Here is a 144179-nt window from a genome sequence, read left to right as displayed (position 1 = left end):
GCAGTTTTTTTTATTGAAAAGTTTTAACATACAGTTTATCTTTAACAAACCCCCCTCCCCCTCCCCTCTCCCTCCCCCCTCCCTCTCCCCCCTCCCCCCCTCCCCCCGACTTCCCAGAGCTAAATACAAGGTATATATATAAAAAAAACAATCATAAACAACCATATACTAAAAACCATAAACTCTAAAATCCATCACTCTCTAGCTTATATAGGATAAAACAAACCTTAGTAATATTAAATATATATAGAAAAGCTAAAATAGAAAAAGAAAAAAAAGAAAGAAGACTTATTCAAATGCTACATGAAACTTCTTGACCCTATACTTATTCTGGATAAACTCAATCCATTTTCTCCATTCCACAATATAACGTTCTTGCGAGTGATCTTTCAAATAAGCTGAAATCTTCGCCATCTCTGCCAGGTTGGAGACCTTTAAAGTCCACTCTTCTATGGTCGGCAGTTCCTCTTTCTTCCAATACTGACCTATCAAAAGTCTTGCTGCCGTAATTAAATTTAACATCAATTTAGTGTCCACAACCGTAGCATCCGTAATTATTCCCAACAAGAAAAATTGCGGACAAAACTTTATCCTTTGCTTGAAGATCTTCTGCATATTCCACCAAATTTTTATCCAGAAGGCCTTAACCTTTTTACAAGTCCACCATACATGAAAATATGTTGCATCTTCATCACCACATCTCCAGCATTTTGGCTGATAATTCGGATACATACTTGCAAGCTTTTTAGGATCTAGATGCCATCTATAAAACATTTTATAAAAGTTCTCTCTTAAATTTTGAGCTTGTGTAAATTTTACGTTCCTCACCCAAATCTTTTCCCACGTGTCCATTGTGATAACTTCCTGAATATTTTGGGCCCATTTTATCATACAATCCTTAACAAGTTCTGTTTCTGAATCAATCTCTATCAATGCAAGATATATCCGTTTAATATGTGGTGGTCCCTGATTTCTAATTTGCTTCATCAGATTTTCATCAGTCATTGTAAAACCATTTTTCTGATCTTCTTTCCACCTGGCCCGTAGCTGAGTATATTGAAACCAATTTTGAACAATCTTCTCGTCTCGCAAGAGACTATATGGCTTCAAACACCAAACATTTCTTTCCAAACTTAGAATCTCCTTGTACGTAGTCACATCATGTTTGAAACCAGCATGTATATTTTCTATTGCGTGTTTTGGAATTGCCCACAATGGTATCTTACAATCTAACTTATGTCTGTACTTCTTCCAAACCCTCAGCAATGCCTGTCTTAAAATATGCACTCTAAACACATTATCTACCTTCTTATCATACAACAAATATGCATGCCAGCCAAACAGCAAGTCGTGGCCCTCAAGATTTAATAATCTCTCTTGTGTCAAATTAATCCAATCACTTATACCTGCTAACGCAGCAGCTTCATAATATAATTTAAAATTAGGCATTTTAAGACCACCTCTTTCACGAGTATCCTGCATAATCTTAAGTTTAACTCGTGGCCTTTTCCCTGCCCAAACAAATTTGTTGATACCTCTCTGCCATTCCTCCAAATTAGAATCTTTCTTAAGAACCGGTATCATTTGAAATAAAAATAAAAATTTAGGCAGGACATTCATTTTTACTGCTGCGATTCGCCCCAACAAAGACAATTGCAATTTTTCCCAACTCTCCATTTCTTTTTGGATTTTTCCCCATAATTTTTCATAGTTATTTTTATATAATTTTGTATTAGAGGGCGACAAAAACACCCCCAAATATTTAACCCTTTTAACAATCTCAAATCCAGTTAACCCTTCTAAAAGGGCCTTTTGCGATGCTGTCATGTTTTTAGCCAAAATTTTAGTTTCCTGTGCATTAACTTTAAATCCAGAAACCTTCCCATATTGCATTATTATCTCCATCAGGTCCACAACAGAACTCTCCGGCTGGGTCACTGTAACAACCAGATCATCTGCGAACGCTCTCAATCTATAATCCTGATCTCTAATCTGTATACCCTTAATTCTTTCCGAATTTCGCATTTTTACCAATAATATCTCCAATGTTAACACAAATAACAAGGGCGATAACGGACACCCTTGCCTTGTGCCCTTCTCAATATTACATACTTCTGTCAGACTATTGTTAACTATTATTCGGGCTGTTTGTTTTTGATATAATGCCCTAATTGGTTGCAAAAATTTATCCCCAAAATTCATTTTATCTAAAACTTTCATCAAAAATTGCCAATTCAATTGATCAAAAGCTTTTTCAGCGTCTAAAAAAATTAGCGCCGCAGGGATCTGGTTGTTCCTTTCCAAAAATTCCAACACATCTACTATATGCCTCACATTATTTTTCATTTGCCTACCACTAATAAACCCAGTTTGATCCCCATGAATCACCCGTTGCAGAACCCTCATCAATCTATTAGCCAACACCTTAGCAAATATCTTATAGTCTGTATTTAATAATGATATCGGTCTATAGTTTTTAACTTGAGTAACATCTTGGTCTTCCTTCGGAATCAAAGAGATAAAAGCAGTTCTCCAAGATGGAGGCACCTTTCCCCCTCTCTGGATTGTCTGGAACAATTCCTTTAATGGTTTAACCATCTCTAATTGTAAATTTTTGTAGTAGGCCGCAGTCAAACCATCTGTACCTGGCGCTTTGTCTACCTTCAACTCCTTAATTACTGTAAATATTTCTTCTTCTGTAATCAGTTGATTAATCTCCTCTTTTTGTACTTGTGTAAGCACCGGGATGCTAGCATTCTCCAAATATTCATCAATGTCTTTTTCATTAATCTTCTCCTTAGCATATAATTTAGAATAAAAATCCACGAAGGCTGCCTTAATAAAATCCTGTTGAAACACCATTTTTCCCTTGTAATCAATTTTGTCTATATTAGAAGCCCTCTGCTTTTTCCTTAGTCTATAAGCTAGCCATCTACCTGGCTTATTAGCATTGCAAAAAGTATTATGCCTGGCAAACCTCAAATTGGTTGCCACTTGATCAGCCATTAATTTGTCAAATTGTCCTCTTAATAGCTTAATAACCTCCTTAGTCTTCACATCCAATGGATTCAAAATCAAAGCATTCTCCTTTTCCTTAATTTCATTCTCCAATTGTTTCCTTCTAGCTTCCAACGTACGTCTATATTTATTGTTCATATATATCAACACTCCTCTCATATAGGCCTTGCTAGCATCCCAGACCATGTCCATAGAAGTATCCTTATTCATATTAATTTCAAAAAAATCCTTCATTCGCTGTTTACACTCTTCCACATTTTCCTGGTTTCTAAACAAATTCTCATTTACGCGCCACGAGCGCCTATCTCTGTTATCCTTATTAATCTCTAACCATACTGGGCTATGGTCAGAAATAGCTCTTGCACAAATCTTTATCTTCTTAATCCTAGAAAAGAAATCATTAGTCAGCAAAATAAAGTCGATCCTAGAAAAAGATTGATGTCTATCAGAAAAAAAAGTATAATCCTTTTCATGCAGGTGCGTGTCACGCCAAATGTCTCTCAATTCCAAATCATCCTTCATTTCAAAAAAAGACTTAGGCAGCCTGGCATGACACGGAATACGCTTAAAAAAACCAGCCTTATCCAACTGTACGTCCAAAACGCCATTCCAATCCCCCATAAAAATAAACGATTTGTAATCCAACTGAGTAAGCTTTGTGTGAAGTAAACTAAAAAAGTCAGCCTATTGTTGTTGTTGATTAGGAGCATACAGTCCAACTAAAACCGTTTTTTTTGCCTTCTAGCAACAAGTCTATCATTACGTATCTTCCATGCTTATCTGCTTCAATTAAGTTCGCTGTTATAGCACTTTTAATATAAACAACCACTCCATTTTTCTTATTCATTGCAGAGGCAACGAATTGCGTACCCAGTCTTGAGCTCAGTAAAAACTTTTGGTCCATAGCCCTAATATGCGTTTCTTGCAAGCATATAACATCAGTCTTAAATTGTTTTAAATATAAAAAAAACTTTCTTTCTCTTCTGAGGCGAATTTAATCCATTAACATTCCAAGTCAGAAATTTAGTCGCCATTCTTATCGCCCCGAAGCTTTTGGAGCACCTCATCAATGGCCCTGCCTCCTTTGGGCCGCGCTCCTCCCACTGCCTCACTGTAAGTGCGCTTTGAAAATTCCATAATCTTCTGCTGGTCTTGTTCTTTTATTTGTTTTGCTCTTTTTAAAGCAGCACGCGTCACCCTCTGCTCTCCAGCATCAGCCAATGAAATTATAGTTTGATCCCCTCCTGCACCTTTCTCCTCTGTCTGTCCATCTTCGGCCTCTTGAGGTTTTCCTTCTCCAGATCCCTTTGCAGTTTCCAGAAGTGATAGTGGGGTTGCTTTTAGAACATTATTGTAGAATTCACGCGCCTGTGCCACAGTAACCAGACAATATCTTTTACCTTCATGCATCGCCACCAGCCCAACTGGAATCTCCCATCTAAACCTTATGTCACGTTGTTTAAGTTCCTGCACCAAAAATGCAAAGTCCTTTCTTCTCCTTAGAATCTTTGGAGGAATTTCCTTTAAGACCAAAACTTCTTGATCAGCAACCACTACTTTAATATCATAGGCAGCTTGAATAACTTCATCTCTAATTTCTCTCTTTGTAAAGTTAACCACCACATCTCTAGGTAGTTTCCTCTGTCTGGCAATCCATGAGTTCACACGAAAAACTTTATCCATACATCCCTTTATTTCAGATGCTGGCTGACCCAATACTGCTTCCAAAGCCTCAGAAATCAGCTGCTTTAAATCTTCTTTAACATTTTCTTTTAAGCCCCTAATTCTGATAGCATACTGCATCTGGTGAAACTGAACAAGGCTTAACTCTCTGTCCGCTTTGTCTTCATTCTCCAATACCTTAACTTCTAATTCAGCATTTTTTTGAGTCAAATCTTCCACTTTTTCTTCCAAAACTTGTACACATTCAGCCACACTTTCCACTGTAGACAAAATGTCTACCCTCATCGCACTAAATTTCTCTTCCATCCTCTCTTCTATTCTCTCCTCCATTTTTGCCAGTTTATCACTCAATGTTACTAAAATTACCTGGGCATGCTTTTCAAGGGCATCTTCTAAATCCTTCGATGTCAATGCAGCAGGAGGAAGCAAGGCTTGCAACGATGTCTGTTGCACCGGAGAAGTTCCAGCACTCCGAAGAGTTTTTGAAGGAGGTTTAGCCGCCATCTTTTACTTTCACTTGTGGCGCACTTTCACTTTAAGTTTAAAAAGTCCATTAAGCTCGAGAGTAAAATATAATAATCCTCTTCACCTTTTCCTCTTGTACCGCTCTGCCTGCTCCTTTTATTCCAGAGTCTTTCCTTCAGGCAGGGGTGGTCGCAAACGCCTGGCTCTGCTCCAAGAAATCCGGAGCAGAGACGCTGACCAGCTGGGAGCAACCCAGGCTACGGGGGAGTTCGATCCTTCAGCCGCCCAAGCTTTAAGCTCAGGCGGCCCCGGAGAACTCGACCCCTACCTGGAGCCTCACCCCCTCCTCTTCTCCCGAGGAGGGGGCTTCAAATTCACCCGAACAGCTGATCGGCGCTGTTTCGGGTGAAAATTACTCAGCTGAGCCGCGGGCAGCCCGAAAAGGCTGTCTCCGGCACCGCGCCGCCACCGGAAGTCGTGGATCCTGTTTTTTAATTGACATATTTGTCCCACATAAAATTGGTTGCAACGGTTACAGTTGATTTTGTAGATTACGTTGTTTCTTTCATTCTTCTGTATCTTGTCGTTGGTTCTGGATATTTCGTGGCAGAGTGTGGTTGTGGGTTTGTGGGCTATTGCTATTCTTAGGGTTGGAGAATTCTGGCTGTCATTTAATATGATGTCTCAGGGACTTCCGGTGGCGGCGCGGCGCCGAAGACAGCCGTTTCGGGCTGCCCGCTTCACAGCTGAGTTGTTTCCACCTGAAACAGCGCCGATCAGCTGTTCGGGTGGATTTGAAGCCCCCTCTTCGGGAGAAGAGGAGGGGGTGAGGCCCCAGGTAGGGGTTGAGTTCTCCGGGGCTGCCTGAGCTAAATCTTGGGCGGCTGAAGGATTGAACTCCCCGTAGCCTGGGTTGCTCCCAGCTGTTTAGCGTCTCTGCTCCGGGATTTTTGGAGCAGAGCCAGGCGTTTGCGACCACCCCTGCCAGAAGGAAAGACTTTGGAATAAAAAGGAGCAGGCAGAGCGGTACAGGAGGTCAAGGTGAAGAGGACTTTTATTCTTACTCTCTAGCTTAATGGACTTCATAAACTTAAAGTGAAAGTGCGCAACAAGTGAAAGTGAAAAAAGATGGCGGCTAAACCTCCCTCAAAAATCTTTCGGAGTGCGGGAAATTCCCCGATGCAACAGACATCGTTGCAAGCTTTGCTTCCTCCTACACCTCCTGTGGCATTGACGTTGAAGGACTTACAAGATGCCTTTGGAAAGCAATCCCAGGTAATATTAGAAATGCTGGGTGATAAGATGGCAAAGTTGGAGGAGAAACTGGAGAAACTGGAGGAGAGGATAGAAGAGAAGTTTAATGTAATGGAGGAGAGGATGGAAGAGAAGTTTAGTGCAATGAGGGTAGACATCTTGTCTACAGTGGAAAGTGTGGCTGAAGGTGTGCAATGTTTGGACAAAAAAGTGGAGGATCTTAGTCAAAAGAACGCTATACTAGAAGTAAAGGTACTGGAGAACGAAGATTTAAGGGATAAAATGGACGGAGAATTGAGCCTTGTCCAGTATCATCAGATGCAGCATGCTATTAGAATCAGGGGCTTAAAAGAGAATCCTAAAGAAGACCTAAAGCAGCTGATTTCTGAGGCTTTGGAAGCAGTATTGGGTCAGCCAGCATCTGAAATAAAGGGATGCATGGATAAAGTTTTTCGTGTAAATTCATGGATTGCTAGGCAGAGGAAGCTACCTAGAGATGTGGTGGTTTATTTTATAAAGAGAGAAACTAGAGATGAAGTTATTCAAGCCGCTTATGATACTAAAGTTGTGGTTGCTGACCAAGAAGTTTTGGTTTTAAAAGAAATTCCTCCAAAGATTTTAAGGAGAAGGAAGGATTTTGCATTTCTCGTGCAGGAACTTAAGCAACGTGATATAAAGTTTAGATGGGAGATTCCAGTCGGATTGGTGGTGATGCATGAAGGTAAAAGATATCGTCTGGTTACTGTGACACAGGCGCGTGATTTCTACAATAATGTTTTAAAAGCAACCCCTCTACCACTCCTGGAAGCTGCAAAGGGATCTGGAGAAGGAAAACCTCAAGAGGCCGAAGGTGGACAGACAGAGGAGAATGGTGCTGGAGGGGATCAAATTATAGCTTCGTCGGCTGTTGCTGGAGAGCAGAGGGTGACGCGTGACGCTTTAAAACGAGCAAAACAAATAAAAGAGCAAGACCAGCAGAAGTTTATGGAACTTTCAAAGCGTACTTACAGTGAAGCAGTAGGAGGAGCGCGGCCCAAAGGAGACAGAGGGGCTATTAAAGATGTGCTCCAACAGCTTCGGGGTGCCACGCATGGCGACTAAATTTCTAACTTGGAATGTTAATGGACTAAATTCACCACAGAAGAGAAAGAAAGTTTTTCAATATTTAAAACAATTCAAGATTGATGTTATATGTTTGCAAGAAACGCATATTAGGGTTATGGATCAAAAGTATTTATCGAACTCAAGGTTGGGCACGCAATTTGTTGCCTCTGCGATGAATAAGAAAAATGGAGTGGTTGTTTATGTTAAAAGTACTTTAACAGCGGAATTAATTGAAGCAGATAAGCATGGAAGATATGTTATGATAGATTTGTTGCTAGAAGGCAAAAAAACGCTTTTAGTTGGACTGTATGCTCCTAATCAACAACAAGCTGATTTTTTTAGTTTACTTCATATAAAGCTTACTCAAATGGATTACAAATCATTTATTTTTATGGGGGACTGGAATGGTGTTTTGGACGTACAGATGGATAAGGCTGGTTCTTTTAAGCGTGCTCCGAGTCATGCCAGATTGCCTAAATCTTTTTTTAAATGAAGGACGATTTGGAATTGCGAGATATTTGGTGTGACACACACCTGCATGAAAAAGATTATACTTTTTTTTCTGATAGACATCAATCTTTTTCCAGGATTGATTTTATTTTGCTGACTAATGACTTTTTTTCTAGGATTAAGAAGGTAAAGATCTGTGCAAGAGCTATCTCTGACCATAGTCCAGTTTGGTTAGAGATCAATAAGGACAATAGGGATAGGCGCTCGTGGCGCGTAAATGAGAATTTGTTTAGAAATCAGAGAAATGTGGAAGAATGTAAACAGAGGATGAAGGATTTTTTTGAAATTAATTTGAATAAGGATACCTCTATGGACATGGTTTGGGATGCTAGCAAGGCCTTTATGAGAGGGGTGTTGATATATATGAATAATAAACACAGACGTACTTTGGAAGCCAGAAGGAAAGAATTGGAGAATGAAATTAGGGAAAAAGAAAAGGCCTTGATTTTGAACCCATTGGATGTGAAGACTAAGGAGGTTATTAAGCTATTAAGAGGACAATTTGACAAATTAATGGCTGATCAAGTGGCAACCAACTTGCGGTTTGCTAGGCATAATACTTTTTGAAATGCTAACAAGCCAGGTAGATGGCTAGCTTATAGACTAAGGAAAAAGCAAAGGGCTTCTAATATAGATAAAATTGAACATAAGGGAAAGGTTGTGTTTCAACAGGATCTTATTAAGGAAGCCTTTTTGGACTTTTATTCTAAATTATATGCTAAGGAGAAGATTAATGAAAAAGATATTGATGTATATTTGGAGAATGCTAGCATCCTGGTTCTTACGCAGGCACAAAAAGAGGAGATTAACCAATTGATAACAGAAGAAGAAATTCTTACAGCAATTAAGGAATTGAAGTTGGATAAAGCGCCAGGTACGGATGGTCTGACTGCGGTTTACTATAAAAATTTACAAATGGAGTTGATAAAGCCGTTAAAGGAACTGTTCCAGATAATTCAGAGATGGGGAAAGGTGCCTCCGTCTTGGAGAACTGCTTTTATCTCTTTGATTCCGAAGGAAGATCAAGATGCTACTCAAGTAAAAAATTATAGACCGATATCACTTTTAAATACAGATTATAAGATATTTGCTAAGGTGTTGGCTAATAGACTGATGAGGGTTCTGCAACAGGTGATTCATGGGGATCAAACTGGGTTTATTAGTGGTAGGCAAATGAAAAATAATGTGAGGCATATAGTTGATGTGTTAGAGTTTTTGGAAAGGAACAACCAGATCCCTGCGGTGCTAATTTTTTTAGATGCTGAAAAAGCTTTTGATCAATTGAATTGGCAATTTTTGATGAAAGTTTTAGATAAAATGAATTTTGGGGATAAATTTTTGCAACCAATTAGGGCATTATATCAAAAACAAACTGCCCGAATAATAGTTAACAATAGTTTGACTGAAGCTTGTAATATTGAGAAGGGCACAAGGCAAGGGTGTCCGTTATTGCCTTTGTTATTTGTGTTAACATTGGAGATATTATTGGTAAAAATACGGAATTCGGAAAGAATTAAGGGTATACAAATTAGAGATCAGGATTATAGATTGAGAGCGTTCACAGATGATCTGGTTGTTACGCTGACCCAGCCGGAGAACTCTGTTGTGGACCTGATGGAGATAATAATGCAATATGGGAAGGTTTCTGGATTTAAAGTTAATGCACAAAAAACTAAAATTCTGGCCAAAAATATGACAGTATCGCAAAGGGCTTTTTTAGAAGGATTAACTGGATTTGAGATTGTCAAGAGGGTCAAATACTTGGGGGTGTTTTTGTCACCCTCTAATACAAAGTTATATAAAAATAACTATGAAAGATTATGGGGAAAAATTCAAAAAGAAATGGAGAGTTGGGAAAAATTGCAATTGTCTTTGTTGGGATGAATCGCAGCAGTGAAAATGAATGTCCTGCCTAAATTTTTATTCTTATTTCAAATGATATCGGTTCTTAAGAAAGATTCTAATCTGGAAGAATGGCAGCGCGGTATCAATAAATTTGTCTGGGCAGGGAAAAGGCCACGAGTTAAACTTAAGATTATGCAGGATACTCGTGAAAGAGGTGGTCTTAAAATGCCCAATCTTAAATTATATTATGAAGCTGCTGCGTTAGCAGGAATAAGTGATTGGATTAATTTGACACAAGAGAGATTATTAAATCTTGAGGGCCACGACTTGTTATTTGGCTGGCATGCATATTTGTTGTATGATAAGAAGGTAGATAATGTGTTTAGAGTGCATATTTTAAGACAGGCATTGTTGAGAGTTTGGAAGAAGTATAGACATAAGTTAGACTGTAAGATACCATTGTGGGCAATCCCAAAACACGCAATAGAAAATATAAATGTTGGTTTTAAACATGATGTGACTACGTATAAGGAGATTTTAAGTCTGGAAAGAAATGTCTGGTGTCTGAAACCGTACAACCTCTTGCGAGATGAGAAGATTGTTCAAACTTGGTTTCAATATATTCAGCTACGGGCCAGGTGGAAAGAAGATCAGAAAACTGGTTTTACAATGACTGATGAAAATCTGATAAAGCAAATTAGAAATCAGGGTCCAGCACATATCAAACGGATATATCTTGCATTGATAGAAATTGACTCAGAAACAGAACTTGTTAAAGATTGTATGATAAAATGGGCCCAGAACATCCAAGAAGTTATTACAATGGACACGTGGGAAAAGATCTGGGTGAGGAACGTAAAATTTACACAAGCTCAAAATTTAAGAGAGAACTTTTATAAAATGTTTTATAGATGGCATTTAGATCCTAAAAAGCTTGCAAGTATGTATCCAAATTATCAGCCCAAATTCTGGAGGTGTGGTGACGAAGATGCAACATATTTTCACATATGGTGGACTTGTAAAAAGGTTAAGGTTTTTTGGATAAAAATTTGGTGGAATATGCAGAAGATTTTCAAGCAAAGGATAAAGTTTTGTCCGCAACTTTTTTTGTTGGGTATAATTACAGATGCTACGGTTGTGGACACTAAGTTGATGTTGAACTTAATCACAGCAGCAAGACTCTTAATAGGTCAATATTGGAAGAAGGAGGAACTGCCGACTATAGAAGAATGGACTTTAAAGGTTTCTGACCTGGCAGAGATGGCAAAGATCTCGGCTTATTTGAAAGATCACTCGCAAGAACGTTATATTATAGAGTGGAAAAAATGGATTGATTATATCCAGAACAAATATAGGACTAAAAAGTTTCACTTAGCATTTGAATAAGTCTTCCTTTCTTTTTTCTTTTTTCTTTTTTTATATTTAATATTAATAGTGCTTGTAGTTATCTTATATGAGCTAGAGAGCGATAGATTTAAGAGTTTATTGTTGTTAGCATATGGATGTTCATGATTGTTTTTTGTTTTTATACCTTGTACTTAGCTCTGGGAAGTCGGGGGGGGAGGGGGGAGGGGGGGAGGGGTAGGGAGGGATGGGTAGGGGAGGGGGAGGGGGATTGTTAAAGATAAAATGTATGTTAAAACTTTTCAATAAAAAAAAATATGATGTCTCAGGAAGTATCCAGCGTGCTGTGTGATATCCTGGTCATATGAATGGCTGCATTTATTCTGCATCTTAAATATATTTGGGCTTATCTTGAAGTTGTGAATCTAATCAAGTATCATAAACGTATAGGCAAACTCAAGGCAAACAAGGTTCAGAGGAAAATTCAAAGACTACACTTGTGATAGTGAACCTGACACAAAGATGCCATGATGTTTTGGGTGATGCGCCAATGTTTACCAACACATGGCAGCAATTATTCTCAAAAGCATGCCCCATTACCACACAGTGTTCAGAGGATACAAAGTGTAATGTATTGGGCTTAGTCTTACTTAAGTATATCACGTGGGGTTAATTGCTGGAAGGTTGCTTAAGCAGGGAAGCTGGCTAACGGCTCCCAGCTCCTCAGACAACCTGTCTCCAGCGCTGCCATTGGCTGCTTCTAGGGCAGCAATAGGTTGCTTTAAACCTATTGGCCGCTGCCTAGGGGCCAGGGAATAAATTGTTGCATTCGCAGCCCTGTTTCTCAGTTCAGTTCCTGCAACCAAATAAAGAATGTTTCTGGCTGAACTCACTCGCCTCGTCTCGTCAATCAAGCAATGAACCCGGGTATCTAACACTGTGGAAGAGTCTTCTCTGAAGCTGCTTCAAGAACGAAGGCTTTGTGTGACTGGGAGCAGACTCAGGGAGGCTGCAGTGGCTCACAAGAGAAAGAGAAAACTGCCTGAAGGTAAGTGCTGCATGGCAGATGCTGGGGAGTGGTGGCCCGGGGGAGGCAATTGCACCAATCCTCGAGGCTATCCCTCATTGGGCAACAGTGCAGGGTGGCCTTTTTGAGTGCGGTGGTGGAACTAGAACTGTATTCAAGTCCAGACTTAGGGCAGCTGCTGAGGGCTGCTGTTCAGGGTCACCTAGATTGGGGGTGGCGGGAGCACTGAGATAATTGTTTCTCATGTGAGTGTGTGTGTGTGTGTGTGTACAGGCATGAGTGAGTGAAAGATACACCAGCAGAGTCAACTTAAGCATTTTCTGAATTTTTGACACTCTGAGGCCCAAAAGGTCACCATCACTTTACTTTACTAATATTGTATTAGTGATCTTTCTCAAGACAGGCTGCTCCTTAAATACCAGCCAACTTTGACTCAACTGGGCCTAATTAGTCTAGCTTCCTCCGGCAGGTTGCTCTTGAGTATTTGTTTGTTGATTTGATTTGCAGCCGCCTGAGTCCAGAGTGGGTCTGATTGGCTCGCATTACACTAAGCAGGGCTTTTTTTCTCATAGAACGCTCAGAACGGAGTTCCGGCACCTTTTTTGAATGGAACCTTGTAGGGTAGGCAAGGTGGGTTGTATGACATGTGTGAGTTCCGGCACCTTTTTCTTTTACAAAAAAAGCACTGACACTAAGGAAAATGAAAACAACATAATAAGATACAACCAAAACCAAATTAGAAAGGAAGAAAAGGGGCTACCACAAAGAAGAGGGAGTCAAGCTATTCTCCAAAGCACCTAAAAGCAGGACAAGAAGCAACGGATGGAAACTAGTCAAGGAGAGAAGCAACCTAGAACTAAGGAGAAACTTCCTGACAGTTAGAACAAGCGGTGAATGCTCCAACACTGGAGGTTTTTAAGAAGAGACTGGCCAGCAGCCATTTGCCTGAAATGGTATAGGGATTCCTGCCTGAGCAGGGGGTTGGACTAGATGACCTCCAAGGTCCCTTCCAACTTATTATTATTATTATTATTATTATTATTATTATTATTATTATTATTATTATTATTATTATTATTATTATTATTATAAAAAGAATGGAATGGTGAATCCAGTAGTCAATCCAAAATGTTTCACAGAATATAGTAGGGCCTGCAGTCGCCCTATCCCAGATAGGTCAAACTCACGACGTCACATGATGTCGCACAATGTATTGGAGCTTTTTTCCCATTGCTGGCAATGGGGTGGGTGTGGTTTCGTTGTGATGCATCCGGCCCATGGGCTGGCAGTTTGACACCCCTGCCCTAATCCAATGTCTGGAAAAACAGCCAAGTGGTCTTTCAGGCTTTCCAAAATGCTATCAGGGTGGGAGGCAATCGGATCCCATTTGAGTTGACACAGTACACTATGTTAAGGATCTAGAAGACACATGAGTAGATATACCATGTATGACTTATCTAAACATTTATTTTCTAAGATCAAAGATACTTACAAACTTAAGGCTAGAACAAATATAGAAACATCTATATTTAAGCTATAATTATTCTAAAATTCTAAAGAAAGTGATGCTTAGTTGCTGATGCTTTCCTTCTGGTGAGAATGGGAAATAGTCAAGAACTAAAAATAGATAAGAGCATTCTATGACAATTATATTTTATGTTCCTAACTTGTGTAGTATAAGGTGTAATGGTTTATTTTTAAAAGTGCTCTGTTTAAAAAAAAATCAGTTTAGCCACCAGAGGGATCCAAGAATAGTTTGTGTGATGTAATTGGTTGAATTTAATAGAACTTCCAGTTAACTCTTGTTTATTAGCTAGTGCAACAAAACTGGCTGTTGGAGTAAATATTATTATTGTAATTTTGCATGCCCTGAGAAGTTACTATATTTGGTAAATAAGAGCATATTTGTAAAATAATGCTTTCTTTTTGTATCTTGAGACCCAATTTAGTTTGATCAATTCAACCAATATATAATAACAGAAAGGTTAGCAAGCTTGGGGCCATAGGAAATCAAGGTTGAGGAGATGTTATGGTATCCCATAGGAAAAATACCATGACAAATGAAGGCACTTCCTGGGCCTCATGACTTTCCATTATTTAATGAAAATTACATCATACTTACTTTTCAAATATGTTGATTTATAGATTTTGACAGATTTCTTAATACATTAAAATCAAGAGGAATGTTGCTGTTGATTTCAACAATAAAAATATATAGTTTGAATTTATGGTATGCACTCAGATACTCCCAAGTCTTTCCAATTTTAACTGTATTAGAAATCAGACACATGTTAAAGCTGATCCAAAATACTAGCTGTCTTAAGACAAAAGGTTAACAACCTCACCTTCTCTTTCACCTACAGAAGCTAAGGCAACTAGGAATTGAATCTTACTTCAACATACATTGGAATGCCACAGAATAATTTGAGAACGCAGAGAAGATTGAGCAAGTGGTCTAACAGCAGGTTTCCCCAACTTACTTAGCCTCCTCACCATTTGCTATCTTAAGCCCTCCTAACTGTATGGCAGTCCACCAACAGAAGCACATCATTGTGGGGTCCATCCCTCAGATTCTGAAGTTGAGGCAAGGATGGTAGCTTTTCAAGTCATGAGTGAATAAGACTTTTAGTCAAATAATGAATTCTGCTGCATGATTTTCCACTGAGGTGAATTTACCTTAGAATATTTTTATGCCATTGTCTCTTTTTCTTACATGGAAATTCCAAAAATGTTCAGGACTTTCCCTAGAGCTCTGAAACATGTAGAGGACAGTTTATTGAAAAAGAACACAAATACAAGAAAAATGTGGAAACAGGCATGTTTGTTCTTGATGTGAAGTCTAGTATTAGAAAACAATTTTAGGGGCTGCTTGAGAACCAATGTTTGAGTATCTAGACATATCTAGAAAGTATCAGAGCAGAGGTATGTTCACGCCAAAACCGCACCCACCCCATTGCTGGCAATGGGAAAAAAGTCACAATATGTCACGACATGTCACGTAACGTTGCACGTTTGACACCAAATGCTTTAGAGGATACTTATAGATATTTAAACAGAATTTAACTTTTCTGCATTGTAGCACACAATCAATGCCTGGATGGTTTTCATTCTTACCTGCGATAATGCATATCTTAATTGTTTGATTTTCTGGTTAATCCTTTAAATAATTTCACTGGAATTTGGCAGAGAATATCGCACAGCATTTTGAATTTGCTTTTCAGAAACTATGCTAAAACTTTCTAAGAGATCTATGTTTTGAAGCTGAAGGAACAAATTAGGGATGCCACATTCTCCAGATCAACTTTTGTGGGAATTTTAAAATCGTTTTTGCATCATACCCAGCACCATTTGTAATAAACCATTCTACCGTTGAAAGAAAAATCTTCATTGGTCTAGTCCAAGCTGGGAATAAACAAAATGGAGACTGCTTTAGGAAGAAGAAGAGAGCCAGACAGAAATATGGCTCTGGAAAAAACTGACCACATGTAGCTGGAAGTGGTGGGTTTTTATACCTTCTTGGACTTTTGAGGTTGTTTCCTATTCCTGTTTGAGGCTTTGTATTTCCTGTGTCATGTACCTGAGTCTGAGTGTGTCCTTTTGGTATTGGGTTAATCCTATTATGTCCCCAAAGGCCATGTCTTTTAGAATTTGGGTGGGGTATATAGATTTTAGGGGTCTTTGTCTTCCTAATCTCATCAGCTTCTAGTTTCCTGGCTCCAACCTTCCTGAATGGATTATTGCATCTACATTTCTAAAAGCTGGTTTTTGCTGAGTTTTTTTGGCTGTTGGGAGGGAGAAGTTTCTGTCTTTTTTAAAGATCTTCTCCATTATTCCTTTGGAGAAATATATTCTGCCTTTTTAATATTCCCCAAAATATTTCTTTCTCTGGATTCTTCCCACACTACTACCGGTAATTAATATATAGGGGTTTTAAATATTTGATTATGTGCCACCAAATTGTCTACTCTTAGCAACCACATACATTTTCTCTATGGCAATCTGTTCCTAACCTGGTTCTTCAGGTCTGCTAACAGTACTATATAAGTACTATTATATATATTATTTATAAAATCTAGCTACCATTTTGAATATAGAACAGTAAACATGAATTGTATTGATAATATTTATTTGCTTTCAGTGCTATTTTCAATAAATACTGTGTCATACTGAGGTAAAATAAATTAACAATCAAGAATCTAAACCTATAAATTTATGCAGCATTGTTTCATAACCATCAAACAGAAATGTTATATTTCCTTCCATGTCACTTCAATAGTATTAAAAACTTCTCTTTTGCTGAAAACTGATAAAGAATGGTTATTGCGTACTAGTTTTTCCAATGTGCTTTTTGAAAATCACACTATTCTTAAGAACATCACATCAAAATTACAGGAAGAAATATGCCATAAGGGTGCACTTTAGGCCAAGCAAGGTAAACACTGTATGAAAACAATGCTTACTACATTCTCATTATCTCTTTAATGTACAGTCTGGAATAGGAAAGTGCTGGCAGGCATGTTGTTTCATCTTTAAAAGATACGCTGTTAAAACTGAGTTTTGATTGTGCACAAGTTTGTGGTTTCGGCTTTAAATGCTACACCTATGTTTAAAGCTTAGGAAATCATTAAGTGATCTGCTACATTAGACTTCACCATCTGACAGCTTAACACAGGCATGTGCTTAGTGGAAACTGCTTAATCAGAAGCTGACCTGTAGTACCTATTCTGAGGAAAAAAGGAAGAATAGAATCATATGGAGATAACACTCAAATTGTGGTAGTTATTAAGCTGGACTGTCTTTTCTTCCATTTTTGCTTGGAATAGGCTCTTACTAAAGGCATCTGGGGGGGGAGTTAAAAAAAAGTCAAAATGGCAGTTGCAAAAGTTAGGAGGTCTTGTATTTTAAAGCCCATTTTTTTTCTACTTCCTGTTGAGAACACCCCTGAATATCTGTAGCCCTTAGCTGATATTGGGAGACTCCATCACAACTCGCGCGGCTGCATTCTGCACCAGCTGAAGCCTCCGAGTGGTCCTCAGGAGCAGCCCCATATAGAGAGCGTTGCAGTAGTCCAACCGGGAGGTCACGAGCGCATGGGTGACTGTGCGTAGGGCAACTCGGTCCAGATAGGGCCGTAACTGGTACACCAGGCGAACCTGGGCAAAAGCCCAGGTCTCCTCCCGGGCTGCATATACCAGCCAGGAGGGGTACGGGTCCTCATGATCCTGTCCACCTCATCTGGGGTCACAGGATCGAATTCACTCCAGGTAACATTCTCTAGACTGCTCGATTCCTCCCCGTCAGTCTCTGCCCAGTCAGAATCCAAACCGGCTCGAATCTGAGCGATTTTGTCCGTCAGATGATAGCTAAACTCCTCGGCTCGCCCCTGCAAGGGCTCCTTCTTCACCTCCTGATTAAGGAGGGAGCGAGTCACCCTAAACAGGGCGGCCGGGCGATTATCTGCGGATGCGATGAGGACAGCGAAGTAATTAGACTTTGCTGTCCTCATTGCCGCGAGATAAGACCTTGTAAAGGTTCTTAACCGCAACCGGTCAGACTCAGACCGGCTGGATCTCCAACAGCTCTCTAGACCTTGTCTCCGACACTTCATCTCCCGGAGCTCCACAGAAAACCATGGAGCCCACCAGGATCTGCACCGGGTCAAGGGTAGCAATGGTACAACACGGTCAAGCGCCTCAGTGGCAACCCTTTCCCAGGCATCCACCAAGGCGTCGGCCGGGCTGTGAGCGAGGGGGATAGGTATAGACCCAAGCGCCGTCTGGAACCGTTCCGGATCCATTAGGCGCCTGGGGCGGAACCATCTGGTCGGTTCCGCAGCCCAGCAGCAGAGGGTGGCATAGTGGAAGACCAACCGCAGGAGGTGATGATCGGACCATGACAGGGGGATAATAGTTGGCGAGCCCCCTCCCAGATCATCAAACCTCTGCCCAGATAAGAAAACTAGGTCGAGAGTGTGTCCTCCCCCATGAGTCAGACCCTGAATTACTTGGGTCAGGTCCATGGCTGTCATGGAGGCCATGAACTCCCGGGCCAACTCAGACGACCCTCCCAGAGAAGGCAGGTTAAAGTCGCCCAGAACTATAAGTCTGGGAAACTCAACCGTCAACCCTGAGAGGACGTCGAGAAGCTCGGGCAGCGCCATTGCTACACAGCTGGGCGCCAGGTATGTTAGCAACAAGCCCAACTGAGCCCCAGGGCCACACCTCAGGAGGAGGGATTCACTCCCGCCTATCTGTATAATAGTGGTCTCCTGTGGAAATAAGGTCTCCCGTATAACTACTGCCACCCCACCACCCCTGCCCTGAGCCCGTGGCCGATGTAACACACAGAAACCTGGAGGGCAAAGCTCAGTCAGAGGGACACCTCCCTCTGAGCCCAACCAGGTTTCTGTAATGCATGCCAGATCCGCGTGTTCCTCCTCGATCAAATCAAGGATGAGGGGAGCCTTGTTCACAACGGATCTGGCATTAAAGTACACCAGCCTGAGCTCAGGGGCCTGATCCCTCTCACCCCCAGATAAATGGGGACCAACTGGAGGGTCGGAGCATGCCACCGCTTGAAGACAGCAGGGGCGCGATCCCAGGTGTTGATATGGCCCTCTGTGTAACCGCCTGCTGCCGTTCCCAATCGTCGTGGGGATTTGAAACCCCACCCCAATGCCAGGGAAACCAGGAGACCCCAACCCTAACCCCATCTCGCCGGGAACCATTTCAGGCCTGGACTGACGACTGGTTAGTGGGGTACACCCCAATTCCCTCCCAATCCTACCATTCCCCCCTCCCTAACCCTTTAAAACAGCCGGCTAGAAAACATATTAGGGGCCTTTTAATATATCTCCACCAGAGGCCCCTATCTATGCCCAACCACCTCTCGGGGTCCCAACAATTGGGCCCGTTCTTAAGGGGATTGGAGGAAAAGGCGGCAGGTCGTAACCAGGAGGGAGGTGCCCTCCTGAGGGCATACAGGTCAGCACTGGAGTAGCGCAAACGAGGCATATAATAATAAAAAATATCCACATAGGGCAGTTGTTAACAAATGGGTAGTCAGCTGGTATTAAAATAATATCAAGATGACATTGATATTGAGTCCGGAAAGTACCTCAGGTCCACCAATCCGGCTCCGCTATCACCTGAGCCGGAGCCAGGCAAAGAAAGCCCAACCGCCCTCTCACTACAGCTGGGCATCCAACCTGGGGTGGACAGAGTATGGGCTACTGGGATAAACCTACCCCAACTGTTTGCAAAAAGCATTTCAAACAACAATAGATGAATTTTTAAACATTTGATACATTTAAAATATGTTGGGGCAGGATTGTATCACACTCCATTAAACTGGCAGCTCTTCTTGATATGGTGATCAATTTGTAAATCTAGAAGTTACTGTCAACTCAAACTAACAAATTTGAGTAGTTAATTATCTAATTCCAGGATGAACTTAATTTACATGGATCCATAACAGTTATAAATTTGAATCTCAGTTAATAATGTCAAAAATTGATTAGAATTAGAATTTATACACAAAGCAAGCTTATACTTCCTATCTGCCTCAGGGTATGAACTGAAATTAATAGACTCCTACTAAATTTCATATAGAAAGACTTTTTTTTAAAGGGGGGAATTATTCTAAAACAAACCCTTCATCATCCAATTCAAGTTACGTATCATGTAAAGCCTGCCTAGAACTTGCACATATAGCCACCTGAACTTCTACCATGGACAAAATTTCTCAAGTGGAAGGAGAAATTTCTCCAAATGTTCTTGAATGAAGCTCACTAGCCACAGTGGCAGTAAACTGGCTTCCAACTTTGCAACTTCCATGCTATTTCATCCCTACCTTAGTTTGGGGACAATGGAACAGACAATTAATAAAAAATGGCATATATCTGAAGGAACTTCTGAAAGGTCACTTCATTGACTGCATTAGTTTTCCTAGCAAAATGCTTTGGTTTGTACTACATCATGCTTTTGCATGTTTGAGTCAGCTTGTTTTTAGCAGCATTCCAAGAAGCAACCATTGGAATAAATCATAACATGCTAGATGTGTCAAAAGCCTGTATTTGGCTTGTGTTATGCTGTAGTGTAGGCAAGTCCTAAAAAGATTTAAGTATCCAACATCTAAAATTCTGTATCACTGCAAATTAACTTATTTGTAGTATTTTAGCAGCACTATTTGAATATTCTTCACATCTGTAAAGCTTTATTATAGAAAGTTTTTAACCTGGTTTTATAAACCTCACTCAATTGACAAAAATATGCAGCAATAGGCAACCCTCTTCCCACACTCTGGAAAGATAGTATCTGATTCAAAAACTCTCATTCACAATAAAATAGGTGATAAAAAAATAAATTTTCATCATCTCTTGGCACATAAAAACATAGTAATGATTTAAGGTCTAGCTCCTGATTTCTTTATGCTAATGTCAGGGATTGGAGGGAGGCATGGATACCCGTGAAACACAATTTCATTATTTAAAAAATAATTATTATTATTTTTAAAAAAATCTTAGAGAGACAAAGCACAATCTTACACCTGCATTGTTTTTAAAAGGGAAAAATAAATATCCTACACATTTACGTCTGTTGCTACTTTATATGGTGAGCTGGAATTTCAAGGCTGTATGTGCTTTGAGAAACATGGTGTGACATGCATTTAAGCACTTCAAATATTTTGGATAGTTGTAGTAATCCAAAGTGAATTCTTGAAGCTACAGCTAATATTTCTTGTGCTTTATTGCATGTGTTTCCAAGCATAGAATAATTTGTTTGGCTTATTATTATTGACATATTTTGCAAGCTATTGACATTAGCCAAGACACTACCCTGAATAACCGATCTGGAGTAACCTGTGGTCTGTATTTCCATGCTCATGCAGTATGTGGGAAAATAAGGTTCGTACTGCTGTGGGTGGAACATCAGGTTCAAGCTTTGATTAACAGCAGTTCTGGATTGTGCGTCAATATTCTGCCTAATTCACTATTGCCAAGGGTTCATCAAAAGTTGCCAACATGATTTGTTTTCTGGAAGGCATAGAAATGATGTCTCCGCTTTCTGATGGAGAGTGAATTCTGTTGTCTAAAGAATCATCTATAAGGTTTGAGCCCTCTTCTTCGTTATCTTCATACAGCGTATTGATGTGCAGAAGTGGATGCACAGGGTTGCAATTCAGGACAGGCCCTGATTCTACCTCATTAGTCTGGGGCAGAGAGACTTTTGTTGCTATATGGTTATGGGTACAGGTGAGGAAAACCCCTGTTGCAGGCACAGTCCTGCAGGTATCATGGGAATAAAGGGACTCTTTTCCAGGTAGGGAAGAATCTGAAAGAGAAGCAAAACACTTATTTAGTTAATGAATTGACAACTTTTTTCCAATTGAAAAAAAAGACTATGTGGGGGTCTCTTCATTTTATTTCAACAACAACAAATAATAATAATAATAATAAGTTGGAAGGGACCTTGGGGCTCATCTAGTCCAACCCCCTGGTCAGGCAGGAAACGCTACACCATTTCAGACAAATGGCTGTCCAGTCTCTTCTTAAAAACTTCCAGTGTTGGAGCATTTGCCACTTCTGGAGGCAGGTTGTTCCACTGATTAATTGTTCTAATTGTCAGGAAGTTTCTCCTTAGTTCTAAGTTGCTTCTCTCCTTGACTAGTATCCATCCATTGTTTCTTGTCCTGGCTTCAGGTGTTTTGGAGAATAGCTTGACTCCCTCTTTCTTGTGGCAGCTCCTGAGATATTGGAACACTGCTATCATGTTCCCTCTCATCTTGCTAAATTGGATGAGAGCAACGGAGCCAAAGGCATCTAGTGAGGTTGGAGGACAACGAAGGGCCTGAATGTGGATGCCTTTCTTCCCTCCAGGTTCTGTTTCAAAAGAGGCTTATTTTAGAAGACAGCCACTGTAGTATAGTAGTGTAAGTTTTGAACTAGGAATAGCATTCAGGTTTTACTCTATCCTCAGTCATGGAAACTCATTGGATGACTTTGGGACGGGCATTCTCTCTCAGCCCAGTATACGTTTTAGGACTAAAGGTTGTAATATGCATTTAAAATGCATACCATATTTGTTTTTAAACTACTTATTATATTTTTTGCTCAAGGCCTCACTATACAGAGCTTTAAATGTGATTCTGTACTTATTATGTAAGTTTTATACAATCCCGATTAGAGAGGGGTCAAAATTAACCCCAAAATATCTTAGTTCAAAATTGAAATTTCTGACCTTCTAGAAAAATATGTAATTTGTCCTCAAATCAGGCTCAAACTTGAACAATAATTTTTAAAAGGGTCCAAAGGGTAAATCTTGGAAGCTAGAGGGCAGTCAGTTTAGAACGTATTCAATAGAAATTGATTAAAAAAGGTAACCAAAGGGAAAAAAAACCTAACACACTTACGGAAAAAAAACATGAAGGTCTCTCCAAACCTTTCATGTTTTTTGAGAATATAAAAATGCTCATAAGTGGAGGCGATCCTGTTAACAATTGAATATTTGAATTTTAAGATGCACGACATGACTAAATAAGTATCTTTATTGCAAGCCACAATGAAGCCATATTGATGTGTTAATTGCCCTCAATTAGCATGAGAGCGGCTTAAGTTCCACTTTTATACCACAGACAGTTTAAATATGTTTGCTTCTTAACGGACTCTTTGCTTTCAGGTTCGTGTCCTTGAAGTCAGGCAGTTATTGGTTATTGTCACAACAGATATTTCTGCTCAGAATCACCTGCTCTTGGTTTATCTTCCACCACGTTAGCCTATTTTGCATAAAGTACTATTTAGGAAATATAAAAATCAAAAATAATTTTGAAGACCTGCAGAAGGAGGTCTGTAAATAGGCATGACAAACAGAGAATTGAATGGCAAGTATGATCAATTGATGCAAGAGTAAGATTATGCACATAAGTGATGCACACTTAATTATGCACTGATGTCATCTAACTTGAAAATGAACTTGGGGTCATAATGGACATACTGTATCTATAAAGATGATGTTTCAATATGCAATAGCTTTGAAAAAGACAAAGGTCAGGTTAGAAATAATCAGAAAAATAAAAATTACAATACTGTAATCCATTATACATATACATGGTACATTTGCACTTGGAATATTTTGTACATTTAGGTCTCTGGGTTTGGACAAGAAAATAATTAACCCAGAAAAAAGAAAAACCAACATTATAGTAGGTCTCAACACCTTCAAAATGAGAAAAAAATTAGGACGTTTGGGATTTTTTTGCTTGGAGAAATGGTGATTGAAGAAGTATAGGATTAAAGGGTCTAAAATCATTACTGCTATGGAAAAAGTGAATTGAGAGACATTTTTCTCCTAGTAAAATAAAGACCGTAGCCAACTAGTGACCTTAACTGGAAGAAAATTTAGACAAAAGAAAACATGTTTTCCTGCAGCCCAGCCCTAATTAATCTATGTAATTCATTATCATTAGAAGGGGTGATGGTCTTGAAGATACAGCATATCTTGAAATTGGGAATCCGTGCTGTTAAATAGCTATGTTTCCTGCTTCAGAGCCACTCAGAAGGATCTGAATGCTGAATATGGGGGTGGGGGGGGGGAATATGAAGGACAAAGATGAGCCTTGGATCAATTCTGGAGAGCTTTTTTCATGATCTTCATTAGGAACTCTAAGGAAAATCATTCCTTCAAAGCTGGTATTGAATTGAGATTTCTATAAACATCAATGAAGAATCACTTCCACACACATGCACACCTCAAATACCACCTTCAGAAAAGATATTCTCTCTAGATCTGCTGGGGGATTACTATTTACTAGTACATATGCTGAAATTGCAGTTTCGTTACAATTAGAGAATTCCCTGCCTATTTAATATAAAGACATACTTAACAATCACCTTGTCCACCTTGTCCCTCAAAGAAGTCCTACCACATCTTTACTGGCCTTCATGAATGAGTTTGTTCCCTTCTTATAGAAATGGGATAAATTCTGGAAAATTTCAGAGATTCATTTTTTGTGAATGCAGTTTCATTCTAAAAGACCACAGCCTTTTCATTGATGATAGATTGTGTCATGGCTGGTTGACTTGTAGGATGTTATATATTTCCACATGGCTCACTGGCTACATGACAGATAATCTCTTGAAAGAGTTAGCTCTCTTTAATGCTCACTGGTTGCTACCATCCTCTCTCTTAGAAAGCTTCCTTCATATCTTTGTGTGTTAATGCTCACTGATCTTTAACTTTTTTGGATTAGGAGGACAAATAAACTCTGCCTCATCTTCCTTCTGTGTTTTCTAGCATTGGCTACTTTTTATTGCATTTTGGGAAAGGAAAAAACATGGAAATCCAGCCAACAATTGACAAAACAGGGAAGCAAAACAAAGACATTTTCAAATTTTTCTCCATGGCAAGAAAAAAATCTCTGTAATTCTGGTTGTGTGTTAATCAAGGCTGTCTTGATCTGAGCACTTCTAAATAAATGATGGAAGGATATAAATAAATATTTAATTAAGAAGTCAATGTGGGAATAGGTGCTGAATAGATAGCAGAAAAGGTTAGGATTAGGGCAGAAAAGAAGACAAGAAATTCTAGAAAGTTCTTTGGGTGATACTATTCCATTGTCAAAGTAATGACCAAGATATTTCACAGAAAATAAATATGCAGAATTCTTCAAGGCATCTGGAGAAGGAAGAGCAAGGTATTGAAAGTGTGATAAATATTACAAGCCCATGAAAATATTTGCTAATTCAGAACATCAGAGGCCTCCATTATCTGAACTAGGTGGCTCCTGACAAATCTTTTATTATGAAGGCGTCCAAATGATGACACTCCTTCTTTTCATTACTATTTGTTACTTGTACAAGGTTATTTTACAAATTATTCCAGATTTTTAACAGCAAAAGATAGCAGTATTATTATCCTTCTCATCTTCTCTACTACTCCCTCTTATTGGTTTCATTATTATGATTATTATTACCCTGTTGCTTCACATGCACACTGAGAACTTCTGCACTGGAGACAAATTCCTTGTGTGTCTAATTGCACAGCCAAATAAAGCTATTTATAAAGCTATCCTATCCTATCCTATCCTATCCTATCCTATCCTATCCTATCCTATCCTATCCTATTCTATTCCATTATCTCTCCAATATTTGAGAGATACTGATAGTTGACATTTATTGTGATTTTGTTCCAACTCTAAGATTCAGGTATTTTAAATTGCAGGAAACTGCTCCAAAGAAGTTTAGATTTCATGAAAAAGATTTTATGAGAAAAAAATGAAATCAGAACTGAGTCACCGATTAAGGGTCACAAGATATTTTTCTTGAACCACACCAATGCTAGAAATATACTTATAAAAGTATATTTAAATTAAAGGCTCACAAATGGCTCATACACTCTAAGCTTAAAAGCATGATTCTTGATGATAAATTTCAGGTTAACAAACATCCCATTTATCGTGTGGCTGCCATACTATGTGATCAATATTTCAGTTTGCAGAGGCTACAGCTATCATGCAAGATATCAACAGGATGGATTAAGGAATCCGAATCACTTTGACCACATTTCAAACATTCCACAACAATGAGCAATTTTGTTAGCTGCAACTGTGATTGGAAAAAGTAGCTAAATATATCTCCATACCTTTGAGAGAAGAAGTGACACAAACTATGGCTTTGTCTTCTTGGTTTAAGAATCCACTCTCTTGGCTTTTGGATGTTGCCATAGATGTATTGGATGGAATTTCTTGCTTGGGTTTCTTATTACTCAATACATATGGTTGAACATCTAAGGAAAAGTGACGCGTATGCTTCTTTCCATTACCTGCGCTGGGAAGAGTACTAGATTCAGTTTTGTGAATTGAGGATGGTTGGGTATGTTTTGAGTTGGTCTCCAGCAAAGGTGCAATCAGACTATCGGCTGCTGTCTTCCGACGCACCGGCTTTGGCTTCTCAGGTTTGCTGTTCTCAACCTTCATGGTAGTTAACTGCTCCTTGAATGGCTGAGGAAGGGGATTGCTACTTGTGATCCACTTCATTTTCTTCCGAGGACGCTTGATAATCAGTGGCTCATTATGGTCAAGGTCTGTAGGGTTAATGCTGGGGTCTATTGTTTGTATTCCAGAATCACGTACAGTTGGGGTAACATCATGATTAGACTGGGCTAGAGCCGCCAGCAACTGACGCACAACATTGTCATACATCAGATCGCTTTCGTTGGTAATGAAATCCAAGCGGTTTAGAGACTTGATGTGATCACGATTTTCATTGCAAAACATGGCCAGGATATTAATATCACAGAACTGAGATTTCTGCCACTGTTTCTTGGTCTTTATGCCAACCTTGTTCAGCTTGTCAAATATGAAATTGGACTTGCGGAATATGAAAAGGTGGATTAAATTGATGAGGATGATCAAGTTCATGAAACAAAGGAGGACAATGTCCACTGCAGCTATTATGCGTTGCAGCTGAACAGAGGGCAGCTTGCAATTCACCCGTATGTGCAATTTGGAATTGCTTGTTTTGTCTGGAGGCTCTCCTAGAGCACATGTAAATTCATTTTGTTTCTGTGTAGCATAATAGGTGGACAAGTATGTGATAGGGATGATGCTTAAAAAGATGATGAAAAGGTGCCTTGCCAAATAAAGCTTGGCTAGGAAATTGCTACGGCCTCTGCGCTCCAGATATTTCTCAAACAGGTTTTGCTCAGGGCTTTTTTCCTTCTCTGCATTCTCAATGATTTCTCTTCTTTCACGTTCTGTTATCCCTGGACCTTTTGACTGGATTTGTTTTTCAATTTTTGGTGCACGGCCTTCAGCTGCTCGATGATAGCAGTTATCTATCTCCTGGAGCAAAAAGTTAAGTTCGGAAGTCAGTCTGGTGGAAGCCAAGAATTCCCACCCAAGGGCTGGAATGTACATAATGCCAGCAAAAGCCAGCAAGGCATATGGAAGAAATTTATGCTCAAACAAGGAAGGCCAGTGGCTGGCATTTACACCTGGCAATGCATCTCTTAGCTCTGTCCAACAGTATCCTCTGGCATACAAGGCTTGATCCCGGGTGAAGTTGTGTGGTGTGTAACAGTATATGGGCTCCTCTGTATAACAGAGAGAAAAGTCACTGCTGTGCATTTAACATACAAAAGGAGCTCTGCAAAATAAATATTTTTATAAGCTACTGTATATCGGTTTTCGTCTATGGTATATTCAGCATGATATTAAACTACCCTGTTTTCTTAAGAGTTAAAAAATGCCTCCCAAAGACATGAGGTCAATGCAGAAAAATCTATATACTCAATATACAGCGACATCGGAAGTGGGAATGAAAAATTACATTTGGAAAAATGGTTTTGGAGATAGTTTTTCATACTAATCAATCAAATTTGGACAGCAAATCAACAGGATAGTGCCACAGTATAATAATTGGGGGTTCATCCTATGAAAAAAGTATTTTGCATAAGGTCCTCAAGTTCATCTCTTCATATTGAACACTGAAAAGAGCAGCTATCCTTTTAAAAATTCTGTTTTTTCATTTCCTTTTAAGAGAAGCAATCTAAAAGTGAATTAGAGTTGTTTTTTTCTCACATCACCGAAACTTGAAAAAGATCAGCTGTGAATGTGTTATATTTTCTGCTGAGCTCTTGAGAAACTTTGGCTTCATAACAGTATATTTAAAAAGTGCAAAAATTGCAGTTTTGTAGGTTCAACATAACTCATATTTTTTTTTTATTGCAAGGAGATAGTTATAGGACAAAACAGATGATTTAAGCTCTGAACCCTCTAGCCCACAGGTCTGCAACCCATGGCTCTGGAGCCGCATGCGGCTTTTTCAGCCATCTCCTGCGGCTCCCAGCCCTCTGCCATGTGCAGTCCAAAAAAAAAGTGGGACTAAAAAAGTTCAACCAATCAATTCAAATATGCAGGGTAGGTGCATATCTCGCCTTGGCTCCACTCTTCAGTCAAATCCTGTTCTGTGCATGTGCGCATGTATGCGCATGCGCACACATTTTTTGCGGCTCCCAGATTTTCCTTTTGTGGGGGAACCGGTTCCGAGTGGCTCTTTCACTGTTTCAGGTTGCTGACCCCTGCTCTAGCCTAATCAGAATTCTCTTGAACTTGTAAGCTTTGGTTAAATTTCTGGTAAAGGGGGGGAAAGACAATGAAGTAAGTCATCTCAACAAAAAATCCCGTAACTATGATTATCAATAGCAGTTCAATGAAGATCTTCTAGTGCCATTTTTAAAAATACTTTTTTTACTTAGTAAAGTTTTTATTCTTTATTGTTGTGACCCACCCAGGGAGGGCTGTTGTGTTTAATATAGGTGTTGATATAAATATTTTAAATACATATTTAATTTTCTAAAGCACATCTCAATATAGGACCATTTCTGTAATAGGGATTCATCTCCAAATATATGAATAATGAATAACACCATCTACAGGGGGCATATTCAATTCCTATCTCATAGATATACTTAAAAGAATTTTGTTTCTCCAATGTGTATGAATAATTGCAACTAAGGGTAGGAAATACTTTCAGATTCAAAGTATTTTGAGACAGCCGCTCCCTACTTTGAGAACATTATTTTGTATTCAGTATGGGCTGCTTTGATCATTTTGGAAGTGTGTTTAAGCTCAGAACTGAACTGTTATAAGCTTGAAATGCTCTCCAAACGATTGGAGCAGCTAACAAAACAGGACATTTTAAATTCAAAAGTAATTGAATTCAGAATGTGTTATAGACCATTAAATTGCTTCCATTCAATAGGGAAAGATGAAATATTATGGACTTCAAAGATACAGTTGGAAATATTTCCTCATAGTCAATACCCTAAATTATAATGAAATGAATATTGCAGAGTTTAATCAAAATCCTGTCATGATAAAGGCAATTTTGAGACCCTACAGAATTATTGCTTAGCGTGGAAATAATAAAAATGGAATCAGGAGAATGAAATTTAATTTGCCCCCAAAGTCTACAATATGCTACTAAATGAACATTCTGCATCTGAATGTTGCCAGTTACAATTTGGCAAATAGTTTCTTTCAAATTTTCTAAAGAAAAAAACAAATACTGCCAAAGTATGCACAATCGTATAATTTGGGGGCCAGATATCTATTTGGTGGAACCTGTTTTGAATTTAACAATACTCCTTAACTGACTTCATTTTCGGTGTCCTGAAAATAAACTAGTTATTAACACTATCCCTAATAATTTTTGGAACTGCAAAGCGAGACTGTTCATTGTCTATATATGGTATTGATCACACATCCATGAAATGGCATCTTATGAAAATCAGTAAAATGGCATCTTATAAAAATCAGTAGCTTTTATAAAAATACAATCGAAAAGCATTATAAAGAAATACATTCTATGATTTCCAGAAAGTCTGCCACAAAACACCTTTTTGTGATTGTTAATGACACACACATTTTCATTCCTCTCTGAAAATATTAATCCTATGTAATCTAAGTAATAGATTTCAGGATCATCTCCGAGATTATCATTCAGCAGTAAAGCATAGCAATCCTTTGCAAAACATATTTAGGTAAATGAATGTAATCTATAGAAACTCATCTTGTACCTTAATTCACTTGTATTCAAAATCCCATCAATTGGGTTGAAGTCAAATCTAATATAGCACAGAGTAAATTTATTTAATTCTACGGGGATATGATAGGCATAACTAAATTGCCTCATTAATTTTTATGGTTCTATTCTTAAACCTGACTAAAATGGAGAGTAGTTTCTTATTTACCAGTTGTCCAAAGATTTTAAAACTTTTGTCAAAATGATGAAAATGGTATACTGTCATGATGCAAGTTTGCCCCTTTGATAGGTACAAAGGTTGTCATGACACCCATGATGAAGGAGTGGGACGTGCACTGCAATAGCACAAAGCTGCCATTGATCCATCTCCTGCAGGTATCTTTAATCTTTATGTAGTGCTACTCTTTACCTTTTTAGATAGCATTATTTACTAACAGAATTAAAAATTAAACTAGAAAAGCAAAACTTGAGAGATTGAAACAGCAATAAGCCCAATAAAATAAATACATCCGACACACCTGATAATTCTAACTGTAAAGCAAGTCTCCGCTTTAGAATGTCTGTTAAATAGTGAAAAACAGGCTATTTTTTTTAAAAAAAACAATGAATAAAGAGTTTCAGCTTTCAACCATTCATTATTATTGGTATGGAACAGCCCACTTACCTAGGTTCTAAAAGGCATTTTAATTTAAAAAGCAAATGCGTGGTGGTAGAGTGTTTCTGCCAAAGAAACAATCTCCAAGCCTGACACTTGCACAAAAATAAATATATATTCTTCTCGGCTCCAATAAAATTTACTTGGGCAAACAGTGACATTAACACATCACATTTTGTTGGTGCAAGTTTGGATACAAAATGAGACCACAGTCTATGGGTGTCAACCTGTCTCTACTTTACGAATCCAGCAATGACATTTTGCTTATAAGTATCCATATTTAAAGTACGAACTTAGAAATTCAAAATTTATACAGGTTCCATGTACAATAATACACACAATTCAATCCTTACTATTTCCACTAGATTTTGGCACCATCCTCTAGTTCAGGGGTCGGCAACCTTGGCTCTTTTATGACTCGCGGACTTCAACTCCCAGAATTCCCGAGCCAGCTATGCTGGCTCGGGAATTCTGGGAGTTGAAGTCCGCGAATCATAAAAGAGCCAAGGTTGCCGACCCCTGCTCTAGTTCCTTGGATTGAGTACTAAATTTATCTGTAAATCAAAGCACGTGCAACTGAAAACAACAGCTCATTTAATTATTAGTTGCCCCTACTTGGACTTCCCTCCCCTTTCTGTTGTTTTCTCAGATTGTAAACTCCTCACTCTTTGCACACAGATAGCATAAAATACCATACTGATCTTAATAATCTGATCTTAATAATTCCCAAATATTAATGAGACATAACCTATTAAAGGCGAGGCAGAAAATTGTGAACAGTCTAGATTTTTATTCATGCATGAACGAACTGTATACACAATCTTACTAACCTAAATTACATGATGGAAATAAAGCTATGAATAGGTAAAGAATGAAAATATAGCATGCTAAGCAACGCCAAGGTATTTTACTGACATTATATTATTATATTACTGATATTATTCAGAATAGTCCCATTCCTTATTTTTAATTCATTGAGCAACCATATATTTCCCCCTTCTTTTGGTAAAACCATGCTCTCTGTTCTCACTATTTATATTTCTGTGCACTTGTACAGATCCAGGGGTGTCTTCAGGAAGAATGAAAGAAGTCAATGTGGTGATTGGGTAACAAAAAGATGGGAGTTTAACCACACAGTCACACCCCCAAAGAGATGCTCTTATACAGATCCCACTCTAACTGTCTTAGAAATCTTAGAAGGGTTACCAAGTTCCATCACATAACTATTGTTGTTCTGAGTTATCATTACAATTTTATTTTCCTTTTCACTCTCTAATATTCCATTAATTTATGTAAGATTGTTGTCTTTTTCTTTCTTCCTTCTGATTATCTTCCTTAATATGTTTAAGGTAGAAATGATAGCTGTTTTTTGATTGTAGATAAGTGTTATATTTAACATGATTACACCTTTGGGATAAAGCTTACAGGAACACCAGTAAAAACAATAATCAATTAAGATACCATATATTTACAAGCAATTAAGTTGGCCATGGGTTTTTTTTTACCATTAAGGAAAGAACTGGACTGATTTAACTTGCCTGAAATATATGGTTTACGTTGCAGCAGCTGGCAGCACTGAGACTGCCTTGGCCAATTCTTAAAAAAAAAAAGCTAAACTGGGTTTCTCCTGATTAATACTTGGATGAGAATCAAGGAAATTCCCTATGATTGAACAAAATCTTGGAATTAAATGACAACATACTTCTGTATCACTGAGAAGAAAATTATGCTAGCATAGCCTTAAAGTCTTACTGGGAGATGAAACTGATTTTTTGTTAAAAAAAATAGGGTCTATATGGCTAAAATCCAGAGTAAACATTTATTTATTGGGTTTAAACATATACTCTAGTAATAATATTGAACTTGGCCATGATTTGATCTTTGCAGTAGAAGACATGAGCATGAACATCAAGGTTTTGCATGCAAATAAGAGACCTCATGTACACGCCCCACTCCTCCAAGCAATAATGCTCTGTTGTATATCATCCATCTTTAGTGCTCATGCAGAAATGCTCCTGTTAGATCATGACTGTAATATGCCACATGGTTACTGCAATCACAAGTCCCCCAGCAATCTTAGCCAAATGTAGTTCCCCAAAATAAGAATACAACCCGGCACATGAATTATTTGATTATGTTTTATTTAATGAAAAGTAGCTATTCCTTTGTTACTGCAAATATTTTTTTAAAATTCCCAGATCCTCTTCTTTCTGAAAAATAAATTAAAAGTTGGTTAATACAGTTTAAATAATGTTTGCATTGGTCTACTACCATAGTATGACGTCTACCCTTGAAATCCTAGTTGGTTACTCCGAATAATAGAGGAGTATAAATTAGAACTTACTGGGTCGGGCATGCTCACGGTTTTGGCATGTTTAGAAAAAAATTACACAGGCATCTGGATCTGGCAATTACAAATGATCACTTCCTAGTTAGTTTTACCACTATATGAAATGAGAATAAATGCCTAAACAAGCAGCCGATTCATTGGTAAACAATGTGCAAAGTCTGCCAATATCTGCTCCAATGTACAAGCTGAGAAAAGCTGCTTCACCATATTGAGACATAGTGCAAAAACATAGAGTTGGTATATATAATCAGTAAATATAAAACAAATATTTAGAATGAAGGATTCAAGATTTTTAGCTGCTAGGAATTCAGGAGCCTGGGTGGAGCAGTGGGCTAATGCCTCCTTAAGTAACACCAGCTGCCTGCAATTAGTGCAGGTTCGAGTCCCACCAGGCTCAAGGTTGACGTAGCCTTCCATCCTTCCGAGGTAGGTAAAATGAGGACCCAGATAGTTGGGGGCAATAAGCTGACTTTGTAATAATGCCGCTTGGGGGGGGGATGAAAGCCCTAATAAGCAGGCATATGCTTTAGATTGTAAGCCGCTCTGAGTCTTCGGAGAAGGGCGGGATATAAATGGGATTAATAAATAAATAAATAAATATACAAAGAATGAAGGCTATTGCTAAGCACATTGATTTGTGCTTTAGATTGTAAGCCGCCCTGAGTCTTCAGAGAAGGGCAGGATATAAATGGGATTAAAAATAAAAATAAAAATGAAACCTCTTCAAATATTAAGAAGTCACCACATTTTTCTCCTTTCAACATACCTATCCCATAACACATCAGAGCCCTGAGATGGTATGAAATCCTCTTACTGTTGGGGAGCGGGAGGTAGAGATATTTTTTTTACTGATTGGAGCCTATGCCTCTGAAAAAAATCCTGTCACTGAAGTCAGCTGGTTTTGTAATGGGAAGGAATCAGCCCAATTTGACATTTTTAATTTAAATCACTTGTTTTTCCCCATTCAAGTTACCCTACCTACCAAGAGTGTAAATGTTTGTTTTGCCTAAGCTGCAGATGGGGTAATGGTAGCCATACTGTCTGCAGGCTGCTATAAAGAATCCAATAAAAGCACAATGGAGTTTTTGCAATATTCTTAGCATTAACTAGGATTCTTACTGCTGTTAATTAAAGGAAACCAAAGATACAAGAATCCACATGTTTTCTAAGTAGATCTGGAATCTGGCATTCAAATTTCATAGTTCAATGCATTGTCAATGGAGAGGACTTTGGGCTGGTCTCTCAGTCTCTTTTCTCCATCCTTTTCCCTCCTCACTGATTAAACAAATCCACAAATTCCGAAACCTAGTCCATCTTTCAATTCTTACAAGTACCGGTAGTACTTATTAATGGATAAAAGGTATGTTTCCTTTCAGGTCAGCTTGACTTTTGTGATTCCATTAGCAATTCTATGTAATTTATTGCTGCAATATGCATGGGAGTAGTTTGCTATTGTATTTTTCAGAGAAATATAATTTGTTGTTCCTTAACTGCCACGGATGGATGGATGGGTGGGTGGGTGGGTGGGTAGATAGATAGACAGACACAGACAGATTTTTCTGACAGACTCCCACTCAAGTACTAGTCAGGCCTGCTAAGCCTTTCTCAAGATCAATCAAGAACAAAGACCCTATCTCATGTATTTTTCTTCCCATATGTTAGTGGAAAGGTAGAAGAGACATACTAGTCTAAAGTGGGTACTCCATAACAAGCTAAGCAAAAAAGACTTCAGAGAATCCTTTCCAACTAGAATTCTGGAGTCTGATTTCCATTAGCTAATATTGTGGATACTCTGAGGCAATGCATCCAAACACCAGAAAAACAGGTAAAAGAGCAGCAGATGGAATAACACTTTGGAAATGTGTTTGTTATAGTATCTGGGATAGCCGCTGACAGGTGGGGATTAGTCATTCTTCTTTGGCTGGAGCCAAGGGGAGGGGAAGAGTGAGATCTGTAAACACAAAGACACTTTGTTCTTGCACCAGAAAAGGGGGCAGAAAGTAAGCTCTGCAAAACTCCCAATAGAATTAAGACACAGTCAAGCTACTGCCGTCATAGAACCCCCCCTCCATACCCAATACCACTTCTGCAGCCCATAGAGACCCCCAGATTGTATGAGGCTGAATATTTCAGACCTTTTTTCTTTTTAGCTTGAGAAATTTGAAGGCTTTTGAAAAGACAAAATAAATTCTACAAGACTAGCAAGATCTTGACATCCACAGTACTTGTAAAATCACAAACCTAATTCTAAATCTGACCAAATTGGGCCGTTTTTTTTCTTTCCTCCTTTAGCGGTATAGGAAACAATATACCTCACAAATTTCAACTTTTTCCCATGAGAATAACAACAACAAAAAAAAACACAACAACCTGGGTTTGAAAACATAGTCCTTCAGGCCACTATAGAGTCAATGCTATGAAACTTGTGTATTTAAAAAAAAACACACTGTCTTAGAAATACCATAGTCTTCAGCATCATAGAATTTAGCTCCTTCTGTGCAATCCTCTATGCTCAATACAGAAACTCAAATTAAAGCGTTATTGACAATTAACTGTCCAGCCTCTGCTTGAGCATATCCAGGAAAAGGTTTCATCACCTCGTCTACTGCTGAACAGATTCTACAGCTGAACTGCTTTTATAGGTTGAGATTTAGAGTTTGATATCACATGGTTCAATTTTCAGAGAGTTATCCTCTGATCAGGGCAGAATCCTGACCCCCTCTGCATTATCTCTTTCCAAATTAAACAGATTGAAAAGAAGACCAAGACTGGAATGCACAAGGAACATGGTTAGAATTATTTCTAACCTCATTACTTGCAACAGCTCTAGTGGCTTCTCTCTTTTCTTTTGTGTAATGACTATATTTCCTCAATTTTTCCTAGGAGGTCTTAATTTCTAGGTTTTTTTTGTAGATATGGCATATTGTTGAATTTAGATACAGTTTGTGAACAACTAAAATTCCAAAACATTTTTTTTCATATCATCAAGTCAGGTAGCTACATTACTGCACATTTGATTTCCCTAAGATATTCATTTTCCATAGGTATCTATCAGTCCATCAAAATAATCTTCAACCTAAATTTTAGGAACTTTCACTCATTTTGTATTCCTCTTTTCATTAGTTTCATTCACTTATATTTATTATTGATGTAAGAAATAATTGTGAGTTACTGAAACCTGCTTTCTTGAAGTCCCAGGTATGTATTTGACTACCTTCAACTTTCCGTCAAAATCAAGACTTAAAATATTTAATGGATATTTTAAATTTATTTTTGGAAATTATCCCCTATTGTTTTCCTGGGCAGTCTATAGTAGATACAACCAACAGTATTGCTTTTCATTTTTCTTTTATTTTAACCCAGGATCACCAAGTTCAATTTGAACTTCTGTACACATGTACCTTTTAAAACAAAGACAATTCTTCCTTTGTACTGGTTTTGTTCCTTTAGACAAGTGGTATCCATTTATTTTATTCCAATTATGAAGATCATCTGACCACTTTATGATTCTTTATGATTCCAGAGGCGCCTGCCCTCTGGAACCAGCTGCCGGTGGAGCTGAGGACTGCCCCCGACCTCCGATCATTCCGCCGGGGCCTGAAGACCTGGCTCTTTGAGCTCTCGGGCCCAGACTGAGGAGGAATTTTTAATTTGGGGTTCTTTTTAACTGACTACAGGGTTAATTTAATATTTTTTAATTTGGTTCTTAATTTTTGTATTTTGGATTTTTAATTCCCTGTAAACCGCCCTGAGTCCTCAGGGAATAGGGCGGTATATAAATATAACTAAATAAATAAATAAATCAGCATTTAACCTTATCTTCAAACATCCTCATATTCACATGATCAAAATGGAAGTGTTTGGCAACTGGTTTGTACTTACAATGGTTGCACTAGCACAAGGTCACTATTTGTGACCTTCCCAGAGGGCTTCCATTAGGCCAGGGGTGTCAAACTCAATTTCATTGAGGGCCGCATCAGCATTGCGGTTGCCTTTAGGGGGCCGGGTAGGTGTGGCCTACTGGGTGGGCGTGGCTAGAGTGCATATGGCCTACTAGGTGGGCGTGGCCAGCTCTACATCATTCGCATCATTCGCTTATGGGGGCCTGGGCAGGAGTGGGACAGATCTGAGGGTCTCTGGCAGAAGGAGGGTCTCTGGGCCAGGGCCAAGGCAGTGTTTCCAGGATGGCTTCGTGGGCCACATGAAACCACTTCGCGGGCCGGATCTGGCCCCCAGGCCTTGTGTTTGACATGTCTGCATTAGGCAAAGTCAATGGGAGAAGCCAGATTCACTTAATGACCGTGGCAACAAATGTCATAAATTTGAATGTGACTTGCTTAATGACTGAATCTCTTAGTGATGGAAGTTCTGGTCCCAATAGTAAGTTAAGGACTACCAGTATTTAAGTATGTTCAAAAGCTAGATATGGCAGCAGAATTTTGGTTTAACCAGAACTTCCTACATTTATGTTCTTCCAGAATAAAGTGCTTTAAAAAAATTTCAAATATTAACATTTGCCACACTGCTTCAAAACTTGCGTTCAGAACAGGACAATGCAAAACTTGCAGATCAAGTAAAAGCAGCTGAAAGACCTATAAAGTATGAAAAAACATTTGTGTAATTCTTTGTGTTTTATTTGTGTTAAGAATGTGGGAATACAGGTGCACTAGACTGAAAGGTTTTCTCATCTGCCAATGCTATTATTGCCCAAAGGGGCACAATTACAGAAAATTAAAATTATGGTGTGGAAAATATTTTGTTTCCAAACTGGAAACAATAAGAACTTGAGTTCTTTTTCAATGCTTTAATTTTGAATGAGAATGTTTGGATATTTTCAGATTTATTTGTTAAGAAAAATAAACACAGGATTTAAGAACCATAAATATATGCAAATTAAGTTATGTTCAAGTTATAATCTTCCTGAATTTTTCTTTGTGGTGCAAGTAGGTTGGCTGTAGTTTCCAATCCCTTTTTTTTTGGAAAAAACGAACAAGCCAGCAGTTGCATAGATCCAAAATCTAATTTTAGCATATCAAAGCTACAGCTTTCATTTGGTGTGGCATCAGCTCACTCTGATCATGTCACCATCCTTTCTCTTCTTTCATCATTTCAGACTAAATTGATGCTGCAAATCATCTCAACCAAGACTGAGAAGGAACACTGCATGATATTTGAAGATTTTTTTTAGAAATAGACAGGTTACTAGAGCTCACTTAAATGAATGTTGAAAAGCAGTCTCTGGAAACCAATAATAGCAAAGTTAGTATAGTACACATGACTGATAAACACTGAATCTGCAAAAATAAATCTGTTTGTTCTGTCTGTCTATCTGTCATTTGAACAGTTGCTGAACAAGGCAATTGTTAACCAAGGACCACCTATAAAACAAAACCAATAAAATTGACTGATCAGTCATATCACTTACTGTTGTCTCCACTATTTTCTTCATGAGAATGGAAGAGGGCTGAATTAGGAAACTGCTAAGAGATACAAAAACACAGCATTGATGAGCTTTCTTTGCTGCAATTAGGCCATTTCAAATACACGCAATAAGAAAACAGAAGGCAAAACATGCAGATTGACCTAAGTACAGTTTATTTAGCTTGTTCACCTTATATAAAAAGGCAAAACTGCAACACATTTGGGAGAAATGATCTATATTAAAAAAATGTGGCATGATTATGCAATCTTTTCTGGATATCAAACTACAACTTAACATTATGTAAGTGATCTCAAAATCTATCCTTCTGGTTTTTTTGAATGCTGTAATTCCAAAATACTTACCAATGGCAGAAATAATAACAATCTGTCCTTTCATTTGGATGATGCAGCTGCTAGCAAATGAAACCTTGCTTTAAAGCATGATGAATAATTTAACATAATGAACTCTACAAATCCAAACAAAAGGGGTAGAAATAGAAGTAAGTAGCTAAAATGTGAGGTTTTAACAGTCTTATGCCCAAGCTCAATTATTCTCTTTTCTTTTTTCTAAGGTAAAATGGTAAAAGTCTGGCTAAGTTGCCAAATCTCATGAGATTTCAAATGAGAACGGTAACATCTCATGACAAAGGGGACTTGTGGTCTCTCTATGCCTTCTCTATACCAGCAAAAGAAAAATCCTTTTTTGTTGATTTGAGGAGTAATTATTTTTAAGCCAGTTATTAAAGTTGCTTCATAAGGCCATTCTCCAATTTTTTGTTGCTACTTTAACACCCCCTAATTCCTGAAAGGCTGACATAAGAATTGGGTTTTCTATGTATCAAAATAAAAAAACATCATTTTTCTCCAAAGCCTCTTGCCAACATTTTTTTTAATTACATTTATATCCCGCCCTTCTCCGAAGACTCAGGGCGGCTTACAAGCTTAGCAGTAGCCTTCATTCTATGTATATGCCTGCTTATTAGGGCTTTCACACACACCCCAAGCGGCATTATTACAAAGTCAGCTTAATTGCCCCCAACAATCTGGGTCCTCATTTTACCTACCTCGGAAGGATGGAAGGCTGAGTCAACCTTGAGCCTGGTGGGACTCGAACCTGCACTAATTGCAGGCAGCTGGTGTTACTTAAGGAGGCATTAGCCCACTGCTCCACCAAGGAGCAGTTCAAGTTCCAGATATGCCAGAACTGCATCTCCCCAAATTCCCAGTTGAGTTTGTCCATGACTGACTGAAATAACCGTTAAGATTAATGAGAGATAAAGTCAACTTGTAAGACGTTCCCTAATGGAATGTTGGGGGACTTTAGGATGCTTAACTTGTTCTGGATTGTGCCTTTGTTTTCTCTTGTTAAAAAACCCTACAAACAAAAATGGGCACATTATATCTGACTCCAAAAACAAAACAAAAAAAAAAACCCTCAGTCTGTCAGCACTTACACAATCCTGCCTATAGCCCTTCTGCAAAAGAATTCACCAATAAAGCAATATTACAATGAGCTAATTAAGCAATTAAATGTCAGCTCTATAAGATATTACAAACGTTTACTCAATCATCTCAATATTTAAGGAATACTGGAATAAAACCCCCAATGTTTTAACTATTCACTGATTTTAAAGTTTTTGTCTTTAATTTGAATTGTACTATTTTTATTATCAGGTTTTACAGCTTCTGTTTTAATTGTTGTAAATTCTTTTGAGTGCTTAAACAGGAAGAATATTGACCCATTGATTCAATCACTCAATATGCTGGTGGCCTGTTTGTAGTCTGACAAATCTTAGCATTATTGTTTTAATCATGCTTTTTATCCTGCCACCAAACTCCGGTGGCAACTTTGGCTAATCTCAAAAACACAAACAAGCAACAACCAACTTGGTCACTGAAATAAAAAAAAAACCAATAAGATGAAAGGAATGTTAAACCATTTCCATAATTTTGCCAAGGCAGCAGCACCTATACATTCAGGTTTTCTCAACAAGCTTTTCTTGGTCATAGGGTGTCTTTTTTCCTTTAATTCAAGCCCGGCTTGTAAATAGGCTATAAGAAATTTACTTGCCCAATGGCTTTTTGTGGACTTTATTGTTAGCAGATTTTTCACCAACTCAAAACACTGTATCATTGCTTATTTAGTTGCTCTTCCCCCATTTATAGTTATTATCTAGAAATTAGCTGCTCTAAACTCTGAGGGTTTAGTTAGCACTGATAAAAGTTAGAATGGTTTTCTTCTTGGTATCTAACACCGCAGTACTAAATATGCCCACCCCAGAAGCCTATCAAGAATAATTATATTCCCAATAATATAGCTAGGTAATTTAAGATCCTACCATAAAAGCACCATATTCTTATAGGAAAGGAGTAAATAAGAACTTTTGTAATTGTGCACTTGTCCATTCTAGAAGGCAATTTGTAAGCAACATTGTCTTTTTAAACTAGATAAAGGGAATGTTAGAGCAGCAATGTCTCCCTAGTGGAAGTGTTTCTGCTTAAGTTGTTTGAATAGCACAATATTAAAAAGCCAAAGCCCGGCTTAGTCAGTCAGGCATATTCCAAAATAAATACATATAATATTGCATTTATTTTAATGGATGACTGGAGAAACATTTCTGAATTTGTAATTCAAAACTTCTTCTTCAGCCAGATATTTTTTTTCTGCTACCTCTGGAGTGCAAAGAGTGCGGCTTATCAATATTGCATTTCCCCCAAGGCTCCTCCCAAACAGAGGAAAAACTGGAGATATTTGCACTATAAGTGTTTGGGGGAGATTTATGGGGCAAAACTGTCTGAATTCAGTCACTGTAAGAGCTCAGGCATCCATTTCCATCCTTAACAACACTGGAATCCCCATTTTAAAAACTGGATCCTGCCCTGCAATGTTTTGAATATGGCTTTCAACATCCGTTGTTAAGCCTAGTGTGGCCCTCAGGCCAACAGAAGTACCGTATTTTCTGGCGTATAAGATGACTTTTTAACCCATGAAAATCTTCTCAAAAGTTGGGGGTCGTCTTATACGCCGGAAAATACTATTCACCTCTCTGATCTTTTCTGCTGGACGGTGGGATCACTGGGTGAATGGAGGTAGGCGATGGCGACCCATGGTTAGGTGGCCAACAGCGAACGGGTGATGGAGGGCAAACTCTTGTCAGATCATGGGGCAGCTGCTGCAGCCGCCGCCATTGCTCTCTCTAGGACTGGTCATGCTGGCGCTTCCAATGCTGGCTGTCAGGTCCCCGACGAGAGGAGGGGCAGGCGGTCCCCAGAGGCGCGCCGCTGAACAGTAGGAAGTGAGCACCTTTGCTCCCGCTGAGGCACCGCCTGACCGCGCCGACCAGAAGAATCGCCCGGTCATGGAGTGCGGAACTGAGAGCGGCAGCGCACCAAGCGAGAGAGCTCAGAGGAAAGAAGGCGAGGCGCCCATTTGGCGGGGAAGGAGCAAAGCTGGGCAAATCACAGAGCAGGCGGAGCAGAGAAACGTTACAGGGGAAAAGGGGGCGGGGTTTAAAAGGCAAGGCGGGTGGGACGTGGAGACGTTCTGCAGTTAGAAGTAATGAAGGAGCCTCCGGGCGCTTTCTGGATCGGATTGTGCAAACTGAGCGTGCCGCTACAGTCCTCGTATTTCCCAGGGTTGCCTGTCGTGCCAGAGGTATTCCCTGTAGCCCCAGATTCTTTAGCTCCCCACTTTCCTTAATTCGGGCAAATTTTGTGCTCTGTGGAGAAACATTAATACGCAAATGCCGTTTATTTAACCGCGCAAAACCCGGGGGAAACCTTGGTATTTGGGAACGGAAAGGCTTAAGCCTTTTCATTTCTGTTTTATGCACGGGCTGGGAGGGTCACAAAGTTTACCTCTTTTATTTTAGCAACATCGTGGCACTTATAAAAAAAGGGTACTAACGCTAAACGAGTTGTTAATATGCAGATTGTGTGCCAGGAAGTGAAATATTGAGTTATTAGCCCAAACCCTATAATTTAACATGAAAAGTAGGGGGTCGTCTTATACGCCGGGTCGTCTTATACGCCGGAAAATACGGTAGTACATTTCTGTCCTGTCATGATTCTTCACTGATTTGGCATCAAAGAGTTGAATGAATGAACCAAATCTGAGCCACTGAGTTCAAATTATACTCTTTTGACAATCACCATCTGGGCCTCTATTTCAACTACCTCTGTGTGGCAGGCTGGCTGACACTTTTTGGTTTATTTTTAACAGCTTGCAGCCTAGATTTCACCTCTGTTACATGCCTTCAAGTGATTAAAATGAGATAGAAATAGGAGAGAGACCACTGGGATGCTATAGAAGAACAGTTTCATTGTGCAGCCACTTCAGACTTCCAACTTCAGTAGATTAACCACACATATCCATCCAATCTAAGTTCAAATGTCATGCAAACATCTAATCCATAACAGAAGTTAGATAAAAACTGTGGTTGTTTGGCGTATGATCCAAATTTGGATTTAATCATAGTCCCTGTCAACAGGTTTTTATATAAAAAAGGATCTATAGCTCATGGTATTGTAGATCACGTAGTGTGATCAGTAAGCTCAGCTGCGGTACATAAAAATTCCCACTGTTGCAAGCACTAGCATTCTATGTTACGGCATGTAAATTTCAAAAACTCCAAGTAATTTTTAAGCATGACCTTTAGCAGAACCCCTAGAGGCTTCTTGCAGAACCCTAAATTGAGAAAGGGTGCTTTAGTGTATCATGGAAGAGCTTAAGGCCTCTGGCTAAAACAGGGGGCGGGCTATAATATGTACATTTTTACAAGAGTTGCTGCTGAGCAATAAATATTTCTACACTACTACATTTGCATTGAAAACACCTACCAAGGCACTTCCAGGTTGAAAGGATTAGCTGGTGACATCACCATTGCCCAGGGGGATGCCTGAGTGGGCTCCTTTCATGTCCCTGGTATTTCTCCACCAAAGTGGTACCTATTAATCTACTTACATTCTCATGCATTCGCAAACTGTCTGAAATGGTAGAGGGTCTCCTGCTTGAGGAGTGGTTGAACTAGAAGACCTCCAAGATTCCTTCCAGTTCTATTCTGATTGATTGATTGATTTTTAAGTGAGCAGGAGCTGGGACAAATTGGTGGGAACTCAGTCACGTGGCTCATGCTCTCGGGTTTTGAACTGCTGAGCTGTAGACCTTTCAATGGTCTTCTGACTCAACGTCCTAGCCACTGTGGCCCCCCATAATTTCTATAGATAATGTTCTTTTCAAACGCAAATTTTGTTTGATCAGATGTGAACTGATTACATTAACCCAGAGAACCCCCTGAGAAATTCACAAAAGTAAAAAATACCAATTTCAAGAACACAATATGGAAAAAGGTATCTGTATTTGAAATAATAGCAAGAGCACTTAGACTTATATGCTGCTTCACAGTGCTTTACAGCCCTCTCTAAGCGGATTACAGAGTCAGCATATTGACCCCAACAATCTGGGTCTTCATTTTATCGACCTTGGAAGGATGGAAGGCTGAGCCAACCTTGAGCCAGTCAGGATCAAACTCTTGGCAGGGAGCAGAGACAGCCTGCAATACTGCATTCTAACCACTGTGCCACCACTAAACACTACTACTGTCATAAGATGTGCACCTTTTCCAGTTCATATAGATGTTTTTAAACTCAGCATCTTTTTTGTATCATGGTGATCAGAATTGTATGCAGTGTTCCAAGTATGGCCTCACTAGCGCAGTATATCACTTCTTGGAATCTTGATGTTATTCCTCTGTTGATGCAACTCAGGGGGATAACATCAAGGTCATGAGACATGACGATACCTCTTTGTACTGCACCAGTGAGGCCATGCTTGAAATGCTGCGTCTAGTTCTAGTCACCATGATACAAAAAAAGATGCTGAGACCCTAGAAAGTGTGCAAACAGCAACAAAGATGATAAAGGGCTTGGAGGCTAAATTGTATCATGAATGGATGAGGGAACTAGGTGTGCCTAGGCCAGGGGTGGGCAACCTTAAATGCTCAAAGAGCCACTTGGACCCGTTTCCCAGAGAAAAGAAAATACTGGGAGCCGCAAAACCCATGTGCGCACGAGGCGGGGGAGTTTGATTGAAGTGTTTAATTAAAAAGAAATAGAGGCTGCTGTGCATGAGTTCTCTTTCTCTCTCTCTCTTCCTCTTTTCCTCTCTCTCCCTCTCTCCCCCCCTCTCTCCAATTTTCTGCTCATCTGGCCAGCTGGCCTCACGCTGTTCTCCGACAAGCTGACACATATTCTTATTGGATTGGCTCTCCTGCCCTTGGTCTGCCAGTCCTCTTCCCCCACTCAGTGTGTGTGTGTGTGTGTGTGTGTGTGTGTGTGTGTGTGTGAGAGAGAGAGAGAGAGAGAGAGAGAGAGAGAGAGAGAGAGAGAGAGAGAGAGAGAGAGAGAAGGGAAGCACAAGTGCCTCTCTCTCTGCAAATGGCAGAGGATGACTGGGAGCCACAGGAGAAGGATGAAAGAGCCGCATGTGGCTCCAGAGCCACGGGCTGCTGACCCGTGGCCTAGGCTATCAAAGAGAAGGTTTGGAAGGAGGGGCATGATAACTATCTTCTAGTACTTGAGGATCTGTCACAAAGAAAAGGGGATTAACTTATTCAAAGCACCAGGGGCAGGACAAGAAATAATGGGTGGAAGCTTGTTAAAAAAGAGATTGAATCTAGAAATAAGAATTCTTCTGACGAAGAACAATTAATCAATGGAGCAGCTTGACTCCCAGAGTTATGGGAGGTTTCCAAATGCATAACCATTTGACTGGGATTGTATAAAATCTCCTGACTTGGGCACGGGGTTGGAATAGAAGACATCAAAGGTCCCTTCCAACCCTATGATTCTATGTTCTATTTACACCAACAGAAACTAGCCCTACCTCTGGCTATTATACAACCCAATAAACATACTCCAGTAAGTTAAAGTTACTAAACTAAATGGCTTCAACTAAAAATCCAAACACTTAGTGGTTAGGTAGATTTCAACAGCCAATATGATTTATTTTCTAAGGGCTGTGAAATAGATAAAACAAATAGGTCAATCAAGCTAAAACAATCAAGTATTTAAATGCCTCATACTGGCTTATGTAACAGTTACTTAGAATGTTCTTATAAAACATTTTTTTAAAATGAAAGCTCAAGTTCACCACACATAAGAATTTCAGGTTTGTATGAGATTTTATACAACCAATTCAACATGAGAAAGTCAGTATGGACTTTCTCATTTATGTAACAGACTACACACATTATCCTTCTGCTGGCCTTACATCAATCTCCAAGGGAAATTATACATGGAAGATACAGCTAGGGCAGACACTGCTATACAGTAGTGACTTCAAAGAAAAAGCACGTCATACCAGCACTCAGCTTCTCATTTATATCATAACCTTTTATGTGTATTTTTCTTTAGGATACTACAAGTAAACATGTCTATTCCTCTTGGAAAAGAAATCATGCCAGATGTCTGGAGCAGCAGACTAAGATATATATATGTAATACATGGCCATATCTTCTGTTTAAGATATAAAAACAGTTATCTTCTACTGCTGTAGACCTACTACTGTATTACAATTGAAAAGGATCAGGATATCTGGAAAATTATCTATTTATTTCTTGCCAAGTCAAAACTGAAAACACCCTTGAAAGCCATTAAGCAGTCTTTCCAAACCAGACATCTTCCAGGACTTTGAATTCCAGGTGTGAGAATTGTCAGAATTCCCAAAGACTTTTCTTGCTGGGGAATGCTGAGCACTGCAGTTCTCACACATCTGGAAAGGAGCCAGGTTGGGGAAAGATTCCTTTGGCCATGCAAGAAGGCACTTCCAGTAATCTTACACATGTCAACAGCAGGCCAATTATAAATACCGCAGCCTCCATGAAAACAACAACTACATCACTGTGCTAAATCAGATCTTAAGGAAAGAGTTTCCATCACTCCAAGTAGGCAATGGAGGAGCCGTTTGGCTGTCTACCTTGCCAAAACTCCTATGCATATATAGTAAAATAAAATTTCCCTCTCACCCTTATGGGTGTTCTGTGTATATAAAAACAGATACATGAAGAGCACTAGACTAGCATTCTAAAAGGCCAAACCCAAGACACCAATGAGTTGGAAACATAACATGAAATGAAATAAACAACAGAATCAATGACTATTTAGTCGGCACCTAATACATTGTTTCTTATAGCTCATGTAGAACACAGGGGCTATCATGCATTAGCTTCCTTCAGAGGTCAGACTGGCACCAACCTCCTGTGAGTTCTCATCTGGCCTTAGCATGAAAGCCAGCTGGTTGACTTTGGGCCAGTCAACATCTCCTTCAGCCCAACTCACCTCAAAGGGCTGTTGCTGTAGGGAAAATAGGAGGAGGAAGGAGTATTAGGGATGTTTGCTCCTTGAGTTACTTTCACAATAATAAAGGCGAGATAAAAATCTAGTAAATAAATAAAATAACCTTGGGTGCCCTTCCCCAAAGCTGCCAAGGTGGTATTGTTCTGCAGGGTTCTGGAGGCTGAAGTTGTACAAAAGGGGTTGATGTCATCAAACTCCAAGGTTTTAATCTTGCTTAATTTATTTTTTTATGTTGAACCTGTATTGTAGTCTTTAAAAAAGTGTGCATGTGCACATGCACGTTTGTGTGTGCAGCCATTTTTGATTGATTTTGGCCCCCTGCTCCTATGGACAACCTAGGCCAATATGATCCTTTGACAAATCTATTTTAGAAAGTTTATTTAAAAATAGAGGGACACATAAATATGGCTGTTTTAGGGAGCAGAATTCTCATCCTTCCAATATCTTCACCACAACATACTATGTGTGACAAACACAAAAGCACATGACAGCTGTTTTCTCTGCCATTCCCACACTCTGGCCATGTCTCCCTCAGCATCCTATCATGGGACAAACAGATCTCTCTCTCTCTCTCTCTCTCTCTCTCTCTCTCTCTCTCTCTCTCTCTCTCTCTCTCTCTCTCTCTCTCTCTCTGTGTCTTTCTGCTTGTCTCCTCATGAAGTTACCTTCATCTCAGCTCATCATGAGTGAAACAGACATAAGCCATTCTTAACTATACAGGATGTCATTAAATATTATTCTTCCTCTTATTCCAACATTGCCTAAAGGCAGTCTTGACGTGAATAAAATATGTTTTGTCCCCTATTATGTTGGAGGAAAGTGAGTAACTAGAAGTGGCTTGGAAGACAGCAATAAGAATAGGATAGGAATTGGCAAGAGAGACAGTTTCACGCTGACACCCTACCAAGGAGAAGTGGAGGCCTGTAACTCAGAAGGAACATTTTTCTAAACACATTCTCTAGTTTGCCCTTCTATCTTCCACCTCCAGCAGAAATGACCAGAGGGCATCAAAAAAGTTAAGATGGTAGCCACAACCATCTCATCAAATCCCACCCCCTTTTCTACAAGCACCACTTTTTTGATGGCCCCCATGTTGATTTTTTGGCACTTTTGTGCCAATTTTCTTATCTTGCCTTTTCAGTTGCAACTTCACCCTAACCATTATCCATACCGACAACCCAAACATAATGTTCATGCATGCCCAAGGCATTTAATACACCAAAGTAGCCAGTCATCTTGATAAAAACAAGTTTGTAAGTAGGGCGCCCTTACTGTTCCTGAAGTACAGATGAGGGTCTGGGAGGCCAAGGATTGCGACCAAAGTGAATTCAAGATTCTGATGAAATTGAATCAAGGGAGAACCATCTCATATACCACTTGGGGTGGGTCTATAGAAGAGATTTTGTGTGTGCCCATCTTTCCTTGCTCACTGATTTACAGAGCATCCAGACAATATAACATCATCCACCTGTGGCCCCTCTGTCTTCTGCCAACTTTTCTTCCATCTTTGTGACGTACAAGGGGGAAAGAGTGTTAAGGAAGGAACTGGTCCCATCAACACACAATGGATTTTCTACTATAGGGCCAGGATTTGCCTGTCTGAAAGCACCCCTTTCTACTACAGGCCACTTGGGCTTGACCCTTCTTTTTCCCCACTGTCTTGGATATACAGTTGGTCCTCGACTTACAACCGTTCGTTTAATGATCGTTCAAAGTTTACAATGGCATTGGAAAAAATGACTTATGACATGGTCATTTATGGCCATTGGAGCATCAACATTCAAATGCTTGGTAATTGTTTCATATTTATGATGGTTTCAGTGTCCCAGGGTCATGTGATCCAATTTTGTGACCTGAAAGACAAGGTCAAGCCAGATTCACTTAATAACCATGTTACTAACTTAACAACTGCAGCGGCAAAACTCACTTAAAACTGTCTTGCTTAGCAACAGAAGTTCTGAGCTCAATTGTGGTTGTAAGTCGAGGATTACCTGTCATCTTTGCTATACAGCAGGGGTCCCCAACCCCGGGCCGTGGAGTGGTACCAGTCCACGGCCTGTTGGGAATCTGGCTGTGGAAGCAGCGGGCAAGGGTCTGAAACTTCATTTGCGCATGTGCGGGATCTAGACTGCGCATGCAAAACCATCCCCCCCCTCCCACCGCCGGTCCGTAGAACCGGAAAGGTTGGGGACCGCTGCTCTACAGCTTGATCCCTTGTTACTGGAAAGCCAGTAGGATCTTGTTTCATTTGCAGTGCTCTTGCTGCAGTGTCAGCTCACTACTCTGGATGGGAAGGGTGCACTGGCTCTTTTACGGGTCTCCTTCTGCTTAGGATCACCACTTTCCATAGCTGTCTGGCAGGCAGAATTGCAACGGATGAAGCTGCACCCGGTCCTTAAGATCCCACCACAGCCTGTTGCATTTCCCCCCTGCCTTGAAGCCGGCAGAGCCAGCTCATTCCCCAGCCTGCCCTTACCGGCGAAGTTCTTGGTGAAGACCAGCGTGACCAGGAGAATCGGGATGAGGACGGTGCCGATGGTGACCACGCGGTCAAAGGGGAGCTCGAGCTTCAGCTGCACGAGGAGCGCGGCCAGCGAGCCCGTCTTGTCGTCTTGCGGTCCGGGCAGGATCAGCTCCTTAAGTTTCTCCCCAGCCAGCAGCGCCGTTGCCATGTCCGGATGGTTTTCGATGATGTGTTGCATAGGCGGCGGCGGCGGCGGGTCGGAGGGCACTCAGCGGGCTCCAGTGGCCGGAGCAGCGGCGCCGTCGCCTCGCCGGAGAAGATCCGGAGCCCGGGATGGGCTCAGCCTGCGGGAGGAGACCAATGAATGCAGCCGAGGCGAGCGGCGGAGGACGCGGGCCGGGCAGGCACCATTTTTTTTTTGCTTAGACAGGCACGGTCTCTACCGAGACTGCGGCAGCCAGGCCGGGAGGCTGCCTGCGCGCCCTCGGAAAGCCTACACAGCCCGCTTTCCCCCTTCCGTTACCCGGATCGGAGGCGACGGCTGCTGCAAAGCCGAGCTGCACACCCAAGGCAGGCTTTGCTGCAACCAACGCGAGCAAAGATGAACTGTCGGGGAAACGCCGCCGGCGTCCAAAAACCATAACAACGACGAAAACAACAACAACCACAACAACAACAACCACCCCACCACCACCCTCCTGGCAATCGAGAGGGAGAGATTTTTAAAAACCGGATCCAAGCTTAGCACAAGCGGGGGGGGGGAGTTTCTGCTGGGGCGTAAAAGACACCCCCGGAGCGGTAAGAAAGCAAAAGGCTTCCTGCGGGTAACCAGAGTTGTCCCTAGTAGTTTTTACCTGGTGAAGTTGCGGAGCGGCGCAGGGAAGGCTCTCCCCGTCCAGGGAGGGAGCGAAAGGCTGGCGCGCGAAAGCAAAGGCAGGCATGAAAAGGATGGGATGCTGCGGCAAGGAAGAAGAAAAAGCGCCGGCCTGGAATTTCCTCTCGGTCCAAAAGGGAGCCTTAGTCTCCCTACCCCACCCAGATTAAACAAAATCCCTCCTGGGATGAAGCAAACGAACCAACGACACAACCCTACGAGGACGGCCGATTGCTTTGGGCTCAGTTACGTCGGCCCAGGCACCGAATGAACGTTCCCTCTTCGGAGGAGCCCAGCCAGCCAGCCAGGCAGGTGCTGCAGCCGCCGCGGCACTCGTGGCGGAAGGACGCCCGGAGGCGACGAAGCTCCGGCAGACGGTGGCGAGAGGTCCTTTAAGGTCTTTCGCCTCCACATCTGGAATTCGCCTCGCCGGGCAGCCGCGGGGAGGCGGGGCTGGCCGCTTGGCGCCGGGCCAGGCGGGAGAACCGGGAGGGGGCGGCAGATGGCCCGCCGGCATCACAGCAGAAAGCTGCCGAGTCACTCGACGCAAGCCTTTCGCGACTGGCGGGGACGGCAGTGAGAGGTCGGGCCCGCTCCTCCGTCTGGGGCTGCGGCTACTACGGTGGGTGGCCAAGCGCTTTCCTCAAAAGCGTGCATCGCCATCCCCACGACCTGCTTCTCGCGGCCCCCGATTTTGGAAGCTGGGGGAAAAAAAAAGGCGGGGATGCGGGGGGACGGGACGGAAGGGCAATGCAGCGACCGGCGGCGGTAAAACAACGCTATAGCAAACGCGGCTGGCGACTTGTTTTGTTCTCGGCTTGCTCCGTTTCCCTCCGGCTTCCTTTCGTTACTAGCTCGTCCGTTCAGTTCTTCTGCAGATTCACCTCCTAGAATCAGGGGTCTTCAAACTTGGCCCTTTTATGACTTGTGGACTTCAACTCCCAGAATTCCTCAGCCAGCTTTGCTGGCTGAGGAATTCTGGGAGTTGAAGTCCACAAGTCATAAAAGGGCCAAGTTTGAAGACCCCTGTCCTAGATAGAATAAGAAATTCATTCCAGCGTTCAGTGGCATTCAGGCGCATGCGCCAAATCGGCGGATCGCTGCTCTCAGGCTTCTTGGAATCGATTTCGATTCCTGGTTCCGAAGCGTTTGCTGGATTATTTTTCTCTGGCAAACGTTGCCTGAAACTTAGGCAGAATCCAAGAAGTGTAGGCAGACGGCCAGTGCTAAAGATTTAAAGCAGGGGTCTTCAAACTTGGCCTTTTTATGACTTGTGGACTTCAACTCCCAGAATTCCTCAGCCAGCAAACTCTGGCTGAGGAATTCTGGGAGTTGGAAGTCCACAAGTCATAAAAGGGCCAGGTTTGAAGACCCCTGATTTAAAGGAATGGTCAGGATTAAGTTATAATACAACCAAAATCATTCTGTTATGTCTAGAACGGATTTGCCCATCCAGTAAACCAGGAGCTGATTGTGGGTTAGTGTGAATCCAGCCACTGGCTTGTTCCATAATCCATGGCTAAATCGAGCAGTAATTTAGGGAACCAAATTAATGCTTAAATTGTCTATTAGACCCTTTATTTGCAATGACATAAGTAGTTCCTTATAAGCTTCGATCTAAAACAGGGGTCTTCAAACTTGGCCCTTTTATGACTTGTGGACTTCAACTCCCAGAATTCCTCAGCCAGCTTGGCTGGCTGAGGAATTCTGGGAGTTGAAGTCCACAAGTCATAAAAGGGCCAAGTTTGAAGACCCCTGATCTAAAACATGGCAAGCTAAAACACTTTTATGGAAGCACAAGCAATAGAATACAGTCAAACCAGAATCTTGGACTTTTAAGAGAGCTAATTTCAATAAACTTATTGAGATCTTGGGAAGAATTCCATGGATGAGAATCCTCAAGGGGAAAACAACTCAAGAAACTTGGGAAATTTTGAAAAGGGAGATAATAAAAGCCCAGTTTAGCACAATAAAAAACAAAGAAGAAAAATAACAGCTCTCAAAAGAAACCAGCATGGCTGCATAAAGAACTCTCTGATAAATTGAAAGATAAAAAGGACAAGTATAGAAAGAGGAAAGGGGCACATAACTAAGTCAGAATATCAGTAAATAGCCCGAGCCTGCAAAGACGAACTGAGGAAAGCTAAGGCTCAAAATGAACTAAGGCTTGCAACCAAACTCAAAAATAACAAAAAAGCTTCTTTCAATATGTAAAAAACAAGAAAAAAGTGAAGGAAATGATTGGTCCATTAGTAGATGAAAGTGGCAAGAAGGTGACAAGCAACAGGGAGAAAGTAGAACTATTTAACTCATTTTTTGCATCTGTCTTTACACAAAAGGAAAAAACAGACCAACCTATCAAAAATAGTGCCATAAAAAACAGAATGGAAACACAAGTTAAGATAGGCAAGAAAATGGTAAGTGAGCACCTGTCTAGCCTAGATGAGTTCAAATCACCAGGACCAGATGGATTACACCCCAAGGTTCTCAAGAAACTGGCAGATGTGATCTCAGAACCACTGAACTATATTTTTCAAAGATCCTGGAGCACTGGGGAACTACCAGAGGACTGGAAAATAGCTGATGTAGTTCCCATCTTCAAAAAAGGGGGAAAAATGGATCCAAGAAATTACAGACCTATCAGCCTGACCTCAATACCTGGGAAGATTCTGGAAAAGATAAATGAGTTAGCGAGCACCTAGAGGCAAACAAAGTCATTACTAAAAGCCAACATGGGTTTGTCAAAAACAGATCATGCCAGACAAATCTTATTGCATTCTTTGTCCAAGTGACAAAATTAGTGGACCAGAGGAATGCTGTGGATATAATTTACTTGGACTTCAGTAAGGCATTCCATAAAGTAGATCACAACCTACTACTTGATAAGATAGAAAAATGTGGGTTAGACAGCATCAGCACCAGATGGATTCATAGCTGGCTGACTGACCGTACTCAGCGTGTGGTCCTCAATGGAACTGCATCTACATGGAGGGAAGTGTGTAGTGGGGTGCCCCAGGGCTCTGTTCTGGGCACAGTGCTCTTCAACATCTTCATCAACGATTTGGACGAGGGGATAGATGGAGAACTCAAATTTGCAGACAACACCAAGCTGGCAGGAATAGCCAACACTCCAAAAGACAGGCTTAAGATACAGGAGGATATGGACAGACTTGAACACTGGGCGCTATCTAACAAAATGAAATTCAATGGTGAAAAAAGTAAGGTTCTACATTTAGGCAAGAAAAACCAAATGCACAGGTATAGTATAGGTGGTACCTTGCTCAATAGTAGTAACTGTGAGAGGGATCTTGGAGTCCTAGTGGAAAATCACTTAAATATGAGCCAGCAGTGTGCTGCAGCTGCCAAAAAAGCCAACACAGTGCTAGGCTGCATTAACAGAGGGATAGAATCGAAGTACTAATACCACTCTACAATGCCTTGGTAAGGCCACACTTGGAATACTACATCCAGTTTTGGTCAACACGATGTAAAAAAGATGTTGAGACTCTGGAAAGAGTACAGAGAAGAGCAACAAAGATGATTAGAGGTATGGAGGCTAAAACATATAAGGAACGGCTGCTAGAATTGGGTATGTCTAGTTTAATGAAGAGAAGGACTAGGCGTGACATGATAGCAAGTTCCAATTTCTCAGGGGCTGCCACAAAGAAGAGGGAGTCAAGCTATTCTCCAAAGCACCTGAAGCAAGAAGCAACAGATGGAAACTAACCAAAAAGAGAAGCAACCTAGAACTAAGAAGAAACTTCCTGACAGTTAGAACAACTAACCAGTGGAACAACCTGCCTCCAGAAGTGGTGAATGCTCCAACACTGGAAGTTTTTAAGAAGAGACTGGACAGCCATTTGTCTGAAATGGTATAGGGTTTCCTGCCTGAGCAGGGGGTTGGACTAGATGACCTCCAAGGTCCCTTCAAACTTTACTATTATGAATTAGCTTGCCTGGACTGCATTGAGTGAAGGGGAATTCTCTTGGACCACATATAAAATATATAGTTTTATAATATAAAATCACATAATGTTAAAAATGTAGTATCTTGTGAGCTGCACGCAGCTCAGGGGCCATGGATTGGACATGCTTGGTCTAAATCAAAACAGAGTTCAGGAAATGGAAGCCGAAAAACGACGATTCTTGGTGTTTATTCATAAAGCGATGTAACATATAACTCTGAAAAACTAATCTTCCCATCCAGTTCAGTCAACTGAAGTAAAGGAATAATTAGAACAAGTTTGTATGAATATCTCTTTAAAACAAGATTGATTTGAGCCTTATAAAATCTCACAAACCTGGCTTTCTCATCACAAGTTTGTACCCAGGGGTTTATTATTTATTTTATTATTTAAATTTATATACCGCCCTATTCCCATAGGACTCAGGGCGGTTTACAGGGAAAATTAAAATACATAACATACAAAATTAAAATCAGTTAAAACTATTAATTAAATTACAGTCTCTGAAGTTAAACTAAAACCCAATTAAATTAAATTAAAACCCCTCAGTCTGGGCCAGACAGCTCGAAGAACCAGGTTTTCATGTCCCGGCGAAATGAGCGAAGGTCAGGGGCAGTCCTGAGTTCCATGGGAAGTTGGTTCCATAGGGCAGGTGCACCCACAGAGAATGCCCTTCCCCTGGGAATAACCCGCCGGCATTCATTAACCGGCAGTACCCTGAGAAGGCCCTCCCTGTGGGAGCGCACAGGACGATGGGAAGTTGATGCCGGCAGCAGGTGTTCCCTTAGATAATCCGGACCCAAGCCATTTAGGGCTTTATAGGTCATTACCAGCACCTTGAATCTCACCCGGAGGGCAACCGGAAGCCAATGCAGCTCACGGAGAAGAGGTGTTACATGGGAGTATTGGGAAACTCCCATAACAACTCGCGCGGCTGCATTCTGCACCAGTTGAAGCCTCCGAGTGGTCCTCAAGGGCAGCCCCATGTAGAGAGCGTTGCAGTAGTCTAGCCGGGAGGTCACGAGTGCATGGGTGACTGTGCGTAGGGCATCTCGGTCCAGATAGGGCTGCAACTGGCGCACCAGGCGAACCTGGGCAAAAGCCCCCCTGGTCACGGCTCCTATATGCTCTTCAAAATTGAGCCGTGAATCCAAGAGGACGCCCAAGTTGCAAGCCCTATCAACGGGGGGTAACACCTCACCCCCCATCATTAATGATGGAATGGCCTGGCTAACCCGAGACGCTGGTATGCACAGCCACTCAGTCTTGGCAGGATTGAGACGAAGCCTGTTTCTCCCCATCCAAACCCGGACTGCCTCCAGGCAACGGGACATCACGTCGAGTGCATCACTGGGTTGGTTCGGGGTGGAAAGAAAAAGTTGAGTATCATTAGCATACTGATGATACCCCACCCCGAAACCCCACCCAGCGGTTTCATGTAGATGTTGAACAGGAGGGGAGAGAGGACCGACCCCTGAGGGACTCCACAAACGAGAGACCTTGGGGCGGACCTCTGCCCTCCTGTCAACACCGACTGCGAGCGGCCCAGGAGGTAGGAGGAGAACCACTGTAAAACAGTGCCTCCCACTCCCAACCCCCTGAGACGCCGCAGTAGGATACCATGGTCGATGGTATCGAAAGCCACTGAGAGGTCTAAAAGGACTAGGACAGAGGAACATCCCCTATCCCGAGCCCGCCAGAGATCATTCATCAGTGCGACCAATGCCGTCTCCGTGCTGTACCCGGGCCTGAAGCCCAATTGGTACGGGTCAAGATAATCAGTTTCCTCCAGGAACAGAGGAAGCTGATGCGCCACCACACTCTCAGCAACCTTCGCCAAGAAGCGAAGGTTGGAGACCAGACGGTAGTTATTTAAAACAGCCGGGTCCAGGGCAGGCCTCTTGAGGAGGGGTCTCACCACCGCCTCCTTCAAGGCGGTGGGAAAGATACCCTCCTTCAAGGAAGCAGTTATTACTGCCTGGAACCAGCCTCGTGTCTCCTCCCGGGCCGCATAAACCAGCCAGGAGGGGCACGGGTCCAGTAAACAAGTGGTGGAGTTCAGTCTCCTCATGATCCTGTCCACGTCATCGGGGGAAACGGGGTCGAACTCAGTCCAGATAACATGCTCAAGACCTCTCAATTCCTCCATGTCAGACTCTGCCCAGTCAGAGTCCAAACCGGTCTGGATATGAGCGATTTTGTCCACCAGATGATGACTAAACTCCTCAGCCCGCCCCTGTAAGGGTTCCTCCCTCGTCTCCCGATCAAGGAGAGAGCGAGTCACCCTAAACAGGGCGGCTGGGCGATTATCTGCGGACGCGATGAGGGCAGCGAAGTAATTAGACTTCGCTGTCCTCATTGCAGCGAGGTAAGACCTTGTGAAGGCTCTTAGCCGCAATCGGTCAGATTCAGACCAGGTGGCCCTCCAACCGCTCTCTAGACCCCGTCTCCGACGCTTCATCTCCCGGAGCTCCACAGAAAACCATGGGGCCCAACGGGATCTGTGCTGGGTCAGGGGTCTTAAAGGTACAACATGGTCGAGTGCCTCGGTGGCCGCCCTTTCCCAGGCATCCACCAAGGCATCGACCGGGCTGTGAGTGAGGGAGATAGGTAAGGACCCAAGCACCATCTGGAACCGTTCTGGGTCCATTAGGCGCCTGGGACGGAACCACCTGTTCGGTTCCACAGCCCGGTGGCGGGGGGTGACATAGCGGAAGACCAGCCGCAGGAGATAATGATCGGACCACGACAGGGGGACAATAGTTGGCAAGCCCCCTCCCAAATCAACCATTGCCCAGATAGAAAAATCAGGTCGAGAGTGTGACCTGCCCCATGAGTCGGGCCCTGAATTACTTGGGTCAGGTCCATGGCCGTCATAGAAGCCATGAACTTCCGTCATGGAAGCCATGATTGACTGTGATTGGTGTATGTGCATTAAAAAAACTTAAGATAGGCCTCAGCGTATGACCATAATTGAGACTGGAATGTCAGTCTCTAAGAAATATGGATATCACATGATTGCACTGTTTAGTGACCACATTCCCAGAAATCCCCATTACCATTATTAAGTGGTTGTTAGCAGAGTACCCACTCCAATGCAAGCCATCCTAGGCTTGGTCCTCCTACCTACCCCAAGCCTCAGTAAAGTAAGGAACTGCCTCCAACTCCCCCCCTCACTTGTCTTACCCCTCAACTCTGCCATTTTGGCCATCCTGTACCGTAACTTGCAAGCAGCCCCAGAACCATGCAGCTCTGAGCTGCTTGCTGTGCCCTGGGAAGTTGAAGTCAGCCAAGCCCAGTCCCGGTCCCCTTTGCCACCCAGCACTCTGAGACCCCTGCTGCCTTGTGCTCCACCGCCCCCAGCTGGCCACCACTACCATCTTCCTCTTGCTTCTGCTGCTGAGGTGTGCCTGGTCTGGCTTCTGGGCTGTAGGGAGTTGGCTTTGTGTCATGAAAAAGGGAAGAAAAAGCACAAAGCAGCAAATAGAACAGAACAAAACAAAATCTTTTTCTCCACTCCAGCTCAGGGATGGGCTGCTTTGTGTCCCCCCCACTTTTCCCAATGCAAAGCCAGCCCCATACAGCCCAAGAGCATGGCACAAAGGTGTGTGTTGGCACACTCCAGCTCTAAGCTGTTTTTGTCATTTTTTCACAATGCAAATCCAGCTCCATATAGCCCAGCAGAGACATGCCTCATTGCCTCATCAACAGTGGAAGCAAAAACGCAGTGGTAAAAGTCAGCTGGGGTGGTGGAGCACGAGCAGCAGGGACCAAAAGGACAGATGGGAGATAGGCGGGTGGGAGGAATTGCAGCACTGAGAGATGATAAGTGCGGGTGGGCTGCCAAGCGCCTGTGTTTTGACCACATGACTGTGGGGGAGCTGCAATGGCTGTAACTTTGGGCATGGGTCATAAGTCCCTTTGTTCATTACCATTGTAAATTTGAACGGTTGCTGAATGAATGTTGTGAGCACTACCTGTACATATATTCTTAAGATGGGTCTTTGCTGGCCTAATTGTGACTGCCTTCTTGACTTTATTGATTGGGTTCCAGTGGACATCTCTGTTTGTACCAGAAACATTTCTGAATATCTCAGTTAAAAATCCATTGGTGCCTATCAGTTCAGGAAGGTTGGAAGCCACTTCTGCAGCTCTGGGGCTACACCTACCTTCAGTCAGAATCAGTCTTAAAGCAGAAAATCTGGGACAGTGAGAGAGTGGATGAAGGACAGCTATAGGGATTTTGAGCAGCTGAGTCATTAAACCCCATAGAAATTATGTGGCAGGATCTGAAATACACAGGTGGTGTCAGGAAACCCAAATGTTACTAAGTTGAATGGGCCAAAAATTTTATACATGGATATAAAACAACAGTTAAAGAAAATATTTTAATTTATAGTTATTGCAGCGAAAAGTTGTGCAGCTAGTTTAAGAAGTCAAAGAGTGGAACTAATTTGTGAAACTCACACATTACAAATTGGATGACTGAAAGCATTTTTTAGTGGTACTACAGTTGTATCACATATCGTGCATTTGTATTTCCATTAAGGTAATTTCATCTCCTTCAGAATAAATTGTTTTGTGCAATCATTTGTGTTTAGAACACATGCATGTGGGATGAACCTCTTGTACTGATAAAAACCCAACTCATGTTGCTGTACTGTATGGATTTATCTATCTAGTTTTCTTGGTGACAAACGTGTTCTGAAATGTTTTCTCAGTATAATAGCTGCAGCCTTGGGATTTCCCATGTAATTGGGAAAGTTCTAAAGCTCATTCATTTTTTGGAAGTTAACTGAGATAGGCTAGGTGGTCACACATATTGAGACTTTATAGAGTTGAACATAATTCTTTACATTTTACACAATCGTTGGATCCACACATTCTTCAAATTGAAATTTTTAATTATTCTGAAAGGCCATAAATTACATTCCACAGTGTGATATATTAAGATAAATCCTTATGTAGGAGCCTCATTTGGTCCATCATCTCAGGCATTTTGGAGATGGTTGTGGTTTCAGATAATTGCTTTTGTTATCCATTATGACTAGGATATTTTTAATTATAGAATACTATCATATGTCACTTGGTGTTGTATCCCAAAATAATGATACACAAGTATCTATCATATTTTAGGCATTATATCTTTTATGTATATTCACTAGATTAGGATTCTTCATACTTGTATGAAGTTCTATGAGAACTTGATGAGGTTCTACAAAAGACTAAGAGCAAAATAGAAAAGTTCATTCAAACAGCCAAATTTTCTACCAGGAAAGCACTCATTCCTGAGCTGTGCCATCGTTAGCATACTTTGCTGGCATTCTGTCATAAAATGCAGGGAGGGGGAAGAGATTATGAAGGTAGGAGGGGGAATGGCAGGAACCAGAAATGTCAATCTGGAACAGACCAGCTGACCAAAGGCAGTGCCGTGAGAACAGAAGGTGAAACTCCACCAAAGAGGCACCAAACCTTAAAGCCATTCCCAAAACCTCAGTCAAATATCATTGACTGGTCAAGGTGGGGATGGGAGGGCCGGGGGAGAGGAAAAAAAACCCACAGGTTTTGTGCAGGAATATTCAGAACCAGCTTTGCTAATGCTATAACCGCTTGACTTTAGTAAAAACAAATCTTTCACTTCAAAAACAGAATTGAGGATCTTTGTTTCCTACTTTTATCAAAAGATTTGGGATTTGGGAAACTCCCCTGGATTCATACTTTCACCCTTCCATTCTTTATGGTAACAGGAAAATCTGTAGGGAAAATGCAGCAACATCTACAATTTATATTTTGAGTAAGATTAGAATTTTACAATTCTAATTTAAAATTCTAATTTCTCTGTTGAACCTGTAGTTTTCCAATATTTCTAGCAACATTAAGCGAGTTACTGGTGATGATAGATTTTTTCCCCCTGTAAAATTTAAATTCCTTGATAATTTAATAAACACAGTATAGTCTTAAGTACATTAGCTGCTTTTCCCCTAAAACCATAGCAGAACATCTGCACCATTTTAAAGTGATGATAAACAGACAATATGTTATCTCCTGAGTCACTGAATGACACATATATAGTTGTTAGGGGGGGGGGAAGAATTGCTTAGGTAACATAAATAGACTTACCCAAGAACAAAATCTGCACCTCTTTATATGAGTGTTACATGAATAATTCCGAATGTAATCCAGAGTCTAGAATTTGTAGTGGTAGATCTTCATATATAGGTTCCACCCAGGGCATTTTGTTGCCACTTTGGAATCATTCTTGCAACAACATAATTGTCCACACCACAGATGGCCAATGGGGGGGGGAAACAGAAATCGGCCTCCAAACCTTCTCTCTCCCCTCGTCTATTAATTTATACTGATGAAAAAAACAGGTCTGACTGCAGTTCCTACAGAGAATGAGGAAATGGTCTACTCTCCTCCCCAAGAGACACCATGAAGTTCCAAGGGTCTCAAATGGCCAAACATCAGCTTCCTGACTTGAGACTGGTCACTAAGATCTCACATCTGTAGTCTTCTCGAGTAGCTAGGAAGCACTGGGTGTGGCTTCACTAACGTAGCCAATCAACGTTGGGAAAGTGTTTAGCCTGAGCAAATCTAAATCTTGATTTTGGGGTTGCTTCCCTCCGTAATTTTCTGGAAGAACCAGGAAGGGAAAGTTATTGATTCCATTCACTTCTTCCCATAATAAGCTGGAGTATTCTATACTTGGTTGCTTATTTCAGACACTTAAAACTCAATTACCTTGAATTATCTTAGAAGAGGACAATTATTGTCTTAAGAGAGTTGTTGTGTGTGCTTGACTGCATTGCATATTATATGGTGGTGGCAAATCCATCCCAGGGCTTAGAAAAAATAATCACTGGAGGTAAGGCAATGATTACTGGTCATAATGCCTCTATATCCCTTGTCAGATCTGAATACGTTGCTAGGGAACCTGGGATAGAAAGAGCTATTGCATTTCTACCCTACTGAGGGTTTCCTGTAGACATCTGTTGGATGCGGTGGGAACCCCCTTTGTTAAGAGTTTATTTTTAGATTCTAAATCTCTTCAGCTGGAGGTCTTTCATGGCTGTGCTCTGAATGCATCTTGTACAAAGGCAGGCCCACAGAAGGGAGACATAAATAATTTAAGGAAAAGTATTTCACTTGAGTTTTTGGAAATAGGTGGTAAAAAAGGCAAAAAGCCTGTGTTATAGAGAAAAGACATCAAATTCCACAGAACGGATGCTACGTATGTGGTGAAATCTCCTAAATGTATTTAATAAGCATTTCCTAAAATAAAATAGTACCAAGCCTTTCATGCACATTATATAATATATACCATAACCTTGCAATGTAGAAGTCAATACAGGAAGTTTTTTTATTCAGTGGTGGCAATAAAGGTGTTAAGAGGATGCAGTAGTCCCTAGAATATTTTGTTTGTGAAACAAATGCCACATACATTTTAAGATTGTTATGCATCTCTTTTTAATTATTAAATGCAATGCTTTTTTTCTAAAAAAAAAAAAGTGCCGGAAGTCACACACAGCTCTGGCTCGTCGAAATCCCTTTATGGAGCCAGTGGGAGAAGAAACCGCTTTAGCGAGCTTCCGAGGCGCAGCTCACTCACCTGGAAAAGGTCTGTCTCCTTTCCACGGTTCCTGCTGCCGTTCCGATCTGAGGCCAGGGGATGCGTCCACAGCCCCCTGCGGCCCGATCCGGGCTCCGGAGGCCTGGAAAAGACCTCTGACGCCCAGATCTATGGCTGTGGAACGATTTTGCAGCCTCCCCTGTGGTCTGATTGCTCCGTGGCCATGGATCCGGGCTCTGGAGGCCTTTTCCAGGCCTCAGGAGCCCGAATTGGGCTGTGCAAAAGCCGCAAAATTGCTTTGTGGCCATGGATCTGGGCTCCGGAGGCTTAGAAAAGGCCTCTGGAACAGGCATGGTGTGTGTGAAATCGCTCTGCAGCCATAAATTCGGGCGGCAAAGGCCTTTTCCAGGCCTCTGGAGCCCAGATCAGGCTGCTGGGGGTCTGCAAAATCGCTCTGCAGCCATACCTGTACTCGCGCTGGCAACTTAGAAGGAGTCGCTTCTTCTGTTCAAAAAAAGGTGCCAGAACACCGTTCTGTGCACTGTATGACAAACCCCCCCCCCTGAAAAGTAACAGAAAAGAGAAAGTGGCCTTCTTCCCAATTTACCCCAAAATACTATTTCACTCAGTCTCTGTTACTGGCCATGGCAGCTTTTAGTCCAGCCAAACAAAAGGTGTGTATGTTCCTGAGAATCTACCGTTCTCTCTTTCCTTCTATTCCCCATATTGGGGAAAACATTCAAGTAAGATGAGCTTCCTTTGGTTGTCCTATGGGGAAAATTTTGAAACATCTTTAACGGAACAGGCCTGCTTTTGTGGCTTGAGAATCGGTGGATATCCCAATGGTGCTTTTCCAAAAGGCAATTGGATTTTCTTTGAATTTTTTTTTCTCATCCAAGCTTTTTCAGTTCTTCTGAAGAAAAAAATATATCAAAGAAGTAGTGCAGGATTAGAAGATGTGGAGACTTGGCCCACAGAATGCCAGAGTCAGATGTGACTGAATGGGTAACATCATCATCTTGCTTGCTATTCTACTTTCTGACCAAAGTAACACAGGAACAATGTGGAGAATAGTTTCTTTAAATATAAAGGCTATCCCAAACTGAACTGACCTTTGACAATTCACTAGAAGTTTGGGAGTAGTGTGCCACTAACCTATTCCAAGTCGTTCCCTCCCTCACACATTCCCCTTTAGACCACAGCACTGTGTATTTCCTTTTCTTCCCTTCAAGCATCAACCAACCAACCAACCAACCAACCAACCAACCAACCAACCAACCAAAGCTGGAAGGGACCTTGTAGGTCTTCTAGTCCAACCCCCTGTTCAAGCAGGAGACCTTATACCATTTCACACAAGTGACTGCCCAGTCTCTTCTTAAAACCCTCGTGATGAAGCACCCACAACTTCTGATGGCAAGCTGTTCCACTGCTTAATTGTTCTCCTTGTCAGGAAGTTTCTCCTTAATTCCAGATTGTTTCTCTTCTTGATTGAGTCAAGCAGTCCAACTCTGCTTCATTTATTCTGAGATCAGCCCAAGTTGGCCATACACTCTTATCTAGCTGGGAAAACTGTTGTTCAGATATAGATCTGCCAGCAATATTTATATGAAGTTGAAGAATCTTAGAACAAGCTAAGGCTGATTTGCCATGAAGGATAAAATCTAGTACTTTATTGTACATTCTTATTAACTACAAGAAAAAAGAAGATACCTCCAAAATGCTTTAATCATATTTATTGTTATAGAATAAAAATACAGCAACAATGAAACCATAACTATAACTCAATAAACACTGTTTTATAGTATATTCTTTTCAACAACCAAGAAAACAAATCTCTGTATTTTTTTAAGGAAATAAAAGTCATAGTCTGGAAAAGTGACGTTGCAGCACTTTTTCTATTTAACTGCACCTGCAGATTAACAAAGTAAGAAATAAAACAAGAATTAGAGAAATATTATTTTAATTTATTTATTATTTATTTATTATTTAAACTTATATACCGCCCTTTTCCCGTAGGACCCAGGGCGGTTCACAAGGCAATTAAAACAATATAACAATACAAAAGTTAATAACAAATTAAAATAAATTAAATTATCCTTAATTAAAATCTAAAACCCTTAACTCTAAATAAAAACCCAATTGCAATATGTTAAAAATTAAAAGTTCTCAGTCCTGGCCGGAAAGTTCAAAGAGCCAGGTCTTCAGGTCCCGGCGGAACGAACAAAAATCTGAACTCTACGGGTAACTGGTTCCAAAGGGCAGGTGCGCCCACAGAGAAGGCCCTCCCCCTGGGTGTTGCCCTTCGGCAATCCTTTGCTGGCGGCACCCTGAGAAGGCCCTCCCTGTGGGAGCGCACAGGACGAAGGGAAATTGATGCCGGCAGCAGGTGTTCCCTCAGATATCCCAGACCCAAGCCATTTAGGGCTTTATAGGTCATCACCAGCACCTTGAATCTCACCCGGAGGGCAACCGGAAGCCAATGCAGCTCGTGGAGCAGAGGTGTTACATGGGAGTATCGGGGAGCCCCCATCACAACTTGCGCGGCCGCATTCTGCACCAGTTGAAGCCTCCGAGTGGTTCTCAAGGGCAGTCCCATGTAGAGAGTGTTACAGAAGTCTAACCGGGAGGTCACGAGCGCATGAGTGACTGTGCGCAAGGCATCCCGGTCCAGATAGGGCTGCAACTGACGCACCAGGCGAACCTGGGCAAAAGCTCCCCTGGTCATGGCTCCTATATGATCTTCAAAACTGAGCCGCGAATCCAGGAGGACACCCATGTTGCGAGCCCTATCGACGGGGGGTAACACCTCACCCCCCATCATTAAAGGTGGAATAGGATGATTCACTCGAGATGCCTGTACGCCCAGCCACTCAGTCTTGGCAGGATTGAGTCGGAGCCTGTTTCTCCCCATCCAAACCCGAACTGCCTCCAGGCAACGGGACATCACATCGAGGGCATCACTGAGCTGGTTTGGGGTGGAAAAAGTTGGGTATCATCGGCGTACTGATGATGCCCCACCCCAAAACCATGAATGATCTCACCCAGCGGCTTCATATAGATATTGAACAGGAGGGGAGAGAGGACCGACCCTGAGGAACTCCACAAACGAGAGACCTCGGGGCGGACCTCTGCCCTCCAGTCAACACCGACTGCGAACGGCCCAAGAGGTAGGAGGATAACCACCGTAGAACAGTGCCCCCCACTCCCAACCCCCTGAGACGTCGCAGTAGGATACCATGGTCGATGGTATCAAAAGCCGCTGAGAGATCTAATAGGACTAGGACAGAGGAACAAACCCTGTCCCGAGCCTGCCAGAGATCATTCATCAGCATGACCAATGCCGTCTCCGTGCTGTATCCGGGCCTGAAACCCGATTGGTACGGGTCAAGATAATCAAACAGTTAATCCAGAATGCAGGAAATGGTACCTGTAACCAAAGGCATCATGTGAAATATTTGTTTTACTAGCCTAAATTGATTTAATAATCACGTCTAGATAGTATCATGCATTCGAAAGGAATTGTTTTCCTGCAACTTTAAGACCATCTATAAACATGCACATAAGTGGCTGAAAGAGCTCTAATTAACAGGGGAACTGCTAGAAAATAATAAAGGAAACAAAACTATCGTTTTAATATTAAGGATGTATTCTAACCCCAGAACAAGAACCTAGGCATTGACAGTTGTCCTGAAGTGCAAAGAGATTGATTTTGGGGTTTTCCACCAATTATGAAGAAAATCATAATTATTTGATGAAGTCTCTATTTGTAAACGGTGCAAGTAGACTATCTGATCAGAGCAGTTATTTCTAGCAGATGGACTGCCAGAGTATATATGGAACACAGCAATACTTTATTCAGTATGAAAGGAAAAAAATGGGATCTTATGTAACTATGTTGATCTACTAGATAACTGTAGCATTGTCTGAAACTATTTGGACAATGGGATAGCAGAGGAAACCTTCAAAGACTCTGAATATCTTCCAACTATTCTAATAGTTCTAATTCTTGATGTGCTGCTATACATATAGTATGAATCTAGTATGAATCAAATCCTTAAGATATGAGGATGTGAAGAGATGAAAAGTATACTCATATGGTAATGAGGACCTGCATCAGGGAAAGCACAAAGTTACATCATCAATGAGAATTAACTATCAATGAAAGGACTCCACAAATTTGGTGAGATAGAAAGATGGGAACTGTGTAATATCTGAATCCAAGGGTGCGATGCATAGGTAAGTGGAGGATGACATGGTCTTCACTCTTTCTGCAGGAAGACACTGTATGCAAGAACCTCAATCATACACTTGCATTTTAGTATCAGTTTATTAGATTTTTTTTAAAAAAAATCCTGCCTTCCTCTAGTTAGTAACATTAAATATCATCCTCAAGAACTGGAGGACGTAGGAACAGCTGACCCTGAATCTCAAGTCATGTAAAGTTGAGTTATGTGCTGAGAAAGCTAACTACAATATCTTTCCAAGAAAACTGCAGGGAGAAGTTCAGGCAGTTTCCAGGAGTCAACATTAGATATGAACAGGGCTTTTTTTGTCACAGAACGCTCAGAATGGAGTTCCGGCACCTTTTGTGGATGGAACCTTGTAGGGTAGGCAAGGCGGGTTGTATGACATGTGTGAGTTCCGGCACCTTTTTTTTTTTTTTTAACAAAAAAAGCACTGGATATGAAGGTATTAAAAAAAGACTAAAATATATCAAAATAAAATAGAGGACATGAAGGAAAGAATATTTTAGGAAAATTGAAAGCTGTGAGAATGGATATATTATTGCTTCTTGTGGTCAAAACAGATTACGGTGGCTCAGCATAAAGTAAGACTACTCTTGCATCATATGTACCCTTACCAAGAATTATGAAAGGTCTACAAAATTTTGAATGGATTGTGCATAGGTGAACTAGAAACCCCAAGAAAGTACAAAATCCTATAAAAACATGTATGACACCACTACAAATCTGTAATCTTATGCATCTCAGTTCACTTATGCAAGAAGATTTGGGAGTGTGTAGACCACCTTTCCTGCCCTAATAGAGCTTCACTCACTCTTTCTGATGGCCTCCAATACAGATCTCTAGAGAACATAGAATAAAGGCCTTAAGTTATTTAATGATTCATCCATTTCCACTTATTTCTTCATCAATAATGTTGAAAATACACTCACTTTTTCTGATTTTCAAATTCTTGAGGCAAGTCACAGCCAATGTAAACGTCATTTATCAGACTGTACTCCAACAGAGCACTAAAGCAGGGATCCTGGCCAAAGGAAAGATTATAAAAGCTGTACAAGCTATTATATTATAAATCAGCCATAGATACGTCTCTGGTTTATATTATTTAATATTAGCAGGCCTAAATAAGAATAGCTTTAGGACATTATATGCAGCCGATATAACATTGTGTTGCTAGGATACCTAAGATGGCAGTGTGGGAGCTGGGCTAAAGCAAGCATAGTCTAACTTCTTATAATTTATAATATACATTACTAAATCCCATTGAAAGTTTTTATAGGCTTTTGTAACATTTATAATTTCATTGAGACAAATTACATGTTTCCTTATTTTCTTTGAAAGACTTGATTTGGCAACTATTCAAGATGTTCAGCAGACTTTACTTAATTAAGGTTGCAATAACTAGAAAGTAGTGTTTCAAGATCTGAACTAGCATTTGAAAGTCAAAACTGAGCTGTCCAAATATCCTGGGTCAATTTATTCCTTCTCAATTCTTGTTGTCCTTTGTTATTGCCATTATTACTATAGTGAAAGTGGAACAACCTGGCCCAGCTTCTGTACACTTTCTCTTAAGACAAGCAAATTGAAGAGAAAAGAAATTAGCAATTTAGTCTAGGGATTCAGTATTGCCATGAAAATCAACATTCTTAGAAAAGGAACATCCTAAAGAATGCCTGCATTAATTTGTTATTCAAAAAGTCTTAAAAAGCACAACTACACTTCTATTTAACTAGTTATTATGCTTTTCCATGAAATCCTAGTCTCCATTTGGAATTAAAAGATCTTTAACAGAAACTCAACAATTATTACTAGGTGTTGTCATTTTTGGACTATATAAACAAGAAATTATATTTGGCTATAAAAGCACTATGAAAAGCTTAATATTTGGATTGTCCAATTTATAGCACCACTGTTCTCTTAATTATGAAAAATTAGAAGAAGCAAAATAAAAACTATACTATATTAACTAAAATTATATTAGTGTGAATTAACAATAAACAGACAAATGAGGATCATAGCATGGAAGACTGCTGCAACTGACAGCTGAATTTGTCAATAAGTTTCAATTACACAAACAAAATTATCACTATATTTATATGCTGCCCATCTCCAGTTGCAACAACTAAATGCAATACAATCTACTAACATAGTACCACATTTAGCAATAATAATGCACAGTATGGTTGCTTTTTGGGGAGAAAGAACAGTTTTGTTATTAAAAGTGGCATTACTTTTGATTGTATGCCATATAATCTATATATGCCATATTTTTTATTTTTATTTATTTTAATTCCATTTATATCCCGCCCTTCTCCGAAGACTCAGGGCGGCTTACAAGCTTAGCAGTAGCCTTCATTCTATGTATTATTAGGGCTTTCACACACACCCCCAAGCGGCATTATTACAAAGTCAGCTTAATTGCCCCCAACAATCTGGGTCCATGTCAACACTTAGTGACTACATAAATTTTTCCAGGACGAGGCAAAACTACAACTTCAGAAGTGAGATGTTTAAGATCATTTATGATAGCATATATTATTACTACAAGTAAACAAATTCATCTGTTGACTTCATTTGGCTCTCTGCTGTATTCTCATTTATTGAAATTAAGACTGAGTTCACCATATTTCAGATAATTATCTTTTCTGCATTTAAGGATTAACGTATTGCTAAAAAAGATTCAGATGAATCACTAGCACATACCTTTTCCCCGGAACTTTAAATTAGAAATAGAGACAGGCAGCTACCAATATGTCAATGAAATTATTATATTAATGTAATTAAAATGAACATGAATTAGATAATAAATAAATTCTTACTTTGGCAAGCAGATGAGGATTTCCCACAACAATGAGCAAAGCCTTGGGTCTGGTAATTGCTACGTTAAAGCGCTTTGAATTAGCAAGAAAACCTAAAATGGGTCTATCATCATTGAGTAAAGTTTCATTTGACCGAACCTGGAACATAAGCATTGACCATTTAATTCCTCCAATTACACATAGTACTGCAGACAATTTTATAATCTGAAGTTGAATATAGCACAGTGATTAAAATGGACTAGAATTAGGAGGGTTCAAGTTCAACTCTGTCCTCAGCAAAAGAAACTCCCTGGGTGAATTTCGGCTGGTTGCTCTCCCTTAACCCATCCTTCTAACACCAAGATGGTTACTAGGGGAAAAAAGGGAGCAAAGAATACTGTCTGTGCTGCCTTGAACTCCTGAAGGAAAAGACAGGATATAGGCATGATGTCAAGGGGACACGGTGGCTCAGTGGGTTAGGACGCTGAGCTTGTCGATCAGATGGTCGGCAGTTTGGCGGGTCAAATCCCGAGTGCCGCATAGCAGAGTGAGTGCCTGTTACTCATCCCAGCTTCTGCCAACCTAGCAGTTTGAAAGCACATAAAAATGCAAGTAGAAAAATAGGGACCACTACGGTGGGAAGGTATAAAAGAAAAAAACACAATCATTTTTGTTTCTACTTGGAAACAACCCCATCTGGATTTTGTGCTTGAGGTGGAAAAAAAATTAAACTTTGATTTGGGTTTTATTGATTAGATAGATCTGTTGTTATAGAAATGGCTAGTTTATACTATTATGTAAAAGTAAAATGTTGAGGTTCAATCTTACTATCTTATCCTACTGCAATATAGAGTCACAAGTCAATGGCTTTTCTTTTGCTTTCCCTTCTTTTCTACACCTTTCCCTTTTCCCTCCATTTTTCCTATTATTTGCTTTTGTACTTTTGTATTTTATATTATAAACTAATAAAAAGTATTGACATGTAAAAATATATATATATTTTTTAAAAATCTACCTGTCCTGAGCTTTACTAGTCAATTACACATGCACTTTATTCTACTTCAACTTGCTAACTTGGGGGGTGGTGATGTTAGCCTCTGAATACCACATATACAAGTAGCACTTCACTACGTACTGTTGATATGATGATCACTAGGAATTCTTGTCCCTGAAACTCCTCCACTGAGCCAACTTTAATATCTGCTAGGTCCACACTGCGTAAGAGAACTGTGATTTTTTCTACCTAAAAATAATGATACATATTATTTCACAGAAAGCACTGGACTCAAAAAATAACATCATGATTTGATTAAAATGAGTCAGGTTTTGAAACAGCTAAACAAGTCAATTCTGAATTGTACTTTTGAAATTTTAGAATAGTTATCTCATTGGTACTACTTTACTACAATTTGAGTTAGAAAATATGGAAGTTTATTGAAAGCAATCTGAATTTAAATGTACTTAAAATGAATAAATTAATTGCAGATCTTCAAATAAGGCCTATTTTTCTTGGTGTAATTATCCACTAGGGACGCGGTGGCTCAGTGGGTTAGGACGCTGAGCTTGTCGATCAGAAGGTCGGCAGTTTGGCGGGTCGAATCCCGAGTGCCGCGTAACAGAGTGAGCGCCTGTTACTCGTCCCAGCTTCTGCCAACTTAGCAGTTCGAAAGCACGTAAAATGCAAGTAGAAAAATAGGGAACACTACGGTTGGAAGGTAACAGTGTTCCGTGCGCCTTTGGCGTCTAGTCATGCCGGCCACATGACCACGGAGACGTCCTCAGACAAGCGCTGGCTCTTCGGCTTTGAAACGGAGACGAGCATCGGCCCCTAGAGTCGGAAACAACTAGCATGCATGTGCGGGGGAACCTTTACCTTTAATTATCCACTATTTTTTCTGTTTTTTCATGTTTATCAAATTATTCTAAAATTGGAAAGAGTATCTTCTATCAACTATCAAGGATTGTCTTGGACAGGGAAACACACTTTTGTAAACATGTATTTTTCACTTTTTAGAAGACTATGCATATCTTTTATGTGTGAGAAAAACTGAGCTAAATAAAGCCAGGCTGCACATTAAAACATCTTCAGATCAATGTCTATCATTATGATCCTCCACTTGAGGCACTGGTATTATACTTCTGAAGAAACAATTTTCTCAGTACACTTTTCAAAACTATTTTTTAGTTAGTCTCAGTAAAAAAATCATTTTTACTGAGCTCAGTTTTGATATTATTTGTCGATATTTTTTTTCCTAAAAATAAAATGTGAACCACATTGGTCATTCACCAACTTTAACTACTCTGGGAAACAATGTAAATTTTGTAAACAAGGTGGTTTATACAGTACTACCCATCAGATGGATTTACAATTGGCTGACCAACTGCACTCAGCAAATAGTCCTCAATGGAACAATATCTACATGGAGGGAAGCATGCAATGCACTAGTACTAGGTTCTGTCTTAGGTGCAATAAGGGCTTTTTTTCTCATAGAACGCTCAGAACGGAGTTCCGGCACCTTTTTTGGATGGAACCTTGTAGGGTAGGCAAGGCAGGTTGTATGACATGTGTGAGTTCCGGCACCTTTTTCTTTTACAAAAAAAGCACTGGGTGCAGTACACTTCAAAATTTTCATAAATGATTTAGATGAGGAATAGTAGGGGGAAATCATCAAACATGCCAACGACATCAAGCTGGGGAAAACAGCTGACACTATCTTTTGCACTGATTGCCTGCAAAAGCTCTTAATTTATATTTTTTCTTTAATCTTTACATTCTTAAAACCTCTTGTTTTTGTCTAAGATTTCTAAAGCTAAAATAAGCAGGAGACAATAGACAACTCTGTGTTGTTCCTTTTTGTTTCTCACAGGGTATAGATAAATCTCCATTAACAATTGTTTATGTCTTCTGTAACGTATAAATAGATTTTATTCATTTTATAAAATTCTCCCCAAAGTAGATATATTTCAAAATTTGAAATAAGAATGTCCAGTTCAAACTATCAGAAGCTTTCTCTGCATCTAAAAAAATAATCCAACTTGTTTTTCATGGTGCTGTTCAAAATATTCCGAAATATCCAATTTAAGTTTTCTAACATTGTTTTTTAAACTGCCTTTTAGGTGAAAAAATCAGCTTGATATAATGAATAAATTCTTGTAAAATTATTTTCAATCTGGGAAGCTGAAAAATATATCATGGGAACTTCAAAGCCCTTGGTTTATCAATGAGGAGATTCAGGAATACCGTATCTCTTTAACACACCCCAAAAAGATGTTGTTAGTATTCACATTTACAGTCCAATAATGTAACAAACATATTAGCATCAAAATATACAATGCAATTAAAAATACCCAAAGAAATATAAGAAGCTGGATTAGATATACCTGTTTTCGATAAGGTGCAATTACTCCAATGTCTTTTACTGATACTGAACAGCTGATGCCTTTAACAAGAAGGCAACAGTAGCGCATCACTTGAACTGCTTCTATAGGATTGAACCAAGAAGGATTGCAGCCTTCACGCATTTCCATACCCTGAGGTTAGCAAGGCAAGAAATGAAAAACACAGAAAAAAATATTATTTCAAATACTTAACTCTCTTTTCACAGTGCTTATGTTAATAATAAAATGTCCAAACAGGCATTTAATAACCAGAGCTGTTCCAAAATCATCCTGAGGAGACTCTATACAATAGTGACTGAACATACCACTGTAGCTTTGGGGCAATTTAAAAAAGGGCTTTAAGTCATTCATTACAGAAAAAAACCCTCTTTGAATGGATTTTAGTATATGGAAGTTTCTATAGAAGAACTGGTCCTTAAAATTAAGATTTTATGGGGCATCATTAGCAGTTCAGAATTTGAACAGTAATAGTTATTTGTTCTTTGCTAAAAGGAATACATTCTCTGCAGCCATTTCTAATTTATTCTGGATAATTTGTAGGCTCCCAACAATAAAAATGTAATATATATTCTGTACGTTTCTCCAAATTCTTTGTACAGACCCCTCCCTAATGCCTCATAATTTTCAGCAAAATGAAATTGATGGTTTAGTGAGTAAATAGAATGGTTGTGGAGGTGAATATAAAAAGAGTAGATTTAAGAAAAAGTGGCTTTACTCTGTATTCATACATTGTTATCTTTTGATGATGATCACTTCCCCCTTGTTCTACTTCTATGTGGCCTCTATCAAATTATGTAGTCTTTGAATATATCTTCCCTTTTTTAGAAGGATTTGGGTGCTAAAGCAATTTTTTAAAAAATCAGCTGTAAGTTCAACCAATGAAAAATAGGATACAGTTAAGCATTTATCACTTATGTTTCTCTCCAGAAAGTTTTTAATTTAAGTATTTGTCCTCATCCTTTCTAGAACCTAATCTTCATTCACAAATTAATGAAAACAGTTTTCATCAGCAGAGTGACATTGTTATATTTTCATTATTCTTAAGATGAAATGTGTGAAGGTAGAAAGCTAATTAGTTTCTTCTTGTGTCTGGTTTTTACACAATTCTTTTAAGCACCTAGAAGCAAAATTAAAACTGTTATTATGTCATGCCCCAAGAGCCCTCAGTGTGGTTTTCCCAAAATGGAACAGCAGATTGTAAAATTCTCTTGCAAAGATAAATCACAATACATAAAATTATAAAGAAAAGGAACATTTATGTTAAATTTCTTGTATTCAAACTACATGGTATCACAATCTAAATAATGTGATATGCTTATTGATTTACATACCTTTGCGTATGTCTGAGATTTCTAAAATCAATCTAATTTTAAGTATAATGCAACAAAGAATTGATTTGTTTACATACCCTTATTCCATGAAAAATCAGTGGAAAGCCTTTCTTTGGCAGCTTCGCCCACCCCAACAAAGAGTTTACCACTGAAGGATCAGCACAGACTTCTAGTTCCTTATGATAAAATAGCTTGGATGGCAATGCAAGCAATGCGCCATGTGATCTGTAATTCTTCACAAGCTTTGTAATCTGCAAGCATAGAACCAACACCATAGCATGAGAAGGAATACAGCTATATTCGGAAGCATTAACATGTTGATAGGTGAGTCCAATTCTGTAAAGTGAGACAGAATCCCTGAGGAACTCTAAATGGCTCCCCACTAGGTTATATTTAGGACATCAAGAGGACATTGTTTTCAGTCACATTCTGAGTATCAGTCATATTGGGAACGGCAGCAGGCGGTTACACGGAGGGCCATATCAACACCTGGGATCGCACCCCCGCTGTCTTCAAGCGGTGGCGTGCTCCGACCCTCCAGTTGGTACCCATTTATCCGGGGGTGAGAGGGATCAGGCCCCTGAGCTCAGGCTGGTGTACTTTAATGACAGATCCGTTGTGAACAAGGCTCCCCTCGTCCGTGATTTGATCGAGGAGGAACATGCGGATCTGGCATGCATTACAGAAACCTGGTTGGGCTCAGAGGAAGGTGTCCCTCTGACTGAGCTTTGCCCTCCAGGTTTCTGTGTGTTACATCGGCCACGGGCTCAGGGCAGGGGTGGTGGGGTGGCGGTAGTTATACGGGAGACCTTATGTCCGCGGGAGACCACTATTGTACAGATAGGCGGGAGTGAATCCCTCCTCCTGAGGTGTGGCCCTGGGGCTGTTGGGCTTGTTGCTAACATACCTGGCGGCCAGCTGAGTAGCAACGGCCCTGCCCGAGCTTCTCGACGTCCTCTCAGGGTTGACGGTTGAGTTTCCCAGACTTATAGTTCTGGGCGACTTTAACCTGCCTTCTCTGGGAGGGTCGTCTGAGTTGGCCCGGGAGTTCATGGCCTCCATGACAGCCATGGACCTGATCGAAGTAATTCAGGGTCCGACTCATGGGGGAGGACACACTCTCGACCTAGTTTTCTTATCTGGGCAGTGGTTTGATGATCTGGGAGGGGGCTCGCCAACTATTGTCCCTCTGTCATGGTTCAATCATCACCTCCTGCGGTTGGTCTTCCACTATGTCACAACCCGCTGCTGGGCTGCGGAACCGACCAGGTGGTTCCGCCCCAGGCGCCTAATGGATCCGGAACGGTTCCAGACGGCGCTTGGGTCTATACCTATCCCCCTCGCTCACAGCCCGGCTCACGCCTTGGTGGATGCCTGGGAAAGGGCTGCCACCGAGGCGCTCGACCGTGTTGTACCCTTGCGACCCCTGACCTGGCGCAGATGCCGGTGGGCTCCTTGGTTTTCTGTGGAGCTCCGGGAGATGAAGCGTCGGAGATGAGGTCTAGAGAGCTGTTGGAGATCCAGCCGGTCTGAGTCTGACTGGTTGCGGTTAAGAACCTTTACAAGGTCTTATCTCGCGGCAATGAGGACAGCGAAGTCTAATTACTTCGCTGCCCTCATCGCATCCGCAGATAATCGCCCGGCCGCCATGTTTAGGGTGACTCGCTCCCTCTTTAATCAGGAGGTGAAGGAGGAGCCCTTGCAGGGGCGAGCCGAGGAGTTTAGCTATCATCTGACGAACAAAATCGCTCAGATTCGGATTCTGACTGGGCAGAGACTGACGGGGAGGAATCGAGCGGTCTAGAGAATGTTACCTGGAGTGAATTCAATCCTGTGACCCCAGATGAGGTGGACAGGATCATGAGGAGACTGAGTTCCGCCACGTGTTTATTGGACCCGTGCCCCTCCTGGCTGGTATATGCAGCCCGGGAGGAGACACGAGGCTGGTTCCAGGCAGTAATAACTGCTTCCTTGAGGGAGGGTACCTTCCCTGCCGCCTTGAAGGAGGCGGTGGTGAGGCCCCTCCTCAAGAAGCCTGCCCTGGACCCAGCTATTTTGAACAACTATTGTCTGGTCTCCAACCTTCGCTTTCTTGCGAAGGTGGTTGAGAGCGTGGTGGCACTTCAGCTCCCTCTGTTCCTGGAGGAAACTGATTATCTGGACCCATACCAATCGGGCTTCAGGACCGGGTACAGCACGGAGACGGCATTGGTTGCGCTGGTGAATGATCTCTGGAGGGCTCGGGACAGGGGTTGTTCCTCTGTCCTAGTCCTATTAGACCTCTCAGCGGCTTTTGATACCATCGACCATGGTATCCTACTGCGGCGTCTCAGGGGGTTGGGAGTGGGGGGCACTGTTTTACAGTGGTTCTCCTCCTACCTCCTGGGCCGCTCGCAGTCAGTGTTGACGGGAGGGCAGAGGTCCGCCCCGAGGCCTCTTGTTTGTGGAGTTCCTCAGGGGTCGGTCCTCTCTCCCCTCTTGTTCAACATCTATATGAAGCCACTGGGTGAGCTCATTCGTGGTTTCGGGGTGGGGTATCATCAGTACGCTGATGATACCCAGCTTTTTCTTTCCACCCCGAACCAACCCAGTGATGCCCTCGACGTGATGTCCCGTTGCCTGGAAGCGGTCCGGGTTTGGATGGGGAGAAACAGGCTTCGTCTCAATCCTGCCAAGACTGAGTGGCTGTGCATACTGGCATCTCAGACTAACCAATCTTTTCCATCGTTAACTATGGGGGGTGAGGTGTTACCCCTCGTTGATAGGGCCCGCAACTTGGGTGTCCTCCTGGATTCACGGCTCAGTTTGGAAGATCATATAGGAGCCGTGGCCAGGGGGACTTTTGCCGAGGTTCGCCTGATGCGCCAGTTACGGCCCTATCTGGACCGAGATGCCCTACGCAGTCACCCATGCGCTTGTGACCTCCCAGCTAGACATGGGGCTGCCCCTGAGGACCACTTGGAGGCTTCAGCTGGTGCAGAATGCAGCCGCGCGAGTTGTGATGGGAGTCTCCCGATAGTCCCATGTAACACCTCTTCTCCGCGAGCTGCATTGGCTTCCGGTTGCCCTCCGGGTGAGATTCAAGGTGCTGGTGATGACCTATAAAGCCCTAAATGGCATGGGCCCGGATTATCTAAGGGAGCACCTGCTGCCAGCGTCAATTTCCCATCGTCCTGTGCGCTCCCACAGGGAGGGTCTCCTCAGGGTACCGCCGGTCAAGGATTGCCGACGGGCGATCCACAGGGGGAGGTCGTTCTCTGTGGGCGCGCCTGCCCTATGGAATCAACTGCCAACGGAACTCCGGACTGCCCCCGACCGTCGTTCATTTCGCCGGGACCTAAAAACCTGGCTCTTTGAGCTATCTGGTCTGGACTGAGGGGTTTAATGTTTTTAAATTGTGATTTAATTTTTGCGGCTAGACTTAATTTAATTTATTTTAATTTTATATTGGATTGTTTTTAAATTTTGCCTTGTAAACCGCCCTGAGTCCTTTGGGAATAGGGCGGTATATAAACCAAATAAATAAATAAATAAATAAATAAATAAATAAATAAATAAATAAATAAATATGTGGAACTAAAAAAGGAAGCCACCATTTCTCTCTCTCACTCATCATGCAAACACATGGATTCATCCACATCACTGACTTTCCTATACTAACATAAAGAAGTCTATCCAATTGTGAACTCAACCTCCATTAGTAATTAAGCTTGAAAATATATATTTATTTATTTTTCACATTTCTGAACAACCCCTCTCTCTCAGAGAGGGACTCTGGGCAGTTTAAACACAACAGAAAAGTTAAAACATTTAAAAGGAAGCAAAAGATGATAAAACACTCTTAAAATTAGTTAAAAGGTGAAGGGAGGGCTTTCAGAGCATCAGTCAGACCCACAACTGTGTGCTCCTCTGGATTTCTCTTGACTTCAACAATATTAATACCACAATACATGGGAGTAGCAAAGAGAGAACCAGATCCAACTACTGAAAGTTGTGTTGGTTGTATCTTGTTCTCTATTCACAATTAGTAGTCCCTGTCATTCAGCTGCACAAGATGTTTTATATGGTACTAGTTTTTGCTAACTTGTGTACATGTGAGACTGACTCACAAGTTGTTCAGGTCTGAGGAACAGAAACATTGCTTCCAAAAGGTGATTAGTTAATGTCTCCCATTACATGATTTAGTGGTTTAAAGTTATAATGGCAAACAGCCTGAAAATTGATCCAAAAATAAAGGTTATCTTAAATATATTTAAAGTAGTCAATTACAGCTGAAGAATAGCCACAACAATAGCATTTAGGCTTATATACTACCCCATAGTGCTTTAGAGGACTCTCTGGGTGGTTTACAATGTAGAAGCATTATTTGCATATTGCCCCCAACAATCTGAATCCTCATTTCATCGACTTCAAAAGGATGGAAGCCTGAGTCAATCTTGAGCCCCATCATAATCAAATTCCAGGCTGTGGGCAGACTTTCCCTGCAATATTACACTTTAACCACTGTGCCACTAGGGCTCCTTCATATGGAAGTCCATATACTGCAGCTCTAAATTTAATCAAAATTCACAATACACACAAATTTGCTATATTAACAGCAATTTGATACAAATGTCTTAGATTTAGGAAACTTCCACACAAAGAATCTGTCAGCTCTTGATCACTCTATTCCCACATTTCACTTACCAACATAGGATTGTATGATCCACAAGGACCAAAAGCATCCTCATCTCGCAGGTACAAAGGGCGATGCATCAGCCTCTCCAACAAAGAGATGTTTAATCCATAAAGTGTTGCAAGCTTAGATTTTATTATTGGACCTAGTTGCATGGGATCCCCTGAAAGTATGATCTTCAGATACAGAACATTTTTTTAAAAAAATGTGACAACTTGCATTTCATATAATGCTCTTCATGAATTACATAACAAAAACTTGGGAGACAGATGCCATCAATACAGAAGTAATACCCATTTCTATTTTTTTTAAATAAAAAAATAGTTATCCATATCCAAAGTAGGACATTGTATTTACTATTGCATTTGAATAAAAAGAAGCATAACCTTCCCAAGGCAGCATCTCCAGGTTTTCACTTAGAACCAATATTTCCACCAATACGGCTGTTCAAGGCTCAAGTGGATCAAAAGCTCACAATGCCTTCTATAAGATTTAACTAGCAGGCAGATTGCTATTGACTAAGAGATACTCTGATGTGATTTTTAAATTTTATCCATTTTTATTACTATAACAAACAGTATATAGAAAGGAGAGGAATAATCTTGTTAGTTTATATAGTAGAAATATCTAGTAACTCATTCTCCAGGCTTCATCTGGTCCAGAAGCACTCCATACAAAAGACAAACACTCTCGGCAGAAGTTCTATCATCTGTGGCAAACTGAGGCTGGATGAAGGTATTTAGTGTCTTCGCTGGAGAAATAGGGAAAAAAACAACAACTCCTGTGTAATTGTGTCACCAGAAGAGGAGACTGGTAACCTTGTCAATAAGAGATGCTGCAGGACCACTCTTTCCTATCTTGCTGAAAGGCTCTTTAACTCTCGGCTATTTCCGTTAAGAGACCAGAATCTCACCACCAGCCAGTACTGACAGTTGCTTTGGTGTAGAGAAAGCCTAACTTCGTGGAATACCTTCCCACTTTGCCAATCTCCTTGCCTGTAGCTTCCCTTGCTTTCCCCAATCCCTTCTTCTCTCCCTATAGTCAGTTGCAGATCCATCATTCTCCCAGTTCCTCTCCTGTCATTACAACTTCCTTTACATCCACACCTCCCTCAACAACAGCAGCCACAGTTAACGCCTCCCGTGTTGCCCTGGGTGGGGCAGATGCTCTTTCACAAGAATGGAGGACCAGTGAAGGGAGAAGAGGAAGGAAGATGGGAAATCCACACTTGCCCAGGTAGGGAGAGAAGTAGGCAACAAGGAAGGAATATTCCTTTCTCCTCCTCTTTTGACAGTAAGAGTAGGAGAGAACAACTTTCTGGCCATATCCTGAAGTATAGAAAGCGGAATGCTGTGGGATAATAAGCACTTTTAAAAACAGGTGACTTTCCTCTTATCTCCAGAATGGAAGGAAAGAGCATTCTTAGGGCTGTAGGATCAAACCTATGACCAGTGCTGTAATGGGCAAGTAACAGGTAATCCTCGACTCACAGCCATTTCTTTAGTAACTGTTTGGTGTTATAACAGCACTGAAAAAAGTGACTTATGACAGTTTTTCACGCTTATGACCACTGCAGCATTCCCATGGTCACATGATCAAAAATCCCGATGCTTGGCAACTGGCATGCGTTTATGATGGCTGCAGTGTCGCAGTGTCGCAGAGTCGTGCTGATCACCTTTTGCAACCTTCTGTCAAGCAGTGAGAAAGCCAGATCCACTTAACAACCATTTTACTTAATTTAACAACTGCAGAAATTCATTTAACAACTGTGGCAAGAAATGCTGTAAAATGGGGTCAAACATACTTAACTGTTTTACTTAGCAACACACCGTGGGTATGTTGAGCCAACTAGATGGTTCTGCCCCAGGCGCTTAATGGACCCTGAAAGGTTCCAGGCAGCGCTGGGGTCCCCACCTGCCTCCTTTGCTCACAGCTCGGCGGATGCCTTAGTGGAAGCCTGGGAAAGGGCAGCCACGGAGGCACTTGACCGAGTTGTACCCTTGCGGCCCCTAACCCGGTGCAGATCCCAGCGGGCTCCATGGTTTTCTGCGGAGCTCCGGGAGATGAAGCGTCGGAGACGGGGCCTAGAGAGCCGTTGGAGGTCCAGCCGATCCGAATCCGACCGATTGCGACTAAGAACCTGTATTAGGTCTTATCTCGCAGCGATAAGGGTGGCGAGGTCTAACCACTTCACTACCCTTATCGCGTCCTCAGATAATCGCCCGGCCGCCCTGTTTAGGGTGACCAGCTCCCTCCTTAATCAGGAGGTGAGGGAGGATCCCTTGCAGGGTCGTGCTGAGGAGTTTAGTCAACATCTGTCGGACAAAATCGCTCGGATTCGGACCGGTTTGGACTCTGACTGGGCAGAGTCTGACGATTGGGACACGGGTGGTCTTGTCGATGTTATCTGGGATCAGTTCGATCCTGTGACACCTGAGGAAGTGGACAGGATTATGGGGAGGCTGAGCTCCACCACATGTTTATTGGATCCGTGCCCTTCCTGGCTGGTTTATGCGGCCCGGGAGGGAACACGAGGCTGGTTCCAGGCGGTTATATCTGCATCTTTGAGTGAGGGTAGTTTCCCCGCCGCCTTGAAGGAGGCGGTGGTGAGACCTCTCCTCAAGAAGCCTGCCTTGGACCCAGCTGTGTTAAATAACTTTCATCCGGTCTCCAACCTTCGCTTTCTTGCGAAGGTTGTTGAGAGCGTCGTGGCGCATCAGCTCCCTCTGGTTCTGGATGAAGCGGATTATCTAGGCCCATACCAATCGGGCTTCAGGCCCGGGTACAGCACGGAGACGGCATTGGTCGCTCTGGTGAATGATCTCTGGAGGGCTCGGGACAGGGGATATTCCTCTGTCCTAGTCCTATTAGACCTCTCAGCGGCTTTCGATACCATCGACCATGGTATCTTGCTGCGGCGCCTCAGGGGATTGGGAGTGGGAGGCATGGTTTTTCAGTGGTTCTCCTCCTATATCCTGGGACGTTCGCAGTCGGTGTTGGCAGGGGGGCAGAGGTCGACTTCGAGGCCTCTCGCTTGTGGAGTCCCTCAGGGGTCGGTCCTCTCGCCTCTCCTGTTCAACATCTACAAGAAACCGCTGGGTGAGATCATTTGTGGTTTTGGAGTTGGGTATCATCAGTATGCTGATGATATCCAGCTTTTTATTTCGACCCCAAACCAGCTCAGTGATGCCCTCGACGTGATGTCCCGCTGCCTGGAGGCGGTTCGGGTCTGGATGTGGAGGAACAGGCTTTGACTCAACCCTGACAAGACTGAGTGGCTGTGCGTACCGGCATCTCGGGATATTCAGGATATCCCATCTCTTTCTATGGGGGGAGAGTTATTACCCCCCGTAGATAGGGCTCACAACTTGGGAGTCCTCCTAGATTCACAGCTTTCTTTAGAAGACCTTCCGGCGTGATCTAAAAACGTATTTATTTGAGCAATCTGACCTGGTCTGATGGGTTAGGGTTGGGGTTTTAATATGTTTTTAATTATTGTTTTAAATTTTAAATTTGGGCATTATATTTAATGGTTTTTTAACTTTTGTATTCTGTTTTTTATATTTATTGCCCTGTACACCGCCCTGAGTCCTTCGGGAGAAGGGCGGTATAAAAATAAAAATATAATAAAAATATAATAAAAATAAAAAAATAAAAAATAGTAGCTGTGACTAGGGGGGCCTTCGCCCAGGTTCGCCTGGTGCGCCAGTTGCGGCCCTATTTAGACCGGGATGCCTTACGTACAGTCACTCATGTGCTCGTGACCTCTCGTTTGGACTACTGCAACGCTCTCTACATGGGGCTGCCCTTGAAGACCACTCGGAGCCTCCAACTGGTACAGAATGCAGCCGCGAGAGTTGTGCTGGGAGTTTCCCGATACTCCCATGTTACACCTCTGCTCCGCGAGCTGCATTGGCTTCCGGTTGCCCTCCGGGTGAGATTCAAGGTGCTGGTATTGACCTACAAAGCCCTACATGGCATGGGTCCGGAATGCCTTGGGGAGCACCTGCAGCCGGCATCAACTTCCCTCCGCCCAGTACGCTCCCACAGAGAGGGCCTCCTCAGGGTGCCACCGGTCAAAGAATGCCGACTGGTGGCCCCCAGGTGGAGGGCGTTCTCTGTGGGCGCGCCGGATTTATGGAACCGTCTTCCGGTGCTCCGGATGGCGCCCGACCTGCGCTCCTTCCGGCGCGATCTAAAGACTTATCTCTTCGAACAAGCTGGCCTGGCCTGATGGGAGGGGGGTGGGTTTTATTACTTTTAATGTGTTTTAACCTATTGTAAGAGTTGTGGGCATTTTGTTTAATCTCTTTTAATTTTTGTATTTTGTCTTTTAACATGTACTGCCCTGTTCACCGCCCTGAGTCCTTCGGGAGAAGGGCGGTATACAAATAAAATTAATAATAATAATAATAATAATAATAATAATAATAATAATAATAATAATAATAATAATAATAATAATAAATAATGTTGGGCTCAATTGTGGTTTTCAGTCGAGGGCTATCTGTATTTCTCTGTATCATTAGTAGTTGAGATGATTGAAAGATTTCTGAGGATTCAGTAGTATGAGCACCTCATGATCATATGAAGGAGTTTTAATTACCGTATTTTTCCATCTATAAGATGCACCCTTGTATAAGATGCTCTGGCATGCGAGTTTCTCAGCACTGATCAGCTGTTCGGAAGAGTGCTGAACAACTGAGCTGGCAAATCCGGAATTTCGGCCGGCCGACGATCTTGCCCCCTCCCTCCTCCCATTAGTGGCAAGCCCACAGGGGCTTGACACCTGCACCAGGCGGCATGGCAACCCACACAGGCATGCCTTGGGCTGTGGAGGTTACCATTATTTCCCTGTGTATAAGACGCTGCACTTGTATAAGATTTATTTATTTATTATTTAAATTTATATACCGCCCTATTCCCGTAGGACTCAGGGCGGTTTACAGGGAAATTAAAATACATAGTATACAAAATTAAAATCAATTAAAACTATTAATTAAATTACAGTCCCTGAAGTTAAACTAAAACCCAATTAAATTAAATTAAAACCCCTCAGTCTGGGCCAAACAGCTCTAAGAACCAAGTTTTGAAGTCCTGGCGAAATGAGCGAAGGTCGGGGGCAGTCCTGAGTTCCGTGGGAAGTTGGTTCCATAGGGCCGGCGCGCCCACAGAGAACGCCCTTCCCCTGGGAATAACCCGCCGGCATTCCTTAACCGGCGGTACCCTGAGAAGGCCCTCCCTGTGGGAGCGCACAGGACGATGGGAAGTTGATGCCGGCAGCAGGTGTTCCCTTAGATAATCCGGACCCAAGCCATTTAGGGCTTTATAGGTCATTACCAGCACCTTGAATCTCACCCGGAGGGCAACCAGAAGCCAATGCAGCTCACGGAGAAGAGGTGTTACACGGGAGTATCGGGAAACTCCCGTAACAACTCGCGCGGCTGCATTCTGCACCAGTTGAAGCCTCCGAGTGGTCCTTAAGGGCAGCCGCATGTAGAGAGCGTTGCAGTAGTCTAGCCGGGAGGTCACGAGCGCATGGGTGACTGTGCGTAGGGCATCTCGGTCCAGATAGGGCCGCAGCTGGCACACCAGACGAAGCTGGGCAAAAGCCCCCCTGGTCACGGCTCCTATATGGTCTTCAAAATTGAGCCGTGAATCCAAGAGGACGCCCAAGTTGTGAGCCCTATCAACGGGGGTGTAACACCTCACCCCCCATCATTAATGATGGAACGGCCTGGCTAACCCGAGATGCCGGTATGCACAGCCACTCAGTCTTGGCAGGATTGAGATGAAGCCTGTTTCTCCCCATCCAAACCCGGACTGCCTCCAGGCAACGGGACATCACGTCAAGTGCATCACTGGGTTGGTTCGGGGTGGAAAGAAAAAGTTGGGTATCATCAGCGTACTGATGATACCCTACCACGAAACCACGAATGAGCTCGCCCAGCAGTTTCATGTAGATGTTGAACAGGAGGGGAGAGAGGACCGACCCCTGAGGGACTCCACAAACGAGAGACCTCAGGGCGGACCTCTGCCATCCCGTCAACACCGACTGCGAGCGGCCCAGGAGGTAGGAGAACCACCATAAAACAGTGCCGCCCACTCCCAACCCCGAGACGCCACAGTAGGATACCATGGTCGATGGTATCGAAAGCCGCTGAGAGGTCTAAAATGACTAGGACAGAGGAACATCCCCTGTCCCGAGCCTGCCAGAGATCATTCACCAGTGCGACCAATGCCATCTCCGTGCTGTACCCAGGCCTGAAACCCGATTGGTACGGGTCAAGATAATCAGTTTCCTCCAGGAACAGAGGAAGCTGATGCGCCACCACACTCTCAACAACCTTTGCCAAGAAGTGAAGGTTGGAGACCGGACAGTAGTTATTTAAAACAGCCGGGTCCAGGGCAGGCTTCTTGAGGAGGGGTCTCACCACCGCCTCCAAGGCGGCAGGAAAGATACCCTCCTTCAGGGAAGCAGTTATTACTGCCTGGAACCAGCCTCGTGTCTCCTCCCGGGCCGCATAAACCAGCCAGGAGGGGCACGGGTCCAGTAAACAAGTGGTGGAGCTCAGTCTCCTCATGATCCTGTCCACGTCATCGGGGGAAACAGGGTCGAACTCAGTCCAGATAACATGCTCAAGACCGCTCGATTCCTCCACGTCAGACTCAGAGTTCAAACTGGGTTGTTCTGGTCACCAAGATTCTGAGTGCAAATTTGAGTTTTAGTTTTGAACTTTAAAACCAGCATGATTTGGTACCTAGGTCCTGCAGCATAGCCTTCTTCAGTTAAAACCATCCTACATGGTGAGCTAATTTGGTAGCAGAAGCTACCTATTCCTGGTATTTTAATAGGTTAGTTTGGTGGAAATCTATTGTGTGTCTGTTACAGAAACAGGCATTTCCTTATGAAACAGTTCTTTCTGAAGTCTAGTCTTGTCCAGGCTTTGAATTTTTGTACGGCAATGAAAATGGAGGCTATTTTGAAGAGATTTTCAGACCCATGCCAACTACACTCATGAGTGCCTATGATTAATGTGACTGGATAAGGATTACTGTTTTTATTTTACTCCTCCTGTTCGATAGACCGCTGTATAGTTTTTCTTGTGTACTGATTATGTTTATTGTTGTAAACTGGTATGAGCTATAAGACTGGATTGCACATAAATAAAAGATGATAAAAACATAATAAAGGGCATAGTAGAGAGAAGAAACAGATATGAAAGATAAAGCTACCCTTACACCAAATAAATGATACGGCCATGGGCAAGATCTTGACTATGGAAAGCCACTGGCATCCATAATGAATTAAGAGTTTTCCCTCTTCCTTTTTAAATAAAACTTAAGAGATATGGGATGAAAACTGAACGTGTGACAGTGCAAATATGGATGAATGATATTTGAAATAGGCATGGCTGTTTTTCTAGTAATGGGCACGGTTCATATTATATATTTTAGACACATTAGATCAACAGCTCGTAAGCAGTATCTACAAACAGAAATTTTTCCTCCTTAGAGAACATCAAACAATCTCCACACAACAGACCTAAACAGTTAGATATAATCAATTAGATATAATAAAAACTTATATACCTGGCCAGTGACTTCTGAAATCAGTCCCAGAGGGATTAGGCTTTCTGGTTCACTTGCCTGCCCTGCTTCATCCACAAATACATGTGTGAAATGTCCAAACCTAATATTGTTGAATAAAAATTGGACCTACTTGTAGTATGCTCTGCATTCTGAGACATCACTTTAAAAAATAATGAACATTGTACCTAAGTAACATTGGTAAAACAAAAAGTATTTACTTTCAGTTAAGCCCATTACAGATTTTAACAAGTGACTATATTTTCAAGAACACTGAGGTTCATAGTACAGTATTTTCAATTGCCACTGTGCAATCTCAATGTGAAAATAGCAAGGGATGATAATTATCCAATTTTGATTGTGGGATTATGAGAATGTCTTAATATATCCAGATTCAGATATATTGTAGCCTAGTATAAATGTATGACTGAGCTACAGTACAAATGGGTAAACATCTGCATTTTATCTCACAGTGGCAATTATATAAGTTCTACTTGGAGGTTCAAGTACAAGAAATAAAGCTAACTGTGAACTTTTACTTGCAATATATGGCTATTACATATTTTTAATGACAATATGAGCCTTGGTGGCGCAGTGGGCTAATGCCTCCTTAAGTAACACCAGCTGCCTGCAATTAGTGCAGGTTCGCATCCCACCAGGCTCAAGGTTGACTCAGCCTTCCATCCTTCCGAGGTAGGTAAAATGAGGACCCAGATTGTTGGGGGCAATAAGCTGACTTTGTAATAATGCCGCTGGAGGGGCCCAAAAGCCCTAATAAGCAGGCATATACATAGAATGAAGGCTATTGCTAAGCACATTGGTTTGTGCTTAAATTGTAAGCCGCCCTGAGTCTTCGGAGAAGGGTGGGATATAAATGGGATTAAAATAAATAAAATAAATAAATATGAATCTTGAAAGAAACTCCTCTTCTTTATTTACTGGGATCTTTTCCCATGTGGAGTAACTCCAGCCATTTATCAGCTGTTGGGGAGGGAGTTTTTTGCCCATTTACTTAGTTCAGGTAATAGCTTCTTGCTCTCATTTCCTTCTCTCTAAGAAGTTGCTTATATTTTTATATCCTACTTTTCCTGGAATAGTCAGAAAAGCTTACACATTACCTTATTCCTATCTGGTAAAACATTCCTGCGCTGCTGCATGTCACAATAATTATTCGAAACAGAGATGCTTCATGAATATCTTCTCCACCTTTGCAGTAAAACTTTATTACTTCATTAAAACTCTGCCAATACAAAGAAGGACGTTATTAATATGCCTATCATCAGTTAGGTTTACACATTTGCAACTGCAGACACGAGTTATTTATTATATTTATTATATTATTATACTCTGAAAGGAAGGCAATGCCTCTTCATACCAATGAAGCATCCCTAATTTGATTTGTATCCTATCAATTTAATTTTGAAAACAGTGAGATCCTCCTCTCAAATATTTTTACTCTGAAGCACCATGTCCCTTCTTGAAAATCTGAGTTCTCAGAACATTTTTGTCTATGTTCTGCTTTAATTTTGACCCCTTTGCATTCTGTTAGATACTTGGTTTCTCTACTGTTCTCTACCTTTCATTGTTGAAATGCTTAGAGGAAGTTATTCATCACCTGCTCTCTGGAAACACACTTGCGCACATATACACGTGCACACACATAGAGCCCTAAGTTCAAGTAGGTGTAACCCTGCAATACTTTAAAATGGCCTTGAAGGTGAGGGGAATATATGCCGTTTGTGAATTTCCCTGTTTTCATCATATTTCATTTGCTTTTATGTACTAGGTTTTGTTTTTAACTTAACGATTTACTGCCTAGGGTTGTTATGTACAAATTTGATTTATACATCACGAAGTTACAATATTTCTCAGTGATCCCTTACATCATTAACTTGTATCTGCTGTTTTAAAACTGTACAATATATTCATATAGCTCTTTACTGTTGTTCTTTGTAAGTAGATTCTGCAACAAACTGCATAGGTGTAATGCAATTATGAACTAGTTTCTGCAGAGGATTTATTTCATCTGGAAGTTCTATTGTTTCGAAAATATCCACGTCAAAGAAAAATCTCCATTTCTTTTATTAAACACTAGAACCTGATACATCTTTCTGTCCTGATGGGAATCTTGGAGAAATTCCCTCAACCCTTTCTGCATCTTGACTCTGACTTTTCTTATGTAGAAACTGACTTATTGAGCCTAAGATTTAAGATTCAATCTTTCAGGAGAGATCATATTCAACAATTTAGGAGGAGATATTAGCAAGTAACAGATGGTAACAGAGTAACTTGGAAAACTAAGCACTATTCAGTTAAAACAAGTATGAAATAATTGGTTGTAACTAATTCTGAGCTTAAAATGCACCATTTGTCTAATGAGACAGAATGACTCATAGAGAAAGAAAGTCTTTTAAATACATTTTACCTCTTCATTTCTGTTGATTGCATTAACTCTGACCATAACTCCTGGTCTTAGTAAGTTGCTCTCATGAAGTCGTAAACAAATAAGATCTGTAGCGCTGTTTGATGGTGCACAGACCAATATTCGGCTGCTTGGTAACCTATAATATATCTAATTAGATGAAAACAAGCATTCATATGTTGTATTGTTAACTGACACTCTTAATACAGTGAACAGTTACATGGTAATTTTTAAGAATTATATTGAACCAATTAAAATTCCAGTATTATTTTCTCTCCATGCTAGATGTGCATATATTTACTAGCTGTACTGAAGACTGATAAGACATTAACACAATATTCAGAACATTTCAATAAGCTACAATTATGCACTGGTGCTTTATTTCTTCATATTGATCCACCATAAAAAATTACAATTTCCTGTAACATCCTTTTTAAAGCATGTACCAAAGTAGCATTCAAAACACATTACTGTAATTATTCTCATGTTATTTTAATCTAGACAGAAAAGGTACTTATTATTTTCAAAGCATTCTCATGCATGTTAAAATTCTGTTATCTGTAGATGAGAAAATCCATCAGCAATTCCTATCTTCCACATTAATAAGTATTCATTCTTCAATGAATATTCCCAAACAAAAAGGGTGAATAATTTTTAACAAAGAGTTAACATTATTAAAAATAGCAGAGACAAGAACCAGTTACAATTCACTATTACCTGCAAAATTGCTTCAATAATTGTGACAGTTTTGCCGGTTCCTGGTGGCCCAAATAGGATATAAGGAGTTGGACGACATTCACCACTAAGAATCCTTTTAACTGCGAGTTTCTGATGCTCATTCAGCAGAGGGTTGAAAAAGTCACAGTCTTGTCTATTCCAAGTTAGAATTCTATTTACTATATCCAAAATTATAGAATTTAATGAACATCTTATTATGGTGCACAGAATTTTAAAAAGCAGTATATGGAAATGTCTCCAAAATTATAGTAACCTTCAAAACACATATCCCTTTAAATAAGTAACAAGTATAGTTTGTTTGCCATTTGATATAGCAAAAATTAACAAGTATTTAAAATGTACCTTCTAAACCAATTTATATTATTCCAACAAAATGATACCAACTTGTTTGTGTGGCAATAGTAACTGTATCAGAAACATCTTTTTCATTTTTTGGCATTTGTTTTTCCTTTTTTATCCTTTCTTCCTGAAAGCAGCAAAAAGAAAGAAAATCAACATTTGTAATGTTTCATTCATTCCACTTTGAATAAAGTGACAATTTTAATGTAACTTAAAATATTCACAAGCGGATTCTAAAAAGTTCTTGAAAAGATTATCATTAGTAACATTGTTAATGTACATAAATACATTATGTTTGTATGAAGATATTGTAGTGTATGTATGAAGATATTGTAGTGTTTGTATGAAGATATTGTAGTGTTTGTATGAAGATATTGTAGTGTTTGTATGAAGATATTGTAGTGTATGTGTCATTATTCTGACATCATTGAGGTTTGTTATTGATGCCACTGTTTCCAAGCTTAGACAAACTAAATCAGATGCTATTTCTTGTCAAGACATATGCACTATTAAGCTTTTACTTAAGAATGATTAAGAATTCAAGATTCTGCTCTGCCAAAATGGTCCTAACTTTTCTGTTACTGCTAAATGCTGATTACCAGCAGATTGCAAGATACAATTTAAAAAGCTGGCCACAACCTTTAAAACTATGGGTTGTGCACCAATTGGGGCCTCTCCTGGATCAGGAGTCCCCGTGCTGTCATTCAGGCCCTAATCATCTCATGGTTGGAGTATTGCAATGAGCTCTACATGGGGCTACCTTTGAAGAACATTTGGAAGCTACAGTTGCTGCAGAGTTCAGTGGTGTGGGAAGTTCTTGGGGCCCCAACGGTGGCCCATGTAACACCACTGATCTATGAGCTGCACTGGCTATGTTTGGTCTGGGTGCAATTTAAAATGTTTGATAATCACTTTTAAAGCCCAACATGGCATAGGTCCAGGTTACTTAAGGCAGGGGTTCCCAACCCCCCAGGCTGCAACCCACTCTCGGGCCATGGCTTATTCGCGATTGGGCTGCAGGCTGGTATGCACACACACGCACGCACAGCTCAACTCACATAAGTGGTGGGCTGGCGCGCAGACACCTAAATGCATGCAAGCAGTGGGCTGGTGCACACGTGTGCCTACAGCTCAACTTGCATGAGCGGCAGACTAGCGCACGCATGCATGCATGTGCAGCTTGACTTGTAGCCGAGCTGCATGTGCATGCCTGTCCACCGACTTGCCGCTTGCATGAGTCAGGCTGCATGCGTGTGTGCCAGCCTGCCACTGGTTCTTCCCTCCCTCCCAGCTGGGCCACCAAGCTGTAAAGGTTGTGGACTGCTGACTTAAGAGACTGTCTCATCCCACTGGGATTGGCTGCCCCACCCAGGCCGGCAGAGGAGGCATGCTACGGACCCCATCAGGGTATTCTGGCTGGCAGGGTCCAGAAGACCATTGCACCTGCCCTTTGGGAACATCTTGTTCCCTGCAGTGGTCTACTCCAACCCTCCTATAAGAGCCTAAAGATCTAGGTCTGCTGGCTGATTTGGGGCTCCAAAGGAAAGTTTCATGCTGGGTGGTTGATAAGATTAATATCAGACCCCACCCCATTTATTCTATTTCCTCTCTTCCCAACTTTTAGCTATTGTATTTTTATACCTTTGTAATATTTTATTTATATAATTTTTTTTAATATTGTAAGCCTACCAGAGTTACCCTGTGGTAAGATAGGCAGCAAATAAATTGGATAAATAAATAAATAAATGGATCTCAATATGTGCATATCTTCAGTACTCCCTTGTCCTAGGGGCATGCTGCCCACCCATTAGATCTAGAACAAAAATATCTCTCTGGGCTCTAGTTCCTGGCAAATGTCATCTTCAGGGATCTCGGTGGTCAATCTTTTGTAATCCCTATTTCTCTGGAATAGCATTCCTCCAGAGATCAGGCTGTCTTCCACAGAGATTTATAAAGATACTGATCCATCTTGGAAGGGAGTATGTATGTGGTGCCCAGTTTGTTGTTGTTTTTGTTATTATTTTTATGTATAGTGTATGGCTAATTTTATTACAGGATAATGTAAAGATGTTCAGAGTAATTAGGATCGGAGCAACATATAAGACTAATAAAATAAAATATAGTTAAATGACATGTTAAATACAAAAACAAATGAACACATTTCACATTTTACTTACAAACAAGCTGGTTAAACACCACAACAATAAAATTAATTAATGGAGAAATAGATTACGGGCAGGAGTTTACCTTACTTCCTTGGATAACACTTTGTTTTGGAATGCTGTAAGAATATTCTGAATCATGCTGTTGCTTAATGAATTGTGGTGATTGCACAATAAGAACATCAGGAAACAAAACTTTGGAATAAAGAGCAAAAAAGAAAGAAAAATAAGAAATTAATAGACGCTATCCTTGTTGAAGATGCTAAAATGTTTATTTGTAAGATTCAACAATAACCTACCTCAATGTACCATGTCTACTGAAATAGTAACAATGAAAAAATCTAGATTATTATAGTTTCAGTAAAAATGAACAAGTAGGTAAGACATATTATATACCCTTTGCTCCTAAATGGATGGCTTGTTCTATTGCATAATGACATCTTCTGGTTGTTATCCTGTCAAAAGTTCAGAAAAAAAAGCTAAAACATAATTTCCAACAGATTAAAACAGTAAGCCTGACCAATATATTATACTCAAGACTGCTGTTATATATGATATCAGGAAAGCATGTCTAAATCCATTTGTGTTTGCTCATATTTCTTGTCTTAGCAACTGCAAAACATATCACCTATCCAAGACATCATTATCATTTTCCTAAATTTAGAAGGGTGGGTGGAGGAATGTGTTGTCTTGAAAAATGCCTGCAAATGGCTCATTATTAGAATTGGTACCAAAAGATCCATATTAGTATTCAAAATATTATATGAAATATTTGAAATCTTATATTAAAAACAAATTCATTAATAAAACAATGTCATTAACAAACAAAAGCTGTGAAATGGCAACAAAGACACTGTGACTGTTACAATACTGCATCTGTTTGATGGGAAGGTGCCTAATAGACAGCCCAAGAGGGCTGGAATCAAGAAATGCTACGTAATCCACCACCCCTTTTTTAAAAAACTATTTTGTTAGACTGAATTATTTTGGGATCCTTTAAGATTAAAAATTATAAAGGCTTATCTTAAACAAAGGCTGACACGTCGCTGACCAAATGCCACACTTAATTGCTATTGGAGGCAGAAACATTCTGTGTTTGTGACTTTAGACTTGTGACTGTAACCTGAGCAAGAAAAGGTGCAATTTTTACAAACATAACAGAAAAGTTATTTAAAAATGCACTGCAGGCAGACCAAGCCTAACAGGAGGAGAAAAACAACACAATGTGCTCCATATGTGTGCCTGGGAACAGAGGCAGAAAGAAGTGATCTGGGATTATTCTCAGGTAGAACACAGATAGACAAAGTGTCAAGGTTCCGACTGGTGAACCTAACCAAGCAAACACCTTTGAGACATTCCGTTCTCTTAATGTAAAACATTATTAAGTACATCATTCTGGCACTAATGAAAGCAAAACAGCTCTGGCAAGACCCCTCCCAAACCCATATAGTAAAAGCACTGAATTCTCCCTCCTCCCTCTGGGCCAAGCCACGTTGCCCAAGCAAGTGGAAAAATATTGTTATGAGAAAGCATCTCTAGGTCTGGACAGACACCTTGTGTAATGTCCTCGAGTCTAACGGTCTGGCTTCTTAATCTTTGAAGTCTGCATTCCAAACCTCTCCCCTCCCCCCAGGTTCGTTGGCAAGCTGAGAAGCAATATTTGTCGCAGGAGCAAAACTGTGCTTTGAAACTTGACACAAAGAGGAGCTGTGCTGAGAGAGTGTGACTGGCCTCAACTGGCTTTGTGCCTAAAATGGGACTAGAACTAACAGACTCCTGGTTTCTAGTTTGGTGCCTTGATCACTTACCAAACTGGCTATTTTTTTAATGCATTTATTAATTATTTATTATGAAACCTATTCTTATGAATATTAGCAAACACCCCAAGAGGTCTCACTGACCGTTATCGAAGTATTATTATTATTATTATTATTATTATTTAAAAAAAAAAACAACTTTCAGAGTTTGTATAATGGTTAATTAAGAGGAACCTTCAAACAAAAGCAATCATGGTCTTCTGTCGTGGGCTGCAAAGTAATCATTTAAGACCCACCCTTTCCCAATGTGAACATTATTTTTTTATCCATTTTGAGTGCTTGAGAGAACCAGAATGTAGTTTCTTGAACTGGCAAGAACATATATACTATGCTTCACAATGAAATGAGATGCAAGTATTCAAAACAGTACCTGCTATGAATAAATTCCACATCCATAGGTTCAAAATTATATGCCTGTTCAAATTCTGAGTTGAGTTTCAGGGTAACATCTTCATCATGAATCTATATACACAAAAGAAGCTAATTATTTCATTACATACCCATACTTAAAAAACTCTTAAGAAAACACCAAGAGTTAAATTTTACATTCCTACATGAACTATTTCACAGATTCTTTTATTAATGTACTTACTAAAGTTCCAAAAACTGAAGGAGCCGAACACATGTAGGAATCTGGTATGGGGTCATATAAATTAAAGTTTAAATACAGTAAATTTGGAGTTAAACTGCCCCCCCAATCGAAGGATACAATTTTACATCATTAACATGGAACTAATTCCTAATATAAGAGAGTTATTTTTAAGTAAATATGGCTGAGCTACATTATTAAGACATAAATGTACACAAAATAAGTCAAAAAGAACTAGTTAACTTACCTCAGCAATATATGCAACATAGTGGATTATCTCCTCTGAATAGTCTTGGGTCTTCAGTATCACTTTGTCACCTAATTTAAAGTGTATATGTTACATTATTTCCCTTGGAACCAAGTGTAATAATTTTGCAAATGGAACAGAATTCGGAAATCCAACTATATCACTATATCAAATTATTAAGCTTCTCTTTCTCAATATTTTCCTGAAGGCCCAAAAGGAGGGAAATAGTTTGATCCCTGCCAGGAACCCATCCCAAAACAACAGAACTGCCACAGAGAAGCAGCTTCTAGTTTCAAGAATGGGACCATAAGAAGTTGTTCCCTAGAACAGGGGTATCTAACTGCCGGTCCATGGGCCGGATACATCACAGTGAAACCACACCCACCCCATTGCCGGCAATGGAAAAAAAAATCGTGATACGTCGCGACACATCACATGATGTTGCGAGTTTGACACCCCTGTCCTAGATCTGGTGAGCCAACCATCATGTACGCATGTACCAAGCCACCAAGGTTTTAAAGTCAATACCAGGACTTCGTTATTTTTATTTATTTGCACCCTGCCTTGATGTTTTTATAAATAACTGAAGGCAGCTAACATACCTAATACCCCCTCCTAATTTCCCCACAACAATCCTGTGAGGTGGGTTGGGTGGAAAGAGACTGAGTGGCCCAAAGTCAGACAGATGGGTGTAGAATTCACAGTCTCCTGGTTTCTGTGGTGCCCCACTCCTGACATACACACATGCATACAGCAAGTGTTATATAGGCATTTATTCAACCCCCTCCCCCCACAGAAAGCACATCCCTGTGCAGGTCCTGATTACGAGCTCAGCACAGCAAGAGCCACTGAGTAACTGAGTCCAACAAGGACACACAAAGTTCAGGAAAGCAGTCCACAATTCAAAAAAGTCAGGATACACAGCACAAGCAAATAAGCCACAGAACTGGGCACGTTGCTGCAGCAACACTCAAATCCTCAGGACGGGATTAAGTAGGTGCAGCCCTTCATGAGAGGCGAGGTTGCCTCCTGATGAATAGTACAGCTGACCAACGTATCTGTCTCCTCTCTGCTCCAGTGTCCTTGGATCAGGAGGTGGTGTGGACTCCACCTCCTCCTCATTGCTAACATACAGCAACTGCTCCTTGTCTTTGCCTTGAGCCTCCTAACCAACCTGCTGCAGCTGTGGCTCACCTCCTTCAGCCTTAGTCCCTTGTCTGATCAACCCAGCTGCTCCATCAAATTAGCACTCTCTGAGCCCTGGTCCTGAGCAATACTCAGCTCCATGCTTTCCTCTGCAGACTCAAACTCAGCCTTCTCTTCTGAATTTGCACCTGGAGGGGGTCCGGGGCGGATCCATGACAGTTTCTAGCCTGGTGCCTTAACCACTAAACCCAACTGAGTCAAATTATGCTTTGATAGCAATCAACAACCAGTGTAGGGCCTTATTATTATTTGAAAAGCAATAAATTAATAAATAAAAAATAACTGGGTGATAATGAGGGCATGAGTTACCACAGCTAGGTTTTCCTGCATCAGATAACGCAATAATTGATGCATCTTTTTATCTGTTCTTCCAACAGGAGCCATGAGTCCAGAAAAAACCCCCAAAGTGTGAACTTGCTCCTTCCTTGGTAGTGTTTCCCTGAGATAGCAGTTGTGTCAAGGGAGAACACCAATGCACAACTGCATATCTTTGGATATATTTAAGAAAGATTTGAAAACCTATTTAATAAAGCAGACTGACTGGTGAAAGAGGTTGTAAGGCTGCTCTGTTGCCTTACTGGCAAAGTTGGATGGAAAAGGTATCGGGTTATGGTAATATAAAATGAAATCATTTACACTGACTGTAAATCATGGGTCTCCAACCCTCAGCCCGGTATTGCGCCATGGCCCATTCGGAAGTGGGCTGCAAAAGCGGCAGACCAGCTCCACTTGTACGAGCACCGGTGCATGTGCTCGCTGCTTACGCGGAACCATCTCCTCTCTTCCTCCCTGCCACTGCCGCTGCTGGTCCACAAAGCCGGAAGGGTTGGGGACCACTGCTGTAAATATATCACTAGTGTGTAATTTTAATAGTTCTTTCATTGTGCTAATTTTGCCTGAATGTGGACTGTGCTCTGGTCAACAGTGCATTATAAATAAAATACTTAAACAAGTATAACACTAATGGGGAAAAGGCTAAGTATATTGCTTATATGATCCAAGTCACACGCTTCTAGCTGTGCTTCAGCGAGGCAGAAATGAGGCTTGAGGACTGCAGTATATAGCTTTTGTATATAAAATTATAGAAAGTACCTACCAGGGAATAATGAAGGGCGGCCTTCTATGACGCCTGGCACTTCAAGTACTAAGAGATTTCCATTTTTTTTCAAAGTGACCCCACACATGGCAAACTCCTTCAGTTCTGCCTCTGAATGGATTTCTTCAAGCCACAAAAGAGTAGAAAAGTTTGCTTTGAAATTAAGTAGAGTTAAACCCTGAAACACAAAAAAGTTGAGAAAATTTAAATTACAGGAGCTCTAGATCTACAGGTCTTCTCAGACTTAGTGATGCTGCTTTGGGGAATGGCATCTCAAAAACATTTGGACACCAGAGATTCCCATCCTCATGCCTACTCTAGATCAGAGGTCCCCAACCTTTTTGGCACCAGGGACCAGCTTCATGGAAGAAAATTTTTCCATGGACGGGTGTTTGTGTGTGTGTGTGTGTGTGTTTGTTTGTTTCAGGATGATTTAAGTGAATTATATTTAAATTTTCTAAATAAATAATGCACTTTACTTCTATTATTATTACATTGTATTAGATTATTTATTTATTTATTGATGGGATTTATATCCCGCCCTGTGCAATTAGCTCACATGGTATAATAAGATGTTGTTACTGTGAGTTGGGGGTGGGGGCACAAAGAGAGGCTCAGCCAATCTCAATGTATACATGGTTGTACTTTGACAATAAAGGTTCATTCATTCGAGATGAGTTACCCTGGAAGGGATAAAAAATGTACTTGCCAGGAACATTTAAGAGTCCAAGCACTTCAAGCGCAGCCACGTTGCCAAACAGGGTGGCCACTTTAGGTTTCTAAAGACTTTACATCTGGTCAGAACGCAATTTTGGTGGCCAGGTATGAAAAAGGATATGAAAGTTATATGAAGAGCTGTGCAACTTGTGCAGCCATGAAAAAACGTCCTGGACAACCTCCTGGATTATTGCAGCAGGTAGCAATAACCCTCTCAGGGAGTCCTCCTTAAGACATGTTCCCAAGAAAGCGCGTGGTCCCCTTTTAGTGCAGGGGGAAACCCATTATGAAATAAAACAAATTCTTGATTCTAGATTGTACAAAGGGAAATTAGAGTATTTAGTGCAGTGGAAGGGATACCCACTATCAGAAGCTACGTGGGTAAAAAGTGCTGATGTCAAGGCAGGTAGGCTAATACAGAGATTTTTTGATAAGCATCCTCATAAGCCTTGGGGAGATTCCTAACTAACTTTTCTTTGTCTGCAAGATTTGTTCTCTCTAGGGGACCCGACTGTCAACTTTGCAACGATCTTGGCTGAAGCCATTTTTCTTCGTTTTTGGTTGCCGTAGTATTGGGAGGAGGGATGGGTGGTTTTAATGTTAAACAATATCTTGTCCCGTGGGAACCAAGGTCATTGCTGTCTGACTTTTGGCGGGCTGAGCCTTCTGTTAGAAAGCTTGCCAAAGTATTCTATTGGGGAAAGTAGTTGATTACATCCTGCAGGGGTGGGAAGTTCAACTTTGTAAAATTGTAACTCTTTGGAGGGAACTCCAGACTTGGTTCCACTTTTGACTGTGCCATATTTTGTAGCCAATAAACATGTTCTTTAAGGAAACCTCTTGCCTTGGAGTTTTGTTTTTGCTGGTCTCATCTATCAAAACCACGACAATGTTATTGCTAGCTTTTAATTATTCAATTGATGCTTTAACTTTTTTATGTTATATAAGATGCTGAATGTTGTTAAATAGTCAGAATACCAGTTTGATGATGATGATGATGATAATAATAATCATCATCATCATCCTACACAAGTACATGTGCTTATTATTTCCTAATTAACAATGATTCTTTTTAATCAAGTGAGACATATTTTTGGTGCCTTCAAGGCAGCTTTGACACCTAGTGACTGCCTGACAAATCCCTGCAATTGTCTTGGTAAGATTACGTAAGTGGTTTGCTATTGCTTTCTTCCTAAGATCAACCAGCTGGCTTTGTGCCTAAAATGGGATAACTCAAGTCTCCCAGTTTCTACTTGGTGCCTTAATCACTAGATCAGACATGTCAAATTCACGTCACATGATGTCACACAACGTATCAGGACAGTTTTGCCATTGCTAGCAATGGGGTGGGCGCGGCTTCCACATGACGCGTCCGGCCCATGGGCCAGCAGTTTGACACCCCTGCACTAGATGAAACTGGCTCTCAAATGAGACATACTTTCTTATATGAGTCCATTCTAAATCACTGTTCTTATAAGCTAGCACTTTGTAACAAATTCTCTCCCCCCCCACTGATAAAAAGTGTGAAAAAAGCTATATTTTAGTTATTCCGAGCTAGACTCGACAAAGACTTATATGCCCTTCCATTCTTCAATGGGACCACCTTGAAGCCTTTAAGAGAGCAAAGGCAGAATACTGGTATCTTTTCAGTCCAAGTGTCAAGGGTTTACTCTCTATAGTTAATAAAAGATAAGATATGATATAGTGCAGTCTTTCTCAGTCTTTTTATTTTATTTATTTATTTATTTGTTTGTTTGTTTTTATAAACCGCCCCTCTCCCGAGGGACTCGGGGCGGTGTACAGAGTAAGACAGGCAACAAAATGAAACAGTATTGAAAAACAATAATCAAAGCAAAACAAACTGGGACCCCAATTAGAGCTATCAGGCCAGGCCGGACTGCTGGAATAAGTAAGTCTTTAAGTCGCGCCGGAAGGTGCGGAGGTCGAGGGCCATCCGGATTTCAGTTGGTAAGCAGTTCCAGAGGGCTGGCGCACCCACTGAGAATGCCCTCCCCCTGGGGGCCACCAGCCGACATTCCTTGAGCGGTGGCACCCTGAGGAGGCCCTCTCTGTGGGAGCGCACAGGGCGGTGGGGTGTTGACATTGGCATAAGGTGCTCCCGTAGGTAGTCCGGACCCATGCCATGTAAGGCTTTGTATGTCATTGTTAGCACCTTGATCTTCACACGGAAGGCAACTGGAAGCCAGTGCAGCGCACGGAGGAGAGGTGTGATATGGGAGTATCGGGAGGCTCCCAAAAGTGTCCGTGCCGCTGCACTTTGCACCAGTTGAAGCTTCCGAGTGGATCTCAAGGGAAGCCCCATGTAGAGAGCGTTACAGTAGTCTAGGCGAGAGGTCACAAGGGCATGGGTGACTGTACGTAAGGCATCCAGGTCCAGATAAGGCCGTAGTTGGCGCACCAGTCGAACCCGGGAGAAGGCCCCCTTGGTCACAGCTCCTATGTGATCTTCCAGGGAGAGCTGTGAGTCTAGGAGGACACCCAGGTTGCGGGCCCTATCAACAGGGGGTAGTAACTTGTCCCCGATGTTAAGGGATGGGATGCTCTGAGTATCCTGGCTTGCCGGTACGTACAGCCATTCAGTCTTGTCTGGGTTCAGTTGAAGCCTGTTCCTCCCCATCCATTCCCGGACCGCTTTCAGGCAGCGGGACATCACGTCGAGGGCATCACTGATGTTGTTTGGAGTTGAGATGAAAAGCTGGGTGTCATCAGCATACTGATGGTACCCTACTCCAAAGCTGCGAATGATCTCACCCAGCGGTTTCATGTAGATGTTGAACAGGAGAGGCGAGAGGACCGACCCCTGAGGGACTCCGCAAACGAGAGGCCTCGGGGTCGACCTCTGTCCCCCTGCCAACACCGACTGCGAGCGACCCTGGAGAAAGGAGAACCAACGCAGAACCGTGCCTCCCACTCCCAGTCCCCTGAGGCGTCGCAGCAAGATACCATGGTCGATGGTATCGAAAGCCGCCGAGAGGTCTAATAAGACTAGGACAGAGGAATGGCCCCTGTCCCGGGCTCTCCAGAGATCATTCATCAGAGCGACCAATGCCGTCTCCGTGCTGTAGCCCGGCCTGAATCCCGATTGGTACAGGTCTAGATAAACCGCTTCATCCAGGACCTGAGGAAGTTGGTGCGCCACCACGCTCTCAAGCCCTTGAAATAATATTCAGGTCCAAGAGAACCTAGGCATACTGTAAAAATTGCACCTCCCCCCAAAAAAAATCAGAGTATAATTCATTCCTATCCTATGTAACATTCATTTTACAATATCTGCAACAAGAGGAAAACAGCAGGCTGGTAGCTGAGTCAACATGTGCAAAAATTCCTACCACTGGGAGCACTAGCACTGCATAGCAGAAGAAAAATTCTGGTTGAGAAAGGCTGGTCTAGTGTAACACACATATTGATCTTAAAATACATTTATGTATACTATTCTGGATTTAGTCAATCTTACTAGTAAGATATTTGATTAAAGTTGTACCAGATTCATGCATCTGTACATTTAAATTGATAGAGACCTTTACTTACCTCTCCAAGTTCTGGATAAAAAATTAATATATCAGATTTCTTTTTCACACATTCTCTAATTCTGTCTGGAATACTGAACTGTGGAAGGAAGTTTGGCAGCTGTCTTCTTGACTTTCTAAGATATTAGTAAATCAAAATAGTAGTTCATACTCAAAATACACAAACCAATTCTTGCAGTTAGTCAGCCACTTATACTATTAAACTTTTTTTTTGCCATCATAAACTAACTTTCCTTCTGCAATACTTTCCACAAATTCTCTGACTTTTCCCTCTTAGAAATAAAAAAGACTGAACCGATTTTGAAGTTAATTTCTGCAATAAGGATGCTTCACTGGCCACTAGTCAGACATGACAAATAGTCACATATAAATTATGAATAGAGTTCCGTAAAAACACATGGATACTACTACTGGTTCAACACCATAGCTGTTGGAATGATTTGTAAAACAATTTTGGAGAAAGTTTCAATAAAATACTAAACAGATGAAATGTCCTTAAGACGAAGTAGAAATCAATATGTTTTAAATATTGAAAAGGTGGATCTAAGTTTAAAAGAGATATATCTCATGGTCCTCTTTAAAATTCAAATATACAGGGCACTGAGACATCCTAAATGAAAAACTGTTTCTCTTCTCACAATAAAAAAATGGTTGATCAAAAGCACTCAAGTTTCCAAAATGCAGCATGAAAATCTTGATTTCCTGAAATAGGTATTCGAAACAGACTTATTCCATTTTTTTTGAAGTAACTCCTACTGATTGTATTTCTACTAATAAATCTCTGAAATAAAGATAATCACTATCCCTTAAAGACAAACAATATGACATTAATGCTTAAAACGATTTTTATTCAAGAAAAGCAAGCCATTTGTTTAAAGCGGATTTAATCTTACTTTAATCAGCAGTACCTTTTCAAATGTGGTAAAATCACTGTTGCTTTTGCAAACTGGGGTTCAGAAATGGCTTGACATTTTTTCTGAAAATACTCCTCAGTAGCTTTTATCAATGACTCTTCTTCTGTTACTATAGTTGCTTCAAGATACCGACCAATAATGCAGTCAGAAAAACACAGCAACAAAAGTTCTTTGCAGCGGCCAGGATTTCTTGAATAAAATAAGAATTCAGTTAAAGCCATAAAAAGTTAACAACCTATAATAAAGTTGGCTTTTATCCCAGGATATGCCTGGCAGGAGAATAAGATGACCAGATGACAACCATATGAACAATATTAGCTGTTTTAAGATCATACTGGGTGGTTCAAGCCCACCAGACTTCTTCAATCTACAGAAAACCAATGCCATTCACTTTCTGTATATTTTTGGATTGATAGCAAGTACTGTTTGTTTTGCCTTTTCTGGGCCATGCTAGCTGGGAATTGTTATATCAGGAAGGAACCACATTGGCAAAGGCTCTTGTTAACTAAAAAAAAGTGTAGTATGCATTGAACAGTGTTTGTGAATGAAAGCTAAGGCAACTAACTCCTTTGACAAGTCTGTCAAGAGCCTTCTGTAACTTGAATCTCTCTTCTAAAGTGTTAGCTATTCTCCCAGGCTGGATGTCATCTGCAAATCTGATGACTTCCCCTACTATTTGTCTAAATCATTTATGAAGATATTGAAGAGTACTGGGCCTAAGACAGAACATTGAGGTATCCCACTGCACGCTTCCCTCCATGTAGATGTCATTCCATTGAGGACTAAGGGCCGTTGGTTAGCCAGTTGTGAATACCGCTGGTGATGATGCTGGCTATCTCACGTTTTTATATCTTAGCAAGAAGTCCAAATATCAAGAAAGTGGATACCTTCCCTAGGTTTCAGGATTTTGATCAACACAGCTGTCTAAATCAAGAAATTAAAAACTTTAATTATAATTTCTTGAATTTTACTGGCTTAAACTCACTAAAAGGAAATTTTGTTGTGAAAGAGACTCTCTAAGCTGCAACAGCTAGGATGAATTTAACAGACATTAAAAATCACTGGTTAATACTTAGACAGTTTCAATGAATTCACTCCTGGATGTTTGCCAAGTCCCCATGTTAATTTAAAGTTTAAATGATTCCATTCCAGCAATATGGGCAATCAACACTCCTGAGCTCAGATTTTTGATGGAAGGAATGTTAAACAATAAAAGTTGCCCTTTTTCATACTTTTTCATGAAGCCTTATCAAGTAAAAAAAAAAGATAAGCAAACTCACAACAGAGGGATCTAGAGTAGAATTAGTCTGATCAGGGCTTTTTTTTTCATAGAACGCTCAGAACGGAGTTCCGGCACCTTTTATGGGTAGAACCTTCTGGAGTAGGCAAGGTGGGTTGTATGACATGTGTGAGTTCTGGCACCTGTTTCTTTTACAAAAAAAGCACTGAGTCTGATAATATACATGTGGAATTCCTTTTGGCTGTCAGTTTAAAACCTGACTTCTAACAGAGAAAACCATACATTATTGTTTCACAAAATTGGGACTCAGAGAAAAGGAAACTTACTTTCCAGTGCATACAACCGTTATAGAAGTCTTGCTCCCAGGAGAGACAGATATGCTTCTGTTAGATCCTGTGGCTTCTTCTCCTTCATATTCTTGTTTTTCACAGATTAGACTTTCAGACTCTCCAATTGTAGAATTATTACAATCTCCAATATTGCTTAGGTATGTAAATTCACCTTTTACAAAAAAACAAACCAAACCAAATACTCCAGCTAGAGTAGAGCTAATGAACAGTGTAATAAGCTTTTAAATAGTGGATGTATATTTACCTGAAGTAGCTCCATCAGGGACAGTCAATGCTGAAGTTGTTTTCCAGCACACCTGTTTTTTTTCTGGCAGCTGAAGACAGAACTGCTTCTCTTTATCCCAGCCACATAATTTGCAGCTAATTAAAGAATGCTCAGTTTCCCCTTTGTTCCTAAAATAACAGCACCACTTTCCATCTCAATATTTAAATGTATTATATATAAGAAACGGTATCTCAAGATATTTTATTTTTATTAAATTTATACAGGTAGTTCTTGACTTATAACCATCACTGGGGCCAGAAATCCAGTTTCAGCCATTACAGTCATAGGTCAAGAAACCCATGTGGCCCACGTTAAGTGAACCAATTCATCTCATTGCACTTTTTTTTGGTTGGAAACGAGCAAAAAGCACCACAAATTGTGGTCACATGAGCACAGAACACCAGGACCAGTTGTACAGCTGACCTGCCCAACATGCGGTCATATAGTTGCACAGGGTAGGGTGGGTGGCACAACCATTTAGGATGACAAGGATGCTTTATGGTCCATAAAGCACCAGTTCCATGGCTATTATAACTTTGACCGGTCGTAAAATGGTTGGTCGAAAGTCAAGTCTACTTGTACATTTTTAATAGGATCATAAATAATTCTAGAGTGGTAAGAAAATATACTCTATGACAGTTTTATCCCAAGATATTAGCAATACGATGACAAGGAAGTGTATCCCTGTGACAAGAGACTATATCCAATGAAGTCCTTTCATTTGCAGGAATTTTCGGAAGCTCTCTATTAATACTAATAAAAGTTAAAATACTAATAAAGTTAGCTTAGAATGTGGTTGTGGTGATATACTGAAAGCCTGTATTTTGCACGTTGCTGTGCATTAAGAGTAAAATAAAATCTTGCCTGTGACTTTTGGACCAAATAGGAAAAACACTTTCCTACACACTGTAAGAAATACACTTTCCCCCCACGAATTAGATAAACACACATTTCTTTTCGGTCTGCATAGAGTACTGGTGTTTCTCCTGCACTAGGAGATCATTCCAAGTGTTTGTTAAACATACAGAGTAAAACGATTAGCTTTAATCGTTCCTTGTCTTTCTCAAAAGGAAAGATATAGGATAACTGTGCACCTGCTAGACAGGGAAAGGTCATGGGTAGCTCAGCTTTGGATATCAGAGTAAGCTGTAGATTTAAATTATGATAAGTATTTTTTTAAAAAAAATCTAGGCAATAACAAAATTAACTTACTCTATCCAAATTTCCATATTTTTGCTCACTCCTAATTTGAGTTTTCCAAAATCTGTCATTTTTGACACTTCAAGTCCTTCTTTGTCTTTCAATAAATTTTCATCTGATTCATTGAGATTTGTGTCTGACGATATCAATGATCTAAAATATTAATTGATAATATGACTTAAATTTATTAAAATAAATTTTATTCATTGCATCCATGTAATTGTACCAGCAGCTAACATACACTTTCATCCAGTATCTTTTTTTTTAAAAAAAAAAACTTAACATGGACCAAACTTTCAAAAGCAAATAAAAACATTATCATATTAGCATATATTTTATGCAACATCATTTAAAATATATTTTATTAAAATCAAGTTCTTAAGAAATAGATACATTTGACTGCCAATTACTGATTTATTTTGGACAGATTTTCTATAAGGATTAATTTGAAACTACTGAAAATTAGAAAAGAATCAGTATGGTTTACAGGGAGTGCAGAATTATTAGGCAAATGAGTATTTTGACCACATCATCCTCTTTATGCATGTTGTCTTACTCCAAGCTGTATAGGCTCGAAAGCCTACTACCAATTAAGCATATTAGGTGATGTGCATCTCTGTAATGAGAAGGGGTGTGGTCTAATGACATCAACACCCTGTATCAGGTGTGCATAATTATTAGGCAACTTCCTTTCCTTTGGCAAAATGGGTCAAAAGAAGGACTTGACAAGCTCAGAAAAGTCAAAAATAGTGAGATATCTTGCAGAGGGATGCAGCACTCTTAAAATTGCAAAGCTTCTGAAGCGTGATCATCGAACAATCAAGCGTTTCATTCAAAATAGTCAACAGGGTCGCAAGAAGCGTGTGGAGAAACCAAGGTGCAAAATAACTGCCCATGAACTGAGAAAAGTCAAGCGTGCAGCTGCCAAGATGCCACTTGCCACCAGTTTGGCCATATTTCAGAGCTGCAACATCACTGGAGTGCCCAAAAGCACAAGGTGTGCAATACTCAGAGACATGGCCAAGGTAAGAAAGGCTGAAAGACGACCACCACTGAACAAGACACACAAGCTGAAACGTCAAGACTGGGCCAAGAAATATCTCAAGACTGATTTTTCTAAGGTTTTATGGACTGATGAAATGAGAGTGAGTCTTGATGGGCCAGATGGATGGGCCCGTGGCTGGATTGGTAAAGGGCAGAGAGCTCCAGTCCGACTCAGACGCCAGCAAGGTGGAGGTGGAGTACTGGTTTGGGCTGGTATCATCAAAGATGAGCTTGTGGGGCCTTTTCGAGTTGAGGATGGAGTCAAGCTCAACTCCCAGTCCTACTGCCAGTTTCTGGAAGACACCTTCTTCAAGCAGTGGTACAGGAAGAAGTCTGCATCCTTCAAGAAAAACATGATTTTCATGCAGGACAATGCTCCATCACACGCGTCCAAGTACTCCACAGCGTGGCTGGCAAGAAAGGGTATAAAAGAAGGAAATCTAATGACATGGCCTCCTTGTTCACCTGATCTGAACCCCATTGAGAACCTGTGGTCCATCATCAAATGTGAGATTTACAAGGAGGGAAAACAGTACACCTCTCTGAACAGTGTCTGGGAGGCTGTGGTTGCTGCTGCACGCAATGTTGATGGTGAACAGATCAAAACACTGACAGAATCCATGGATGGCAGGCTTTTGAGTGTCCTTGCAAAGAAAGGTGGCTATATTGGTCACTGATTTGTTTTTGTTATGTTTTTGAATGTCAGAAATGTATATTTGTGAATGTTGAGATGTTATATTGGTTTCACTGGTAAAAATAAATAATTGAAATGGGTATATATTTGTTTTTTGTTAAGTTGCCTAATAATTATGCACAGTAATAGTCACCTGCACACACAGATATCCCCCTAAAATAGCTATAACTAAAAACAAACTAAAAACTACTTCCAAAAATATTCAGCTTTGATATTAATGAGTTTTTTGGGTTCATTGAGAACATGGTTATTGTTCAATAATAAAATTAATCCTCAAAAATACAACTTGCCTAATAATTCTGCACTCCCTGTAGTGATTAAGGCTCCAGTCTAGAAACCAGGAGACTGTGAGTTCTAGTTACTCTTAAGTTATCTCAAACAAAAACCATAAGACGGAATGGAACAGAACAGAATAGAACAGACACTATTTTACGCAATCACACTTATTTTCAAGAACTGTAGAAACACTTTATAAACTGGAATGAAATAATTTTGTTAAGAATTATGAAAACTGCATTACCTATTTTTGTCTGCTGGAGCCATGCAAAATGCTCTCCAATTATAACAGGACTGGTTACTCTCCACCACCACAACATTGACAAGATCATGTTTATGGGGTAAATAATCCTTAGGAAGACTCAGAAAATCCAGACTGAAAAATATACTGTTGTCTACCACACCAGTTCTTCCATACATACTGGAAATATGAATCTGCAGTAATTGTAGTTATCATTAGATCAACTAAGAGTATAAACAATTGTAATCCGATGCCCCAATATGTATGAATATGCTTGGTATATCCTGATTAAGCACTCCTGATAAGCAGAAATGATAAAATACACTTGTATCTTCTGTGATTTGTTCAGCATTGTGTGTGAAGAAGAACTCTAGCTTGTTTGTCTTCTAATAGTTTATGACACAGGTTTTGGTACCGTATCCAAATTGCAAGTAGTCCTTGGCTTACAACCACATTTGAGCCCAAAATTTCTGTTGCTAAGAGAGACATTTGTTAAGCGAGTTTTCCCTATTTTACTTATGACCTTTCTTGCCACAGTTGTTAAGTGAATCACTGCAGCTGTTAAGTTAGTAACACAGTTGTTAAGTGAACCTGGCTTTCCCATAGCTTGTCAAAAGGTTGCAAAATATGATCATGGGACATTGCAACCCTCATAAATTGAGTTAGTTGCCAACTGTCTGATTTTTGATCAAGTGACCATGGGGATGCTGCAACAATTGTAAGTATGAAAAATGGTCATAAATTACTTTTTTTCAGTGATGTTTTAACTTTGAAGTCACTAAATGAATGTTGTAACTCGAGGACTACCTGTATAAGTCACAATGTGTTTGCATTTATATACATAAAAATGATATATTTATAAATAACTCAAGGTGGCAAACACACACGACACTTCTATTTTCCTCACAACACCATAAGGAGCTGAGAGAGAGAATGAGTGGTCCAAAGTCACCCAGCTGATTTTCATGTCTAAGGAGAGATTAGAACTCACAGTCTCCTGGATGCTGGTCTGGTGTCTTAACCACTAGATCAAACTATCTTCTCTATTGCAGGAAGAACTCTTATTCTACAATTCCTGACAGCCAAAACATTAATTCCAGTCACTTAACAGTTCAAAATTACAATGGATGGGAAAATTTTTTACTTATAACCCATCCTCAAAGTTATGTCTGCTGTACCATCCTTGTGGTCAGATGATCACATTTTGGGAGCTTGGCAACTGATTTACATTTATGAGTACTTACACTTACATTTTGTGACCTTTTTGCCATTTTCTGGCAAAAAATATATATTGGATAAGCTGGACTTGGATTTACGACCATGTGATTCACTTAAGAGAATGCAGTGACTTGCTAAAGGATCAGTATAAAAATGGGTGTAAAATCAAGTCTGGTCATGTGGTAACTCAACTTATGACTATAATGACTTATGACAAAATTCTAGGCTCAATTGCGGTTGTTAAGTCGAGGACTACATGCAGAGATCGCTACTGAACTTATGTCCTGTTTTCAGTTCAATGTTTCAGGAACAGATTACCAATACAAACTTTAATCTAAAAAAAACATTTAGTATTCTTACAGAAAAAAATGACACCACCACAACAGACTTTGTAACAATTTAACTGCCAGGTCTCTCCCCTCCTCTCAAAACCACCCTTGATAATTGTAATCTTGTTAGAGGATAAAGAGCATTTATTTTTAGACTACTTTTTCTGTAAGTTGGAAAATGTTTTATTGCAACGAAGAGGTTTCGTGGCTATTGGACAGAATCAGAATTATTCTAAGCTAACTGCATTAAGACAGTTCCTACTGTGGCTCCTCCCACCAGCCATTACAGTAACTGAAATACCTGCAAGGTCTCCCAATGTATAACACATACCTTGTCAATTCTTTTGAACCGTAAGGGCTTCACAGATATGGCTTCACTAGCCCATCTTGTTGGGTTGACAATATATTCAGCTTGCACCAAATCTCCTTTACAAGGATAAAAGTCTTAAATATAAAATAAAAAGCAGCATGGAAAAACTCCGTATCTGTTAAGAGAGGCTTCAAGGCTGTATAAAATGTCACTGCTTTACTTTTTGAAGCTGCCTTGATTCTGATATGAAGCTACGCCACAAAATGGAAAAGCTAAGTGTTCTCCCTCAACACATCCAATCAGAGTAGACCACTTTATTTTGACAGTGTGTGGCTTGTCAAAACTGCACCACAGAAACAATTTGGTCAAAGGCGCCACTGAAATGAAGTAGCCCTTTTAGCCCTTGCACATATAACAGATGATACTACCTTTTTACACCACACTGTAATTTATCCAAATGCTGGATTACAAAAGAAAACAACTAAAGCAGGAAAAAAGATAAGCATTTCAGCAGTCAATACATATTTTAATCACATTTAAAAGTAAGCAAGCTGTTCAAAGATATATTTTTCTGTGAGCAAATATTTAATTCAGCCATCAAGTATCCCTGAAGTCATGTGATTGTGATATGGGCACTTGGAGTTTGGCTTGCAATTATGACATTGGAGCAAGCTGCAGTCATAATCATAATTTCTGTCCTTTCCTGCCAGCTCTCCAAAGCAAATTCAATGGAGAAGCCATTAGGAAGCTGAAGTCACAGTCATCTGAAATTCTTACTTAATTACGGCAAATGAGATTGCTGCTGCTAGTGGTGTGGTCACATGACTTCATGCTTTATGACACTTTCACTTAGCAATGGCAATTCCGGTCCCAAATGCTTTTGTTAACTGAGGACTATCTGTATTTAAACCAACATACCATTTGAAACCTAAAACTATAGATTTTAAAAAAAATAAAACTATCCAAGGAAATATACAGGTTACCTTTACAAACTACGCTCATAGAGAAAGAGGTTGTTTGATTGATGTGGCCACTATCTCCAGTAAACCTTGTAATAGTTCCAATCAGCGTTTTAACACCTGTATCCACTGTGTAAGAACTTACGCTGTTATCATCCCATTTATCATAGATGCTTTCTACCTGCAAAAATGAACAAATAAATATATCTATTGATGATATTTCTGGTGGGAGGAGTGCAACCCTTTTAAAAACCTTTGTGTACTTGGCCTGAATCACTTCATAGCGTCATTCTAAAGACAAGCACAAGGAGCTGAACACTATATCAAATGGTAGGTAATCAAGCCCAGCTGAAAGTTGAGAATTTTCTTTAAACCAGTAATTTACAGACATGTGAAACTATTTTTTATAATTTCTAGACAGTCATAGAGCAGAGCAGACAGCTCTAAGGCAGTCAAGCTAAACCAAATACAAAACAGGAATCACTAAGTTGAAGGTTTTCTTGGCGAGAATGGAAGCACATATAGATACTTCTGAGAAACTTATTCAACCTATGAAATGTTGAACATGTGAATTAAATCATGCCCCCAAAACATCAAGTTGACATCATATCCTGCAGACAGCACTTAAGGTAAAAATAGAAAGATATCAGAAGAGATTAGTTAGTTTTTATTTCATCTATTCAATTACAGTTTTTGCATCTCCTTCAAACCCATTGATATAGGACAGCAGGCAATCTACCCAAGGACACAATTATTAAGATAAAAGTAAAGGTTTCCCTGTCCAATTGTGTCCACCTCTAGGGGCTGATGCTCATCTCTGTTTCTTAGCCGAGGGAACCAGTGTTGTCTGAAGCGATTCCGTGGTCAAATGGCCAGCAGGACTATACGTCGAGGCACATGGAACACTGTTACCTTCCCACCACAGTGGTACCTAATTGTATTTGCTTGCTTTCCAACTACTAGGGTTGGCAGGAGCTGGGGCAAGTAACAGGAGCTCACTCTGTTGTGTGGCGCTTGGGTCTCGAACCCAGACTGTCAGCTTTCCAGCCGACAAGCTCAGCATCTTTAAACGCTGAGCCATTGCGCCGCTATTACTAAGTAGATACCATAAATGGTAAAAGTCAACTGGGTGTAAAACAGAAAAAAGGGCATAGATCCTTTAGTTTCCAATCTAAAAAAGGTAATGTATTTTCTAAAATGTGTCAAAATATGGAAGGCAACTGAAATATTTCAGTAACTTATCACAATATGCATTTAAGCTACTGAGAAATAATTTGCCAAGCCAGCTAAGATTTTAAACCAGCAGGGATGTATGGTTCCTGCTACACTCATTTAATCATCATACTAACAGACTGGATCTTGTTTACTACTAGAGATATTTGTGAGATGCAAGGGAACTTAGACCTTTTATTATTATTCTAGAGTGCCTATTTAAGCCTTGTTGGAACAGATAAAATGGACGCTTATTTCCCCTTCTTAAAACAACCCCTCAGATCTATAGAATACACTGCACTGGTACTGTATTACTATTGCACATGGTATTAATATTTTATCTGCATGATAAAACTGAAATTAGTACTCTAATTAAAATTGTGGTACCTATAATCTTTCTTCCTTGAGGATTGTATGGAAGACTGTTTTTCCGCATCGGGAAATGTTTTCTAGTCAATGTGTCAAGTGTTGGGACTCGCAATAATAAAGCTTAAATTTTTCTCTCAACAGGCCAAGGAGAACTGTTAAAAGATATAAACTGAGTCTATATTTAGGATCTAGATTTTTAAGGGAATGAAAAGTAGCTACAAATAATAAAACATACTTTATTAACTATAGATGAATTGTAAGGATGACAAATAGAATATTTATGTATTTCAGATGTGATAATTACTATATAATGAAATAGATTAGCTATCAGAACATAACTTTGAATTATATTACAGAATTTGCAATGATATAATAAAAGATATTATTTTAAAAATGGATGAACTACTAAGATGATAAATAGAATATATTTGTTGTAATGATAGAGTTAACGTTTTTTCTTAATAGGCTAAGGGGAATCTTTAAAAGATACACATTGATTTTATACTTAATTTTTAGACCTTTAAAGGAAAGGAAAGTTAGCTATTAGAATTGACTTATATTACAGAATTTGGAAGGATACAACAAAAGATATTTTTTCCAATAATTGGTGTTAAATAGAATAAATTTGTATAATATAAGAATGCACTGAAATGAACAATATATGTATTTTAGACAGGATAATTACTATATAGTGAAATGGGGGAAATCGGGGCTACCCGAAAATTAAGTTTTCTTTTATATATTATAGGCTAGTTTGGAATATCTTATTCCAATTAGGTAAAACATAAAAACGGGACATGGATATGTATATGTGAAAATAATTGAAAATTGTTCTAATTGTGTTATAATTAGAAATGTATTAAATTTGATTAATTTGACTATGCTATCATAACTAAGGAAACTGGAAATTCTTGTTGATGTAACTTGACCTATCTACAAATGACTTAGTTATTTACTATTTTTACTTTTAAGTACCCAACCACCATATTACTTCATAAATACCTGGGTGTAAAACTAAAATATTAATAAAACTTGTATTAAAAAAAAGAATGAAAAAGAATTGATCAAATATAGGCTACTAATAATATCCTACCATTCATAGAAAATGCCATTTGGGTGTTTCTCTCTGTACTGGATGCTGTTCTGCATTTGCTTTTCTGTATTCGGCCACACCCTTCACCTCCATTTATCTATTGGGTATGTGTAGTTTAACGAAGAGAAGGGTGAGGGGTGACATGATAGCAGTGTTCCAATATCTCAGGGGCTGCCACAAGAAAGAGGGAGTCAAGCTATTCTCCAGAGTGCCTGAAGGCAGGACAAGAAGCAATGGATGGAAACTAGTCAAGGAGAGAAGCAACCTAGAACTAAGGAGAAACTTCCTGAGAGTTAGAACAATTAACCAGTGGAGCAACCTGCCTCCATAAGCGGTGAATGCTCCAACACTGGAAGTTTTTAAGAAGAGACTGGACAGCCATTTGCCTGAAATGGTATAGGGTTTCCTGCCTGAGCAGGGGGTTGGACTAGATGACCTCCAAGGTCCTTTCCAACTTATTATTTAAAACTATTGCAGCAAACTTCTGAAGGCACTCTTATCTAAAGCCTATTTTACTTTTACTTTCCAATGAAGGTGAGAAAGATCTTTCATCACCTCCTAACTTTATCAATTCAAATTGACTGAACTTCAACTTGTGCTCTACGTCTGCCCCCTACTGGACTTCCTCCATCTGCAGTGTGCTTTCCTGTGTGTATTATTTATACGCAGAGTCTATTTGTATTTTTCATTTCTGTCTCATCTAGAATTATACTTTTTGAAGAATGAACAAAAATTCAGTGCTTGGAGGCAAGTTCTCAGACAACAGCTACTTCTATATAGTAGAGGGGAAAAGGAATTCCAAATGATTAAAAAGAAGCACAAAAACAAACTCATAAGTATAAATGATTAACCCTAAGCATACTCTATTCTTATCAGGAAATTTGGATACAGGTATATTCCTGTTTTCTAAAAATTTCTACCCTTTTGAAAATATCTCATCCAGGTTATTCTGAATGTATCTGAATTTGAAATCTCTTCCCTGATTCATCTCAGACTGAATCATTCATTACATCTCCACATTTAGGTGGTAGGAGACAGATCTATGTATTCCAAAACTTTAAATTTTCCCTTGGTAGGACACTCAATAGGTCTTCTCAATCTGACTAACTGGGTGACAATCACATTAAAATGTCTATTTTGTAAACCAGTGGTTCCCTAATTTTTTAAGATCCCTTTTCAACTTTTTTGCAGACCTGCACATGTACTGTATATCAAGTATCTGTTAAGTGAAAAAAAAACATAGCAAAAGACTATTAGCTATTCAGTAGTTATCAGTGTTTTAGGTGATGTTGCATTTTATTAATCACAAGATCCACATTCAATTTAAAATTAGCACTGCGTAAACATTTTTTCAGTCTGTAGAAGGTTATGGTTTTCCCTTTCAAATAATGAAGCCCTTTGGCAAGCTGCTAAAATGGTCCCAAGTGGTAGTGAAATCCCCTTTTCATTCACTCCTTGCCATACTTGTTCACAGTAAGATAAGTAAGTCAAAACAAACCAGAAAGATTTTTAGCAAACAACTCTTCTCCTTCCTATGCACCTATTTTCTTGTTCCCATGAGGAATCTTTGTGCACGCTTAGAAAAATAACAGCATCCTCAGTTTTGCTGCCAGTAAATAACATTAAATTTTCTTGTTTAACAACTACATAAAATGCCGGGATTATCTGTAAACATGGGGTGAGGTATCACTATGCTGATGACACTCAGATGCATCTCTTCCTGTAGTGAGCTGAACAATGCTGCAACTGCCCTCTCTCGGTGCCAGGCGGCAGCTGAAGCCTGTATGGAGAGCAATAGGCTAAAACTGAACCTAGAAAGATGGAGTGACCTTGAGTTAGGGATTCTTGGGTCTTGGAGAATTACCATTGTTGGGTCATGAATGGAGTTGCACTGCCCAATGGACTTGGTGCGTAACCTGGGGAGTCTCCTGGATTCACAATTCCTGCTATAGCAGCTAGCGCTCATGGCCAGGAGTTATTATGCACAATTGCGAGTCATGTGCCAATTATGCCCATTCCTGGACTGTGCCCTTCTCATAATCACCCACACCCTGGTCATCTCAAGTTTGGACTACTAAAGTGTATTCTACACAGGACTGCCTTTGAAGAGAATCTGGAGGTTTCAGTTGGTTCAAAATGCAATGGCCCAGTTTTGCACCAGACTCATTACGTGCACGTACCGCCTCTTTTGGGGGAGCTGCAGCGGTTGGGTGCTGGTAATCACCTTCAAAGAGTTCTAGTTCTAATTCTATTCTATTCTATTCTATTCTAACCTCAGGCATGAAAAAGTCACCTGGGTAACTTCTCAGCTCAATTCATTTCACAGGATTGTTGTTGTGGGGAAAATTGGAGGAGGGAAGAATAATGGTCTGTTCACTGTCTTGATTTGTATATGAAAATAAGTGATGTGTACATGTATGTAAATAAAACAGGCAGAGGCAAGCTGGTGTTCCTGTGAATCGTCCACAAATCTAAGTCTCTGTATTTCCCTGTAACGGCAGCCAGCAAACAGTGGAAAGAACTTTCTGGCAGCCTATACAAGATGAACTACACTGATGACAGTTGAGGGTGCTTTTTTCTCGGCTCTGCTACTGTGACAGGAGCTTGAAACAAGCCATTGGTAAGGCTGTTGAGGCTGAGGCTCAAAAAATTTCCAACTGGAACTTGAGATACTCTTTCCCTTTGGGGCTTTCTATTCGTTTCCTCTGTTTCTCCCTTCCACCTTACTACTGGCAGTGAAGTACCTTTCAGTCCATGCAAGAGGAAGAGCTGTGTGAGTGAGCTTTGTACTTGTTTTCTGTTTGCTCTATATCACAGACCCTTTGTAATTAACTCTGTAGCCCCCTCCAGGGGTTCACAATTGTAAACAATTAAAGTTTAAGAGAGGGATGCGGTGGCTCAGTGGGTTAGGACACTGAGCTTGTCGATCAGAAGGTTGGCAGTTTGGCGGGCCGAATCCCGAGTGCCACGTAACAGAGTGAGCGCCTGTTACTTGTCCCAGCTTCTGCCAACCTAGCACTTCGAAAGCACGTAAAAATGCAAGTAGAAAAATAGGGACCACTACGGTGGGAAGGTAACAGTGTTCCGTGCGCCTTTGGCGTCTAGTCATGCCGGCCACATGACCACAGAGATGTCCTCGACAAATGCTGGCTCTTTGGCTTTGAAACGGAGATGAACACTGGCCCCTAGAGTTGGAAACGACTAGCACGCATGTGCGGGGGAACCTTTACCTAAAGTTTAAGAAGCATCTCTAGTTGTTTTAACCTTACCCTAACTGCTCTTAATCCATGAGATATTTTATCTTCTTCAACGTGAGCTATTACTCTTTGTCCGACTTGCAGTGGCACATTCCTCATCACAGCATCCTTGGTGAAGCAAATTAAATCATCGATCATCCCATAGTCTGGACAAAATCTTGTTACTACACCTTCTACTGTTTTTAACTGCTTGTCATCTTAAAAGAAATAAAGAAACGTTTGTGTCAATACTAAATAAATCTGTATTTGCTAGAAAAAATGTGCTTTAAAAATATTTTTCGATTATAGAAAAGAATAAAACACAGTCGTTTCTGATAGGTCAGTCTTTGCAAAGCGGTTTTACAAATGAAAACAGCACACAAAACATTACAACACATTTTTTAAATCTCCCTTTTATGTTCTATATTCACAGAATCGAGTGTCTCCCCTACATCAATTCATATAATATGAATTGCTAGGTAAGTTAATGATTATCAACAATGACACTCAATAAGATTTTTTGTAACAATTGAATTGAAGAACATTGCATTTCACAATAGAAAAATGAAAAATTCCTTGTAGTAGTATCAGTCCAACAATTTGGCATCAGAAGTGAAATAAGTCAAAATCTAGTAATTCTATTTTGTCTGCCTGAAAGAAGTTAAGATACTACATTGAAATTAGCAATGAGCATGGTATAAAGTAAACTACTCTGATCATCCAGTTGTACAGTCACTTTGTTCTGTTGTTCTTCAACAAAAAAAATTCTGCAGTCAAGCACATCACCTTATATGTAAATTGTCAACAGTATTCTAAATCTCCATATATTCTTATTTTCCAAGCATCAGGGGTTTTATGGACTTTCTGAAAATATTCTCTAATTTATTATGCATTATAATTCACTGCATGATATTTTCAAAGGTACATCTGCTTGTACAAGCATGTTGGACAGATTTATCTTAGCTAGAAAGTTCACAATGACAATATAGAAATATGAATCCTAGAGGGCGGTGGAATTTTTTCCCCAAATATACCACCCAAGATGAAAGGCCACTAGTTTCAGAAACATCAAACAAGCCAAGCATACACAGCTCCACTTTTTAAAGACGTTTTCATTAAGAGGCAGAAGAATTTAATATAAACAAGTTTTGTGTAATATCATTGTTATCTAAACTTTTACTATATAAAACATTGAAATATTGCTAAGGCAGTGTTAAAATTTCACCAGTTAGCCCACTTATTTTTTATTTTTTTCATCTCCCCTAAAAAAATTAAGATGAACATGCTTGATATAGGTAGTCCTCGATTTACAACAATTCATTTAGTGACTGTTTGAACAGTTACAACAGCACTGAAAAAAGTGACTTATAACAGTTTTTCACACTTACAACCTTTGCAGTATCCCCATGATCACGAGATCAAAATCCAGATGTTTGGCAACTAGCATGTGTTTATGACCGTTGCAGTGTCCTGGGGTCATGTGATCCCCTTTTGTGATCTTCTGACAAGCAAAGTCAATGAAGAAGCCTGATTCGCTTAAAAATCATGTTATTAACAGCTCAAGTGATTCACTTAACTGTGGCAAGAAAGACTGTAAAATGAGTAAAACTCATGTCTTACTTAGCAACATAAATTTTGGGCTCAATTGTGGTCGTAGGTTGAGGACTATTTATACTCCTCCCACCTCCAATTTCTTCCACAACAGTGGTGGTGATGGTGGTTTGGACTAAGAGTGATTGCCCCAAAGTCACCCAACCAGCAGGACTAGAACTCACAGACTCCTGATGTCTTAACTACTAAACCAAACTGATTCTCATATATATATATCCTCATATCCTGAAATGAGACAATGCAAAGTGTTGTACTGCATATATTCATCAAACAAGGTAACAAAATGGAACAGAGAAATGCTTGTAAATCATTCCATGTATCCTGATCACAAATATGTTACTAAGAAATCTGATCTACCTGAATCATGCTATGAATTAATTGGGCATATTTTGTAAGCATTGACTTTTATTTTTATTCATTTACGAGATTTATGTCTTTCCTTTTTTGGAGTAGCTGAAGGCAACTTGCCAAGCACTCCCAATCAATTCTCCAAAGAATGATGTAAGGATGGCTGAGCAGAGAAAGTATGACTTACCAAAATCAGTCAGTGAGTTTCTTGGCTTCAGTTGGGTTTCCTAAGGTATAATCCAACATCTTAACAGTTACATTTTTCTAGCTGAAAAATTATAGAGCTTCTGCGATCACCAAATGGTTATTAAAGGTAAAGTTTTCAATGAATAAAATCAAATCTCTCATGACCATTTTTGTCTGGAACTAAAATGGAAGCTTCTTAAGCCTAACTTCTTCCAGTATCATTTACCCTTTCTCTAGGACAGGGGTGTCAAACTGCCGGCCCATGGGCCAGATGTGTCACATGGAAGCTGTGCCCACCCCATTGCCAGCAATGGCAAAATTGTTCTGATACACTGCACTACATCATGTGACGTCGTTTGACATGTCTGCTCTAGGACATACTTGATTGCTAAAGTCACTTCCTCCACTATATTGGAACATAACTCGTAATGAGTAAACAAGACCACAATTTAAAACCTACAATACCCTACAAAGACTATTCTACACTAATGGCTTCCAAGGCCAATTAGTCCCCAAAACTAAAATATTTCAGTTTAATTTTACTTTTTAAAGTGAAGGCTTTTTTTGCTGCTACAGACTAGCTTTATTGGGTATTGTTTGTCAAGGCATATTTCTTAACAATATTCTAAAATTAAAGATCTTGATTTTGGAAAGGCAAATCTTACATCCTTCAAAACTTTTAGGTTAATTTTCAAGAACTGTGGGAACTGTAGCTCAAAGTATTTGTTAGGGAGGCCAGATTGCCCACCCTGATTTAAATTTCAAGAATGTGTACTTCTATCATTCTTAGAAAAACAGTATTTTCACAGCATCTAGTATTTCAAGAAAGTCAGCCTACGTGTGGGATGTAGTACCATTCACAGAACTGTATTTCTTAGAAATATACTTACTAAAAGCTAATAAACATTATGTGACAAATAAGACAGGTTATGCAACAATTGCGCAACAAGCAGATTATATCCAAAAATGTTAAAAACTAAAATGTCAATGTATTTCTTAGGAAGTAAGAGCCGGTCTCAGAAAATAAAATTTTCCTAAAGTGATTTTATTATTGTTAAATGTTGTTTTTAATAAAGTCATACTCAAAGATAGAAATGTGAGGAAACCTGCTTCTGTATCTCAGAACTGTACATAACTAGTGTATTCAAATATGTCTTTTTAAAAGTTTATACAGATATAAAATTTTCCTAAAGTGATTTTATTATTGTTAAATGTTGTTGGTAATGGTGTTCAAGGCCCTACATGGCATGGGCATACAATTTGCAGAACGGTGTTTGCAGTCTTGAGGAAAAAAAGCTTACTGGAGCCAGCAGCTGCCTTTCATCCGCCCCCTAAGTATGCCTCATCAGCAGTGGGAAGAAGTCGGTTATGGTCAGCTGAATGTGGTACAGCCAGTGAAGGGAAAGTGGCGAGGGCTTTCCACGGCGGTGGTTGGCTGCAAGGCTTGAGGCAGCATTCCTTAAGTGGCCGTGGTGGCATCAGTGGTATTAGGGATGGAGTAGACACTCTGGTGGAGGTGGCTGACAGAAAACAGTTGAAGGGCCAGAGCCTCTACTTCAGCCCTAGTGCCACTGATGCTGCCGCCACGTGCTACTATGCAGGACGATAAAAAGGACAGAGATGCGTAGATGGGTGGGGGAAAAACCCAGAGGTCGTAAGCAAAGGCAGGTTATCAAGCATCCAATTTGGGTGACTTTGGGGACCAGGCCTAAATATAGAGAAGGGTAATGATTCTTTGACCTCCGTATTAGGCTGAACAGAAACATATCTTGGAAAGAGCCAAAGATTCCTCAGTCCTGATCAGAAGCCAATGCAATGTGGTTGGTTTTGCATTAAGTGGACTGGGAAAACCGAAGTGTAATCATCACACCACCACAAATCCATTATTTGGCCGCATCACTTTCAGGCCATGCTAGTTAGCCCTTGTGGAGATAACATTTGGGGGAGACCATCCTCTATGCCACCTTGAATTCTTGAAATGTTATCAACACAACGAATTAATAGTCAACTGGGAGAACCTAAACCCCTTGCATAATAACCAAATGAAAGAATGAGTTTGTTTTGGGGGTGGGTGGGTGGAATTTTTCAAGCCGCCCAGTCAAGTCTTCGGGACTAGTGGCCGTAACCAATCTATTAATTAAATCAATTAAGCTGAATTCCTGTAGGCCCTATTAAGCTCGCCTATTAAGCTCTTATTTTTCTTGTTTTCGCACAAAAAAAACCTGTGGTATGAATTCGCTCCCTTGTTGCTTTTTTTTTTTACCGTCCAAGCAATTATTGGTCTAACGAAAAAGCCCCAAGTGACCTCCATTCTTCTACCTCGGGCTGCTTGAACCTCCTCTTCGACCTCCTGCTCGGCGACCCGCCAAAAAAACGAAAAGGCTTTGGACAAAAGTTGGAGCATTGCACCGAGCTTCCAGTCACGGCCCGCTCAATCCTCGGCAAGGCCTCTTCTTCCTCCTCCTCCTCCTCCTCGCGCACCAAAATCCCGCCAACCACGTCACGTGTCTCCCAACCCCTTTTCTTCTCCGCGCGCCCGCAGGCAGGTCAAGCTCCACCCAAGCCGGGCGGAGAGCTTTTTCGCTGGCGCGCATGCGCGCGCAATTAAGGGCCGCTCTTTCTCCTATTCGTGAGGAGAAGGGTGTGTAAGGAGTGGGGGGGAGGGGGGTCCTCCTTTGCCTTTCCTAATTTAAATCTCTCTCCCTTTCCCGTCTCGTGACAGGTGGGTATGATGAGTTCCCCCCCCACTATTTTTTTTTTTTGCCCTCAGCGCTTTGGGGGTGGGGTACCTTCTTCCACCCGGATGCCTTCACAGCTTTCCCCTAAGTCAGGGGTAGGCAACCTCGGCTCTTTCATGACTCATGGACTTCAACTCCCAGAATTCCTGAGCCAGCTTGGCTGGCTCAGGAATTCTGGGAGTTGAAGTCCATGAGTCATAAAAGAGCCGAGGTTGCCTACCCCTGCCCTAAGTCATTTATCTCGGTGTCTCGCTCGGCGGCCCGAAAGCCGAACCTGTGTCCCAGGGAATCTTCCCGAGGGTGGGACCACGGCTCCCATAATTCCCAACCCTTTGTAAATGGAAGACAGATGCACTTTAATGGGAAAGCAATGTGTGTCTGTGGACGCATGGTGCATACTTACATGTGTGTGTTTCACATATATGGTATCTCTTACGCAGGATAGGCATCTTTTACATTCCCACACGTAAAGAAGTCTGCGGTTTTTTTTTAACTTTTAAAAGCGGTGCTGGTACGTTTTGGTAGCTTTGGTAAAGAGGATAACGTTTTTTTTACATTGCACTCACCTCAGCTGATTGAGTTATTAGGAATCCTGTGGCAAAAAAGACTCAAGATTGCATGGATGCAAGCATATGGGGATTGTGGGGGGTCATAAAAAGTCAAGAAGGCTACTTTGCTTTGTCACTGAGGCATAAGTATGCACTACCTACTGGAAAAGATGTAGGTTTGTTGACACAATGAAGATGGCTTGGCTTGCCCTTTTCCAGGATGCTTTAGTCTAGTTTTGAGGCATGATATTTTTTATGCAAGTGTTAAGCACAATTGATCCTACTTAGCTTTGCAAAATCAAATGAAATTAATTGGTCAGGTGTTTCCATCCTTGCTATGCCCTAAATCATGATTGACAGGGCACTGAATATGTTGATGAAATTACACCAAATAATCCACATTATAACCGAAAGCTTGCACCCCCAACATGGGTTGTGAATATTTTGTGCTGTTCTGCAAAATTACTCCATTTAACTTTTAATAAGAGAGAAGAAAAATAAAAATAAAGAAGAAGAAGAAGAAGAAAAAGACTGCAGAGCCTAGCCCAGGTCTGGGAATGTGTAAAAAGTCCTGTGCACAAACCAAAATATGCATTTCTGATGTTTCGGTCCATAAGCAAAATGAAATGACTTTTTTTCAGGATATGAATGGAAATGTGACTGTTTTGGGCTGAAGAGATTTAGAAGGGGCAGAGGAACAAATGAGAAAAACTTAGGGTATGTTTGTGGAAATGCTGACTGCAAGTACAAAGTATCAAAAATATCAGTTGTGGCTAATGGGAGGAAAGAAAGACAATAGTTAGGAAGATTGGGAGGTAGACTGGCTGGTGGAATGTGCCATACTAGGGCATCAACAGCAGTTTCCATAGACATAAAGGAATAGGAAAGCACTAGAATAGAAATGGAGGGCAGCCAGCACACAATTATATAGCAGGTGCTACCATTGCCAGCCTTTTATTGTGGAATCTCTGGTATCCTCCAGACTTGGTTTTGACTGAAACCCAGCACAACCCAACATTACCAGGTTTCGTTTCAGCTGAACTGTGGCAGTCAGAAACAGTGGGCAGAACTGCTGGAATGCGACAGTATATTTCAAGTTCAAAATAATACATATTTTCTGTTTTATGCATACAAAGCACCAAACTCAACTGTAGCTTATATTTCCAATATTTGCTTAGCTCCCCATATAAACCACAGAGACAGTCTTACAAAATGAAAAATTGAAAATGCTACAGTCCAGATTACTTGGGAAATGCATGTTTATCCCCAGGAGAACAAAAGAAAAAAAAAATCAGACACTAAGGTGGAAAAAGCCACTCCTGGATGACTTGAGGGACCATTAAATGAGCAAACATACCTGTTTACCTTCTGATGAAGGAGGTTCATGATTAAGCATCCCTAATTTATGAAACTATCCATAACCTGCTCTCAAAAGATCTTGGCTGCAAAGTTCATTGGCTGAAAAAAATTGGTGTAATTTAGTGCAAACCAGAAGTGCCTATGAGTCAAAAAAGGAGCCATGATGCCGGTATCTAAGCTTTACCTGTTCGTGTGTGTGTGTTGACACAGATAAAAACAAGATTTGGTCAAATTACCATGACCAACCTTTTGAACATGGCTCTGTAGATGTCCCTAATACTAACCATGTTTGAATCCATATTTGGAAGCAGGTCTTAATACACAATGGAGAAGTATGTACAAAGGACACTACAGTAAGTGAAATGGGTTTTTAATGGCTATGTTGACACAACAAATGAGTTAATGCTACTTTATGTGGGCTGCTATCTAATGGCCATTTGGAGTTTTGCACCAGATCTGATGTATGTATGCAACATGTGTGTATATGTAAGTCTGACACAGGTTGGATAGTACATTTTAGTATTGAGAACAATTGCATTTAGATAAAAGCTGTTGTAATTGTGCCATCTATTTCCTTTTTACCAAGAAAAAATAGTGTCTCAAAATACTTTCTCTCTTAAAATTAGCATAGACAGAGGTTTTTTCAGAGTTCTTTGCTGGAGTTGTTTCTTAGCTGCAAGGAATGTTAAGGCAGTACAAAATGTAATCATTCCAGTTAACTATGCCAGTAGCTTCAGAGAAGATGGCATTCTTAATACCTGTCGTATTTAATAAGTAGAGAGAGAGAGATAAAATAAAACAAAAGTATTTTATATTCCCTATGAGAGAATATAGATTTGTCTTATTCTAATTTTTTTCTCTACAAAACTAGACATATACTGTAATATATAGAAAAGTTCATATAATATTCTTATGTAGAGGATTAAATCAAAATATAGAATAATAATATTGTTTGTATTTTCAAATTTTGTTTTTAATCTTTAATTTTAATGGCAGTTAAAGATATTTGAAATTAATAATACTTTCAAGTGGGCATGTTTGAGTTTCTGTCCTACAGTCACTGTCCATGTTTAAGTTCCTACTCCTTTTTCTTTTGACCCTCTTTCTACAATGCTATTTGTAATGAAATAATTTTACAGATATGACCTAGGCAACACAATCCTATATATATTTTTCAAAGTAAGTCCATTAGACACAGTAATGTGTTATGATTGAAATTATAATTTCTCAGTATCATAATGTGATAATAATTAAACAATCATACCGTTTAGTATATGTTATGTTATATATTATATATTTACTTCTCAACAGCATGGAACTTTTATCTTGAAATTCTTCTTGAAGACTATGATGGAAAACCCTTGTGAAAATATGGTTTGGTAGTTTTGTAATGTGTTCTCTTCATTAACATTCTGTTGGCATTTTTATGTTCCCTTGCCTGAGTTTTTTGCTGTGCTTTTGTTCTTGTATGAATAGATCCTGTTGAAAGCCAAAGTGGAGGAGAAAATTTTTCAAAGGGTGCATGAATCATTACACAGTGAGACTATAACAAAGTATCCAGGCAGCTCTACTCACCAAAACTCTTCAAAGTTGACTATTAAACTTCTCAGTTTAAGGTATGTATAGCATTTTTGCAGGACTGATATATGCATAGATAAGTTATAGTAATCAATCTGTGCTGTAAATAATGTAATAATTTAACTAGGTACCATTGATTAGTTGTATGTATAAAATAAAGTATTTTGCCACACAATAATTACAACTGAAGTGTCAGGTTGAGTAAGGATCTTTTGTCATTTTTCTAGTACTTGCTGATTTTCATACCCATATAAAACTTAGGAAACAGTATATAAATGAACAATTATTCAGTTCATGGTAAAATTAATCATTATTAAGAAAGTGCACATACATTGGAATTTACTCAAATATGATTAATAAAATATATTCCAATTTACATCAAATGTTAGAGACCACTTTTTTAGTTTCACAGTGTAATATTTTGTAAGGTATGATAGAAAACTGTTAAGTAATTTATCAGTATAGTTAATTAAAAGTAGAAATAAATTTATTAAATAATTTATTCCTTAGTCCAAAACAAATTGATGTGGAACTTAAATCTTAACACGTAAATAGGGTTAAAATTTACCATCTGTTAAATAAATCTGGGATGAGAGGTTAATATCTTGAGCATTTTTATGCAATGAAATGTATCAGGGCAATCTGTATGTTAAGAGTTTGTAATATTACGGTACATAATAAAACTGAAAATACTAAAAGAAGCAGGGAGTTTTATCATTATTATTAGATTTTTATCTCACCTTTTTTTTTAAAAAAATACATATTTCTGTCAACTCAAGGCATAGCTTGGAAAATAAATGAAATTGGATATTTTGTTATCTCTTTAAAGCATTATGACAAAGGAAGAATCTTACAGGGAAGAATTTAGTTATGATAGGATGCCAACTTTGGAGCGCGGAAAACAACAGAATGGAAGTTATGTTCCAGATATTAAATCTAGCAATCTTCAGCTCTCCAAAAAATTTCATCCTTGTTTCTTTTATAAAACATGGATTTATTCATTGCTGATGGGGGTAAGTACAAGAAATTATTCAGATCTACTTTAGCTAGTTACTGATTTCGTGTATGTGGAAAACATACATTTTCATCTAACTCAATTATAGGCAGATTAGGGCTATGTGCAGTCCTTCACTTAAAGTAATTTTAAACAGTCTGTAGAAAGCATCATTGTAACTCCTGGTAAAAACAGAGTTCATTGCCTGTTGACTAAAATGAAAAGCATCAAAAAGAGAAGAGAATGTCTGAATACAGAGGTTCCTTTTAGCACTTGTTACACCCTTTTTTAATTCTCTCTTGTGGCATTGCCTTCAAGGAAAGTAATAGGCAGAAATTTGCTTTCAGCATGTCAATGCAAATTGGAAAAGTTATAGAGTGCAATTTTATCAGAGGGCAGAGCTGCCTATGAATTATCTTCGTGATGACGTGATAAATGTAAAAAGAATTCTGCAATCACAGTATTCACTCTCACAGATTTGTTTTTCAGGAAAATGGGTGGCCCTTATTATCCACAGTTCTATTACCTGTGACCACACCTTTCATTGACTAATAAAAATACACAGTGCTTACGGTCTGCACTTTTGGTGTGTGGTTGTATTTCAAGGAGGGCTCTTGGAGCCTTTTAATATATTTCATGCATGCAGAGAATAGCATCTGTATGTTAAAGTAAATTTCAAGTTTATTTGTGTTTTTGTTATGTTTGTCTATTAGGCAAGAACAGAACCCATGTCAGTATAACAAGGGACACTATTTCTATATAAAAGATAAAAAGTTTTCTTTAATATAGATGAGACTCTTGCTCCCTATATTCAATAATAGTGTAAGAAGATTTTTGAATCTTGTGATGATGTTTTATGGTAAGTGTGGGATTGTTTGAGAGGTTGAGCTTCTTTTTCTTCCAGGGTGCTGCGTTCAGTGATCAGTGACATTTTCAGAAGGGACAGGAATCTTTTGTTTTTGCTTCTTCTTCTTCTTTTTTGCTTGTTTTTAAAGATAGAAATAGGAATGGAAGACGAGTACTCTCAATCTCAGAAATGGGAATGGAAGACAGTATTCCACCATTTTTAACTTCCTCCAAAGCCCCCAAATTCTTTTTATGTGAATAATTTCAGATTTTGGTGGTAGAGATTTAAAATATAGAAATGGGAACAATTTTCATGCCTACTTCCATTCCCATTCTGAAATTGCTGCTGCTGCTGCTGAATTAAACTTGTATGCTATCAACTGTCAATGATTCCGGGCAGCTCACAACAATCAAAGAAATGACAATTAAAAATCAAAGATAAAAGATGGAAGGCAGAATGAAGCAAAGGATCTCGCTTTCCCTTGCTCCAGGACCTTCATGGCTCTTATAAACAAAAGCAGAGTGGGGTCCATCTGGATATTGGGAGAAGAGAACATGCTGGTGATGATGACAACAACTAGGTTTGTGGGGAAAACAGAGGAAAACAATGGGAGAAGGGAATGAAAAATTGCAGCCTCATTTTGGGAGATTTAGGTTCCAAATGTCAGTGAAGTGAACTTGGAGTGCTGGTGGGCAGTCGAATGCTGGAAAGTCTCATTTCAGCCTATTAGTTGGCCACACTCTGCGCTAGGTAGATATATAATAGGAATGATGGTTTCTATTTCTTAGAAACATTTAGTAACATAACAATTCTACTAATATAAAATATATATTGATATATGTACATATTTAATGATAGTGATTTTGGCATTGGAAATTCTATTCCACTATTGTTACAGACCAAATGATACTACTTGCAATATTGCAGTAATAGTGGCTCTTGAATATTTTCTCTAAGCAGTTTATGAATAACAACGGCTCCAAAATATTTTGCTATAGTGGTTATATAAACAGAAAATGTAGGGAAGCTATGCATATTTAGTTGTATAGTTGTATGTTTCTGCCAAGAAAACATTTATGCATATATATTCAGAATGTTACTGCAATTAACTAAATTTATTAAATGATTGCTGAATTTCATATTTGATAAGGGAAACATAATGACAGAAATATCAGCTTGCTGCCTGCACATTAACAGCAGTTGCATAGAGAAGGGAAATATTATTGCTTCTGTGAATCTGTATCACATTCTCAGTGTAAATGTCTATGGAGATTCTCAATCATCCAGGTCATAGTTGTGCCAAAGGTGCTTTTCAGAAGGCAACTGGACATTCTTGTTTCTTTTTCTTGAAAACGTTTCACTTCTCATCCAAGAACTGAAGAAGAACTGAAGTTCTGAAGAACAGAAGAGTGAAGTTCTTGAATGAGAAGCGAAATGTTTTCAAGAAAAAAACCCCCAAGAAAGTCCACTTGCCTTGTTAAAAGCACCTTTGGGATATTCTCACAGTATTTCTTCAAATGTATTCTTTCTTAGCGAAATATGAATATTTTTTATATTGCTGCCAGATATTATTGGATAATAATTCTCAAATTTACATAGTTTACATAGCTCTATGGCTATATTAATCAGTATATGCTTGTCATATTTTTATATTTCAGACTTGTATTCTTGTTACTTCTGGATTTTCCCTTTACCTGGGAAATGTTTTTCCATCTGAAATGGATTATTTGCGCTGCGCAGCAGGTTCAGTAAGCATTCTGCAACATTGCTGTGGCTCAATGGAAACGTGAATTAGAATTGCAATTTAATTACTTAATGTTCATTAAACTTTACATATTTATGTCAAATTCTCTGTTTTGAAAATTATGGCTATCTATCTATCTATCTATCTATCTATCTATCTATCTATCTATCTATCTATCTGTCTGTCTGTCTTCTTTAGCTTCCTAGCTATTGATCATTGATAAATTATTTGCCATAAAATTATTGCATTTTTTGCCAAGTAAATACATTTTTTTCCACCCAAGCAGATATAGAGTAATCCACAATAAAAATTAGGTTATTTTATATAAGCATTTCAGTTAAAATAAGTCCTGCAATGAAATGCTATTATTAGCATTTTTTAAAAAAGAATTAGACTCTTTTCCCCCAAATCATGTAAATGTTTTCTGGTTCCACAAGAAATTAGAGGTGTTATAGCTGGTGTTTTGTCATGAATATATTTTGTTGGATAAGAACTTAATGTGAACGAAACTTTACGATCAGATATTTTGGAACTGAGAACAAGGGTTTTTGAATTTCTGCTGTAGCCCGGGAGCCATTCACTCTAGGATGAGAATTATACACATGTTAATGACTGACCCATCTATGTTCTTTTCATAGGACTTATAAGAACTGCAACCTTTACATGGAAATAAAAGATTGATTTTTTTGTATCTTCTTGCTATCATTACATGGATTCTTGCAGACCAGATAACGTCTGTGTGTGTGTGTGTGTGTGTGTGTGTGTGTGTGTGTGTTTACCAGTAGTCTCTTTAAATCATCTCATACTGTATAAAATCTTAGCAGGTGGCAGCACTTTGCTAGAGTTGTCAGGGTTTGGAAGCTAGGCAGATTTAGTCCTGCTTATGACTGCTTTGGAAGAGCATCAGAAAATCTTAGGATCACAAGCTGGGCTGGATGTTGAAAAATATCCTGGAGTAAAGCTCAATACAACATTGCAAGGTTGTGTCCATGTAGCCCCTAAGAGTTGAGTTTGTCTTGAGGGTGTCTTTATTTTTAAGGTGCAAAACTCCATGAGAACAACTAAATTATGTCCTTGATACAAACTTTTTGTTCAAACAGCCTTGCATAATTTTTAAAGATGGTATATATTGTCCCCCCCCAACTTAAATGAGTGATATAAGATTTCACAGTTGAAATAGGACTTGATTTTTCTATCATATAGTATCACACTAACATGAAAAATATATTATTTTTTAAGTTGTTTTCTTAATGTTTTTGGCCTAGTGTATTCCTTCAGCAGCAGTGAGTTTTGCCATAGCCAGAAACAAAGCTAATGTGGTAAGTTCTTTAAGTTTAGAAAGTTGAGTAGTATTATTTATGTATTATTTTATATATAAATAAGAAATGTAATGTTTTTATCATTTTTACAGATACCTGATTTTCAGTTTCTATTTGTTTCAACATTTGCGATTACAACAACATGTTTAGTTTGGTTTGGATGCAAGCTTGTATTAACACCTACAGCAATAAATGTGAGTTGTAAACAACAAATATGGAACATTTGAACAAATCAAGTGTTCACAGCAAAGATTTGCTGTGCATTTGTGACCATTAAATAAAGACTAGATAAAATACAATTGCTTATCAATAGAATACAGCCAGTAATTTGCATGCACTTGTATGTTTCATTAAAATTAGGAACTCAAGCAATTTTTCATATACATTTCAATTATATTGAAGCATGACTAACTTATTTTCTAACCCAGACTTTCTGCTCAATATCTGATTTCTTTTATTATTTTATTTTAGATGATTTAATATGCTAGGGTTGTTTTATTACATAGTAAACTATGATTTGTATCTGAGGGCCAGTGAGGGAGGATGGTTCATAACATATGTGTTTAGGCTCATTAGGGGGTTTTGCTGGTAGTTTTGCGAAGTATGGGTTGATATTAAGATCCTCCTTTTTCCCCTTTACTGGTTCTCAGAGACCATTTTAAATCAATCTGTCTAACAAAAGCCAATAGCAAACTTTAGTCCTTTCAAGTCATTAGGTTTGAAAGTGCCAGGAGACTTCTTAAACAATGTATTTAGTTTAAGCCTAATATCCAACCCTACAGTTTATGGATTCTTTTCAAATGGCCATGTGCCATCATCTTAGCTCTCTTCAATTCAAATTCTGAAGGTTTTGGGGGCTTTCACTCTGTAGTTCTGTGGGGATGGTATAAAAAAAAAACCTTCCTTTTTTTTAGCAATGTTCCTGAGGAGATATATGGCTCTTTGGAATCCCTAAGCTATATGCTCCTTTACTGTTTTCTCTACAAAGATTCAAGAAAGATATATATTTTTATCCCATTTTAAAAATCGACCCTAGTAGAGAGCACAAAATCTGTCTGATCCATTCTCCAGACATCTAAATTCTGCCATCCAACTGGTTTTTAGGAAAGACATTAAAACCTGGCTATCCCTCAAGGACTGAGATATTGAAATGTCTTCCCCCCAGGCTTTGGAATATTTGTCTAATGTAATATATATTGCTGTTCACATATGTAAATATACTTGGATTTTTTAAATTGTAATTTTGTTATTATTTTAACCTGAATTATAGATGATGGATATATATGCCCTTCAAAGTTGTCAGCAACTAGAGCAATGTATAAGTAAATAGATAAATAGCGTGATATTTTTGAAAATAGCTGGATTCCTATGTTATGTTAAAACATATACAACAATAATTTTATCAATACACTTAGTGTTAATATAAATTATTTAAAACATTTTACTGACAGATAAATTTCAACCTGATTCTTCTGATTCTGCTAGAGGTTTTCATGGCAACTACTGTAATAATATCTGCTAGATCTAACGAGGAATGCTGCAGGAAGAAAAGAGTAAGGCTGACTTTTACTATTTTTAATATAGTTTTTATGTATGTATGTATGTATGTATGTATGCATTTATTTATTTATTTATTTATTTTGCATGCTGTCTATCTAGCCTGAGGCAATTCTGCCTTACTTCAATATATATTGTATACCCCTTTTTTCAAATCAGAATAATTTGTTTATTTATACATAGTAATTTGGAGAATATACTCCCTGTTAATTAAAATATATATATTCTGTTCTGTCTATCCTATTGGAACTTGCTCTTTGAGTCACTCTTTCTTTAAAATATAACTTACAGAAATGTATGATAATCATTTCTTCTAATTTCTATATTTTATATATATATTATATTTTTGTGTACAACTATGTGGCTGACCTTAAAATCAGAAACTTGTTTTTCTTTAGAAATAATGCATTTTTCGGGGCTTCCGGTGGCGACGCGATGCCGAAGACAGCCGTTTTCGGGCTGCCCGCTCCGCAGCTGTGTTTTTCCATCGTAAACAGCGCCGATCAGCTGTTTAGATGGATTTGAAGCCCCCTCCTCGGGAGAAGAGGAGGGGGTGAGGCCCCAGGTAGGGGTTGAGCTCTCTGGGGCCGCCTGAGCTGAGAGCTTGGGCGGCTGAAGGATGAGCCCCCCCGAAGCCTGGGTTGCTCCGAGCTGCGCAGCGCCTCTGCTCTGGGATTATTGGAGCAGAGCCAGGCGTTAGCAACCACCCCTGCCAAATGGAAATACTTTTGATTATCAAGAAGCAGGCAGAGCGGTACAGGAGGTCAAGGTGAAGTGGACTCTTTATTTTTACTCTCTAGCTCAATGGATTTTATAGCTTCAAAGTGAAAGTGAGTAATAAGTGAAAGTGGGGGAAGATGGCGGCTAAAACTTCTAAAGCTCTTCGGAATGTGGGGTCTTCCCTGGTGCAAGAGACCTCATTGCAATCTTTGTTTCCTCCTGCATCTCCCCCGGCATTGACGCTTAAGGATTTACAAGACGCTCTTGGAAAGCATGTACATTTGATGTCTGATATGATGGATGAAAAGTTGAAAAAGCTGGAGGAGAAAATGGAGAAATTGGAGAAGAAGATAGAAGAGAAGCTGAGAGCAATGAGGCGGGACATTTTGTCTAAGGTTGAATCCGTAGCTGAATGTGTGCTACAGCTGGATATAAAAGTGGAGGATCTCAGTCAAAAGAACTCTATATTAGAAGCAAAGGTATTAGAAAATGAAAATATAAGGGATAAAATGGACGAAGAATTGAGCCTTGTTCAGTATAATCAGATGCAGTATGCTATTAGAATTAGGGGTTTAAAGGAGAATGGTAAAGAAGATTTAAAGCAGCTGATTTCTGAGGCTCTGGAAGGGGTACTGGGCCAGTCAGCATCTGAAATTAAGGGAAATATGGACAAAGTTTTTCGTGTAAATTCATGGATTGCAAGACAGAAGAAGTTACCCAGAGATGTGGTGGTCTATTTTACAAAGAGAGTAACGAGAGATGAAGTTATTCAAGCTGCTTATGATACTAATTTGGTAGTGGATGAGCAAGAAGTTTTGGTTTTAAAAGAGATGCCTCCGAAGATCCTAAGGAGAAGGAAAGATTTTGCATTTTTGGCACAGGAACTTAAGAAACGTGATATTAAGTTTAGATGGGAGATTCCAGTTGGATTGGTGGCGACGTATGAAGGTAAAAGACATCGTTTGGTTACTGTGGCTCAGGCACGTGATTTTTATAGTAATGTGTTAAAAGCAACCCCCCTATCATTTTTGGAAGCTGCAAAAGGATACGGTGGGGGAAAGCCTCAAGACGTTACAGATAGACAGACAGAGGACAATGGTGTTGGAGGGGATCAAGTCACAGTTTCATCGGTTGCTGCAGGAGGCCAGAAGATGACGCGTGCCGCCCTAAGAAGAGCGAGACGAGAGCAAGAGCAAGATCAGCAGAAAGTTATGGAATCTCCAAAGCGTGCTTACAGTGAAGATGTGGGAGAGGAGCGGTCTAAAGAAGTTTTGGGGGTCATGACAGAGGTGCTCCAAAAGTTTTGGGGCGTTAAGATTGCTGATTAATTTTTAGATTAGAATGTCAATGGAGTAAAATTATTATAGAGGAGAAAGAAGGTTTTTTTTCTTTTTGTTAATATTTTACACAATTTAAGATTGCTTGCTAGAAAAGTATATTAGGGTAATGGATTTAAAGTATGTGTTGAACTAAGAATGGGTATGTAAGCTCCTAATTAATAACAAGTTGTCTTAGAGATTGCCTAAATCTTTTTTTTATATATTCTTTGTATTTGAACTTTTATTTGAATTTAAGGATGATTTGGAACTGTGAGACATTTGGTGTGATACATGCAAGAACTATTTTTGATCGTAGTTTAGTTTGGTTGGAGATTATTAAGACTAACAGAGATAGGCGCTTTTGGCGTGTAACTGAGAAATTGTTTGGAAATTAGAGAAAGGTGGGAGAATGTAAATAGCAGGTGAAAGTTTTTTTGTTTTTTTTCTTTTCTTTTTTCTTTTTTTTTTTGAAATTAATATGAATAAGGACTGGGATTAAGAAAATTTATTTTGAGCAAAGCTTTTTTTCTGTTTTCCTCTTTTTTTCCCTCTACTTTATTTGTAATGTTAATATTGTTTGTATTCATTTTATATGAGCTAGAGAGAGATAGAATTTATAGTTTATTGTTGATAACATAAGGGTGTCTATGTTTGTTTTTTTGATTTTATGCCCTGTATTTAGCTCTGGGAAGTCTGGGGGGGGGAGGGAGTGGGGGGGAGGGATAGGGAGGGTTGGATAGGGGTGGGGGAGGGGGGGATTAAAGTTAAAATGTATTGTAAAACTTTTTAAATAAAAAAAAAGAAATAATGCATTTTTCTTAAATGTTAAGTCCACAACCATATTGTAATTTTACAAGAAACATTCTGTCTTAATCATTTTATTGTGAATGTATTTGTGTATCTCAAACCTCACATAATACAACACTTGCAACATCTATAGTTATGCTAGCATGCATATATGTGTATGTGTGTGTATGTATGTATACACAGTATATACATAATTTAGTGTTAGTGCATTCTGAAAATATTATAAGGAGGCTGTGATTGTTATTTTGCTCATAATTTTTCAGTGGAACAAAGTTACATTTTTAAATCATATCTTCTACTTAACCAACCAAGATTGAATCTAGAGATGCCTTATGTGAGGCAGGGCACTTATTCTAAGAGGGGAAAAAATGTAAAGCTTCAGCCCAAAGCATTGAGAAAGTTCTTGCAAAATGTATCAGTATGCATTTTTTAACCAAATCTACTAACAAAATGTTTATGAAAGTTATATATAATGGATTGCAATACCTCAAAGTATATGCTTGCATTAAAACATTCTTGTTTCACTGTTTAGCCAAATGGGTTCTTAAGGTGACTTACAGTAATCTTTATTATAACAATACCTACCTGAAATTTATAATTTTAAAACAGGTAGAGGAAAAGTAGGGAGAGGGCAGGGAAAGAAGGTGGGACATCTTTTGAAAAAAAAAGCATTTTTATTAGTGTTCAACAGGAAACAATAAGCTTTCTGGAATGGCTGCCAATTGGGAAGTATTAGGTAGGTATGAAACAGCTTCTTCTGCTCTGCAGTTACTTGTATTAGAATAGTTGCTGCCAGATGATAGCTGAGGGGGGACAACATAATGTTATAAAAGCCAACTCCATAGTGTTCCTCTAGGGTTTGTGAAATAGTTATATTGAACAATCCACTGCCACAGTTTCTTAGACTAGTGCATTTCTGAACATCTAGTTTTGTGTCTTAATTTTGTCCCACAGATTTCCCTCCCCAAGACTGTTGTTTTCAGATTCTGAATAGTCCTCCAACCTTAAAGAAACTATTATCTTGATCACATTTGGAATATTTTCCACTAGCAGGCATACTTTGTAAGAAACATACAATTCTGTTTTGAACATTCCTAAGAGCCTTCTAAAGGCTGTATAGAAAATATGTGTGATTTTTATTCATGTATTGATGATGTTGATGAAGAATGGATCATGTTCATATTTACCACAAAACATGAATATGCACGATGCCATGATTTTAAACATAAGAATCCTCTTTTCTCAATACATGCATACTATATGGTAAAACCTTAACAGTATAATTCTGTCAATAGCTTCAGTAGATTGTTAATGTTTTATATTGTTGCTTTCTTATTTTGATCATATTTTCCCTTTTAGACAATTATTTATGATACTACTAGCACATTGAATAATGTCAACTTCCCTATACGGATCCTAAAATCCTATGCGGTAAGAAAATTATATTATTGTTCTTGAAAAATCTTTTAGGACTTTGTTACTATAATCAAATTCCAATCATATTATTATTTTTTTAAGGTGGTAGAAGTAATTATTGGAATTTCTGCAGTGTTTGGAGGAATAATTGCCTTGAATATGGATGTGCTAATTTCTGGCCCATACCTTTCGGTCACTTTTTTTTGGATCTTAGTTGCTGTAAGTAGCACTCAATTGAATATAGCTTATTTTTATTTTCATTTCAAACACTTGTTAACAATGAACAATTACTGTCATATCCTTTTATACTATCTGTAAACTTATCTTTAATATTTCCAATAACCTGTCTCTACAAATATGATTGGAGGACATCATTGAATCCCACTGTACAACAAAGTAATAAAGAGGAATTCTTATTCTTTGTAGATAATTTCCATCTATTTTGTACATCTCAAAAAGATGTACAATGTTTGGGAATGAAACTTGAAGCACATAATATATAGCTTGTTAAAATATATGTTGATAGTAAATGAAATTAATTGCTTCATATATGAGTTAGATATAGTATCTTCCCATGATGGAAAGCCAATAGGAGATTGGCCGAGAGAATTTCCCAAGCTATGGATGCTGAAAATGTCAGCAAACAACAGTCACCCAGCACTAAGCATGAGATTCACCAAGTGGCCTTCCATTAAACAATGAGAGACATACAGGTAACCCTTAAGCTAGGATCATAATTGGGACGGGAATCTTGATGGTTGAGTGAAGTGGTTGTTAATCAAGACACATTTGCCTGCTTTGCTCAGTGACCACAATCCTGGCATTCCCAGTTGCAATAGATAAGTGATCTTGTAGGATGTTATGTGGACAGCTTCCCAGATAAGCAGTGTGGGATGCTTCAGGAGTGGAGGAGACCTTGGGAATCTTGGCTCAGGAACTGAAAATCCTCCACTCCGAAACTGAAACAGGATTTGAGCAAAGATACACTTGTGAGTGGCCTGCATTGGCTCTTCCAGGGCCTCTCCTACCTGCCTCAGGCATGCCACATTCTTTACTGCACCGTCTTGCTGCACTCTGCTTGGATTTTGGTTCCCTCTGTCTCTGGGGGCTGGCTGAAAGAGTTGCCTGCTGAAGAATTCAGCTTTGCTCCTTTCATGTACGGAAGGGGACTCCTTTGGCAGGATGCAGGAATGTAGTGCAAATTTTTTAATATTTGAGTTCGTTTCTGCACCTCACCAAAGGAGTTGAGATCACCTCCGTATGCAGAAGGGAACTCCTTTCACAGGATGCAGGAATGGAGGTTGTTTCTGTACCCTCTCAAAGGAATTTGGCTCCCTTCAGCAGGCAGTTCTTTCAGCCATCCCCTAGAGATGAGAGGGAGTCCTCTCGGCAAATGGCAGCAGATTGCAACCTTCCCCGCTGACTTCCCCATTGCCTTTCTGGGGAAAAAGCCGGCAGAAAAGACTTCAAAGATGATCATGTGATCATGGGGCACTTGACAACTGGTTGTATGTTTGATCAGGATATCCAGCACTCAAATTGCGATTGCATGACCATGGGGGTGGTGGTGCAGTCATCCTTTCCATGGCCATCGTAATTCCAAACCACCAAACGAATGGTTGTAAGATGAGAGCAATCTGTAGTCAGTTAAAACATAAGATTTTAAGAATGGACTACACTTCATTTGCATAGAGGGCAATCTTGCTGGAAGTGGCTTCAGTCTCTGTATATAATAAAGATTCATTCTTAGTCCATAGCATGTCAAGAATAGAAAAGCTTCAACTAGGCATGAGATTTTTTTCTCTATGAGCTGTTTGGGTACAAAAACCAAAGTTGTGAATGTACATCACAGAAGGATCTACTTGAAGTATAGCTTTCAATGCTTCTTACTCTGAACATCTTGTCATATTTATTTTTTTTCTTAGTGTTTTCCCAGTGCTATTGCAAGTCATGTTGCTGCTGAATATCCAACCAAATGCTTGGTGAGTACATTGTTAAAATAATTAAATGGTTAGAGATAATAACCTCTAAATCATTTAAACCAAACACTGTATTAGTCTTGTGGTTTTTACCTCAAATGTATTTTCTGTTTTCATACAATGCCCACCTGGGAAACAATTTTATTTGGGAGATATCGTAGGATGCTTATTGGCCCAGTTCAGGTATTGCTGAACTGTTTGAGATCTTCTTTTTCACTGTGGAAACTGATCTCACAAGAATTGCTGAAAAAAATGGCTGAACGGGATTTTGTACAATTAAACAATGTGTTCAAATATGATTAGTGGGACAAAATGGTTTTATATTTTTTCATCTTCAAACATTTCAGTCTCCATTTCTTGTAACTATTTACAATCGTAGAACTTGTTTCTGTTCTCCAGTTCTTATTCAATGAGTTTCAAACTTCATTATTTTTAGTTTCAATCTGTTCTTTTGCATGGCTCCATTGTTACATTATTAGTTTTGCATCTGTTCTGTAATTTATGTTATGATAGAGGCTAGCAGGATATTGTCAAAACAAAAATTAAAATGGCAGTTGCAACACTGTAATTGAAGCCCTGCTCCTTTCGATATGTATGCAATGTAGATGCACGTACAGAAGGAATGGGATTTTGATTGGGCTGTCCTGAATGCTAATTTGACTTGCTTTATTCCTCTCCACACCTTGCTCTGACATCACTGACATATTGAAAACAGGGACACCTTAAATCATTTAATAGCATATGCAAAACAGCATCCATTGCATGCCCAAGTATGTACAGGCTTGCAAGCTAAGTAAAGTACTAGTCCAGTCACAATGTATATTATTGTACTTCCTTGTCATCCACTGAATGATTGCTGTCAGAACTTCAATTGAGCTCAGTATTAAGTCCTAATTTCTATTTTCAGCCACTTTGTAGCTTTGAATATACATTTTAATATAATATCTGAAACATTTATGTGTTAATTTTTAATATTCACTGGTAATTTCTCTATGATTATAGCTTAAAATATTTATGTAAATAAAAATAGTATAACATTTCTGATGACATAAAAATTCACACATTTATGGATATTTCTTGTTTGCAACTGTATACTTCACAATTTTATCTTTCATTTAGGTGGAAGTTCTTATTGCCATAAGCAGTGTTACATCACCCTTGTTATTCACAGCTTCAGGATACTTGTCTTTCAGTATAATGCGCATTGTGGACATGATTAAAAATTATCCACCAACAGTTCAAGTATGTTTTATTTTTTTAGCTATTAATGCATAATAAGCTTTTATGAATATTGTATATAGGTCATAATATTCTGTGCAAATAACTGATTTCTAATGAAATTCTGTGATTTATTAAAACAAATGTGATTTTAAAGCATTTTGGAACAGAAGTAGCAATTCACAGAACATTGTGTATTATAAGGATTTTGGAGATGACAATTAGAAAATGTGAGCTAGGAACTAAAGGGACAGCAAAATCAAAAATGAAAAGTTGGAAACTTTTAAATTAACCAGACAATACTTAGCTGCAGGTCTACCAGTTAACACAGAATTTTAGAGAAACTGACGGAGACCAAGTCAAGACTAGTGAATGTGCAATTTATTGTTTTTGTAATGTTTTAGAGATATTTATCAGTTGATTGAAATCAATTTACGTATCAACAGGGAAAATATTTGCATACTGCCAAAGACATTCATTTCAGGAAAGAAATTCAATCACTCACAAGTTTCTTCTTGCTAGCTGTGGTAACATGTGCTAGTATTTCTAATCACAGATGTCCAATGTTAATGTTTTAGACACAAGAATGACATTTTAGGAAAGTTACTATATGAAAACCTACATTTGTTCAGGTAAAGAAGAATGTTGCCTGCACCAAAGCTTATTTATCTGGGTTTTAATGACCCTGTTAAAAAGAACAAATTTAGTTTGTCTTTCTTGGATTAAAAGTACTATAACACTGTGTTGCAGAATTCAGAATTCTGTAAGAAACTAAAGATAAGACACTATATTTTCTACAGGACAGAAGCTCTTTTTTGTTTACAAAGACAAACTAAAAGACAATCTAAATGTTCAATTTAACACGTAACAACACAAAGGTTTATATATGTATATGCATATGTGTCTGTTTATAGTATGTAAACATTGATGAGTCCTTGTATTTCATACTTAGTAAACTCTTGCTAAGAAATGATAACAAAAGATATCAAATTAGCCTTTAGGAACACGAAAAATCTTAATTGTGCAACTTGAAAAATGAATGATCTTTGAATCTCAATTGCTGTGTATAGAATTGCTAGAGCCTAATACACCCATCTAGAGCCAATTTGATGTAGTCATTAAAGTTTCAGGCTAAAAAATAGGAAACTGTAAATTTTAGAGTTGCGTTAAGCACAAGCCCAGTTGGGGACCTTGGGCCAGTCACTCTCTTATCTTAGGAAGCAGACAAGAGCAAACCACTTTAAAAATATAATTAAAAAAACTGAAGAGACTAGTCCAGACGGTCACCAAGAATCATTACTGACTCAAAGGCACCAACTAAATCAACCAAAATGCCTCTAGCAAAAGTGACATTTTGAGATAGAAAAGTACATAATGTTTAGGATAATTGAAACTTGTTTTATATATCTGTTATTTTTAGCAGTCTTATGATGTGCTGCTCTTGCTTCTAATGCTGATGCTGTTAGTTCAAGCATTTCTGACAACTGGAACAGTCATACTCTGTGTAAATTTTAAATCAAAAATGAAAATGCATGATTCGTTATGGGCGGGACCACTAACAAACAAACAAGAATACAAAACAGCAGAGGTGAGCAATATTTACAGATTAAATTTCATAAAAGAATATTGTTAATAATTTAAATCTTATTGCTTCCAATATCGTTGAATGGTGGTATCCATATAGAGCTTTTCATAATTATTCATTAAAATGTGCAGAATATTTTACATCTACAATTCTTTTTGACATGCATGTGTCTATATTTAGCAGAGGTAAAGTCAACTTCATCTGTTTCATAGATCAATCCCATAAGAATACCTTAAAATGTTATATGCAATTATATCTAATGCATCATAGCTAAAGAAATATATCTGTGCACTTATTGCCTCATGTATTTATGAATCAAACAATATAAGGCAGACTTACGCTTAATTTTTTTCTGTATCTTTTTAATGTAGCAGAAGGTCTGAAACAGTGGTGTATAGAAAAGGGTTTAAAGCATTCCTTAAATGCTATTTTATAAATTGAATTGGCATCCTGAAATTTACTTTAATTTGCCTCGGGAGGAAAGCTGACATTTGTGCTTCAAAATTAGAGCAAATAGAAGATTTGTTTGGGAAAATAGTAGAAAAGGTTAAAATTCTGTTGTGGCCCTGATGAAACTGATGAATTAGGGAGTTATGGTATTTATAATCATGGAAATGTGTAATCAGCTTATCCAACTCATTAAATCATGATCCATTATTATTACGGATTCTTCTGCATTTTGTTCTGTGTTCCATTCCTTGACATCTTCTTTTTGTTTTAGGTCTCCAATAACAGCATGAAGGATTTTGACAAAGAGAGAGCTTGGAAAGCTGTTGTAGTGCAGATGGCTCAGTAATCTGCACTTGGGAAACTAAACCAGGGAAATTTTAGGGCTAAATATTGTTTGTATACAAGGGCTGTGGTATTAAATGCAAAGCAACTAATTTCATAGCAACTCCATTGACCAGAATGGCTTGAAAACTATTCAATATTATCAATAAACAATAGCATCCTTTAAAAGTAATAGATTGTTCTAATAGTACATGTATTTGATTTTAGTTCATCTTGATTTCAGTAACTTTTTTTTTACAAACTCTGATTTTAAACAGTACTGTTAATTAAATATTTTGACCACATAAACAGTTAATGCAATTAGTTTTGTTATTGCAAGAAACTAATATAATTGTTGGTATTTAACTGGTATATAAATTTAAGCAAGTTTCTAACAGATATATTTTACCTGTAATCTTTTGCTGATTATTTTTTTTAAAAGTTAAACTTGTTTTTACTTTTGAATAAAATAAAAATCTTTATTGGAAACCAGTTCTTGTCATTGGATTGATGTTGCTTTAACTAAAATCACAGAAATATCACAATTTCTGATAGATGTCACAGGAACACATAATGCTTCATTCATAGATTATACAAAACAATAATGTGGTTTTCACATAGTGTAATCTATCAAAAGAAGAAAATGAATAAAGTCGTGTTTGGTTAGGGCAGAAACCCAGAAATCTGTAAGTCTCAAATTGTGAGGTTATTGATTGCAGTAAATGATGATGCATGTTTTTGATTTACTTTTGTGTTCAATCTACTACTTTGGTAAATGTTTTAAAAATATAAGGCAGAATCAGCTAAAAGAAAACAGGATTTTTTAAAACAATGATAATTTTGAAATATGACTTGTTTCTACTTCAGCCAACAACCTTGATTAAAAAAAATATAGCCACAATTGACAATGGGAATTGGGACTGTGGAGATCTAGCCATATTTTTAGATGAGCCATTTTATTTTTGTGGTAGCTAAAGTAGTAACAGGCTTCTTTCATTTCTCATGAAATGTCAAATCATTTGTTATCCTGGAAAGGTGCAGCCTGTTGATTTTGTATTACACAACTTTATGGGAGTCTTAAAACTGAAACAGCTTCAGTGTTCAGAGTTTTACACCTTAATTATCCATTTCTATACCAAATTCTATTTTTGATATGATGGTCTTGTAATAGTTCAGTACTAAAATATAGTAGTTGGTTGTCACAAATGTGGCAAAAAAGCTAATGTTGATAGCTGGAAAATATCTGACCCTCCTGAGTGATGTATGGATTATGTCCAAGAAAGCAATAAGAGAGTATTCTAACCAAATTTACACTAGTTATTTTCATGGCTCAGATGACACTTTTGAGAAAGGTAATTCCTGGGTCCCAGTCATCCCTAACTCCAGTGATAGAGAATGTGAGATAAGGCCTTAGAGTGGGGGTCCCCAACCTCCGGTTCATAGACTAGTACCGGGCCGTGTCATGTCAGGTACTGGGTTGCACAAACAAGCAAAGCCCCATCCACAGGATGCAGGCAGCACACAAAACCACGCCCCCTCTGGTCCGTGGAAAAACCTTTCTCCACAGAACTGGTCCCTGGTGCCCAAAAGGTTCGGGACCTCTGCCTTAGAGGATAAGTAGTGTCAATTGACAAAGGCAGCACTTTTTGATATTCTGCTTTCAAATCAGAGAAGACCTTGCTGAAAATAATGAGAAATCTAAACAGTACACAGAAATGAACTGGAAAATACATTTAAGCAAACTATATTATGCGAAAAGAGTAATGATGCCTGATGCACTTTATACTTCGTAATCATTAAACTTTAATTATAGAAGATGCTGTGTCTGTTTTTTCTAAACAGTAGCAATTATAGTAGTAATAATGGGATCAAATGTTTATATTACAGCCTGCTCTTGGGTTTGAAGTGTTGTATATGTACATTCAAAAGAAAGAAAATGCTAAAAGCATCAGTAATATCAGACAAACTTGTTCTGGAACTCAAAAAAAATACGAATAAAGTATAAATCAATCAGTCATGAATAAACTTAAACATGGACATTATTAAATATGGTCATAGGCCTCTTACATCAACAATATATAGTACAGGTAGTCCTTGACTTACAACAATCACTTAGTGACTGTTCAAAGTTATAATGGCAACTGAAAAAATGACTTATGAACATTTTTCACACTGCAGCATCCCCATGGTCACGTGATTTACATTTGGACATTTGACAACTGACTCACATTTATGACGGTTGCTGCATCCAGGGTCACTGCCGCTGGCAGTCGGTGTTGACAGGAGGGCAGAGATCGGCCCCGAGGTCTCTTGTTTGTGGAGTTCCTCAGGGGTCGGTCCTCTCCCCCCTCCTGTTCAACATCTATATGAAGCCACTGGGCGAGCTCATTCGTGGTTTCGGGGTGGGGTATCATCAGTACGCTGATGATACCCAACTTTTTCTTTCCACCCTGAACCAACCCAGCGATGCCCTCGACGTGATGTCCCGTTGCCTAGAGGTGGTCCGGGTTTGGATGGCTTCGACTCAATCCTGCCAAGACTGAGTGGCTGTGCATACCGGCATCTCGGATGAACCAGTTTTGTCCATCTTTAACTATGGGGGGTGAGGTGTTATCCCCCATTGATAGGGCTCGCAACTTGGGCATCCTCCTGGATTCACGGCTCACTTTGGAAGAACATATAGGAGCCATGACCAGGGGGGCTTTTGCCCAGGTTCGCCTGGTGTGCCAGTTGTGGCCCTATCTGGACCGAGATGCCCTACGACCAGTCACTCATGCGCTCGTGACCTCCCGGTTAGACTACTGCAATGCTCTCTCCATGGGGCTGCCCTTGAGGACCACTCGGAGGCTTCAACTGGTGCAGAATGCGGCCGTGTGAGTTGTGATGGGAGTTTCCCGATACTCTCATGTAACACCTCCGTGAGCTGCATTGGCTTCTGGTTGCCCTCCGGGTGAGATTCAAGGTGCTGGTGATGACCTATAAAGCCCTAAATGGCATGGGTCCGGGTTATCTTAGGGAGCACCTGCTGCCAGCATCAATCTCCCATCGTCCTGTGCGCTCCCATAGGGAGGGCCTCCTTTAGGTGCCTCCGGTCAGTGAGTGCTGGCGGGTGATGCCCAGGGGGAGGGCGTTCTCTGTGGGCGCGCCTGCCCTGTGGAACGACCTGCCTGTGGAACTCCGGACCGCCCCCGACCTTCGTTCGTTTCGCCGGGACCTAAAAACCTGGTTGTTTGATTTATCTGGCCTGGACTGAGGGGTTTTAAATTTTTAAATTTTAAATTTAAATTTTAAATTTGGGCTATTGTTATTTAATCCTATTTTAATTTTAACTTTATCTTAACCTTTGTACTGTTTTAACTGTTTTTAACTTTGCCCTGTAAACCGCCCTGAGTCCTTCGGGAATAGGGCGGTATAGAAATCTAATTAATAAATAATAAATAAATATGATCACCTTTTGCAACTGTCTGACAAGCAAAGTCAATAAGGAAACCAGATTCATTTAACAATGGTGTTACTAACAACTGCAGTGATTCATTTAACAAATATGTCAAGGAAAGTTGTAAAATGGGGCAAAACTCAACAAATTTCTCAGCAACATAAATTTTGGGCTCAATTGTCTTAAGGATATGACTGTGATGATCTGAATGTGTACTAACAAAAAAAACCCTAAATCAAAACATGTTCTGGTTTATCATACCATTTTTAATGTTACATCATAAATCTCTTACAGGAAAAGAAACAAGTGTAGTTTAGTTTAACTAATTTTTGTATCAAACATTCCAAAAATGTTTCTGCGTGCTAATGAATTCATCTCAAATGCTGAATGAAAACTTTGAAAGCAGAATGAAGGTTTCTGCTGAAGAAGACAAGTTTAATAACATGAAGAATATACCTTTCCAGTTACAGTAATAGCCAGCAATAAAAACAAACTCCTGTATCAAAATTAAGCATTCCTGAACAGGATATTGGTAATCCAATGTGTAACATCTAATACTTGTGCAATGTTACAAAAACAGTCCTAGAGTATGGACTATGGACTTAGAAAGAAATCAAGCCAGGACTGGAACAGGTGTGATGAAAAAAAAATGCTTAGATCCGTGCACTGTGGGCAGCAAGCAACATGCGTTTGAAATTGAGCTGATTCATACTTTAATACACTTGTGCAATTCCTATTCCTTTTCAGGATTCTTAATACAAAACTGTCTAATTAAATGCATT

At 39.8% G+C, this 144179-nt stretch overlaps 3 protein-coding genes across 4 annotated transcripts; 1 reads left to right on the top strand and 2 right to left on the bottom strand.

Annotated features, from left to right (window-relative positions):
• Positions 1-21232: 21232 nt before the first annotated feature.
• Positions 21233-50094, bottom strand: PANX2 (pannexin 2; the record flags this gene model as incomplete). Of its 2 annotated transcripts, XM_083365810.1 has the most annotated exons (4): positions 49892-50094; positions 49050-49381; positions 25888-27339; positions 21233-21582 (listed from the first exon to the last, which is right to left on the bottom strand). In XM_083365810.1, the coding sequence occupies exons 2-4, from the start codon at positions 49273-49275 to the stop codon at positions 21233-21235; spliced, it is 2028 nt and encodes a 675-aa protein (XP_083221936.1). In that variant the 5' UTR covers positions 49276-49381; positions 49892-50094. The 2 variants fall into 2 exon arrangements, 1 of the variants encoding a protein (XP_083221936.1); XR_014492864.1 differs by lacking the exons at positions 21233-21582; positions 25888-27339; positions 49892-50094 and adding exons at positions 32572-32657; positions 38223-38277 and having other exon boundaries at positions 49050-49185.
• Positions 50095-66621: 16527 nt separating this feature from the next.
• MOV10L1 (Mov10 like RNA helicase 1) lies at positions 66622-117294 on the bottom strand (the record flags this gene model as incomplete). The annotated part of the gene is made up of 25 exons (XM_083366630.1): positions 66622-66717; positions 68513-68650; positions 69627-69734; positions 71873-72022; positions 73368-73472; positions 77908-78072; positions 85490-85589; positions 86605-86726; positions 87912-88058; positions 91233-91342; positions 91544-91602; positions 93335-93426; positions 93801-93871; positions 96103-96280; positions 100369-100483; positions 101276-101470; positions 102848-103022; positions 103116-103264; positions 104349-104489; positions 106595-106785; positions 108470-108582; positions 109432-109588; positions 115351-115535; positions 117093-117153; positions 117286-117294. The coding sequence occupies 25 exons, from the start codon at positions 117292-117294 to the stop codon at positions 66622-66624; spliced, it is 3132 nt and encodes a 1043-aa protein (XP_083222756.1).
• Positions 117295-124518: 7224 nt separating this feature from the next.
• MLC1 (modulator of VRAC current 1) lies at positions 124519-139986 on the top strand (the record flags this gene model as incomplete). The annotated part of the gene is made up of 11 exons (XM_083365182.1): positions 124519-124698; positions 127185-127274; positions 128536-128589; positions 128682-128783; positions 130041-130142; positions 134352-134423; positions 134511-134627; positions 136334-136390; positions 137507-137629; positions 139026-139193; positions 139912-139986. 11 exons carry the CDS (start codon positions 124519-124521, stop codon positions 139984-139986), a joined length of 1140 nt encoding a protein of 379 aa, XP_083221308.1.
• Between the last annotated feature and the right edge of the window lie 4193 nt (positions 139987-144179).

Source organism: Vipera ursinii (assembly GCF_947247035.1).
Source record: "Vipera ursinii genome assembly, chromosome: 6".
Lineage (NCBI taxonomy): Eukaryota > Metazoa > Chordata > Lepidosauria > Squamata > Viperidae > Vipera > Vipera ursinii.
The sequence above is the reverse complement of the archived record's forward strand: the minus strand, read 5'-3'. Positions and strand labels throughout refer to the sequence as shown.